Consider the following 144,179-nt stretch of genomic DNA (forward strand, 5'->3'; position numbering starts at 1 on the left):
CTGGGAGGCTTGTCAAACATGCAGATTCGTTTACCACTTGCAAACCCTCCCAAATCAGAATATCCAAGGTGGATATCCCAGAAACCATATTTTGTAAGATCTCTGCATGATATTCTCACTTACTCAAGTTTGGGAAGCACACATTCTAACTTCAGAAATAACGTGAACAGGTCACCTGAGTCTTGCCGGTCCTCAGTTTCCTTCGCTGTAAATTGAGGATAATTATAGTCACCTCATAAGATCACTGCGAAGAGTAAATTAGATAAAACCAAGGCGAGACATATGAAGCATGGAATGTTTAGTACTATTTTTAATCATTGTTAGTGACCCTGAGTTCCTGGTTTTCTGGGCTGATGCAACCAAAAACAACAACAACAACAACAACAACAACAACAAAGGATTTGAGGATATTTTCAAGAAAGCAGGTCAAGTGATAGATGGTGAAATTTAGACATATTACTAATTAAAATGAAGCCAGGAAGGATTTGGCAGAGTGAAAGAAAAATGAGTGTTGGTGGGTCTGAGAGTCTCAGTGAAATCTAAGAAAAATGTGTAGTGGGCCACCATGGAGAGAGCTGGCAGGATGGAGTGTGGAGAAGAAAGTGAGTTTTCTTTCCTCCAGTTTCTAGAATGGAAATTGTGTGTGTGTGTGTCTGCGTGTGTATGTATAAAACAGTTGGAAATGTGATAACACTATCAAAAGCACATGACATCAACTACAGAAGTACTAAAACATGAAACACGAGACAATTTGATATGGGACAATTTAAAACCCTGAGGCCCAAATCAAAACCTGCTCTCTACTCCATCGCAAGAAGCCATTCCCTTGCTCGTCCCTAAAAAGTTGTGCTTCTCTTGAAGAGCTGCTCTTCAGGGCTAGAGAACAAAATAAGAGAAGAGAGTTGCCATAGAAAAGGAACATTTAAGATTTTACTGGTCTTGTGGCCCCTGATTACGGCAAGACTGAGATATGACAACAAAATTAAGTGACATGGCGGACACGAAGACAAGTAGGGTGGAGGCCAGGGGCCTGTGAAATAGCTATTATGGCATGGGTTTCCAGCAGAGAGAGGGGGTTTGGCACGGTTTGGGGTGATGAGGAAGATTGGGCTCTGGAGACGATACAATGATCCCTGCAAGTTGGAGAGTGTATGGGTGCCTGATCGATGAAAAGGAAAAGTGTGGAAGGGCCTTGGTCATGTGCTTGCTGTGGTGCTTACTCACATTAGGCTGAGAGTCATGGTTTACAAGTGGGCAGCATTGCAGAGCAGGAGTTATGCCTCCCACCCTCACGCTGGTCTTCATGAACTTGAGAGAATAAGCAGTGTATGTTCAGGCAGCTTCAAGGGAAGCCGTGTTCCTTGGAGGAGCACCGGATTTAAGACAGAAGGTTCCATGTGAGAAAAGACAGAGATGCTGGGAAGGCATCCCCTCATGGGGCAGGTGAGCTTCCAGAGTGTGCTCCTAATGCCCTCAAATGGGGCCTTGCTCTCTAACACTCTGTGGACATTGCCTTGAAATTCTTATAATCTTACCTTTCAAGTTGTTTTGTAAATGAAATCTGATGGGACGATGGAGAATGTGTGAGAGCTTAGAACCTCGGCTCACCTATTGTCCTGCCTCCCTGCCTCCCTGGACAAGGCCTCAGCCACCTGCTCCCCGCACCCCACTACCCCTACCGATCAGTGACTGTTGCTGCCCCCACTGAGGGCCTACGTATGGACTTGGGGATGAATAGGGGGTGAGGAATGCAAGCCCCACACCGAAAGTGCTACGGCAGGGTCTGGGCTCCCATGAGGTTCTATACTTGTACCTCACCCAAGGGAACAGGACACTTAAGTATCTTTTTAGGGTACCCGGGTGGCCCAGTCGGTTAAGCATCCAGCTCTTGATTTCGGCTCAGGTCATGATCTCACAGTTTGTGAGTTTGAGCCCCACGTCGGGCTCTGTGCTGACAGCGTGGAGCCTGCTTGGGATTCTCTGTCTCCCTCTTTGTCTGCCCTCCTGCTTGTGCTCTCTCTCTTTTTCAAAAATAAGTAAATAAACATTAAGGAACGATTTTTTAAAAACCACTGTGACTGGTTCAGAAAGAGAGCACAGAAGAAAGGAAAGAGCTTCTTCCCCTGCCTTTTCATGCAAGGAGCCCTACGTTCACATTTGCACTTGAGCCCTACAATTTCTGTAACTGGCCCTGACTGGAGGTTTCCAGAGGTAGCAGAGGAAGATCACAGAAGGAGGGCAAAGGAGGGCAGGACGAGAGAGAGGGGACATCAGTGGGACTCTAGGTGAGGGCAGATAGATAAACAAACCGCAGGGGATGATGGGCTTTGCCTTTTGGGCAGTGGCCAAGGCGAAGATTGCGAGAGAGATGGAGCTTACCTTGTCAAGGATCCAAATGGAATGCCAGCAGAAGTTTTAGTGTGAGTGTCCTGAACCCCAGTGCTTACCTTTATTGCTCAGGGCACCAATCAGAAAGCTGGGAGGTTCTCATAAGTTGGTTCAATAAATCCTCTCCCGGAAGCTTCCAAGACAAACCACTTCAAATCGAAACTCCTCTTGCTGAATACAGCAGTGTGCTCATGGTGTGTGGGGTCAGGTCCAGGCCAAAGGAAGGCACTAGGGACAGAATTTGAGTCTTACTGTAAACGGCTGGACATAGCCAAAGCTTATGGGGCTTACAAAGGAAAAACAAAAGGCTTTGGGGCCTGGGTTTTCAGTGACCAATTTTAACCCCAAAGAAAGACCTTAACTCCTTTGAGGTTTATCTGTAAAATGGGGATGGTGATCACTTTTGCTTTCCGATGACCCAGGTTTGTTCAAAGTATCAAAGCATATCAAAAATGTGAAAATGCCTTGCAAATAGCTATATAAATATTAATTGGTACTTTAATTCTATATTCTTTTTTTTTTTTTTAAGGATTACTAGATCCTACAAATTAGTCTGTGACAGCATTTAGGAGAGAGACACCGGAGTCATGCTTCATCATTGTGAGCCTCACATCTCTGGAAGGTTAAAGCCTTAGGGTGGAGCTCTGAAAATTTTAAACACAAACAGAAGCAAAAGGTGAAGTTCCAAAACAGAAGAAAGCTAAATTTATATATACAAATGGCAAGTGTGGCTGGATGAAGGTCCCGAAAGACATCTATTACCCAAAGAAGGTGGGAAAGGAAAGAAAAAGTCCTATCTTTCTGAATTGTAGAGTACTTTCCACCTCATACATTTATCTACATCAAAGGAGTCTTTTCTGTGTTATTGTCTCTTTCTCTCTCTCTTTTTTTTAATTTAAAAAATTTTTAACGTTTATTTAGTTTTGAGAGAGACAGAGAGACAGAGAGTGAGCAGGGGAGGGGCAGAGAGAGAGGGAGACACAGAATCTGAAGCAGGCTCCAGGCTCTGAGCTGTCAGCACAGAGCCCAAAGCGGGGCTCAAACTCACAAACCACGAGATCATGACCAGAGCTGAAGTCAGATGCATAACCAACTGAGCCACCCTGGCGCCCTGTCTCATTCTCTTTTTGATAGATTATGGAAGGATCTAAAATGGAAGTGGGATTAGCACTATTTACCAACTTTTCCTCATTCATCAATGGAATACCCACAAAAGAGCAATTGTGGATAGTGTGGAAAAAAACAAGTACCAATCTAAAGAGATCAATGAAGCATCACATTAAATAATAATGTCAGGGTTTTAGAAAAGAGGTTATAGACAGTCCAGAAACTAAAATCTGAGTAACATGTTTCTGTCACCTGTTAACAAATCAAAATCTTAGCTTAATTCAAACAAATGTGTTTGGAACATCTTTTCTCAAACATGTATTTAGAATTTTAAAGTGGATAATACCCATCTCTTCAATTTGTTAGATTTTGGAGACAGAACTTAAAATCTTATGGTGTCCCAAATCGTAGTTTTTCGTCTTGTGGAGATTAAAATAGTAGCTAGAGTAAGGTGTAAATACTGGGTGCTGATATAGCTCAATTCTCTAATTAGGTGGGTGTGCTGGCGTGGCTTCTTTGAAAATATCGCCACCTAGAGGAAATTATGAATCAAAGCAACATCTGCAATGCGCCACGGAGACTGCATAAGAGAAGTATGACATCTGTAAGAAGAAAAACAGGTATTTCAGTGAATGAGGTGGGCCACCTAGGAAACGTATTAGGTCGCGGGTCTACTGGTGTATTTTTGCATAATTTAATTAATTTATATATCTATTTGTATTCCTAAGTAACATTAAAACTGCATATAGCTTTTATTTATGCATTAGGGATTGACTTCTAATTTTTTTGTCCATATCCGGAAATATTTTTAGAAAATAGATATCCTGATATTTGACTACAGGGGTAAAATTTACATTTTGGGAAAATTCTTCAATTTAAAAATAATCAGTAATTTAATTAATATCCTGAAAATGTTTAAGAGGCTAACATACTAAGGATTTTCTATCTCAAGTCTTAGAAATTAACAAACAAAATTCCTTAAAGTCATTTGTTTCTGAGCATTTATGACTAGGTTCCAAATCATAGCAAGTAGGGCAGGAGGTAATTTAGTTGGTTGATTCGAATAAAAATGGGATAATTTTCTTTGCTTCAATTTCTGATGTTTTTCAATCATGGCAATTTCTGAAAGCATATTTAACATGAAATATGATCTATGCAGTAATCTTAATATGCTATGTAACAAATACGGGACCTTGAAAGCAACAGATCTTTAAGGTAGGTTTAAATGGATGATTTAGCAGCTATGAGAGATTTGTATCCTGTTTAAAAAAAAAAAAAAAAGAAGCTGCCAACTTCAAAAGTTAACTCTCTTAAAAAGTCCCTAAAGATGATTTTACTTTAAATTGTCTTCTGAAGATAACAATTTTTGGCTAATTGGATTTCTCTGGATTATCAATTTTCAACGTGTCAAGAATTATGGAGTAGGTAAGAATATAAATAAGGAAAAAACAACTTCATAGACTATTTGAAGAAGTTTTATTGTCCTGTGTTTACCCTTGTTAGATCTGTTGCCTATTAACTCATCAGTCTTCCCCAATAAATGCTAAGCCCCCTGGAGGCAGAGACTATTTTTTATATGCAGTCATTCCTAGAGTGCCATTTGGTCAGTGTCTGTTCTGATTAATTGATATCCATAGTACAAGTGGTTAAATATTTTGAATATAACCCTTAACTGTATCTATAGCACTTAGAGTAGTCCCTGACATTTGGGAAGAACACAAAACACAATGGGTGAGTGAATGAATGAATGGCATCCCAAATTGGACCTACCGTCTGTTTTAAGTGTATGTTTATTGAATGTATCTCTCCTCCCCACCACACACAAAACCCTTAATTAAGTAATCTGTAGAAGGTCTGATTAACACGTAAGGCAAAGACAAACATAAGTCATTCCTATCCTTTTTTAGATTATCACTAGCCTAAGCATAATGGCATACCAAAGGGAACTATTTTGTCATATGAAATTATAAATGCGTATATGTGTATATATGTATACATATACATATACATAATATCTTATATACATATTACAGTATACATATTATAGTATGAATTTACATATAATATATATTTATATATTTGCATATATATATAATTTTAGGAACGGGTAGTATATTTGATAATGGAATAGAAAAGATTCTTAGGTACATCAAGATGAATCATAAATTAATCTACCTGGATAGGTAAACTTGACGCTTGATCATTGCCTAGGAAAACTATTTAAATTACTGGGCAGCTTACATGTAACATACCTAATATATATTAAATTCAGTGAGCACTGATTTTCTTCTATTTGCAAAGTAGCTGTTATGAGTCTAAACTTTAGTGTTCTATAGTTTTTGTAGAACCATGGTTAAGGAAGATGAACAACCTAAATGCTGAAAATTTCTGTGTTCTAAAACACACTTGACTTCAAGGATTTCAGTAAAATATGTGTGATTCTGTCTTGTGTATGTAGTCTAGACCAATCAGCTTTCTCCCTCCAGCCTCTATCAGCAATGCATCGCCACATTTTGGGAAAAATTTATTGTATTGTATTGTATTGTATTGTATTGTATTGTATTGTATTGTATTTTTCAGAGAGAGACAGAGGGCGAGTGGAAGAGGGGCAAAGAGAGAGGGAGACAGAATTTGAAGCAGGCTCCAGGCTCTGAGCTGTCAGTGCAGAGCCCAACGCAGGGCTTGAACTCACAGACTGTGAGATCATGCCTTGAGCCTAAATCAGATGCCCAACCGACTGAGCCACCCAGGTGCCCCAATGCATCACCACACTTAATCCCCTTCAAATCTTAATGCTGTTCTGCTTCTATGGACTCTCTTTTCCTCCAAGTCAACAGCTTTGCTACAAAGCAGGACAAACTAATCAATTGTTTGATCAATTGATTACTGGACAAACTAATCAATGCTAATACAGTCATTGGGCTTATTCATTGTCAACTCTCTCCTGATAAATGCAGAATCTAGTAGATGGTTTATAAATACATAAATAAATAAAAAATGTCTTAAAGGAGTGGTGAGGCTTAAGGTAGGAAGCTTAAGCTAGAAAAATCATAAACATACCATTGACCAGTGGAAACTATTTTGAAAAAAGAATTTTAACGTACACCAAAATTTAAACTCCCTGTCTCTTGTCATATTTATGACTGGGTCTTATGGTAATGAGTGACAGAGGAATTGTAACATCTTACACAGCATTATTCCTAGCTAAATCCTTCTTTTCTTTCTTTTTTTTTAAATGTTTGTTTATTTTTGAGAGACAGAGAGAAGAGTGCGAGCGAGATGGGGGCTGTGGTCAGAGAGAGGAAGACACAGAATCCAAGCAGCCTCCAGGCTCTGAGCTGTCAGCACAGAGCCCGACATGGGGCTCGAACTCACGGACCGTGAGATCACGACCTGAGCCTAAGTCGGACGCCCAAATGACTGAGCCACCCAGGCGTCCCAAGTCCGTATTTTCTATTAATTTCATCCACATTTCCTGTTTAAATTCTTGCCTCCTCTCATTCCTGATGCTTTCCTTATGGTGATACTTACTCAGCTCTTACATTTGGACACTTCTTTATACCCAAAGCTTTCAACTGACCTCCTGATATTGGCTACTGCCTGTATTTTTTACACCGTATTCTATATTTTTCCTTAACCGTGGCTGCCATGTGGCAGCTCTTGGGCTCCTCCCCTGCCAGCAGCCAGCAATTTTCCATTTCCACCCACTTCCATTAGTGACAGCTGATTTCTAATTTAGAGAATGAAGAATTCTGCAATCAGAACGTGCTTTATACTTTCACCTTAAGAAGAAAGGGGAAAGGGGCCAGGAAACGGCTCTAATGATGTGAGGATTCTAGCACAATTTTGCACACTGTTTCTTTTCTCTCTTTAAAAACTTCTCCTCCCATAAATAATTTATCACAGAACCTTTGGACATCAATTACTGAGACTCAGCATTTTTCCAGGACAGTATTCCAATATGCAGTATGACTGCAGAAGTTTGACTTTGAATATCCACTCTGAGTTATGTCCTTGACTAATCTGAGCTGAATTTAAAATTTCATCACACTCCCCTCCATTTCATGGAGTAGAGCAACGATACAAGGAAACAGACTGTGTGGCTTCCAACTTCAGTCACTTGTTAGCTTTGCGACCTTGAGTAAGTTCTTCAGTAGCTGTCAGCTTCAGCTTTCTCCCTGGGAAACTAAACCTATACTCAGGGCACAGGTCCTGGAACAGGGTAGGGACTCAGCCAATGTTAAGTTGAAACGTGGCAAAAAATAAGTATTTAAATTTCCAAACCTATTTAAATTGTAGAATGATAATTGAACTTAAAATGTATTTTCAGGTGCACTTGAAGAGGGAGATCGTTGCTGTGGGCATTATCTAGGTGGCTCATATTCATGATTCTGTGGCCTAGCAAGCCTGAGTTAAGAGCTTCCTTGTGATTAAAGGACTTTGTGTTCAGTCCCTATACAGGTCTGTTTTGTCCACAAGGATGTGCCTAGTGTATAACACAGAGCTCAGGGTGCGAGAGATGTTGTGCATCTGAAAGTGGTTTTAGTACACTCATCATGAATAAGTCACTGTGCTTCCCTATGAGAGCTACCTAATGATCACAGCTCGTTTCATACATTTCGTTTCATTTTTTCAGAATAAATATTTTCAGAATATTAAAAACATTTATTGAGGGCTTTTTATATGTAAGAGTCTGTATTGAAATAGAAAATCAGTTCCTTGCCCTGAGGGATTTTCTAGCCGGAGGAGAACCACAGAAAACTAGCTATAATTTTCAAAGGATAATGGAATTCTCGGTGAATTGAGTACCTGCTCTTTCCAGAGGTGCTCGGAGCAACTGATGCAAGTGTTACTAAGAAAGTTGTATACGTGGAAACTGCTTCTCAGGCTAAGGCAGAGCCAATCCTCAGCACTGACTTATGCTCCCAATAGAAGTGGTTAAGCAGCTGGAAAGAGCTGGAAATGGGACAGTAATAAAAATATTAATTATCCTCTGGATGCCAGATGAACAAATAAGCAGGGTTGTCTCTTTCCCTGACAAGTTGTGCTCTAAGGAGTGGCTGTGATCATTAATAAATGAAATGACGCTCAAGTCCCAGGAGGTAATTGACGATCACAAGTCCTGCATTTAAAACTAGGCCAAAATAATGTACCACTGCATGTCAGAGAAGTGGAATTAAAATAAAAACTTAAATTTTAGAAAAAAAAATATAAAAATAAAATAAATAAAACTAGGCCAATGGGCACATAGTTTTATTTTTCAGGATTAAAGTATTAAGCATTATTTACTTTAGCAACTGGGAGTTAAAATTTAAGCATCGAAAAATAAATTCAAAATTTGTTAATTGTCTTCTCTGCTGTTGGTTTTAAGTCAAAACAAATATACTGTCAAAAATACATTGCTTGTATTAATTAGGGGTGTAAATCTCAAAAGGAATTCAAAATAGATTTATTATAGTAATATCTTTAGAGAAACTTATTATCAGTATAAAATTAGAAGTATAAAAATAATAATCCATGGAAATCCGAGAATCTTTTGGGTCTGTTTTCCTTCTTTCTTTTACAGTTTGATAGTTTATGTTTATGGCTTAGTTTCATAGGTCAAAAAGATGCTATTGTTAAACACCAAGACAGTTGGCAACACGTTCAAATAAATGATACAGACATCTTAATCAAGTCCTTGGGCCAGCACCTTTAAAATGTTCATTTTCTATGTATTAATATAGTATGTGTACCAGAAAAATGCATCTGTGAATACAACAGGAACGCCATGATCATTAGTTTACATCTAAATGTCCAACCTTTGCCACTAGGTGGCACCCTATATATTAATAGTTGCAGAGCATATGTCGCGCGTCTGAAGGCAAAGTTGAGAGTATGTAAGAGAAAGGTAAGTTAATTTAGCTTCGTTTTGTATTTAAATATTTGCGCTGGTATATACCTTGAGGTGATGGGTTTATTGCAGGAAATAATGTGGAATTCACAAAATTTTTTTCAGAAAAGGAAAACATTATTTTTTTTAAAAGAATAAATAAAAGATGAACATTGACTTTGGAAAATCCACTGGGGGTGGGAAGATGTACATCCACTTAGTCCTGACCTCAGCTTGTCATTTTATATTATCTCTCAGCTCAGTGGAATGTTACAATTGAAAGAAAGTTACAACAACAACAAAATATCCAATTACAGATGCCAGCATTATAATTTTGCTTTTGGTAGTGCTATTAATAGTAAATGTCGTAGGAAGTCTAATTTAATAGTGAGTTTTGTCAGAACCGGTAAATTAAATTAACATCAGTAAAAGGTCTTGAATTACTAAAAGTGACGTGCTAAACTTTTAAATCTCTTCACAGGAGAGAATACTCAAATATTTCATGATAATAGAAGTATCAACCGTTATAAAAAAGTCCAAATGCCACATGAAAACTACAGAAGATGCTAATATTAATAGTTTCTCTTTAGGAGTAATATAAGACAGAACCTTCAATAATGTTATAGTGTTATGAATGATATCCAGTATCTTAATACACCTACAAAATTACCTACAATTTTTGTGAATATTTTTCTTCATGAAAACATTGATTTCAATTATAGATGAGAAGCAATACAGTCACTAAAACTAAATTTTCTCAGTGAGGTGTTTTTTTCCCACCAAATATGTGTATATTGACACACACATATATAAAATTATTAACCAAAGTGACCGTCATCATATGACTTACATAAGCTGTTAAACTAGTAGTAAGAATTATAACAGAGACAGGAATATTAGTATCTCTTCCTTAGGTGCCATTATTATCAACCCCACATCGAAGACAATATAATCTTTTGTACTCTCCTTGGAACTCAGGTCAAGGTTATTAAAGGAAATTTTGTTCCTACCCAAGGTGTCTTAAATAAGACAATAGAGAGATATGTTCCAATAATACAGTGGGCCTATAACTTTAAACTCCAAAAAGAGGACATGAGTCCTGAAACATTTTGCTTCTTTGCATTTCAGGCCCTTCATCTGTATAAGGAAAATAAAGCATTAGTTCACAGCGTGGCTATGTATTTCAATGTGATAATACATCTTAAGCATCTTGCATATGCTGGGGCACCTGGGTGGCTTAGTTGGTTAAGTGTCTGACTTCGGCTCAGGTCATGATCTCGTGGTTTGTGAGTTTGGGCCTTTCATCAAGCTCTGTGCTGACAGCTCAGAGCCTGGAGCCTGTTTCAGATTCTGTGTCTCCCTCTCTCTCTCTTGCCCTCCTCTGTCTCTGTCTCTCAAAAATAAATACACATTAAAAAATTTAAAAAAAATCTTGCATATGCTTACATGTTTTTTGAAGTATTAAGATCTCTGTTCTGAATAGTGTATGTTTTCCACATAGGTGGCTTGTAGCAGGTATTTAATATTTATTGGAGTTTTCACTGTCTTAGGTGTAGCATAAGACAGAACCTTCTTCTTTAAGCATTGCTATGCATGTGTTTTGATTTTGAAAAGATACATTGCCTCTATGAAAAAAGAATGATCCTGACTGGGGTGGGTAGTTCTTAGCACTAGCCATTAGGGTATTAATGTCAGCCATAAGAAGGAAAGAAACATCACTGACCTGGCATTAGGGGGAGATGATAAAGAACAGAAACTTCTAGCTATATAGATTTGATTTTCGTAGTCCTGCACAACAGTAAGTACAGCTCAAAGTATGTATCTGATTACAATTATCCATGGGGAAACAAGGTAGTTAGTGAATCATTTTGTTACTTACCTTGTGAGGTTTTACATTTACAGTTGCTCTGATTACTAACAAGTGACTTTTAGACACCCCAGGATATGTCGATGGTCTCATCTGTGCATTTATTAAATACTTAGTATTATAACTAGTAGATATTGGATATCACTGTTCTGAGTGTTTGGTATGTATTGACCCATTTAACCTTCATAATCTCATTTAATCCCGTGAGGCAGATACTACAGATGAGGAGAATGAGAAGCCAAAATTTCAGTAACATGCCTGAGGTCACACCAGTAGTAAATAATAGAAGTTTTGAAGCTACAAAGTGCAGCCTTGATCATTAAATTCCCTTGAGGACTCTCCAATGGCACAAACCCCTCAACCACAAAGCTTCTAGGCCTTCACTGTGCAGGCATATCATTTAAAGATTGTGCTACAAAGCAGATTCTAACTCAAAAGGTTTGGGTGGAGGCTGGGCATTGATAGTTCTAGCAAGACCACAGGTGGACACAATGCTGTGTGGTCCATGGACTACACTTTCAATAGCAAGGCACCAAAGCACTACATTTGCACACTATTTTACCAGGAGCCAAAACCGAATTTCAAGGGCAGATTCGTTCATTCTTAGTTTAGTGATAACAACTAAAATATCTAGATATCTCAGTCCAACAGAACTGCAGTGAGATGACACTTCATGAGCCTAGTTAATGAACGTAAACTGATCTCATGTTCAGAAATCGACATGATTTTTATGATTAGATGTAGGTTAGCGTCTAATTAACGGTGATGCAATCTACACTGTACTTCTTAAATATTGGGTTATTTGATCTCCACAGTAGACTTGAGCAGTAATGGAGTATGACAAGTACCTTTGAGGAAACAGACCCGAGGAAAGTGGCTACTTAGGCACTCTTAGGCAGCAGTGACCACAACAAAGGCCCAAACTCTTCTCTTCCCTCAACTGACCTTGATGTCTGGCCATGTTCCATTAACTGATTAAATGTAAATAGATGCAAATACAGAGTAAATGGATACAGAACAACGATAGTACCTGAAACAGGTAAGAGGCAGCCACATTCTGATTTTGCTTTAAATACACAGATAACCAAGGCCAAAGGAATTTGGAAGCATGAATATTGAGTAATTTTCTATTGTTATTCCATTAATATAAATGTAGCTAAATATGAACAACATAGCTGCATATATAATTTTCTTATGCTGTTAAAATCAAAATTAAAGCTGTTTTCTTAGTCCTATTCACTCCCTTGCCCTGAGACCACCTATGAGATGATATTTGTATTATTTCCTTCCCAGACTCTGTAGGTCTGGTGTAGCCATCAGGAAACTGGTTATTTCACCTTTTGTGTTAATTGTAATGGAACTAAATCTGTTGGAATTACTTTTTTCATAAGCAGATGTTAAAAATTTTATGAAACCATACTCAGAATTCAGAGTTGATCTCTAAATGTCAAACGTATTTACCATCCTTAGAAGACTAATATTTTCACAGAAAAAAAAAATCCCTTTGAGTTACTCTGGAGATGAAGTAATGAAGATAAATCAAGAAATGCTCTCAGTCACTAGGAAAGGAAAATACCGGAATCTCTATATTTAAAAACACTTACGAATAGACAGCAAAGATTCTTATCAAGCCTAGGCCTTCTAAACATATCTGCGATTTATAATGTTATCTTTCTTATCATTGGCAAGGGAAATAATACCTCCACTCTTGAGAGAATTGACTAAATGGCACCTCTTTATCGCCGTGTTCACGCATCGAGTTTGAAACAACTTTAAGAATGATAGACTTACTTTGGAAAATTGTATTTTCTTCGAGTGTACACTTAACTCTAAAACTAAAGACTAGATTTATTCTGAGTTCTTACTGATATTACTGAATCATCAAGTTGTACTGAACAAGCTGCGTAGAGGTTCTCCATGAGAATGGAGAACTACAGTGCTCCAAGCATGCTAAGCAACAACCCCTAGGATCCTGTCATTACATGGGAGTGAATGGGGAGAAGTCTGAGAAATGTAATGGTGGGGTATACTGAGGGCGGGGGGACTATCCCTCTTTCCTCCCAGCATGATTTAATTATTTCATATTAGCCTTTAGGATTAGAAAAGGGGCCATCACAACCTGGCTAATAAAACAAGAGTTCCCATAGAGAATCATCAGGTACTAATCATTTTCGTCATTAATTTTTGCTGGTGTCTATTTCAGAAGATATGGGTTGCACAGAAATTAATAGATAACATAGCTTCTGCCTACCTCTGTCACTGTTCATTGGCTGCTCCTTCGGGACATTCTCGTATTTCTGTCCTCAGTCCCTTAAAGGCACCAGGCTCCTCCCAGCTCTCTGCCTTTACACTCATGGTTCCCTCTGCCCACAGTAAACATCCCCTTGGAAACCCCTGTGATACATACTTTGCTAGTGATGCATTTCCTTGGCATTGCTTGAAGAGTGACTAATTTGTCTAACTCCTCATTTAATGTGTCTTTTCTCCTAAACCATAAGCAACACGAGAGTACTGATTTTGTTTATTCACCATTGTATCCTTATCAGGATTTACATTGCTTGGCCCCTAGGAGTGTTTTGAACAAAAGTTTGCGAAGTGGAGGAAATTCTTGAGGTTTACATCCTTTACAATGGCTAACGAAGAATGCCGCGTGCCTGCGGAGCCAATTATGTGTTAAATTTTTTAACGTAAAAGTAGAATCTTTTGTAATAATAAACTGATAATTGTCCAGATGTGATAATGAAGAAATGAAATCCTAAATCCTTAATGAGAACGTATTTATGACCCAGTGAATATTGTAATGTCTTGGACAAAGTATTCTATGAGCTTTGATTTGCAAGAATTTGTGGGTCAGTATCAGGAGCAGAACTCTTGATTTCCTCCTACAAATACATATTAGAATAGTAACAGTAATATGGCTGGCTGGCTATTTTTAAACTCCTTTATAGGTCACTCAGAAGCTGTATCTTGTGAAAAGTAATGATTTTTTAGAGTATTATTAAATGTTTGGTTATTCATTGCTACAGTTTGGAGGGTTGTCATTTTAAGATTCCTATAGTGTGTCGTTTCTTCTGTTCATCCTGTTGACAGCTGAAGTATTGCTGAATAGATTTCTGACATTAAATAGTAAGTGAAAAGCCGAGGACTATCATTTAACACTTCAATTACTTTATTTTTCAAGAGCTTAAGCTTATCCCCCCCAAAGCTATGTATGCTGGGATATGAGTAAAATTCAACATCCATGTAAGATACCACCATACAGTCTTCTCTTCATCAAATAAATACTAAATTGTGGTTCAAACTGGAGGTATAGTTTGTAAAAAAAAAATGTCATTTTCGAGAAAGCAGGTTCAAATTCTTCATCTAGGGATATTCTGGAATATGCCATCGGTGGAACCTTTTATTAAGTTATTGGAATTAAGTGCCCAGAAGGAAATGTGTTACTACTTCCTAAAAATGTTTGAATAAAAGCTATTACTCTGAATAATGTATTCTCTCCAGGTAATTGCTCAGACCTTAAAAAACTAGCTCACGTAGGCTTGCACTTACCCATCTTTGTTTTCCTGTCCTTTGTAAGGAAGACAAACTGGGAAAGAAATAAAACATTCCACCCCCAATAGGCCAATAATCCTTTAAAAAAATCCATTGTGCAAAAACTATTTTTTCTGGTTCCTGTGAACTTATGACAAGGAATATATCCAGGAACAAGGCTTCAAAACCTAAGCTATGTTCCATTGCTGGCCGTTACCTTGGATTTTAACTAGATGTACAAGTTGACTTCTGACCATGGGGAATCCTCTCCATGCATGGATTTATGGATTGTTGAGGCCATGGCAGATAACCAGTTCCACAGAAGCAACTCCATGTTCTTCTGAGGAAGATCCATAGCGCTGCGGAACAAGGAATATAAATGAGCGATGCCACAAGACACTGCAAATGCGGTCATCAAAATACAACCCTCAAAAATGAACTCTGAAGGTGGAGAATCTACAAGGAAAAATATTTTTTGAAATACAGACATTTTTAAATGGTTTCAGTATTAAGAGCACTGATAGACGTTCACTAGCCATGGCATGTGCTTCTTAAACATGTAACAGCCAAAATATCTGTTGATTCCAAGTTTATTAAGTAGACAGTTGAATAAATTTGTTAAAAAAAAAAAACCTTTCAGCATTGCCAGAATTAAGAAAAAAGAAAGAAAGAAAGAAAGAAAGAGAAAGAAAGAAAGAAAGAAACCTCCAGTGTCTAGAAAGGAAAACACCAAAAGAAACTATTCAAACTGCAGTAATAAAATATTTGGCCTTTAATCATTTCCAATTAAATTATATTTGAAAGCTCCCCTCCCCCACCCAGAGTCATACACAAACACACCAATTTTTAAATGTTTTATAATGGTCAAAGGAGGGCTTTACATAGATATGTTTATTAATGGAACCCACTTTTTAAATTAGGTTTTAATAAGTTACTAATGCAGTTTAGCCTCAAATCAGTTCCGTCTCATTCTCAATCCCTTTCCTGATGTCTAACAGTTAATGTCGTCTAACATGAAGAGAGCTTCCTGCGGCATTTTGGGAATTACCTGCGTGGGGCTTAAATAAGTACAGTTTATAAAGTTCTCTCTCTCTTCCTCAGCGCCCACTAGGAACGATAAAGGCATTTCCAGAGGTAAGTGATTCTCTTCCTCCCTCTGCTCCTCCCCTTCCACCCCTTCCTCCTCCTCTTCTATTTCCTCGTCTTCTTCCTCTTCCGCCTCTTCCTCCTCCTCTTCTTCCTCCTCCTCCTCTTCCTCTTCCTCCTCCCCCTCATCCACACAGTCCGCCTCTTGGACCTCCTCTTCGTCTTCGGCCTCTGCCTCCTCCTCCTCCTCCTCCTCCTCCTCCTCGCTCTCCTCTTCCTTCCCGTCACACTCCTCCTCATCATACTCCTCATTTTTCTCCTCGTCGTCCTCCTCCTCCTCCCCCAGCCGTGCTGTCGGAGACTGGTCCGGAGGGAAGACCAGAGGCGGGTTCTGCGCAAAGCTGTACAAAGTTTCCCGCAGCTCCGCGGCTTCTTCGCCGCCGCTGGGGGGCGCGTCGTTCCAGGAGGGGCCCTCGGGGGAGGCCGGGCCGCGCGCCTGGGCCTGCTGCCCCCGCAGCGCCTCCTGCTGGCGCTCCAGCTTCTCCTGCTGCCGCATGTCCTCGTAGATCTGATTCATGATGAACTGGGTGGTGTTCCGCGGCGCCCGCATGCCGGGTGCCCGCCACCCGTACAGGTTGACCGGCCGGAGCAGCGTGCTCAGATCCACGGGCGGGCTCCTGGGGAAGGAGCGGCGAGGGTGGCGGCGCAGGCCGCGGCCCCTGCGGCCCCAGCGCTTCTTCCTGCCCGGGGGCCTGGCCCAGCGCGGGCTCCAGGGCCTGCGCCAGCAGGAGCAGCAGCAGAGGCAGAGCGGCTGCAGCCCGTACACCCGGATCACTTGCACTCGGCCTGGAGGCCTCCAGCATCCCTCTGGAGGTGGGCGCCAGGGCCCTCCCCAGCGCCCCCAGTTAGAGTACACCTCCCAGTGGGGCCGTCGGGGTGGTTGGAACCAGGGGCCCGGACCGTGCTGTTGCTTCCTGGGGGGCTCATACTCAGACTTGGGACCAGAGCGGTAGCGCCGCTTGTTTATTGGAGCGCCCCTGCGCCTTCGGTGCCAGGAAGACCAGGTGCCTAACGGGGCCGAGGATGCCCAGCCGCCGCCCAGGTTCAGAGGGTCCTCCCTTTTGTGGAGAGTCTGGGTCATCGTTCAGGGAGCTCCGGGAGGTCTAAATGGAAGCGTCCGGGTAGCGGTCAAGTTTGGCCAGATCCGAAGAGCTGAAGAGCCTCGTTAGTCCGCTCAGCACCACGTGCCTGCTCCCGGGATCACGCCTTTCTCTCCAAGAGGACTCCTCTTCTCCCTCTTCTCCGCTTGCTTGATCGCTCTTCCTTCGTAATCTCTTCGCACCCGAGTTGTCTTGCCCAGGTGGGTTGGGCGGGACTGGGGCTGGGTAAGGATGGTGGGGGAGGAAGGTGTTGGTGGGCGACGCACAGCGAGACCCGCTCCCGGGTCCCACACACACCCGCCTCGGCAGAGGCGCGGGCTGGGAACCGGGGAGGCAAGGGTTGCGCGTTACCTTGCAGCTCACTCCCAACCCAGGTGCTTCACCGTCGCAGTCCTGGTGGGACTGAGGGGCCGAGGGCAGAGGCAGCCTTTAAATACCGGCCGGAGCCGCCGCGTGCCCACCGCGTCCTTGGTTGCCCAGGGTGATAGCCAATTGGGGCCGAGGTCGTTCCCCTTGTGGTGGAGGGGGATTCCGGGTGGAACGAGGTGCCCTGTGAAGGTTCGCAGAGGGCTTGTGACGCAGTTTTTGAAGGAGGGAAAGAGGGCCCTAGGCTGGGGTTGTGCTCAACTCTGATAATATTTGATACCTTTGTACCCCCTGGACGTGCGAGCATATGGAAGCTGGACCGTTGGCTGAACCTCTTGGAAGGGGGGTAGGCGGGTGGGGGCTTGTACATTGGAAAACTTATATCCTATACCTTTGGAGGATAAGGGGATAAAGGGAAAGTGCCTAGAGTCAGAAAACTGGGCCCCACTCCTTCCTTTATGGCCTGTGCACACTCTTCTAACTCTTGAGAGTTATAGTGCATCATGTGGGAAAACACTACCACGAACATTTATTGCGTGTGCCTGCAGCAAGCGTGGGCTCACCGCACGTAGCCCTCACACCTCCCCTGTGAGGTAGGCATTGTTATCACACCTCACAGAGTAGGAAATTGAGAGGTTATTTTACCAAGGGGATTAAGCGCTTCGGGGCTGGTATTGAAACCTAGGTTTGTCTGGCCACAGAACCCACATGCTTAACCACGTGACTCTCCTCTACTGCCCACCCTCCTTAAATAGGACTTGTGAAATCCTATAGGAAAGCACTGTGCTAATTGTATCATAGCACGTGAATGTCCACTGATTAAATAAATAGTACCAGGATGTATATTCGTGAGAACACAAATATGCCAGTTATGTCTTTTCATATGTCCCTCTATCTGTACCAGAAAACCCATTCGTTGGGAGCGTTTATAACATTACATTGAAAATATTTTGATTTAAATTATCATGAATATACTCTGAGTGATGCTATAAGGGTGGATGTATGTCATTATGCATTCATCCAAATCCATAGAATGGGCAATATCAAGACTGAACCCTAATGTGAACTATGGACTTTGGGTGATGATGATGTGTCACTGTAGGTTGAGCGGTTGAAAGGAAAGTACCATTCTGGTGAGGGATGTTGGTAACGGGGGAGGCTCTGCATGAGTGGGGAGGGGGGTATATGGGAAATCTCTGTATATGGGAGATCTTACACTCAATTCAAATGTGAACCTAAGCTGCTAAAAAACTTGAAATCTATTTAAAAAATGTGCTTGAATTTCAATTTACCGATTATTAGTCTCTGTAAACCTCAGATTCCTTACCCATACCCAGAAAACAGTTATAATACCTATTCCATAGGGTTGTGTTAATGATTACATAGGGCACTTCATTAAAACAGCTAGTGCAGGTACCCCATGAGCACTCAGTAGCTGTTAACTATCATTGTTGTCATACTAACTACTTGAGGATAAAGAAGTTGATTCAGTGTATGTAAAGATTAGTAACCCTGTGGGTAATGCCCAAATAGGTGTCCTTGCCCTGTGACTTTTTCTTGTTCCACTTTTCAGAAACATCAAGGAAATGCCCCGAGGCCTGATCCTAGAGAAAAACCATCTCAGAGTATATCCCTTTATTGCTTTCCTATGGTGAGTAGAATTGCGGAAAATGGAACGTTGCCCATTGGGAACCTGAGTCTATACAAGCCCCCAGTAAATGGCAAAAAAGTAAAAGGTGGAAGCGCCATGAAGCCTGCAGAGGTCATGTAGGCTTTCCTGGTTGAAAACGGAGAACAGTGTGGGGATTCTTGGATCAGGACTTCAGCCATTGCCGTGGGACCTGCAGGCTCCACAGGCTTCATTCAATTTTGTTTGCTCTGTGGTTTGCTGAGACTAGCCTGCTTGACTCAAAGTGCAGAATGCTGACACATTTAGCCTCCAGTGTCCCTTTCTGGATGTAGACCCAGACATTTGGCAGTTACTGTCCCTTTACTCTGCTTAATTCAAATTGGAATGGTGACACCCCAGATTTATTTTTCTGAGGACCTATGTGGTATATGATATTGGGTTTTAATTGGGAACTTTAGAAACTGACCATGGTGCCATAGTGGAATTCTCACCAATGTCTCGTTTCAAAACAGGTTAACTCAGATAATCAAGGACATTGTTTTTTGTACAATTGTTCCACGGTGACGTATACATTTCATATTAATTCCCCTTATTAAAGAACATTAATGTGGTATTGTTCTTGCCCCATCCTTCCTCTTCTTAAGAGAAGCAGAAAATTATGATTTATGAGTTTTAGTTTTATCAAAAGATTGGCATTGTAATTCTGGCTGTTCATGTAGTGGTAAATCACCCAAGAAAATTATTGCCTGAGTATGGTAAACACAGCTTTCAGAAATGCAACTAAGGAATTTTTTAAGACATCTTTTAATGGCCCATGTTCTTTAAATACTGTAATATGAGGTGTTCTAATTCATCATGAAAATATAACACACTTGCCATGGTTTAGTATGTTGTATTAGTTTCCTACTGCTGAGTAACAAATTCTCACAAACTCACTGAAACAATGTACACTTGTTACTTCAGACTTTTCGGGTGTTAGTTGGGTCCTCTGCTCAGGGTCTCACCAGGCTATGGTCAAGGCACTTGTCTGGCTTGGTTCTTATCTGGAGGCTCCATTTGGGAAAATGTTATTGGCAGAATCTGTTGTGGGTATACAAATTAGGACCCTGCCTTTAGGACCCTCCAGCTGTCTGTTGGCTGGAGGATGCCCTGAGGTTTGGAGGCCACCCACAAGTCCTAGGGGTCAACAGCCATTCCTAGAGACCATTCTCACTTCTTTGCCATGGGAAGGCCTAGGCTCAATATGGCTACTCACTCCAATCAAGTCAGCAAGGCAGATCTCCCTGGTGCTTCCTAGCACAATGAATACACACACACGTACATATGTATCATAGCATGGGCTTGACATTGACATTTGTGACATCCATCATCTTTGTTATACTCTATTGGTTAGAAGCAAGACCCCATGTCTTACCAGCATTCAAGAGGAAAAGGTTCCACAAAGGCACGGATACCAAGAGGTGGGAAGTTAATTGGGGGATTACCTTAGAGTTTGTTCATCACATATACCAAGTAAATTTAGTAAAATATGTACTTCTTGGTAGCTAGTTATGATTTTATTTGGGAGACTTAATGACATTTTACATTTTGAAATTCCACTGAGTGCCACATGACAGCATAGGTTACACTAGGCTTTATGTACGCGAGACAGCATATTTTTAAGTTGAAATCACACTGCTTAGTGTTGTTTTTTGTGCATTTGTGTGAATTGAAAATGATGAATTCAAACACTTGATGGCAGTAGTTACTCATTCAAAATTCGGTCAGCGAAAGCCCTGGTATACAAAACAAGCTATGAGAAGATAGGTACTTCATTTTTATATTTATCACGAACACTATATTTAAACTATTCCAGTTTGCCAATATGAGTTACTAGATTTTAGCATTTTTTCAATTGGCTTTCAGAAAGCAAACCTCAGTTAATTAAACGTATAAAAAATTCTGTAGCTAGAAGTTGGATATACCTGATACATTTGGTCAGATAAATAAAATTCAACAAATATTTTTTAGATCCGTCTTTGTAACCAATTAAGTTCTATGGTAAATGAAAAAGAAAAATAAATGGAACATATTTTATGCACTCTCAAGAACTTGCTTTTTGCCACTCTGAAGGTATCCATGCACAGGAAGTTGAAACCACAAGGGGAGGCGCCATCTATTGGTCTTACAGGCTAAATGCAAAGTATTAAGACCAGCTTTCAAAGTGGGTGATGGGCATTGAGGGCACCTGTTGGGATGAGCACTGGGTGTCGTATGGAAACCAATTTGACAATAAATTTCATATTAAAAAATAGTGAGATGCAAATTACTCATTGCTTTCCCTTGATAATTTGGGAAGTTTGGGGATAGTTGGCATATTGTGAGGCCTATTGTGCATCAACGAATAACATTGTGGTGCTTTTCTACTTATGACTCCTGGTGTCATTTAAGTAAATTATGAAGAGAAAGTTAACTTTGTAACGAGATAACTACAAAGACAGTTTCTGCAGAATTAAAGAGAAGTAAGGATGGGAATTTTGTACTGGTAATAGTACTATGTGTAGGTATTATTTGTTATCATGCTTTGAAAATATTACTAATCTTTTATTCACTCAAGATTTTCAGAGAATTAACCTGACATACTGTAGTCATGACATCTGAAAAACATGTGTAGTCAGTAATGATTAATTAGGAATTATTAGCATGAAAATGTTTGTTTATAAATAAGTTTAAAGTATGCTGTATTGTGGGGCAACAGAATGAAGTGCCCCCCCCCCGAAAAATGACCTGTAATAATCGAGAAAAATAAACCTGTGTAGCAATTGAATAAAGAAAAGAAAGTTTATTAAAAACCACAGCATTTAATCAGGGGCCAGTTTTAGAATTAAAGCTTTCAATGAAGAATGTGATGTGTTGGAACTGGCCACTGAAAAATAGGATGCATTTACAAGGAATGCTAAAATGTTATCATCATATTGCATATTCCATATGAAATAAGGAAACATATAATCCATGCTAGATTCATTACTGCATATTTATTATCATTATTATCATTATCTTGCTTTGTTTTATATTAAAAGAATGAAGACATTTTTATAGGTCTCTAAAACCATTATGGGACTTTGGCAACTGTGAAATCCTTAGCTGAGAGCCTAGTTGGTTCATGTAGGATTTCTGACCTGTATAAACTGTGAGATAGTAAGATGCTAATTTTGTGCCAATTTTTTAAAGCAATAATAGAAAACGAATATAGAGTTGGAAAGTTAGAATTCTACTTTTAGTCTGATTCAGAATCATGTATTGGAGTGTGTCTAAAAAGTCCAAACAAAAGCTCAATTAATTTCTAAATATCAGTGTTTTATAATGATGGCTTGATGGTTATTCTTTTCTAAGGTTTACAACTTGGGGTATACAAATTATGATTCACAGGGTGCATGATTAATTTTACCCCATATGTCTCAAGCAAATTAATATATTTTTTAAATTATTACAGACATATTGGTATTTATACTTTTAAACTGAAACAAAGAAATGCTTACGCATCTACAGTGGAGAAACATAACAATTCTTTTTAATTGCTGAACTACAGAAGTTCTGGATTTAGCTATACTGTCTATAAATAATGGCATATGATGGATGGTATGAAATAATGAGAAAAATTTCAGAAAATATAGACGAAGAAATATATTTGCCTGAAAGAGATAGTTGAAAATAAAAATATATACTTTAAGTTTTTATTTATTTTTTATTTTAAAAATTTTAATGTTTATTTTTGAGAGAGAGAGAGAGAGAAAGAGCGTGAGCGGGAGAGGGGCACAGAGAGAGGGAGACACAGAATCCGAAGCAGGCTCCAGGCTCCAGTTTCTGGGCTGTAAGCACAGAGCTCGACCCCATGAACCATGAACTCATGAACCAGGAGATCATGACCTGAGCCGAAGTCAGACACTTAACCTACTGAGCCACGCAGGCGCCCCAATATATTGTATGTTTTTAATTATTAAAGGTGTACTATTGCCAATTGTCTCTTTCTTTACTTTAATATATTAATTCAGAAATAGTTACGCAAGGGCGCCTGGGTGGCTCAGTCTGTTAAGTGGCCGACTTCAGCTCAGGTCATGATCTCACAGTTCGTGGGTTCGAGCTCTGTGTTGGGCTCTGTGCTAACAGCTCAGAGCCTGGAGCCTACTTTTCAGATTCTGTGTCTCCCTCTCTCTCTACCCCTGCCCCATTCACACTCTGTCTCTCTCTCTCTGTCTCAAAAATCAAATAAAAAAAAAACAACATAAGAAACAGATTATGCAATGATGAAGAAGTTTGATATTAAAACATTTTCATGAGGTATAGAGAATTGTGCACTCTCCCACACTGTTGGTGAAAGTATAAATGGGTACAACATCTTTGAAGGCCAATCTAGTAATATTTATTAACATTTAAAATAATATGCTCTTCAACCCAGAATTCCACTTCTATGGCTTTATCCACAGATGTACTCTCACATGTACACAAAATTATTTTTGTTTACATAAGGCTAGTCCTTCCAATTTTAGTGTAAATAAAAGAACATAAAATGTATGCTCATGTAATGGGCTGATACGTGCTTTTCAGAATCAGTAGAGCTGTATGTGCTGATATGGAAAAATCATCGAGAAATATTTTTAAGTGAAAGAAGCAAGGTTTAGAATAGTGATTATTGTAGTTAAAAATCCATGTTTACATGTATAGATGCATATATTATGGTGATATATATGTGTGTGTGGCACCTGAACATGTATATTTGTAATAAAGAGGAGTAACTGCTTATGTACAAGTTTTTGTTTCTTACGGAAACTTTCACAAAAGTGTCAAGAAACGATTGCCTAGTTTGTTCTTGGGAGTGGAACTTGAGGTTTGCAGCTGCAAGGAAAATCACCTTTCATTGTATATTCTTTTGTCATCTTTCACTTTTTAACCATGTGCCTGTATTATGATCATACATTTCAGAAAGATCAACTTACCTTAGAAAGCATTCCTTAGCTTCTTCCCTAATGTAGCTCTCATATCATCCATTGTCTGTTTTCTAGTTTATAAGCTTTCTTTTGTTCACAGGCATAAAGATATACCAACAGAATGATTCGATAGTTATCTAGTTGTGTTCAAGGGATGAGACAAGCCTAAAGTCTTCCTACTACACCACCATCTTATGAGATATGACAACAAATTTCCATTAAGCAAGGTTCTAAGATGAGTTGATAGATCTTTAAGGTGATAAAACATTATTATTCAACAACCAAAGCCATGTGTTTTTTTGTTGTTGTTGGATATGATTATTTGTATGTTGCATTATAATGAATATTTGCCCACAAGGCCATTGTAGATTTCAAATACTTTTATTCTCTCTTTGATTTTCTTTAATAAATTTGGAAACAGAAACATGCTTTAGTGGGAAAAAAAAGGAAAAGGAAAGTTTAATTAAAAAATCTAAATCTTGACAATACACCTAAAGTGCTCATTTAAAATTTTTTCTTTATTATGTACTTAACTTGAAACTATATGGGACAGAAATCCTTAAAGCCTGCAAGTTACATGTGATTTTCAAGAATATCTGCGAAATAGATACATATATTTTTTTTTATCATTTGGTTTCACTCTTTCTGTACATCATTTGTTTTTATCCTTGACTTATCTGGTGTTTGCTTAAATTGATAAACTGTCATCATATCTTAAAACTTTTAGTTGTATTTTGTGAAATTATATCATTTTTCAGAACACTATTTGAAAGTATCATGCTGAGCTTTTGTTTCCGAAGAGAGCAGTAAGAATTGTTTCGTTATAGCGGGCATCATAATGCTAACCATTATCCGCAATTAGACAAGACTCCCAATAGGCAAACGAGGTAGGCACATGTACGCTTGAGGAGTTTTGCTGAGATTGATAGGGTTTCCATCCAATCGAATATCCTCTAGCGCCTTACGGATATAAGTCAAATTTTTAACGTTGCAGAAAGTATCTTCATGCATCTCCAAAATGTTGTTATTCTAAAAGAGATGATAATAAATTATAGGACAAAATATAACATATGCCTAGTATTGATTAATAACATAGTGCATTTTGCCTCACCCCCATTTTTATTCTTTTGTTCTTTCTCTTATCCAAAAATGCATGTTAGGAATCATTATGCATTGAACACTTTCTAGGCAGTGGGGATTAAATCATTGAAGCACAAAGTAGACATGTGCTTGCCCTAATGGAGCTTACATTTCAGTAATAGAAATGTAAAATAAGAAAGTGAGAAAACAAATTTAAAGAAAATGTTATTTCTAAAAATGATGAGTAGGGAAAAGGAAGGGTGGTCACTGTGGAAAGTTATCTTAAGAGGTAGCAATGGAGCTGAGAATGGAAAGAGCCAAGGTAGGAATATTGCAGGGAGAGAGAACACCATGTTCAATCTGAGTAATTACCATGGAATGTTCAAGAATGGGAAAAAAGTCAAAATGGCTGAAGTCAATAAAGTGAGGGAGAGAGTGAGCAAATCTTAGGGACATAAGCAGGGCCCAGAAATATGTATTTAAAAATAGCTTTATTGGATATATTTTACATAACATAAAATTCATTCACTTTAAGTGTGTGGTTCAGTGTTGTTTTTTTGTTTTGTTTTGTTTTAATTTTTTTAACGTTTATTTATTTTTGAGACAGAGAGAGACAGAGCATGAATGGGGGAGGGTCAGAGAGAGGAAGACACAGAATCTGAAACAGGCTCCAGGCTCTGAGCTGTCAGCACAGAGCCCGACGCGGGGCTCGAACTCACGGACCGTGAGATCATGACCTGAGCCGAAGTCAGCTGTTTAACCGACTGAGCCACCCAGGCGCCCCAGTTCAGTGGTTTTTAAGATAGTCACGGAGTTATACAACCATCACCATAATTTAATTTAGAACACTTTAAACATCCCCCCAAATCCCACAGATGTTAGCAATTACTTCCCCCACCCCCCCCCCCCCCCACCATTTTTCTCTATCTCTAGCCCCTGATGACTTCTAATCTACTTTTTGTTTTTATGGATGTTCCTACTTTGATATTTTATGTAAATTAAATCACGTAGCATCTTCTGTGACTGGGTTCTCTCATTTCCAATTGTATTTTTAAGGTTTATGTATTTTGTACCGTGTATCGACACTTGTTTATTGCCTGATAATATTCCACTGTGTGGACATAACCACAGTTTTACCAATTCATCAGCTACAGAAATTTGGATTGTTTATACTTTTGGCTTTTATGAATAATGCTTCTATGAATATTTGCCTACAAGTTTTGTGCTCACAGATGTTTTCAGTTCTCCTGGATATATGCCTGGGAGTTGAACTGTGGGTCATACAGTAACTCTATGTTTAACATTTCAAGGAGGTATTGGACTGTTTTCCAAAGTAGCTGCACCATTTTAGATTCCCACCAACAATGTATGAGTGTTCCAATTTTCTCTGCATCCTAACCAACACTTGCAATTATCTGTCTTTTTTATTTTAGCTGACCAAGTGGATGTCAAGTGGTACCTCATTGTGGTTGAGTTCATTGCTAGTGTATTGAGCAATTGATATTTTATATTGATTTCATCACCTGCCACGTTGCTGAACTCATTTAAGTTCAAATGGTTTAGTGGATTACTTTGACTTTCTGTATAAAAGATCTACGGATCAATTTGGGGATTATTTCCATCTTAATATTAAGTCTTCCAAACAATGAATATGGGCTATCTTTCCTTCATTTAGATCTATTTTTCCTCAGATAAAATTACATACATTGAAGGTATACAGCATAATGTTTTGATACATGTATACATGGTGAAATGATTACCACAATCAAGCTAATTAACGTTTCCATCACCTCATATGGTTACCTTTATGTGTGTTTCTGGTAAGAACACTTAAGATCCACTACTGTCAACAAGTTTCAAGTACACAGTATAGTATTCTTAACTATAGTCACCATGCTGTATTACATTATATCTCCAGAACTTAATACATTCTGAATAACTAAAACTTTTTATTCTTTGACTAACATGTTCCCATATCCCCCAGCTCCCAAGCCCTGGCAACCACCATTCTACTCTCTTCTTTGAAGTTAGACTTTTTTAGATTCTACATGTGACGTCTTATAATATGTGTCTTTCTGTGTCTGACTTATTTCCCTCAGCATAATGTTCTCACCCATGTTGTTGTAAATGGCAGATTTTTTTTTCTTTTTTGAATTTTTTCTTTTTTTTTTTTTTAAGTGTATTTATTTATTTATTTTGAGAGAAAGAGAGAGTGAGCTGGAGGGACAGAGAGAGAGAGAGAGAAAGAGAGAGAATCCCAAGCAGGCTGAGCACTGTTAGCACAGAGTCCGATGCAGGGCTCAAACTCATGAACCGTGAGATCATGACCTGAGCCAAAATCAAGTTGGAGGCTTCACCGACTGAGCCACCCAGGTGCCTGGTGAATTTTTTTTCTTTTTTAAAGAATTAATAATTACCCATTGTATACATATACCAAAATTTCTTTATCCATTCGTCCATTGAGAGACACCTAGGTTGCTTCCATATCTTGACAATTGTTAATAATGCTGCAGTGACCTTGAAAGTGCAGATACCTCTTCGAGATACTGATTTAGTTTCCCTTGAATATATATCTGGAAATGGGATTGCTGGATCATATGGTAGTTCTGTTTAACTTTTTGAAGAACCTCCATACCATTTTCTAGAATGCCTGTACCCCTACATTTGCACCAATGGCAGACAAGGGTTCCCTTTTTTCCACATCCTTGTCAACACTTGTTATCTTTGGTCTTTTTGATAATAGCCATTCAACGAGGTGACATTTCACTGTGGCTTTGATTTGCATTTCCCTTATGATTAGTGATGTTGAGCATCTTTGCATATACCTGTTGGCTATTTGTATGTTTCCTTTTAAGAAATGCCTATTTAGGTACTTGGCCAATATAGTCGATATTTTATTGAGTTGTTTGAGTTGTGCATATATTTTGGATACTAACCCCTTATCAGATGTATAGTTTGTAGATATCTTCTTTCATTCTATAGATCATCTCCTCTCTCTGTTGATTATTTCCTTTGCTGTGCAGAAGTCTTTCAACAATATGTGTTCCATCTATATATCTTGTACTTTTTGTGTGAAAATTATTCTTAGGTGCTTTATTATTTTGTGACTAATATAAAATGGAATTGTTTTCTTAATTTCATTTTCAAATTGTTCATTTATAGTGTATACATATACAATTAATATTTGTATATTGATTTGGTTACCTGCTACCTTGCTTAAATCATTTATTGGATTTCTTTTTTAACTCATTGTTAATTAAGGAAAATGTTAAATGTCCACATATTTGTAAATTTTCCCGATTTCCTTTGTTATTGATTTCTATTTTAATTCCATTATACTCAGATGTACTTTGCATAATTTCAATTCTTTTCAATTTGTTGTGGCCAGTTTTGTGGCCTACCATATGATCTATCCTGGGAAATGTTCGTTGAACACTTGAGAACGATGTGTATTTTGCTGTTGTTGGGTAGAATGTTCTGTAGGTGACTGTTAAGTCTGGTTGATTTATAGATCAACCAGATGCTGCTAAGATCTTCTTGAACTGTTTCCTAGTTGATCTTATGACAGGCATTCTACCCATTATTAAAAGTGAAGTATTGAAGATCCAACTTCTTGTTGAATTGTCTATTTCTACCTTCACTTCTATTCATGCTTCACACAATTTGAGGCATACTGTTTATAATCGTTATTATAATAACGTAATAATGATTAATAATTATATATAGGAATATATAATTATACATTGTTAGGTGCATATATGTTGATAATCATTTTATCATTCTGTTGAATTGACCCTCTTCTCATTACAAAGTGTCCATCAGGAATAACAGATTTAGTGCTATGTGCTATACTATTTTCTTTGATAGGTAATAGGTACCTGCTGTTAATAATAATTGTGCCTCACATGTAAGAACTTACCGTGTTCCTATAACTGTGGTGCAGGGAGGTTCGGCTATTTTATCCAATCTTTAGATAGTGTTGGGAGTAGAATTTCATCCTGGGGAATCTGCTTTTGCCAGAGCCTTCATTCTTAATTACTATATCTATATCTATATCTATATCTATATCTATATCTATATATTTGGCAAACATTTGAAATGAGTCAAAATTGGAGATTTTTATATAAGCATTAAAAATAAATACAAATTGAAAACAATGTAAATTAAAATAGCTAGGCGTGCGTAGGTGGCTCTCTTCAAGCATCTGACTTCAGCTCAGGTCAAGATCTCGTGGTTCGTGGGTTTGAGCCTCGCATTGGGCTCTACCCTGGTAGTGTGAAACCTGCTTTGGATTCTCTCTCTCCCTGTCTCTCTGTCTCTTCCCCACTTGCATCCTCTGTCTCTCAAAAAAAAAAAAAAAAACTTAAAGAAAAACAGCTATATACTGCATGTTGATAAGGTGGTCATGAGAAGAGAAATGTTTTAAAGGGTGCACTTAATGATGCCCTTTTAAACCTTAGAGTAGGGTATGTGAAGCCAATTACTTTTTATTTTTTAATGTCATATTGTATATACAAATCCATTGTGTTTGCAACATCAGAGACCCATTTACTTTGTAGGGTCAGTATTATCACAGACAACAGTAATAATCTCTTAATGCAGAGAGATGGAAGTCTGTCATCCCTCAGCAGATAGGAATGTCCTAGGATTGAATTTAATTCAATACATAAAACCTAAAATCAAAAGCTAAAATTGACATTTTTTTCCTCCTGAAAGCCAGAAATTAAATTAAAAATTTCTTTCCGCCTTTTTCTCTTCCATTTCCAATTCTCACACATTTCTTCGGGAGATAAAGGTTTTGATTTTTTTTTTTCAAAAGTAATTTCATGTGCCAGAAAGGTGTATTAGGATTTAATAAAGACTGAAAATCTTTAGAGACTATGGTTATCAGAAATAAATCAGTATAGACAGAAGCATGAATATACAAAGACCTTGCACTCAGATAGAGAGTGAGAGAGTGAATAAAGGGAGAAGAAGAAGAAAAATGGTGACTGTGTGTCAACAGGACATTATAAACAGTTTTTGCATCCCAGCTTCCTCTTCTTTGCTTTTGTTTCCATGGAGCTATTGAGCGTACCTTACTAGTAGAAGCTTACCTGGAGGTGAAGGGCCCGTAGGTTTTCTGGGAGTGGCAGAGGGATGTGGTCCAAATTGTTATCGGTGAGGTAGAGATGATGGAGATCATACATATCCTGTAAACATTCCAAATGTAGGGACTTAGTGGAAATTAGCGGTGCCACAGTTGTATTTTCCATTCCCTGTTCTTTCAACTACTTGTAAAATGCCCGTCCAGGTCTTGTTTTGCAAGGGTGAAGCAGATTAGTTCTCTAGTTGCTAGACAATTCAAATGAGTTTTGTAAGAATTAACTGTAAGCATATCTTTCTTGATGAAAGCGTAAAGTGTTTCTGGATCTGTAGGAAGAACCTTGCTTTGTGCACTCTAACTTCTTCAGTTTAAGCAAGGCAGTGTCTTCCCATGGAAGATCTTCTGCAATAGGGTTTTGAAGGTTTGGGTAAGGCGTAGGAAGAAGGTCCTTTATTTTTTATGGATAGAGAAAAGAGTTTCTCTCCAACAATATCCTATTCTTTCTAGTTCAAATAACAGGCAAAGGGCAGCGTAACAAGATAAAAAACAAAAAACAAAAAACATTTAGACAATAAGAGGTCTACTCTAGCCAAATACTACAGAATAAACCGTGACTCACCATCACCCATGCCAACAAAAGCTGAATGGGGAGACTGAACTTTGACCCTTGGCAGACTACATACAATAAGGTGTCCTAACTCCAATGCCTACCAGGGTAATGTTATGGGAGAGCTAGTGGAGAAATGGAACTTTCGCCATTGCTTAGTGCTAATGGGTCCACACAGCTCTCTGTACTCTCCCTGGGAATAACATGGTGTCTCTTCAAATAGTATTTTAAATTTGTTTGTTTGGCATAGATTTAGAAGAGCAGCTTGAACAAAGAGAGGGTAAGAAAGCTGTATGGTGAGTGTTCTCATACTCTATGCTGTTATTCTAGCCTCAGACTTGCTTCTTTCATTTAGAAAATAAAATTTCTAAGATTAACTGAATCCATCCTTTTTACAAGGTGATTTAGAAGACTTCTCTATTAAACGCACCTCCCTCACCCTGCACAAGTAGTTATCCTTCAAGCCATGTAAAATATTCACCTTGAGCGGAGTTCCTGGGAAATACAAATTGTCTGGCTTACACCATTTCTAGGTGCGCCTTGTAGACTGGTGTTCCAGGGAGCCACCAACTCCTTATTCTCACTCTGCTTTCTGTTCTTGTTGTTTGACTAGCCTCAGAACTTACCAGAACACAATATTTCCCCAAAACTTGATAAGTAATACTTAGAGGTTTTGTTTGTTTTTTGTTTTGTTTTGTTTTTAGTAGTTAAAAGTCTCATAAAATTGAGACTTTCCTTATGGAAATAAAAAAGCTAGTCAATGACAGCAAATGAGGTGGAAAGATTAAAGTCTTCCATATCCAAACTTAAAACTCACTTTAAATGCTTCTTGCTTTATTCCTTTCCTCCCCAGCCTATTGTTGCTAATATCAATAAATGTCAAAGTGTTTGGCAATTCTGGGAGCTGCCTTATTTTGTTGTCACGCAGGACAAGCTCTCGGAGTTGAGGTAGCTTTCTGAATGCATCCTCATCAATCTCAGATATTAGATTTGACGTCAGATCAATTCTTTTTAAGTCATCTAGAAGGAAAAATGAAAGAAGTAGTTAAATAGTGTTGAATATGTTGTGCTCACATAAAAATATGAGTATAAATTAACAATGAATTTAATTATCAGTGGACAATTAATAAAATAATTATTTCTAACTACTTTACATACAAATTTAATTGCTTCCACCCAGTGCTATACATATTTTTTTATACACTTATAAGTAAGCATAACTTTAGGGGTGCCTGGGTGGCTCAGTTGGTTAAGCTGCAGCTTTGGCTCAGGTCATGATCTTGTGGTTTGTGAGTTCCAGTCCCGCGTCAGGCTCTGTACTGACAGCTCAGAGCCTGGATCCTGCTTTGGATTCTGTGTCTCACTCTCTCTTCCTGCCCCTCCCTGACTTGCACTCTGTCCTCTCTCTCTCTCTTTCAAAACTAAATAAACATTAAAAAATTAAAAAAAAAAAAAGAAAGCATAACTTTAACAAAAGTATTGACACATTATATTTAAGATAACTTGTGCTTTCCCTATATTCTTCATAAGCTTTGTCTAGATTTTACTATTTAAAAGGTTTTCCTCACTGATGCCAGATTGCTGTATTTTCTAATAGTCATAGATACATTAGCGTTAAAATACAAAGGCATTAAAAAGAAATTCTCAAATGATCAAACCACTTTATAAAGACACTTTATAAAACACTTTATAAAGTTTTGTAAAAACTTTTCTAAGTTGCCAAAATTATTAAGTCAGAATGTAGGCTTTTATGCATCAATCATAAAGCAACTGTGCTTTAATGGGAATCTATTCAAACAACCCAAATCCTAGTAAATGTATGACCATGACATTTTACTCAATGTCATAACATGATAATGAATTTTAGCCTATAAAATATACACACTTATGATTCTATTTCTTGAAAATAGCTCATTTGAAAATATCAACTATATAGTTTCATAATGACCTTTAATTCTTCATCATTTTTAATATAATTAAAAATACCTTCAAATATTTAAATAAGGAAAGAGTTGTTTATGGACCAATTTTCATATCCAAGGTTCATTTTTAGTACCAACATTTTATAGTGCAAAAATTTTGGAAAAGTCTGTAAAGAAGAAATGGTATTAATGCTGTCATCCATACTTAGGCTTGCAAAATCGTTTTTGTTGATCTTTTTAATTCTGTTGAAGCGGGAATAGAAATAAGCGGTGTTCTTGGGCAGCGGTGGAATAGCATCAAGTTCATGGTCATCACAGTATACGGTGGTACTTATACATGTACACAGAAGGCAGGTTGGAAAGTCTACAAGGTAGAGGCAAATAATTATGTGTCAGTAACAAAAGCAATTTCCAAGAAATAATGTGATTAGATGTTTGTTAAATAATAGTAGGGTCTCATATAGACTACCCTGGGATATTTCATATTTTATCACATAGTTTTCTATAAATAGAAATTAAAGTCAAACGTACCAAGGAAAGCTGCCATGACAATTAGTATATTCTTTGTAATGTTGTAAATTTTATTTCAAATTACTGAGTGGATAAAGTGTGGTTGTTGCTTTTATGCTTATTAGAAATTCTCTTTTCGAATGTAAATAGTAAGACTGGTTTTCATAAAGTTAAAACATCACACATAATATTTTTATTAAGTCTTTGGTTTAATAATTAAACACCTCACTGAAACAAAATCTGCTTCAAGAAAAATGACAGAGTAATGATCATTAATATTAATTCATTCAATATATTTATTGAATTCTTTCTATGTAAATGACACTATGCTAGCTGGTGAAATAGTGAGGAGCACGAGGAGACACAGTTCTATTTTATGATCTTCTATGTAAGATCATATATGTTTAATTTCCCTGCTGAAAACTTTCTGCTGGATACTTAACGTTTCCCTCTATTGTGTGCGTATCTGCATGTTTTTATTTGTAGAGTGCTCTACTACTCCTTAGAATGTTAGCTATGTGGTAAGAATATAATGTAGTCATTTGAAGTATTGGCTTAGGATGTTAATCACACAAATAAATAAAATGGTAACTGTGAAAAATGTCATGAAATATATGAGCATAAAATAGGGGAATCTGACTCAGTCTGACAGTCATGGTTCTCTGAGGAGGTGATAACTGAGTTGAGATCTGCAAGAACAGAAGGAGTTAACCATGCAAGTGGGAGGAAAGACTACCCAGGCAGAGGAAGCAGCATTTGCAAAGGACCTTCACTTTGGAGGGACTAAAAGATGGTCCATGTGTCTATAGCACAGACAGCATTGAAATGTATGGGGCAGACCATGCAGAAGCTTTATAGGCTGTGCTATTACAGGTTTTGTTCTTTATCCTAAGGATGGGCAAGTTATTACATGATCAGATTGGCACAGATTAAGAAAACACTCTGCTTGAAGTTGTCATAGAAGACTGAGGGAGGGCAAGTGGACAGAGTGGAGATGACTTGCTGTCTAGATAAAAGATGATAGTTGCTTGGTTGGGGTCATGGTGACATGTTGAAAAGGCAACATATCCAAAAGGTATTTGTGAAGCTGCGTTATGTCTCAACATATTGATCTATATTTCTCTATCACATGTGCACACACACACACACACACACACACACACATACCTACTTCACTCTCTGTTTAGTGGTCATGTAGAGGACAGTGAGCTTCAAAGGAAGATAGAAATGCAATGACCAGAAGGAAAGGAGCAAGATAAGATGGGGAGATATTATGGAGGCCAAATGGAGAGAGAGAGTTTAAAGGAAAAGGGAATAGAAAACATTCTAAAGCTGCTGAGATGTCAGGTAATTTAAGGACTGAAAATGTCTTTTGGGTTAGTTACTGCGGTGGTTATATACAACTTCAGTAAGAGCTACAGAGTGATGGGGCTAGAAGCCAGATTAACAGCCAATTGAGGAGGGAGTTGAGGGTGAAGAAGTAGTTACAGCAGATATAGACAATGCTAGTGAGATGTTTAACTGTGAAGGAGGAAAGAGAGATGGTGATAAGTATAAGCAAATATATATGCCGTGTGTAAATTGACTGAAGCAGGAGAAATTTGTAGAAAGAGATCCAAAGTAGAATTTGAAGATCAAAAGGATCCTGAGAGGGCGGTAAGACATGGACTCAAAGCCACAGTGGGCAAGATCGCATCCTGTATTTGAGAGGACAGACAGTCTATCTGTTGTGAAAGGAGGACAGGGAGATAAGGTGCGTGCATGTCCATGTAGGTAAAGATTACATCTCAAAACAGAAAGACCAAGAGCTGCTCACCAGAAGATTGCATTTTCTCTGTTGAGCAAGAGGCTTGGCTCTCTGATGAGCTTGAAGAAAAAAGGGAGGAGGAGGAGAAGGGTGGTTAAGATGTGAGATGAATGGAGAATGTGAAATAGCCATGAGCGAAACTAGACGAAAGTGATGGGAAGAGCTTCCTTGCAATCGCTCAGTGATCAGTTCATCCCAGTTTAGCTGGGACTTTCCTGGTGTTAGCCTTGAAACCCCCCCACTATGGGACGCCTCACTCCCAGGAAGACCCGGACATTTGGTTGCCTTCGCGGAGGGATCTACTTGTGGTTTGTGATCAAGAATTATTAGTGCACCTACTAAGGTCTTATTGTTATCATTAAGTAGGGAAATTATTTACAATAACAGCTCTGGGAATGAAAACTATTTTAGGAATGGAAATCTAGGAAAGAAAATTTAAGGGGAACTATAAAATATTGAACACTTGCTAATTTTCAATTCATTATAAATTAATATTTACCACATATATATCTTTTTAAAATAAGTATTTGATTCTTCTATATTTTCATTGCCTTGCTAATTTAGCAGTAATTGCTTAAGGTAATTTATATATATTCACACCAGTTACATTTTAATTCTAACTTTTCCACTCATAACCCAAGCCTATTTTATATGGCTTCAGAAAATTATTTTTAGAAATTTGTATTCATAGTAAAAAAAATGATATTTTGATTATTAATGCTCTAAATAGTTCCTGCCAAGCTATTTAGCTATGATGCATGTATAAGATTTAAATTTAATTTTAAAGTTTAGAATTTCTGGTGCTGATTTTTCTGTGGAAATTAAAATGTGAATTAAAATTTTAACTTCATCGCTTCTCAGCCTTTTGGCTAAGGTCAAGTGTAAAATTTTAACTTCATTACTCACCCTCAGACTACTTTGCAGATAACTTTTTTTTTTCTAAAGCCATAGATTTTTTTTTATGGGTTCAAACCTGACACTATTGAGCCATAATTTCAAAAACTAAACACAATTTTCAAAATCCAAAGCTTTAAAAGATTGGGCGTTATGTTTTTCTGTTGTTCCTGGCTTGGCTGAAAGACCTGAGTATAGGTAACAGTGCCAGATCGGTCAACTTCTGACGGATCTGAAATAACTTAAAAGTGAGTAATGTTCTATATATGTTTAATTTCCTGGCTGAAAACTTTCTGCTGGATACTTACGTTTCCCTCTGTCATGTGCGTATCTGCATGTTTTTATTTGTAGAGTGCTCTACTACTCCTTAGAATGTTAGCTATGTGGTAAGAATATAATGTATTCATTTGAAGTATTGGCTTAGGATATAGGGGTCGCTATTTGCATTTCAGCACAGCTAAGTACCACGGCCATGATCTTGCACAACTTTATCCTATGTTGGAGTTTTAGTTGTCCTATTTGTAAAGTGGAAATAATAATACTTAGTACAGAGTATCATTCTGACTCTTCAAAGGGTTAATATACATAAAATGTTTTAGCGGTTGGTGTATAGGCAGCATTTTACAAAAGACAATCTTTTACATCACTTACTGGTGAACAGTTAAAACCCGGCAGAGGCAGAGAGTAGGTTGGTGCCTACCAGGGGCTGGGGAGTTGTTGCTCAACACATGTAAATTTTCGCTTATGCAAAATAAGTCAGCTGTTGAGGTCTGCTGTACAACATAATGCCCATAGTTAGCAAACCTGTATTGTACACTGAAATATTTGTTGAGAATTTTAAAAAATAAGCTCTTTTATCAATAGTGGAGTAACGAGAATAACATTTATTATGTTACTGAGGGTCAGGCACTAAATTCATTCATTCAATTCTTACAACAACTCTATGAAGAAAGTTGTATTATTTGTTATCCCACATTTTGGATGAGGAAACTAAGGCAAAATATAGCGAATGTCTTGCTCAAGACTGTGTACCCAGCAAGTCCCAAAGCTGGGATTTGAATGTGCTCCCCTGCTTTCTCTCTCAGTATGTTCTGTACAGCCTTTTGTCATATTACCTATTACACATTATTGCCTCTCCATTTGTTTACACGTCTGTCTCTCTGTACTAGACAAAAATATCCACGAAATCAGCAGTCCATTTTAAGATAAGTTTCGTAGCTCCAGAAGTTTCAGTCCAGAGACACTCTCTGTACTAAATAAACCTTTGCAATGGGAACTCTGCTCATTTTTGTACACCCCCTCACTATGCCATTCTCTGTGTGTGAAACTATTCTGGTGTGAGTCCACTTGAGTGCCTCCAGGGGTGACACGGACGAATTCTAACAAGAAACATAGATCATAGAATCACATCTAGCCTCAGGAACTCCTAACGGCCGTGGCTTAGGTCACCCTCAGGCTGTACAAGATGGAGTTCAGGGCTATGGAATGCGTTCCTCTCTGCTGCTCCCTAGGACTGAGTGAGAGAAGAAGACTGTTCCAATAAGTACACAGACAAGAATCGGAACAGGCTTGCTTTAAACTCAGTGTGTGACACTAACAGCTGCGTGATCTCCGACAAGTTCCTACCATTTTTGAGCTATTAACAATGAAAAGATTAATCCTCACACCTTTACACTCAGGTGGTGGTAGTCAAGCGAGAGAATGTGAAATGCTGAGCCTTATGGCCCACAGGTAGTATGTGCCCAGTCAATGTAAAATATTAGTATTATTGCCGTCAACCCAATCAGCTGTCATTACCTTATCACCCTGAACTGCTGTGGCCTCATCTGTCAGACATCGATTCTCATCTTGCTAACAGTATACTCTTTGTTCTAGAAATGCATTCCACCACAAAGATTTTGAGTAACGATGCTAGGCCAATATTTTCGTCCCCAGATTTGGTTATTTGATCATTTCTATCATGCCAAAGCTTATTTAATTATCAAATTAATTATCAAAACTGCTTTTTATGAATTATTAAAACTCCTTTATATTTGAATGCAAAATACATATCTCCTGCCTCAAACCTAGCCTGTAGCAAAACTTTCTCTGTGAGTCATGTGGACTGCCTATGGCCTTAGAGCTTGACGGTGTTGCGGTATGACCAAGTGGACTTCATTCATATCAGCTTTGATGGACCTGACCTTCATTGGTGTGTGGGCCCAGAACCCCAGTGAACTCAGGCTCCTGTGGGGAAGAGCCATCGATAAGTCTAGGGGTGGACTCCTCCTCCTCTTCTTCAGCCTCCTCTGGCTGTGGGGGTGGGGTGAGAAGCTCTCTGTTCCCAGAAGGCATCACTGTGGCTATTTCAATCTGGAAAAGAAACAAAATTTCACCAGGAAGCCTCAATCCCCCGTGTGGTAGGGACACAAATTTTAAATGTATCCATTTTTTTTTTTTTTGCCACAAGAGGGCACTGGTGTTCTGAAGTTCAACACTACAGGACAGCTTGCCAGGGAGGGCACATGTGGTTCTAGTTATTGTTATTGTTGGGTTTAATTAATTTTGTTTCTCAAATCTTAGTAATAATTTCCAATGCCCATGTTTTTTTTTGGGGGGGGGGTGATTATCTTGCTCTTTAAAACATTCTTATATGATTATTTATTTTTTAAAAACCTCATTTATTGTTTTATAAATACATAGCATTGCAAGAATGCATTATTGTTGTGGAAGATTTAAATTAATCCAGGAGTGTGCAGAATAAAATCCCAAAGTCCCCTTCACCCTGAAACCCTGATTCCACTCTGCTTGAAGATAATCACTATTAAGAAATTAATGTGTATGCTCCGGTCCTTTTCATCCTTAGTTTCCTCGATTCAAACATTCTGTTTCTTTACAATTTACACTTCCAGTAGTTTTACTGAGAAGTATCCTTTCTACTAAAATGAAAAAAATATGTATGCATATATGAAAACGATATGATTTTATCATGTGCAATTTCTCATATACTTTCAATTTTAATTTGAGTAACAAGTATTACCAACAATATTTGGGTTTGTTAAAATTGGCCTTTGTGAGAGTTTTGACAATAGAAGGCATCTGTTAAAATTGAAAAAAAAATACTCAAATATTTTTTCAGAGATTATATTTTAGATTATACATGGTGTTCTTTTCTTGCATATTTTAGGTAATGAGTTACTACTGCTTTTAAGAACACTATTTGCATTTAGAATAACTGCTTACTCTCAAATCCCTCCCTGTGTCTCAACGTCTATTCCTTTGCATTACTTAATAAATATCTACCTTCCTGACAATCTTATAACCTTAGGCAGGAAATCTGCTCAAGATAGTTCATTGGCAACATGAAGGACACACTTTGGGAGTCTACTTTCCTGATGGCATCCAGAAATCTCAGATTCTCCTTTTACTACCCTTATCTGGCTGCTTGATTCTTCCCACCTTTCTTCTTTATTCACATTTATTAAATAAGCAAAAAAAAAAACCCACAAATTACCTTTTAATGTATTTAATGTCAAATGGTATGCACAATATTACTTTCATGTATGAAATAAGTATGTAATTAGACCAGATATTTTGGTATTTTAGATAGCTGTTTCAGGTAATCGTAATATACTTAAAATTAGATACATTTATTATTTAGTGTTATTTTTAATAAATTTGAATGCGTGGCTTCACAGATGAAAATTAAAATTACTCTTTTAAAGGAACACTAAACTTTTTTGTCAGTTCACACTTCTGAATTGTGTCTTTTTCTGTTTCTGGAGAGTCTGTCCCTTTCAGCCCTTCCTCCCTGTATTGTAGTGACTCTGCCAGTTTCCTGCCTATCCAAGCCCACTACATGGTATACTCTGAGTTACATATTTTACCTTTGTAATAGCGTAATAGATGATCAACAAGTACTTATTAAATATAAGCTTGCCTGTCCAAACTATATCTAATTCACAGCTTTATATTTAACTTTAGAGATTTTACTGATAAGAATCATGAATGTGTTAATGCCCACTTTAATGCATTTTAAAGCATGAAATCAAACCAAAAGCGTCTCATACTGTATTTGGTGCATTAGGAAGCCATACATGAAGATATTGTAACTCTTGGCCAGAAATCTCCACTTGAGAAGATTGGGCACACTTCCTTAAGCAGGGAGACATACGGTTTCCATCTGCAGGATCAGAATGAAGCAGATTTAGAAGGAATAGATCTGCAGAGACCAAAAGGAGGCTCCAGGAAGAGCGGAAATTGAGACAGATGTTTCATGGAATGGAGGCAGCCTAAAGGGAGAAACACATTCCAGACACGTCGCCTTGAATCTTTAGCTTTGTAGGAAAAATGTTTGCACATACTTTCTACAGATAATTGTTTTTCCACTGATTTGATGCGAAGCCGTAAGATCTCACTTGCCATCCAGTATAATGAGGCAAAAAACAGCTTTTGTGCTTATCAAAACCCGTTTTGTTCATGCTTACTTGCTAATAAAATGTGAACGTTGAACCATTTTGAAGACCAAGGGAAAGGAATGCCTTTTCAGTTCAGCAAAATTACAGAACTATAAACTCAAAGTGCTGTTCCTGGTAAGCTTTTTGCATTGCAGACCCATTTATTCTCACTATTGAATAGAAATGATTTAAGCTTCTGTCTTTTTCCCCCCTTTCTTTTAACAATTTTCATACTGCGATATGAAGTTGTGAGGCAATGCGTGCAAAGAAATGTGGCCAGGGAAGCACAGCCACCTGGCTCTCCATGTGGCTGACTTTTATGCTTATCCTGCAGAAACCTAAATTTGGGAATCAACACAAATAGCTAGAAAACATCCCTGCCCCTTTTTCTTAGGCTACAACTGGCAACACTCAAATGCAAATATAACTGAGCCTGTGATATAAATCTTCCTTCTTCCCGAATGTTCCTCCGTTGTTTTTCCTTTTACCTCCTTGTTTTACTCTGACCTGTTGTTTTTGTTTGTTTGTTTTTCTGTTTTGTTTTTTTTTTTTACTGAATTCTTTTGATCTGTTTATTATGTTTACCTGGATTTTACAAACACAATAAATACAAAGGGTCACTTCTGCACATGGCCTTGAACTTAGCGACCACTGTGCTTGCATATCTTTTTTTTTTTTTTAGGTTTATTTATTTATTTTGAGAGAGAGAGAGGGAGAAAGAGAGAATTCCCAACCAGGCTCCACACTGTCAGCACAGAGAGCCTGATGTGGGGCTTGAACCCACGACCTGTGAGAGCATGCTTTTCGCTGAAATCAAGAGGTGGACACTTAACCGACTGAGCCACTCAGGTGCCCCTATATCTTCTTGACATAACACCAGCAAGGCACGTCTCTGAGTTGACTGGGGTGCAGTAAGCTTTTTCTTTTTCTTTCTTTTTCTTTTTTTCTTTTTGAAAGAGAGAGAGCTCACACAAACTAGAGAGAAGGGCAGAGGGAGAGAGAGAGAGAGAGACAGAGAGAAGAGAGAGAGGGAATCTTAAGCAGGCTCCATGCTCCTCACAGAGCCAGACACAAGGCTTGATCCCACGACCCTGGAACTATGAACTGAGCTGAAATCAACAGTCAGATGCTCAACTAACTGAGCCACCCGGGCGCCCCTAAGCTATCCTCTTGTTTACCTGGCTTTAGAACTGTAGATAGTCGTGGTGGACATAAACTATCTACATAAAAGAGTACATCTGTACCAGAGATGAAAAATGCATAGCCCACAGGCAGTGACCTGGGTAGAGTGAAGTGTCAGCAGATGTCAGGTTAGAGCGATAACAGTGCCAAAAAGAGTCATCAGGCCTACCTTGGCCTCTGCACCTTTCACAGCCTTGACTCCATGTAAGCCCAATACAATCCCTGGGAAAAGGGGTCTGAAATAACTCGCAAGGGTCTTAGAGGAGGTCCCTGCCCCCTGGAGACATAAGGACTCACAGTGAAGAATGATTCAGTTACATTTCTTGTACCAGGTTATGTGTACTGAGACTTTTACCAGCAATATTTATCTCATTATCAATAATACTGCAAAAGATTTCAGACTTTCATTCTCCAATAATCAGAAGAGGTGCCCACAGAAAAATCTTCTAAAAGCACTCAGCACCATTTTAAGTGATAACATTTGGTTTTAAACAAATTTAATCAAATCCACTTGTCTCATCCAAAAGCACATCTAAATGACCTGGAGGAACATTGTTACCATTGAGTCTACTTAATGTATTTGTCTCAAGTTCATGGTAAAAATATGAAAAAAGAAGTGTGTTCGGAAACAATAGCCATACTTCTCTTCCTAATTGCCTCCTTTGCCAGGAACCCTGTCACTACAGACTCTTGCTGAACATGCTGCTTATACTTGTTTAGGATGATGGAGAGTCATTTGCTGCTGCTAAGCATGTGTTTCAACTAAAAAAACATAATGTGTGTGTGTGTGTGTGTGTGTGTGTGTGTTTTAATATTTTGATATCTTTTGATCTCAGCACTTAAACTGAACTTAAGTTTCCAAAGAAGAACTTAATGAAAATGTCACTGATGTGTGATGGAAAGAATGCTATGAAAGAATTCAGGATACTCAATTGATTCCTACCTTCATGAATGGATGAAAAGATCACTGAATGAAAGAGTGAATTATAAATGATGGAAGTTTTGCCAGTCTTTACGGTTACCTAATCAACCAGAATGAATGTCTATGCCAAATATTACATTTAAGTAATGATCATTATGTCCATTTTCCCTGTCAGTATTATTTTCTAAACATCTATCAATACCATTATTTTTTTTTTCTATGTCTACCATTATGGCCAGAATCTAAGTCGCTACCTGTCTTGCCAGGAATACAGCAATAGTCTACTTACAGGAAGTTGGCATCTCCTCCATTATATGTTCACTCTCTAATGAGAATAAGCTCTTTAAAAGACAGAACTGATCACTGCCAACCTCTGCTTAAAATCTTTAAATGGCATTTTATTGTTCTTAATAGCCACAAGAACAGTGGCCTTGCAGAAGCAAGGTAACATATTGGTTTGACTGGATGAACTTGACTCTGGCCTATCTGTGAGATCTTGGGTGAGGGACTTTGCCTCCTAAACCTCAGTTTCTCTACCTGTAAAATCCTGGTATTTATGGTATATAGTACAGCTGTGTTAGGATGAAAATGTTAATACACAGAGTAAGTGCCATGGAAATTTATTATTAATTGTATTTGCTATTTTTATTTTTGCTGTTTTTATTTTATGTTTGTTATTATTTTTTTAATTTTTAAAATGTTTTTATTTATTTTTGAGACAGAGAGAGACAGAGCATGAGCAGGGGTGGGACAGAGAGAGAGAGGGAGACACAGAATCCGAAGCCAGCTCCAGGCTCTGAGCTGTCAGCACAGAGCCCCACGCGGGGCTCAAACTCACGGACTGTGAGATCATGACCTGAGCTGAAGTCGGACGCTTAACCGACTGAGCCACCCAGGCGCCCCTTATGTTTGTTATTATTAATAAAATAAATTCAAAACTCTCTGCCTTACAAGGTCCTGCATGGCTTTGCCCTTCTAGCGTTGCCTTCTTCCATTTCATACAAACTCTGATCTTTTTTGGCATTGCCCATCTTTAATTTCTTATGCTCCTTTTTCTAGAAGACGTTTGCATGTGCTAGTTGTTCTGCTTGGTATTCCCTCCATCCCTTAGCTTCCCCCCCCCAATATTATTTTATTTTATTTTTTAACAGCTTTATTGACACTACAGTAAATCCTGAAAGACAAAGAAAGCAAAAGCATGTGCACACTGAGATCCCTGGTGACTCATCGATATTCACTTAAGAATGAAGATATAATTGTTCCTATTGCAATACAAAAAAATAATGCATATTTTAGTGTAAATACTGATAGGGTCAGGGAGAGGGTCGCAGTGAGGTCTCCATTCCAAGAAGTTATTTTAAATTGTTCTCATGATGTAAAACTGACCTTAAAAACGCACAAGAAGAAAAGACTGTTTCACTAAGGCTTTGAGAACAGCTTCCTGACTCTTGACTTTTTAGTGATAATAGTATAGCTAAAGAAAAAGTAAAATGAAGAGAGTGACAGCCTAAAAAAATCAAGTTCAGGAAAGAATGATTTGTTGTTGTGTCCAGCATTGTTTGGAGGAGAGAAATATTAAATTTGTTGGCCATAAGCAGCAGTCACTAAAGAGATCATCTCTGGTATGGAGAAGAGAAGTTTTACTGGATCTCATAATCTGCTAGATAAAAATAACTGGCATGGACTGAACATTCACTATATGTGAGAAACTGTTATGTTCTTCTAATTGATTCACATGTAATTATCAGAACAGCTCTTTGTAGAAGGTGCAGTAATTGTGCACATCTAATAGATTTGTAAACTGAGAATGGGAGATGGGAGGACTAAAATAAATTGTCTGAGGTCACACAAATAGTAAGACCAGGATTTCAATCTAATTAGTCCTGCCACAAGACTGCTTGATTTACTTAATTTTGAATCTGTATTCAGCCAAATAAGTTTCTGCTGAATAATTTTGTTTCTTAGGAAACTTCATTCTGAGAGAAAGGGGATCTGGATCAGGGAAGTGAGCCTTACCACTGGGAAATGGCTTCACCTTATACATTCATAAATGGACTATCTTGTAAAAATTTCAAGCCTCATATAGTTTTTGCTGGGCATCATTCATCAACCTACAATCTGATTTGATCATCATTGATTATGTTAGTCAGTTGCTGATCCTGAAGGCGAAAGACAATACCAAGGCCACGTTGCCCTGTGGGAGCTCTTGACAGTCATTCAATCCTCCCCTGAAATTGACAAGTGTGAGAAGCATCATATAATATCAATATAGGTGGATTGTAAAATTCAAGCAGCATTTATTGTAATTCTAACTTTTTTGAGAAATAGGTATTATGTCAGAATGAAGCTTTAGTCTGCTTAAACTTGATGGCTAAGACAATTCCATGCATTCACCACAGTTTCATTTTCCTCCTGGGCATTCAGCTAAAGTTCATTCTCTACTTTCCTTGAATCTAGATCGGGTCATGTGGTTCGTTCTAGCCAATTGAATGGGAAAAGAAGTAATGCACCACATCTGGTCCAAATTAGTGAAGCGCAAGTATACTTTCTCCATCTGTCAACAGAAGATACTAGTGTGACCTTGAAGTCCCAATGTGAAGATGGTGAAGTTCTAGCATGAAGGAAGTTTGAATCCCTAAGTAACTACTTGGAGGACAGTAAACCTATTGACCTGCATTGGACAGTCATGTCAGCAAGATATAAATTTTTATTGTGTAAAGCCACTGGGATTTTGGAGTTGTTTGTTACAGCTGCTAATGTAACTTGCCTTAGCATAGATCTTTTAAATTTTTGTTTTCTTACCCATATCTTAATCATACTGAGGGAACAATTTTTAATATTGTTATGGGTTGATTTACCTGGCACAGATCACTGAAATTCAAAAACATAAATGCATTTTGTGTGTGTGTGCCACTCAATCCTCTCTGATTTCTTTCTTACAAACAACTGTTCTTTGATTTTGCTTATTTGGTGGAATACTTACTGAAATGGTATACTACCACATTTGAGTGAATTCACAATTATTTCAATTCACTTATTTTTAAAGCTCAGTATTTTATTAACTAGATTAAATCAGAGTTTATAAATATATATTATGAATAAATCTCTACAAGTCCAATATCAAAATTAGTTAATGGCTTTCTATTTACTTCAAAAAAGCATAAAATCATATTTGATATTGACTTGCTAGGATGTATTTATGAAAACATGTAAATTATTTCATGCTTTTAAAAAATCTATCCTAATAGATGGTGATTCATCATAAATTCATAACTCTGAATGGTAATGTTTCTTTGTATCTAATGCGATGTTTAGGTGAAAATTGTAATGCAAGAGAGATGAGAGTTGATGATTTGAGGGTTTCATTTAATAATATCCTCTCTAGTCTGTATCTCTTCTGGGACCACAGCATTTTGTTGTTCCCATGTTTATTTACTCATTTCCTTTCCTTATTGTCAGAAAGTGGCAATATTCCATTTTTAGTTGCCAGAAAAAATTTTCTACTTTAGTTTTATCCCAGTTTATTAAGGACTCCATTCACCACCATTCCATTAGGCTCCAGAAAAACTTAATAGATTTTCAATATCTTAGTTCTCACAAAATGTATCATCTAGTTCTAATTGAATGTCTCCAAATAATATTGGAAAAGAACTTTGGCAAAGGCTTTAGAAACATTATCTAATAATAAAGTCAGTTCACATTCCCTTTCCCCTTACCTCCCTTATTCCCCAAGTAGGGATGCCAGAAGGACAATTTAGTGTAGGCTGAAATCAGTAATCTCATGAGGATAGGGGGAGACAGAGAGAGAGGTGAGAGAGAGAGAGAGAGAGACAGAGAGAGACAGAGAGTCAATCACAGTAATTGAAAACAAAGAAGTTGGACTGAAAACCAAGAGATTTGGAACCTTATAAACTCTAACTTTTTTTTTTTTTGACAGAGCAATTTAGTAATATTTTAAGTTTTGATCTTTCCTATCTTTACACAAAGCAAATTATTCCTTCTAGCACAGACTTTATTGATTCACAAAGTATAATAAGCCATGCCTTTTAATACATAGAACTTATCTGCATAAAATTGCTATTCACTCATGGTGATGATGATGATGATGATGATGATGATGATGTATATATTATCAGAGGGTAATAATAGACATTTTGAATAGGAAAACATGTGCAGCAGGGAGGACCAGATAGCTAATAGCCAATCGCCTTTGAAATAGATAATTATTATGTTACTTATTTCTACTGTTTAGTTCCAGTGGTAAAACCTTAAAAAATTTTTACAAATTTGGAAACCTGACTTTATCTTTTAGAGGCAGAATTTGTTTAAACAAATGCAAAAACTGAACTAGACCAGAATGCTAACCTGAAGGCACTTACTGCCACCAATATATCCCCTGTAGCCTCTGTAGTCTCACCTGGGAACCTAATCATGATCAAAAGATTGTTGTCGACCATAGCACCAGAACAAAAGACTATAGGTAAGTCAGCTTTGTAATAGCATAAGGTGAAGGAGGTGCTGTTTTTCTAGGGATCAGAATCTTTAAGTTTGTTGATGGCCATAAGTTTTTACTATTAGTTTCAGGATTGAATCATCCTGCCAACTGAAGGCTGTTAAGTAGTAGTTGATTGGCCTTGAAAATATTTGATTTGATGATCTTCCTTTCTTCTCTCAGTATCAGAATGTACTGATCCTTTTCAATCTCCTTTATCTCTCTCTATATTACAGATTCAGTATAGTTTTAGTAGGAGGATTTTTTTTTAATTTTAAATATCCTGGATTTGATTTCTTCCACATTTAATACTTTAATCAGAGTTTTGATATCATAACTCCAAAGATAACTTAATCTCATAACTTATGAGAAAATTCGATCCAGCCTCAATATCTTATATATTTATTTTCTTTGTTATTCTTCTCATATGTTAAGAAATGGAGTGTATAATATATATTTGCATCCATACCATTTACCTCTTTAAAGCCCACACTGAATGTGAGCAGAGAGACTGGCATGATTCACTGTGATTACCCTTTAGATCTCACTTATTTGCATCTCATATTGGCTGAGTTGATGTCAAAAGCTAGTAATTGTACAACCTAATGAGGGACAACATTACCAAGCGATAATTCTTGAACTATTTTCATGCCTGTGAGTGTGTACCTTAACAAACATAAGGTAAGCCTCTCTATTCCTAGCAAACTCAAGACCGGTTTAAGCAGGACTTGTCCTAAGAGTATTAGAACATATGAATATAGGAAATTGGGGAAGATCTAGTGAAAATTAGGCATAGTGAAAGAGATCTAATCAAGACAATAATAGGTCACGTTCAATCTCAGGTTAGAAATTAGTATGATGGGAGAACATGGTCAGGGTAGGATTACCCAACTCTAAAATATAAGATTTCCAAACTTTTTTTTGAAAGATGTTATTTCCGGCATATTTATAATTTACTATTTTTTTTTTTAAATATGTCATTATGTTAGATGCCACAAGGCAAAATCTACAGGAGTATGTTAGAAAAGCAAAATTTGGACTGGAAAAAAAATGAGAAGGCATACATTGTATGGGCACCAAAAATGTAAAATAATTTAGAAAAAAGAATTTAGAAAAAAAATAATTTAGAAAATAATTTAGAACTATTAAAATAATTTAGAAAAACAACAACAACAACAACAACAACAAACCAGCAACTGACTCACACTTCCCAGCTGAGGGAAGTCAAACACTGGATCTGGGCCTATCCCAAGAGATTCTGATTTCAATAGTCTGGGGTGTGGCCTAGGCGTTAGGATTTCTAAAAGCTCTAGCAGTGATTCAAATATGTGGCCAAAGTTAAGAACCCCCACACTAAAGGGGAAATGTACTTCACTGAATAGCATGTAGGAGACATAAATACTAATTAAGTCCTGGAACTTAGAAAGTTTAGTAAATTCTTGATGAGAATGTGGTAGAAGGATTGTTTTTCACTAGGGTCCCGGGGCCAGAAGCTTCACAAGCATCCATGACAGTTCCAGTTCAAGAATCTGCTGAGGTTGATTCTCCAGCTGGAAAAAAAAAAAAAAAAAAAAAAAAAAAAAAATTGGGGAAGAAGGGAAAGGTCTCTGGGAAGTAAATTTCTTGAATTCCATAGCAGGAAGCCATGGATAAGCCATTGGCATAGCTTTCAAGCTGGAGAACCCTACTGGCTGAAAATTCTTGTTCACAAGATAATCTGTCACCTGACAGAATACACAATGCAGAATCAGGTGCCAGAAACCCAGAATTTAGCAGGAAATTAGACACTCAAAGGCTTTGAGTATGCAAAAAGAGGAAGGAACTTTGATTGACCTGGTAACTGGGCCGGCCACCACTGTATGTTTTAAAAAGATGCTGGAAAACAAAAATATCTCAAATGCTACTCTGAGAAAAGAGCCATTATTTTAGGCAGTGTTTCCTAGTTCAGTGCTGCTCAAACCACAGGTGCATCAGAATGACAAAGGAGTTAAAATCGCTGATTCCTGGCTCTCTCTAGAGTTTCTGACTCAGTAGGTCTGGGTTGGGACCTGAGAATTTGCATTCCTGACTAGCTCCCAGGTGATGTTGATACTGCTAGTTCAGAAACTACATTTTGAGAAAAGCTACTCTGAGAATGGTAAAACTGTGCCATAATTGAACTCCTGATGGAAGATTTCTCCCAGTGTTTGAGCTCAAAATTTGCAAACTCGGGACAATAAACATCAGCTGACCAACATCTGGATGAGGCTAAACCAAGGTTTTTTGTTTTGTTTTGTTTTGTTTTTCCATCTTCTGATTTTTCTTATGTAGCTCCAGGTCTCTTCTTGAGTGTCTGCCAACACTATGTACTGGTCTGGGGGAATACCCTTTTGCTTGGAATAATTAATTTTGGAGACTCGGGATTAATTTGTTCTTTAAATCTGATGGGGGTTAGGGCCATTTTTGTGATAATACTGCATGCACACTTAATGCTTCATTCTCTTAAAATATCAAAGTCATGGGAGACTGTAGTGAACTACTAGCAAAGTATGTGTTTCTGAAGGAACTACACCTATATCTGGAAGAATTCAGTCATGGTGTTACCGAAAGAGTCCAGCTTGGCCCAGGCAAGATGAAGAGAAGCAAAAAGAATTAGGAAAAGGAAGTTCTTTGGCCTTTTCAATCAAAGTCAAACAATGCTGATTTTGTACTGTAATCTCTTTGGATTTAAACAAATTCAGACTTTAATTTGCAGTAGATGGATGTTAATCTTTGGTCCTTTATTTTTCCACACAAGCTTCATAGAAGTAGGGGAAATATACACAGATTTGTGTTATCTTTATGTTTCTGGAATTTTTTTTAATGTTTACTTATTTTGAGAGAGAGAGAGAGAGAGAGTCAGGGGGGAGGCGTAGAGAGAGGGAGACACATAATCCAAAGCAGGCTTTACGCTCTGAGCTGTCAGCACAGAGCCCAACATGGGGCTTGAACTCAGGAACTGTGAGATCATGACCTGAGCCAAAGTCTGAGGCTTAACTGACTGAGCCACCCAGGCGCCCTTGGAATTGTTTTATTGGAGTATATTTACTCAGAATTTCATTTCATTTCAGAGTCTTTCCTAAGCTCTATTATTAATGTGGCTTGATATAATTTTAGGTAGAACATACAAGTGAGAGTGAGATATCAATCTCAGGTGCAGGAAGGCCTTTGAGATAAATTCACTGATGCTCTTGGATCCATTTCAGAGCTTTTGGGATCAAAATCTACATTCTGCCATTCTGCCATACATGCCTAAGCGTGCTGACTGTCATGGTGGTAGGTCTCATAAAGATGGGAGCGTGATTGTCCTAAAAATGGGAAGAGCTACCTTGAACTTAATAGTTAAGCCTAATGGCTTGAAGGCCACCATCCTGGGAGGTGAGTGCATCTTCTGTTGGCTCTTTCATTCGCTCTTCCGGAAGAAGAATGACTAGGCTAATTGGTGGATGGCAGAAGATACTAGGACTGAGTGGTTCACCCTCCCTTTTGGGGAGAATTGTCTGCCTGTCAAGAACATACATTGCTTTGTCCCTCCATGCACTACGATTTACTGAATCAGGCACTAATCTGACGACTGTGGTTAACCACAGTTTTGGGTTAATACCCAAAGTTAGTGGTTTGTTACATTATTCTTTGTAGTGTGTGGTTTAATAACTTAAGTGCCCAACCAAAGTCAGATTGGGAAACAAATGTCCTCACCTATGTATTCATTTTGATTAAGATCCCCACTCTGCCAGTCAATTCCTAACCAGTAAGTCCAGGCCTTCAGCAGATAATATTTAAATTACAGATCTGCTTCTCATTAAAAAAAAAATAGAAATCCAGAATGTTATTTGGATTTTCATATTTGCACAGAATAAGGTTTTTGTTAAACAGAATGGAATTTTAAATTTCTCTTTTCTCAAAATTGTCCCACAGAGTTGATAAGAAATCTTGAAGCTATTCCTTGTTGTTACCATTATGTCAACAATTGGCTTCCAAAGGTGTTAAAAGGTTCTCGTATATTCAGCCTGGGTTACTATCGAAGCATTCGTAAGGATTTCATGGACTGGCATGTAGATATCTTAAGTGTGGTGGAATTCTTCTCTAAATATCAGCCTGGTGTACAAATTGATTTAACTGATCCATATTAATTATCTAAAAGAATGTGACCATGGACACTGACAATGAAAGCTGTATCTTATTTTCTATTTTATCTTGAAAATGGATGAGGAAGAAATGTGTTTGGCGAAGATTGCTCAGTCCTCACATTTCTCACAAAGCAGCTTTCAGTTCAGAGGGATTGTCTTACCTCTTGCTCCCTTAAATACTTTGACAGCTAAGACAGATGCTTAGATATTGTGTTAATTATAATCACTTGAAAATTCTTGCTTTTCTGATTCCTAATAATCAAATTACTTAATCTCAGAGGAAAGAAACCTCAATATTGGACACAGCTAAAAGAAGTAAAGATTAAAGAGAAGAAGGAAAATAATGGAAGCTTTTAATGCCAAAGTCTCTCTGGTTTGGCATTAAAACAGTCTGGTTTAAATTTTACTCTGAAATGTACTAGCTGAATAACCTTGGGCAAAATTCTGATCTTCAATTGTTAATAATAATAATAATAGAATAATTTATCATTTCAAAGGATACTTATGAGAATTAACTTAGGCTTGTGGTCTCATAAATAATGTATAATACAAACACAAATAAGTCACTGGCAAAGACTATCAGTGTTCTTTTGTTTCCTGATGAGCCTATATGATTGTATGTTTGTTGCATTTTCTTAAAGTTTTCAAATAGTTTTAAAATGAGATTCAAATAGTTTAACACTGTTTTTAAAAGAAGCATATGGAAAGTCAATCAGACAACCATGTTAAAAGCTCATCAGCAAAATTCTACCCCCCCCCCACTTTCTCCAGAGTATCTTTGGTGAGGAGGGAGGGTGAGGAGAAATATTAGCTTTTATTTTTTGCCAAATTCTGAAAAGAACATTTAATTCAGGCTGAGTGTAAGTTATTTCTTCCAATAAAAAGTATTTTATATGCAAACCACCTTTGAAACTTTTAAATATATTTCATAAACTGGCCAAAGTGAGACATCATTCCAAATATAAAGGTAAAAAAAAAGATAAAAGTATTCCATATCTTTATTACCAGAGGAAATAAATAGTAGAAATATTACTAATTAATTGCTTTCTGTTCAGAAAATACAAAGATGTTATCTGTTAGCATTACCAAAGCTCTATACCAATTTATCATATTTAGATAACCTAATTAAAATACTTTTTATATATCATTATCTGAAGTGGACATTGATTCTATGAGTAGCTCAAAGTTAATGTCATTTTCTTAAACAATTTCTAGTGTTACAGGGCACCAACATTTGTCCTAAAATTATTCTGCATGGCATCGTATTACCATTATGGCAACTGAAAAGAAACCATTGTTCAACTGTTCCTGGATACAACTGCCTTCACTGAATACTTGCCCATTTCTACAACTCCACTAAATTTAACTTTCATTCCTTTGATGAATCTTATTGCTTCTTCATCCCTGAAAGCTATTTTTTAAGCTTAATTCATTTCTTTCAATGATGATTTTCTTTGGGATGATTTTAAATAAGTTCACTACTTATTCTCCTTATGAAAAAGAAAACAATGGCCTAATTTTAAGATCAATGGAGAGTAATAGCAAGGAAGGCACCTCTCATTCAAAAACATCCCTATGGGTCAATTATTACTGATATCCCTTTATTAGTTATTACCATTTGGCTATGAATGCTTACTCCATCCTATTCCAGAAAGTATATGAGGCAGTTTTAAAAGCACGTATGGTAATTCTTCAAACAATCTACACAAGGAGATTAGGATGATGGGAAAGTAAAGGTGGGGGAAGTAATATAAAATGAGGAAAGAATGCAGCAAAAATTCAGGGCCCAAATTTCTGAGCAAAATGACAAACACAATTATTTACAAGATGTAGAGCCCAGAAAATAAGCACATTCCTGAAAATTTGCAACCCATTTGGGTACTGAGGCCTGAGAGAAATGTCTACCCCATATCCTCCTGAAGAGCATTGTATGGCATCACTGTAAGTGCCCCTCATGCTGTCCCACATTAAGTACAACCAAGTGCTCCACAGGGCTCTGTGATACAACATTTATGGTGTTTATTAAAGATGCAGAGACACTGCAGATGCTATTAAGTACAAGTAATTATATAAGACTAGAGTGAGGCAGAATAGGGGAGGGTAAATCTGATTCGATGGAGCCAAGGAAAGGTTACTGCAGGAATGGAAGTTCATATGCTCCATAAATACTAATACTGCCACTGAGTACTTTTCTGGGCAAAGGAAATAACTCATGGGCAGGCCAATGTTTTTCTGAGACCTAAGAGAAATGAGTAATCAATAACCCCAAAACTATACCATGGAAACAGAAGCATCAAATACCTAACTTAATCAAAAATACCGTCTCAGTTTAAATCACTCAAAGAATATCAAATTTTTAACTGTGTTCTGATGAAAACTTTAAGGCAAATAACAAAATGTTTCCGTGGAGTCTAAACCACCAAATATTTATGATTTTATATATCTATCTATATTTATATCTGTATCTATATCTATACCTACATTGGATGGATGGATAGATAGATGTTAGATAGATAGATGGATAGATAGATAGATGGATAGAAATAGAGACATAGAGAGATAGCTATAGGCTATTCCCCATAGCATAGATATACTATGTTGGAGGATGACTATCTACAATTAATCTTTGAAGTAGTCTTTTTTATTTTAATTTAATTTTTTTTACATTTATTCATTTTTGAGAGACAGAGAGAGACAGAGCACAAGTGGAGGAGGGACAGAGAGAGAGAGGGAGACACAGAATCCGAAGCAGGCTCCAGACTCTGAGCTAGCATCCGACGTGGGGCTCGAACTCACAAACCACGAGATCATGACTTGAGCCGAAGTCGGACGCTCAACCTACTGAGCCACACAGGAGCTCCTGAAGTAGTTAGTCTTAAGCCATTCTTTCTTACAAGTTGGGTAAGTCAACTGTCTCTAAAATTTACTTCTAGATTACATTATTCACCCATAGAACAAATGCTTTTAGCAGTGTTGGAGCACCAGCGTTCAGTTCTACTAAAACAAGTATCAAGTTAAAAGGACAATTTGGAAAATGGTAGAAAATGGAGGGAGGATAATATATTTTTTTATTAACCTGCTGGAAATTATTTTCTGATACGAGAAGATAATATCACTATAATTATATGTCATTAACAACTATGATCTTAATCAAGTTACTTAACCACTCTTTATGTCAATAGTCTCATGTATTCAATGAAAAGAACAATATCACTTCCTAGTTTTGTTGTGAGTAATGAGATCATGCATGTGACAGGCCTAGAATAGTACTCAGCACATAAGAAGTGCTCAATCAAGGTTAGCTAATATTCATCAGAAAACAAAAAGTTCATATTTTTGTCTTATGGCTTGTAACCAATTCTCACTTGTACCATTAAATTAAAATAAAGGCTAAGTAAAAGACTGCAAATAATTTATGTTATACCAGCAAGTTTATCCATTATTCACTGGGTAACATAGAGCATTATGATGGAATTGCTGAGCCTAAGATCTGCTTCTAACATAGAATCCAGCAGATTCTGAATATTCTAAATCATCAGAAATCACTTAAGTCAGCAGTCTGGAATACTATTCCTGCATGTCATTTTCAAAACTAGAAATTCTTTCATGACCCTTTGACTCACTAGGGAGGTAATGAATATACTACCACCAGTAGAAATCGACAAAGCTCTATTGAGATTCTAACTCTGGGATTGGAGGGATGATTTGGCTCATTGCTAGATAAATCACTGGATTCACAAATGCAAGCCTTGCAGCAGTACAATTCAAATTTGGTTTTCAGAAAAAAACTTACATTATTACATATTGTATTAGTTTTCTATGGCTGCAAAACAAATTGCTATACATTTAGCAGCTTAAATCTTTACCCATTTTTAACTAACAGTTTCTGTGGGTCGGAAGTCCAGGAATGGCCGGGAATGGTCAGAAGTCCAGGAATGGCCAAACATCTGCCCAGGGTCTCACAAGGCTAAAATCAAGCTAATGGCCAGGGCTGTGATCTCAGGTATACCTCTGGGTTCCTTATATCTATAGGACTGTGGTTTCCATATGCTCTCTGGCTGTCAGCCACTCTCAAAATTTAGAGACTTCCTGCATTCCTTGCTATGTGGACCCATCCATCTTTAAAGCCAGCAACAAATAGTTTTCCATTTCCTTGAATTCATTTCATGCTTTAAAATTTGTCCCTGACCTCAAGACACTGTTTTAAAGGAGTCATTAGTATAGATCAAGCCAACCAGTAGAATCTCCCTTTTTAAATTTCAGTTGTGCCATATAAAATAACCTAATTATAAGCCTGATATCCCAATATAGTCCCAATATAGTTATGATGTTGAGAATTATAGAGGGAATGGACACACGAGGGAAGGAGTCACTTAGGGGACATCTTAGATTTCTGCCTACCTCATATGTCTAAGGCCTTAAGGATAAATCATTCAAAGTCTAGAGGGTCTATTATATTGGCCCAAGATGCAAGTCTTAAAATTTATAAGAAAGAAACTGGCATATATTTTAGAAACATTGCTCGGTTATTCTATAAATTTATAATTTTAAAATATAAACTTGCCTTTTCTGGAAATTAAATAAATTCTAGACTAACATAGTCAGAACCACACTCTTGGGATTGAAGACATGAAAGAAAAGAACCTTATCTTACCATTCTCCATGCGCTTCATTTACCATGAATTTTTTTTATCAACTGTACCTTATATGGGTAAGTTACCAGTGTGTTCACTCAAAAAGTGTCATACAGGAATAAGAAAATGTAGAACAACTGTTCTTAGTTGATAAATATGAAATAAATAAGCTTATCAGGAGTTGTCAGAATCTGAATTTCCATGACTAAAGTCAAGAAATTCATATAATGAGTAACTATATTCTAGAATCCATGCAGCATGGCTGGATCTATTGGCTTCATTTTATATCTTCTCATAAAGAATTGAATATTAGTTCTTTGTTTGTAAAGCAATTTACATTAACAACTTGTTAAGATCTGAGCTTAAGTTGTGAATTTTATTCCTCAGGTCATTTTATTTATTATATTACATTGTTTTTGTATTTTGTTTTTTCATAGGTGGTGGGTGGGTGGATTGGTGAATTGATTTTTGCTACTGGACCAACTTGGTAAAATAAAAAAATTATGCATAGTTTGTTTTCAAATGTGTTACATTTTCATTATAGCACAGGTATATGTGTATATGTATATCATCTATCTATAAACTGGTTTTCTTCATCACAAAAGATTATTAAATCAGAATGACTTATGTATTTCAGTCATCAACAAGAGATTATTTTGTGGCTCTCTGGAGAGAGTTGTTAAGGATGCTGAGTTTGGCTATGTCAGTGTGAAAATTAAGCATATTTGAATGAGGTAACAGGATACAATGCCACATATTTGGTACCTTGCAAGAAGGTTGCTCTTCCAGAATAAGCAAATACTGAGGAAGGGTTGGATACGAAACCGTCTTTATAGAGATACATTTATCACCTTAAGCTTCTTGATGGCACAAAGAACTTCAGAATCTCTTGAGAATGTCTGTGCAGCAAAAGGGGATTCTGACATCAAGGAATGGCTTTAAAGAAGTCTACAGATAAAGCTCATCTCCTTCAAAATTTTATCTAGGGCAGCCTTGAGCAGTCTCTAGAACCCACTCCACAGGCCTAATCAAAACAGAGGATTCACTGATGATACTCATCAAACCTCTTTGATCCTATGAAATATCTTTTGGAGGAATGACAGTACATTTAAAACTAAAATATTTAGCTTGGTAGATAACTGCAGATACATACTGAGTCTTTTTTTTTTTTAATATTTATGCAAAATGGGAAAAGGAGCAGAGCAGAGGAGTTAAGCACTGACAAAGTTTCTCCTTATATTCTAAACTGATGCATTAGATTGGAGATCTAGAGAACATGTATAGCAAGACTAGTGTTAATGACTATAAACTCCACAGAAAATTCCCTTAACATAGTAGAAGTCATACAGCAAAATGAATCAAACAATGTATAAAGACTTGGAAAACAATCACAACCAAATGTGCAGAAGAAAAGTGGTCTTCTGTCAAGCCTAAAACTTTACTAAAAATAAGGAAAGAGGGAGACAGAGAAGGAATGGGGTGGGAAGAGCTTAAAAACAGAAGAGAGGAAGATGCAAAGGAAAATGGGGTGGGGAAGAAGATGTGAGAGTCATCGCATTGCAAAAATTTGATTCTTAAATTTCATAAGGCAACATAAACAATAACGAGAATGCATATCCTCTTAATAAAGATATAGCTACGTTCCATACAATTTAAATAAATGCTCTTGTCAAAATATTTTATTTCCCTAGTTGCCAAAAGTAATTATTCTAACAAGACTTACACTTGAGTGACTGCCCAAAATATGTTATGATCCTGTAAAGGTGATGTAACTTCCCTTTTGGATGATTTATGCTTAATTAGTTTTTGTCAATGTTGTACATTAATTACCCTCCAACATTTCAAGGTCTATTTGTGTTTTGATTTAAAAAATTAGTCTGTATCCTTTAGTTATGTAAAAAGTCTAACATTTAATTGGAAACATGTCATATCAGATTTATGTAATGGGCTGTAACCTTGCCAATGCCTACATTAGGTGAGAGATAATCCGTCATTTAGAAAAGCACAAGCACACTCACTCTTGGAACACAGTGGAGTTCCAAATCACTGCCCTTTCTTTGCATTCTTATTTTATTCAAATTTATTTTCCTCTTTGTCCTTTGCCCCAAACTTCCCCAACTTCCTTATTATCACACGTGTACTATTTCCACTCTTCTCCTCTAATGCTCTCTGTTCTAACTTGAAAGAAACTCTTTTTTGTTATTGTTGTTTTAATTTGTGAGAAGATATAAAGAAAATGAAGTGAACAGGCAAAAGCAAAAGAGTGTCCCAATGTTAACTTTCAACAGATTGAACAGATTGTGGAGAAAGGGTTCATACAAAACCATTAAGATAGAACATCTCTATTTATAAATAAACAAAAATCTATTTGAAGAGAGCAAATCTCAATAACTCCCCATACTCATGCTTTTAAAAGTCTCAAGAGAGGCAGGAATCAATTACCTCAGCTTGACCAATAGGTATGTTTTCATAGTTGTATAAATTATCCAGGTCGTCCAAAGTGGCATCGTAAGTTTCTGAGTCATAGTTGATGGGGTCCAGAGTGGGAGCAGTCACAGCAGCATCAAAGATGACAAGTCCCAGAATGAGTCTTGCTAACATTTTCATTTTTCAAGCTTTCCTAACAAAAAATACTTAAATGTATAAATATCTAATTGATAATAACTTAGGAATAGTTTCCACTAACTAGGAATGATAAATTCACAGTTCGACACTGTGAAACTCAAGCTGGTAGCTTTCTTTATATGGATCATTTATAAACATAACACATGAAATTATACAGATTTTGAAGGCTATTCATAGCAGATATTCAAATTAATTCACAAACCTGTCCACATTTTTACAGTAGCTATAGGCATTACAGTGAAATTAAGTTTCTTTCATAGAGAAACACAGGGAAAAAGGGGACACAGAAATATTGTGATACACTTGTTCATGAAAGCCTTTGCCTTAGAGTTTTACCTTTTACTAAACATTAAGTTTCTTTCATCAACTCTGGGATGTAGGAAGGAGAAGGAGGTGGCGGAGGACTATAACCGTAACTCCATTTTACAGATGAGGAAACCGAGGCAGAGTTGACTAGCGATCTAACTAGGGCTCATAAGTGTTTCTTGCACATTTAAGCCTATGGCTTTTTCCAGACAAAATAATGAAGGTTTTCTTTTTTTTTTTCTTTTTTACTTCCTTGTTGCCTCTGGGTATCATTGATGTATGCATAATTTAATATGTGTATAATTTACTATTTCATGCAATATTTTTCAAAACTTATTCTTAACCGAGTGAGGCAGAAAATGATTTTTTCTTTAGTCCTTCGTGTTTTATTTCAGTTCTTCATAGCTATCTAAGCTTTAAACTCAGAATCAGTCAGAATATATGCCTAAAAGACACTATAAGGCAAGATTTTCTTGGAGGAGGATTTCCACACACATAAGATTAAAAAGTTTTTGTTTCGTAATTCTTTGTTAAGCACAATTCTTATTTTCCATGGTAACATCGTGGCGGGGGGATTCGATCAAGATCTTACCATTTTAATTATTTTAGTTCTGTATGTACTCCTTTGAATACGTTCTAGTTTTAGGGGAAAAAAACCCTCTCACGTTTAATTTTAAACATCTAAATTGGGCCTATCAAAAATGTTACCTGGTAATCATTTTTCGAGGAGGCAAAGAATCTGGAAAACTTTTCTTATCAAGCATGTCTAATTTTAAAGGTGTTGTATTTTGGATACACTTCTCAGGTTTACTTGAAGAACAGTACCTATGGTGTTTTGCACCTATACACACGTATAAAAGGGAATTCATGATAAATATTACTTTTAAACTTGAATGCACTGGCAGACAAACTGACCTTCAGTTACTTGAAAGAAAGTCTTTATGAAGCAGGTTTAGGCAGAGGCATATGAAATTCCTCTGAGAATAAGAAGCAGTACAAGGAGCTCCTTTTTATTCCCTCCTATGATTTCTTCAAGTAATTTTTTTATCCATCCTGGATAAGCCAAGCCTCTATGTCACTTGCCTTTGCATGGGTCTTTGCAGGATTGCAGACTTCGAACTGTTGTACACAATCACCAACAAAGTCCTACTTAATCAAACAGTGTGATTTACAAATCTTCCACAAACCATTCTTTCATAGTCGAGTGGAAAACATTAACTGTGGACCCCACTAACCTAGAGAAAATCTTTTCTTTTTACATTTCCTTCTACATTTCTGGCCACTTTCATTGTTCAAAGTAATTATGTACTTGCTGATGATTTTTTTCTCACTTCAAACTATAAATGTGAGTATGTGTCTACACTCTTAGAGTTTATTTGCTTTGGGCATATCCCTCAAAGTTATCAGCAATGAGACAGTCTGTGCAAACCCCAGAAATATGAACAACACCTATCTATGCTTAGTTTAAAAAGTACATTTCTTCCTCCAAGTAACTATACCAGTATTTAATGTTGTATCTTTGAACTTGTTGCCCACTTTATACCATTTCATGATATTTTGAAAATTATGCTTATAATAAAACTTTAAAATATATAGCTTATAAAGACATTTAAATGCATAATTGCCATATAATCATCAATATATTATTAAACACCTGAAATCTCCCTTTTTCTTCTTTTGCATAATATTTCAATCAATGCTTATCAATAGTGCATGCCTATAATGGCAAGAAACAAGGTCAATGTCAGGGCACTTGATTTAAGGAATATATTGGAAACTACTACAATTTTACTGGCATCTATCCTGGCTATTAAGATCAACCATTTTACTGTGTGTTATTAATTCCTGAGCTAATTAAAAATTTGAGTTTTCCAAGAGTAATATAAACGTAAAATAACGAACTTAAACCTAAACCATTGAATCAAAGTTCACCGTGAAATATGAAAGCAAGTTGAATTATTTTTCAAAAAGTTGTTAGAAGAGAAAAAAAAAGTATCTCACCCAAGAAGAAAGCAATTGTAAAAACTTACCTTTGGCTCCTACTTGGTGAAATGGCACGAAGTGACTGAGGACGCCGAGCCAGTAGTATGTGCCCCTGACCAATGGTTGTGAATTCTGGTCTGTGGGAGGTGGAATTTATAACACTCAATTTTCTGTTTGGAAAAGCTAACCTTGAGAAATGCTTCTCAGTCTTTAAAAACCCCAAATTACTTTATAGTCACTCAAAATAAGCAGTCGAGTCCAAATGCCATAGTGTATAGAGTTCTTGAAATATGTTAAAAGAGTTCTAATTGCCAACATGTCGCCTTAAACATTTTAAATGCAAAAAGTTGGTTTTAATATATTTAATCTATAACAAGCTCACCAATTAAGAAAAAAGTTAATGTATACAGTGATACTAGAAATGGATATTTTAGAAATGTTCTAATAAGAAATAATTTTCCTTGCGTGTCTAGCGTTGCTTTCTTCACTTTTCATTAATGTTAAATGAAATTCAGTAAATGTGGCAAAAGCCTTACCTGTTTAATGCTGGGAAAGTAAAAAAAAAATCCATTTTTTTATTGCTTGGAACATTCTGAGAGCAAAGAAACAATAAACCCTTTGCATTCCCATTTACAAAGAAAAATATGCCCTGAAACAATGCATAAATATGATCTGAGTGTTTTGGAAAAAAAAGTCTCCTTTTCCTCTCTTATCTATCAGAACCAAACAAATCAAATTACATAAAAACGTTTTTCCCACAGAATACAAGGTTTGTTGTAGGCTCCTGGTACCTGACATGGTTTGTGAAACTGAGCCTTACTACAGGTATGGAGACAAAGTACATTTGTGTCAAATCTCCTTTCTCCACTTGCACTCACACTGCAAAAGTTCTAGAGGAAGATGAAACTTATGTCCTGTACTCTGGCATGCTTTCATAAATCCAGGTGTCTGGTTCTAACCTGTGCATCAGGAATTCTTTTTCATTGACCAGAAGTGAATAGCTGTATTGAATTTTGAAAGCAGGTGAGGGCAAACTGATGGAGGAAAGTCTGTCTTCAAGACTCTCCTCTTTCTGCCTTCCCTCCTGTTCTCCCTCCTACCCCCAATTTTTGGGGATTCAGGGCACAGTCATCCTCATCACGCACACCTGCTTCCACATGATCTGTTCTCAGTGTGAGTTATTTTTCTTGGGACCAGTTTTATTTGTAATGGAAGCAGTGATACTGGATAAAGTGCGGAATCTATCAAGACCTCTCCAATAGCAGAGAGGCCATCCTGGGGGGTAGGGACTCCTTCCCTGCATCCTGCAGTTTCACATCATGTGGAGGCTACTTTCAGAAGCATTTCTACAAAAAGGCATGAAGCTGGGTTCCTACACTGGCTGTGTTACAGCGCTGTCCCACAGTGCGTGCTAGATGAGTTTACCTATTGTTAACTCTCCCAACACATTCTCGATCAGAGTAGTTCTCCATTCCCAGGTGGGTGGCACTCAATCATTAAATTCTCTAAGGTCGCATGTGACACAAAGAGAAAACCAAATTGGGTCAAGTTCCCTGATGTTACTGAGCTCATCTGAGGGATATGAGTGAAGGTAAAAAGACAGTGGCATCTCTCATTTTCTTAGATTCTAGGCTGTTTACCTGTCACCAGTTTTTAGCCTCTTCTAGGTGCTTTGGGATAAAAACAGATGAATAGACTATCCATGAAAATACCTAATTTTTTTTCTTCTTCCTGCATTATTTAGTCTAATACTCTGCACGCATTGTCAGGTAACAAAGGTGGCATCTATGGAGTCCCTTGTTTTCTGGAAGACTCTGACCGAACCTATAAGACTCTATTTTCAGAACTAATATTTTCACACTGTCCTTTGGTCACCTGTTGGTTTAAGTGATGCTGTCCTTGGGCTTCATAACACTGTCTACTAATGCAGTTGTTTTGTGAGAAGGCAATAACTAAATTACTTGTCCTAATATAGGATTGAAAACACAAATGATCATTCCTGAGTCTTCTCTTTTTCCAAATAAGTAAGTGTTTCATTTTTCCTTATAAAAATGGGCAGTTTTTAAGTTATTCATCTTGGTCTTATTTGGGCTGTCTCCAATATTTCAAAATCCATTTTGAACTATGGGAGCTCAAATTTGTAACAATCCCATGAGGATCTAATCTCTGTTTAATAGTGAGAAGGATTAATTACCAGTTCCAGTCTTTCTTATCCTTGGTAAATATCTTTTAGTTTCATGATGATTTTCTTAATAGAGCCTGAGCTTGGTTATCAGAAACCCTCAGGGGATCAGTTATTAAGACTAGTTGCATTATCTAGTAACTAAGGCTTTCTGGCTTTATCTCTTTAAGCCCCCAAACATTTTGCAAATCCTTTTGGTTACAACTCTTTACAAAATTAATTAAACATCGTCCTGCTTGCTTAAATGGAATTAATTTTAAACAGAATGGTCTTCTCTTAATAATTCTCTTTGTTCTGCAGCAGTAACGAACAGAAAAGAGCACTCTGAGGACAACATAGTGCTGCCTGTCCTTGTCCTCAGTGCTAGAGGACCACATCAGTAAGAGCTATGTGAGGGTGTAGATATCCCGCTCCACCGATTATCAAGAATAAAAACAATACCTGAAGTGATTAGCTACCTTCCTAAGAATCTGCATGTTGCCATAAAGACTTTGAACTCAGTAATAGAGGTCCTGGAGTTTTAGACCATGAACCCACATACACTGTACTGATGTATCCCCTAATCTGATCTGATCACCTCCTCCAGAATCTGTCAAGGTTGACCTGAAATCTGAAAACTCTCCTTTGCCTTCTGTTTCTTTTGGAAAGTTTCCCTTTGCTTATTTTATCTTAAAGAAATCTAAACATCATAAAAGCCATATATGAAAAGCCTACAGCCAATATGGGGAAAAACTGAGAGCATTCCCCTTCACCTTAAAGTCTGGAACACGACAGAGATGTCCACTCTAACCACTATTGTTTAATATAGTGGTGGAAGTCCTGGCCTCAGCAATCAGACAACACAAAGAAATAAAAGGCAAACCAATTGGCAAAGAGGAAGTCAAACTTTCACTCTTCACAGATGATATACAAGACACTGTATGAGGAAAAAAAAAAAAGATTCCACCAACATGTTGGATCCACCCCCTGAAAGACTCCACCAAAAAACTGCAAGAACTGATACATGGATTCAGCAGTTGCAGGTTATAAAATCAATGTACAAAAGCCATTGGTATTTCTATACACCAATAATGAAGCAGCAGAAAGAGAAATCAAGGAATGGATCCCATTCACAACTGTACCAAAAATATAAGATACCTAGGAATAAACCTAATCAAAGAGGTAGAAGATCTGTATGCTGAAAACCATGGAAAGTTTATGAAAGAAATGGAGGAAGACACAAAGAAATGGAAAAACATTCCATGCTCACGGGTTGGAAGAACAAACATTGTTAAAATATCTATACTACTCAAAGCAATCTACACGTTCAATGCAATCCCTATCAAAATAACACCAACATTCTTCACAGAGCTGAAACAAATAATCCTAAAATTTGTATGGAATCACAAAAGACCTCAAATAGCCAAAGTAATGTCGAAAAAGAAAACCAAAGCTGGAGGCATCACAATGCTGGACTTCAAGCGGTGTTACAAAGCTGTACTCATCAAGACGGTGTGGTACTGGCACAAAAACAGACACAGATGTCAATGGAAAAGAACAGAGAGCCCAGACAGAGATCCACAAAGGTATCGCTAACTAATCTTTGACAAAGCAGGAAAAAAGTATCCAATGGAAAAAAAACACAGTATCTTCAGCAAATAGTGCTGGGAAAATTGGACAGTGATATGCACAGGAATGAACCTGGACCACTTTCTTACACAATACACAAATATAAATTCAAAATAGATGAAAGACCTAAATGTAAGGTAGGAAACTAACAAAATCCTACAGGAGAAAATAAGAAGCAACCTTTTTGACCTCAGCCACAACAACTTCTTACTAGAAATGTCTCCAGAGGCAAGGGAAACAAAAGCAAAAATGAACTTTTGGACCTCATCAAGATAAAAATCTTCTGCACAGCGAAGGAAACAATCAACAAAATTAAAAGGCAATCAACAGAAAGGAAGATATTTGCAAATGACATATTGGATAAAGCGTTATTATCCAAAATCTATGAAGAACTTAATAAACTCAACCTCAAAAAACAAATAATCCAGTACAGAAATGGGCAGAAGACATGAATAGACACTTCCAAAGAAGACATCCAGGTGGCTAATAGACACATGAAAAGATGTTCAACATTACTCATCATCAGAGAAATAAAAACCAAAATCACAATGAGATACCTCCTCACACCTGTCAGAATAGCTAAAATGAACAACTCAGGAAGCAGCAGATGTTTGTGAGGATGCGGAGAAAGAGGATCTCTTTTGCACTGTTGGTGGGAATGCAATCTGGGGCAACCACTCTGGAAAATAGTATGGAAGTTCCTCAAAAAATTAAAAATAGAACTACCCTCTACCTTATGATCCAGAAATTACACTGCTGGGTATTTATCCAAAGGATACAAAAATGCTGATTCTAAGGGGCACCTGCATCCCAAAGTTTATAGCAGCACTATCAACCATAGGCAAATAACAGAAAGAAGTCAAATGTCCATCAACTGACGAATAGATAAAGAAGAAATGGTCTACATATACAATGGAACAATACTCAAAGATCAAAAAGAATGAAATCTTGCCATTTGCTACAACATGGATTAAACTAGAGTGTATTAAACTAAGCAAAATAAGTCAGAGAAAGACAAATATCATGTGATTCCACTCATATGTGGAATTTAAGAAATAAAACAGATAAACATAGGGGAAGGGAAGGGAAGGAAAAATCAGACAAAAACAGAGAGGAAGGCAAACTGTAAAAGATTCTTAACTATAGGAACAAACTGAGGGTTGCTGGAGGGGAGGAACATGGGAGGATGGGATAAATAGTGATGGGCATTAAGGAGGGCACTTGTTGGGATGAGCACTGGGTGTTATACTTAAGTGATGAATCACTGAGTTCTACTCCTGAAACCAATACTATACTGTATGTTAACTAACTTGAATTTAAATAAGTAAATTAAATAATAATAATAATAATAATAATAATAATAGAATCTGGCTGCCTCCTGGCAAAGTTTTCTGCTGCTGTCCTTTAAACTGATGTTTTCATTTTTTTTTAATTCTTCACTCACATAACTCAAAGATGGGGGGATTTTACTTGTTTTAGATTTTCTTTCAAATGACTTGTCCTCTTTACTCTTGGAAAAATTTTGCCCATTCTGGAATTCATGGCATTTGGTTTAACTATCTGTAACGTCTCCCTTGTCATCAACTGCTTGATCTCCTAGCCAAACCCCTTGCTGTTGATGACTTCAGCTCCTGGCTTGCTCATACCCTCTATCCATACCCGGTCATCATCTCCAGTGATGCCAACCTCCATGTACACGATCCATCTATCATGGTGGTGTGACGGCTGCTTTATCTCCTCAGATACAGGAAAGTTACCACATTCCTACCCAGCCACTTGCCACCACTGTCACGCCTTTTAGCTCATCATCACCAGGTTTTACTTAACCCTACTAATGGGGCCCTATTATTATTTTTCTTTTTGCCTAATGAGGCCTTCTTCCATAGCTTCCATCACTTTCCCACAATTCATTAAATCTCCTGTTTTACTTCTCTCCTTACCTTTAGGTTGGATGCACCCTTATCATATGCATACCTTTTCAAGTACTTTCTGCTATCTTTTTTTTTTTCTTCTTCTTTCCATCATACTCACCTGGGAAAACCTCAACTTTAGTTGAACACAACTCCCAGCTTTCTTCTCTCCTGTATTGGAGCGGCTGTCTATTACCAGTGAATATCACACACAATGATGGGCATCACTTTAAATTCTTTAAACTAATCTTCAAACATACTATGTTTCTGATGATGATGATGATGCCCTTTCTGACATTCTAAGATGACTACTTTATAACATTTCCTCTGTTGTCAAACATCCCATATTCCTTTTAAAACAGAGTGATGGTAAAAGTCATCAGAATAATGCTCAATTAACTTCGGCCATCAAATCCTCTTGTGCGTATAGGCACCCTCTGTTTTCCCTTCTGTAACAGACCAAGGCATTAAAAGTAAACCCCCCAAATGATGCCCAGGATCTTATACCCTTTCCTCCTTTCAAGGTCTGTGTTTCTTGAATTCTCTCCTCCCTCCCAGTATCTCCCTTACCACTAGGTCAGTTCTACATACAGACACACATGCTCTGAACAAAGTTCAGGCAGGGGTTCCCTATAGCACAAACGAACTGAATTAATGTCAAAAAATGATGGCTGTATAGTAGCATCTTTGAGAACACATGTGTAAACCTAAAGAAATTTAAAATCAACTTATTTTAAAGCACTGCAGAGTCCAAAATTGTATCTGCAGACTTGATTCACCCTACAAATCTTTCGATTTTGACTTCTGAAATTATGCCTTAACTTAATAAAAAACACTTTCATCTTACTATGGTTTTATTTTCCTGCCTGGCCTCCTCCCCATCCAAGTAGACCCTCTTCCTTTGCATCATACTCTAATGCCTCACTACAATTTTTTTTCATAGCACTTGCCACAATCTGTTATTATATTTTTCTGTTTTTACATATATCTCCCCTGGGTGAATATAAACACCACGATGCCTAAAATTTATTGGTCACATTCACAATTGTATCCTTAGTGTCTAAAATACTGCTTGGCCCAAATCCATGCTCAGTGTTATTTGAATGAATCAGCCAATTAATGATTGACTGCCTGAATCAAATGCACAGTAATTCAAAGTAAGACATAATTACTTAATAAACTATGATTTGCTTGGGCTATTCTAAAATATATATCATAGGATTACTTGCATTTATGATAAGTGGGTTTTGGCCTTTCTTCTCTCTCTCTCTCTCTCTCTCTTTCTAACTGCTGTCTCTTAGCTAACTGTTAGCTATCTCTTAACACTTTTCAAGCCACTGCCCATGGGCCTCATGCAGCAAGGTTTCATGTTTATTTGCTGCTAATGCTTCCTTGTGTCACATACAAAGACATATGGTACGGACTTGTGATGAGAATTTGAGAGAGTTTCCATACCGGTTAGGAATCCTTCTGAATAGAGGTATAGAAATCCAAAACTCGAACTGACTTAGGAAACAGGGAATTCATTGACCCAAGTAACTGAAAAGTACATTTCTCTCTTTTCAGAGAATTTGCTTTTGGTTGACGTCATTCTCAGTGGGCCACCTAGCAAAGGAGGTGACTACGTCTGCTCCATATCTTACATCTTTTCGGGTGAAAATCCAGGGGGAAAGGGGGATTCTTTACTCTAGTAACCTAAGAAAATATTACTTTTTGCGCTATTAATTCTGATAAAATCAATGCACATTACTTAAAAAAATGGAGTTGAGAGAATTTAGTGTCTATTCAGCTGAGTCCTTGCCTCATTTGAGGCTCAGCTCAAATGTTACCTTTATGGTCACTCCTTTTCTGACCACTCTGTCTAAAAGAGAGCCAACCTTCTTCAGAACGCTTCTAACTATTTGACATCACTGCATAAATGATTACTTTCTTTATTTTCTTCGCCAGAATGTTATCTTCACAAAACCACGATATATTCGTTTTATCGCTGCATTTCTAGCCCATAATCACACAATAGGCGTTCAACAAATATTTGTTGAATAAATCAATGAACCAACCTAGACCTCTGGCCAAATGCTTTACCCTTGAGCCTGCAATGAACTGAGAAAGGAGGGGTTCCCAGCAGGGACTAGTAAAAGACGAGAGAATAAATCATGAGTGGAGCCAGTCTTTGAACATTAATGAATGCATGGACTTTCTGAAAACTATTTTGTATGATCTGAGAGTTTTCTGCTAAATTTATTATTTTTATATGTCTTCCCAGTAAATTGATGTAAGGTATCAACAAATCATTGACAAACAACATGTGATAGTAGTACCATTAAATCTCTGCTTCATGGAGAGTTTATGGTAGATCATGTTTTCTGTATCATTTTCACATTGCTCAGGCCTAATCGGTAATACTTATAATAACAATTATAGACACAGTTGAGGCTTTTTTATCATAATTTGGACTCTAAAGTATTACATTTTATTTGCTTTTTTAATGCAAATAAAAAGCTTATTATTTTGGTATAAATTATATATTTTTGTCATTATAAAAATTCAAGGACATTTTGAGAAAAAGGGAAGATAACCATCCAAATGCTCAGGGCCCAAAATATTATCTCTGTGTATCTACAGATAACAATGCTTTTAGCTACATTTGTTTCCAGATTTTTTTTTTTCCCAAAAAAACATCTCATATGTGCCAAATTCCCTGAGGCTTTGCATGTTTGAAAATGTCTGTGAACTTTTTACTCTGAGAACAAATTGTTTGGTAGGATATTCTTAGGTCACATTTTTCTTGGGACATTGAGACATTGCTTCATTGTCTTCTGGCTCTAAAGGTTGCAGTGGAAAAGTCTGAAGCCAGCCTAATCATTTTCCACTGTTTAGGTCATTTTCTTTTCTCCTCTGGAGGCTCATAAGATGTTTTCTACACCTTGAGCCTTGGTAACATCACCAAATGATGGCTTGACATTTATGTTCTGTAGTAATCTTTCCAAGAGAAGAAAGTGCATTTTTTACTTGCAGATTAGTTACTATTCTTAATTTTAGCACAAATCTCTTCTAGCTTACCTTTGAATTTTGATTTCTGTTTAATTCATTGGAATCATTTTTCTCAAATAACAAATACATCATATTGAGACATTTTGTTTTTTTCTGTCATCATCTCTTTTCACTCTAGTCAAAGTTATTATTTTTCCTGTATATGTCCTTAAACTGGCCACTCTTTTACTGTTTTTAGTAAATATTTTGAATTATGCCCAAAGGAAAATTAACAAAGGCCTGTTGTCCATGGGAAGCTACTTTACCAGAGGCCTCTCTGACTTGATGGAAGGGCAACCAGCCAACTCCAGCTCCTGTTAGCCTCTTTGTCCCACATAAAGAGAGAGAGAGAGAGAGAGAGAGAGAGAGAAAGCACTAAGGCATACTTCCCAGGGACTAAGTTCTACTCAAAACCTGAGCTGTAACTATAAAAATATATAATGCTTACCCTCCCCAACATCTTACCAGCACATCAACAGGGCTTCAACTTAAAAACAACAGATTGGAACTGAGAAATATTCAAGATGTGGAATCTATTTAAGAAGGGGTTCTTAGGGGAAACCCATAGGCAATGGGGGGAGGGAGTAAATGTCCAACAAGGAAACTAGAGAAAACTAAAGCATCTAGCATCTACAGCCATGGTGAACATTAAACACAACCCAACTCTTGGCCGGATTAACATAAAACCTCACACTAAAAGCCTAATTACCCCGGTGCCTAATACCCAATGCATCATGCCCAGCTTTCAACCAAAAATTACAAGGTATGCTAAAAGACAAGAAAAACACAGTCTGGCAAGAAAAAGCAGGTATCAGAACACAACTCATATATGACACAGATTTTGGTTTTTTTTTTTTATGAAGTTTATTGTCAAATTGGTTTCCATACAACACCCAGTGCTCATCCCAAAAGGTGCCCTCCTCAATACCCATCACCCACCCTCCCTTCCCTCCCACCCCCCATCAACCCTCAGTTTGTTCTCAGTTTTTAGGAGTCTCTTATGCTTTGGCTCTCTTCCACTCTAACCTTTTTTTTTTCCTTCCCCTCCCCCGTGGGTTTCTGTTAAGTTTCTCAGGATCCACATAACAGTGAAACCATATGTTATCTGTCTTTCTCTGTATGGCTTATTTCACTTAGCATCACACTCTCCAGTTCCATCCATGTTGCTACAAAGGGCCATATTTCATTCTTTCTCATTGCCAAGTAGTATTCCATTGTGTATATAAACCACAATTTTTTTATCCATTCATCAGTTGATGGCCATTTAGGCTTTTTCCATAATTTGGCCATTGTTGAGAGTGCTGCTATAAACATTGGGGTACAAGTGCCCCTATGCATCAGTACTCCTGTATCCCTTGGGTAAATTCCTAGCAGTGCTATTGCTGGGTCATAGGGTAGATCTATTTTTAACTTTTTGAGGAACCTCCACACTGTTTTCCAGAGATGACACAGATTTTGAAATGACCAGACCGAGAATCTAAAATAAATATGATTACTATGTGAAGGACTCTACTGGAAAAAGTGGACAACGTGCAAAGACAAACAGATAATGTAGTAAATGGACAAGTAAAATGAATGGCAGCAGCGCTATAAAGAATGGGAGGAAGGAACTGAGAGCATTCTGTTTATAGCAGTTTTATTCATACTCACCAAAACCTGGAAGCACTCAAGATATACTTCAAAGGTGAATGAAATTGCAGTATACCCATACAATGGAAAATAATTCAAATTATTTTGTTAACTTTTTTTAACGTTTTATTTATTTTTGAGACAGGGAGAGACAGAGCATGAACAGGGGAGGGTCAGAGAGAGGAAGACACAGAATCTGAAACAGGCTCCAGGCTCTGAGCTGTCAGCACAGAGCCCGACGCGGGGCTCGAACTGACGGACTGCGAGATGATGACCAGAGCCGAAGTCGGCCGCTTAACCGACTGAGCCACCCAGGCACCCCTCAAATTATTTTTGAAAAATGAATTATCAAGCCATAAAAAGACTTGGATTAAAATTGAATATATATTGTTAAATGAAAGAAGCCAATCTTCAATGTCAACATATTGTATGATTCCAACCATATGGCATTCTGAAAAAGGCATAACTATAGAAACAGTAAAAAGATCAGTGTTTGCCAAGTGTTTAGAGGGCGTGGATAGGGGTTAGCAGGTGAAGCACAGGGGATTTGGGGGGCAGGAAAACTGTTCTGTATGATACTGTAATGATTGATACATGACATTATGCATCTGTCAAAGCCCATAGAACAGTACAGCACAAGTAGCAACCCTTCATGTCAACTATGGACTTTAGTTAATAACAGTGTACTAATATTGGTTCATTAATTATAAGAAATGTCCCATACTAATGCAAGATATTAATTATAAAAGAATAGTATATGGGGCACGGGAGGTGGGAACCTGGGAAGTTCTGTACCAGCTGCTCAATTTGCCTGCAAATCTAAAACTATTAATCAAAAATTCAATCTTTAAAAAAAATTCAGTCTTTTCATTTCACCACACACACACACACACACATGATTAATATATTAATTGGCTCACTAATTTGCCTTATTTTTGGTGTACCTACTACAGACGTACCTCAGAGATACTGCAGGTATCTGCAGGTATTTTCAGGTATACTGCAAATAAGGCAAGTTAAATGATTTTTTTTTTACTTCCCAGTGCATGCAAAATTATGTTTACACTACCCAGTAAAGAAAGAAAGGAAGAAAGAAAGAAAGAAAGAAAGAAAGAAAGAAAGGGAAAATGCAATAGCTGCGAAGTTCAATGAAGTGAAGGGCAAGAACATGAGGTGTGCCTGTGTACCCAGGTACTGTACTTGGGCATACAACTTTATGGAATTCTCCTGATGTAGTGAGCACCTAAAGTAAACAGTATTATACTGGATGAAGGATAGACCATATTTTAAAATGTGGTAACTATTACTGTGGCTACTACAACTCCCACCGTTACTACCTCTGGTTATGGATGGGTTCCTGCATTAATCTGCAGGGATAACCCACACAGTGTGTACATTATATATATATATATATATATATCATATATCATATATATGAGAAATTTTTTCTCCTTTAGCAAATATTTTCCTCTAAAGGAAAACTGTTGAAATAAAAAGAGGCTTTTCTCAGAGCAGAGAACTGTTGCACACAGTGCATTGATGGTGTTCTTACTACAGAATATAGCCTCGCTTCTAAGTTTATGTCTACACACGGATATAAATGCCAGCAGTCTTAACACTTTGCTCTCTAGTTTTCTGACTCTTCTGTTTGTTGGCTCTGTTACAGTTAACATCCAGTCTTCGCTTGGCTGAAATGACTTTATGTTGTCTAACTTGGTTAAATCAGTCGTTCCGAGATGAATAAGTTAATTCATGTACTTGTTTACACGACGATACGTTTTTCGTCTTGGCCTTCACAGCTCGTGTAGATGGCTTTTTGCTCCAAACTTGATTCTCATCCCAGAACATCAAGCAACTTTTGCTCTTTCTGTGCTTTAAACAATTTTACTCTGATGTTTGCAGCTTGAGATAGCATTTGATACAGCTTTTATAAGTTGCTGCTATTTTTCTCTCCTTATAGTTTCCTTCGGTTATAATCATATTTTAGACTTCAGTTTTTTAATATATAATTGCCAAAGCCATTAACAAAATGATAAATGATAAAAGGAGAAATATGTATACCTAAGAAAGAGAGTTAAAATGGAATTTTTAGGGGCATCTGGGTGGCTTAGTCTGTTGAGTGTTTGACTTCGGCTCAGGTCATGATCTTGTGGTTCGTCAGTGTGAGCCCCACACCAGGCTCTGTGCTGACAGCTCAGAACCTGGAACCTGCTTCGGATTCTGTGTCTCCCTCTCTGTCTCTGCCTGTCTCCCACTGGTGCTCTCTCTATCTCTCAAAGATAAGTAAATAAACATCTAAAAAAGAAGATAAAATGGAATTTTCATAAGTTTATTAATAATTGGTGAACAATTTGTAAAAGCAACTATACAGTATATTTGGTAATATGAATCCCAAACCTAAAGATTTAATTCTATTTAGTCTTTTTTATTATTTTTTAAAGATTTTATTTTAGTTCCAGTTAGTTAACATACAGTGTGATATTAGTTTCAGGCGCACAATATAGAGAGTCAGCACTTGCATGCATCGCCCAGGGCTCATCACAAGTGTACTTCTTAATCCCCATCTCCTATTTAACATATCCTCCTACCCACTTCCCCTCTAACAATCATCAGTCTGTTCTCTATACTTAAGAGTCTGTTTCTTAGTTTCTCTCTCTCTTTTTCCCTTTGCTTGTTTGTTTTGTATCTTTTTTCAAAATTTTTATTTTACAGAGAGAGTGTGAGCAAGGAAGAGGGGCAGAGGGAGAGAGAGAGAGAGAGAGAGAGAGAGAGAGAGAGAGAGAATCTTAAGCAGGCTCCACGCTCAGCGTGAATCCCAACGCAGGGGTTCCCAACCCCAGGGTCACAACCTGAGCTGAAATCACAAGTCAGATGTTCAACCCACTAAGCCACCCAGGTGCCCCTGCTTTGTTTCTGAAGTTCCACATATGAGTGAGATCATACGGTATTTGCCTTTCTCAGACTGATCTACCTAGCTTAGCATTATACTCTCTAGCTCTATGCATGTCTTTGCAAATGGCAAGACTTCATTCTTTCTATGGCTGAATAATAGTCCATTGTATATATGTACCACATCTTCTTTATCTATTCATCAGCTGGTGGGCACTTGGGATGCTTCCATATCTTGGCTATTGTAAATAATGCTGCCATAAAAATGGGGGTGTGTGTATCCCTTTGCATTAGTGTTTTTGTATATTTTGGGTAAATACTCAGTAGTGTGATTGCTGGATCATAGGATAGTTCTGTTTTTAACTTTTTGAGGAATGTCCATATTGTTTCCACAGTTTGCATTCCCACCAACAGTGCACAAGTGTTCCTTTTTCTCCACATCCTCGCCAACTTCTGTTGTTTCTTGAGTTTTTTTTTTTTTTAGTTTAGCCGTTTTGACAGTTGTGAGGTGATATCACATTGCAGTTTTGGTTTGTATTCCTAGTCTTTTTATTATTACTTAAAATACTAAGTAAATGCCTCTAGGAATCAGAAATGCTTCTCTTTTATAAGAGAAAACACAGACAATCAGTTTCTTTAAAACTGTCTATAATGCATCTTTTCATACTGTTGTTCTTTTTAAAAATCCGCTGACAACATTGTTTATATCTACAACAAAGCAATGACACTTTCTTGTGCTTGGAAATAAATAAAACATCATTGATGTAGCTGAAATATGCTTTCTGTAGAGGTTTGGTACCTTTCCAACCTCATCCTGTCATGTTCCTTGCTCACCAAAGATTCGGTCACATTAATCTTTCACTGCCTCCAAAATACCAAGTTCTTTCTATTTCGACTTCTTCACCGCTATCATTTCCTTTTGTCTCATAAGTACTTTCCTCCCTCTCTCAAAACACCCCTGTCAATCATTTGTGTCTCAGAGAGGCCTTCATGATGTCTCCAAACCAAAATTCTTATTGTTATTATTATAGAATCTTCCTTTCATTTTCCATATTTTTTCTTATTGAATATTTTGTGTTTATTTATTGTCCTCTTTAATTCCCACAAAGCAAGCTTCCATAGGGGCAAAAATCACGTTTTGTTTTCCTGTCTTTGGATATCCACTGTCTAGCTCTGTCTCTGGAACAAAGGAGGACTCCAATAAATGTAGGGCTAAAGAAAATACAGCTTCAAAATTTGTATCGTGTGGCCATTTGGTTTCATTGAGTCAAATTAGTATAGAACTAGGTCAGACCCAAGTAAAATACAAGAAGACCATCTGGAAGACTATTTCCTCATGAGGTCAAAATGTCTATTGGTGGAAACAGTAGTTGGTACTGGCCATCATTCAGTATGTCTTGTGTCAGCTTTTGAGCTGGTGCCTCTTAGTGACCACTTGGTTGTATGATATACTGTTCTAGCCACTCAGTAGGTGATTGCTGTTGATTTTTCCTGACTTCCCTCTTACTCCACATTTCATAAAAGCCTGCTCTCCATTCAAGAAGTCTTTATGCGGTCCTGATACGCCAGTCACCCGTAAGTATTAGGGAATACAAATTAATAAACCTGACAAACTTCAGAGCTGAAGAGGTCGACAGAATGGACCTCTTGAGAATACTCTACCAATTCCTCACTCTGCTTGTGCATATTTATACACCATGTACATGTGCATGCACATGCACATCCAAGACTGGAGGGAAATACATCAAGATATTATTCATGTTTATCTCTGTGTGTTAAAATTACAGATAATACAATATTTTCTTTCTTTTTTTCAGGTATGCAAGTTTGTTTTATTTTTGTTTATATTTTTTATTGTAGTTGACATACAATATTATATTTGTGTCGGGTATACAATGTAGTGATTCTCCAATTCTATACATTACAAAATGATCACCCTGATAAATCTATCATCTGTCACCATACAAAGGTGTTTGGTGCATTATTATTAACTGTATTCCCTATACTGTACATTTCATCCTTGTGACTTATTTATTTTGTAACTGGAAGTTTGTATCTTTTTTCTTTATTTTGTATACAATTTTTTTTTTATTTTTCAGAATTATTATCTCTTAAGTTAAAAGTGTTATCGCTCATCAATCCTCACCATCCCTGGGTAAAATGTCTTTTGAACTATGCTGTCTGGAAACACCAAAGCCCTTTAAGTCAGCTTTTATGATTATAATTTATTCGAACGTTCTTATCAACATTAAAGTAAAAATGCTGGCAATTATGAAGTATTTTATCAATATTATTTATCATTATATTAGCAAATGTGATGTTTTACCCTTTTGTTTGATTTACTCTGTAATTGTATCTCTCGATTACTAGCAAGTGTTGTCAGATTTAGGAACTAAAAATATAGCAACACAGTGAAATTTGAATTTCAAATGAATGGCAATTTTTAAAATATAAGTATGCCTCATGTAATACTTGGGACGTTTTTATACTAAAAACTTGCTCATTGTTTGTTTAAGGTTTGAATTAACTGAGTGTCCCATATCTCATAGTCAACTCTAATTAGTTTAGAATTTGAGCAGTGAAAAGGAAGAATGGATCTCTTCAAATTCCTACAAGTCATTGCAAAGATTCCTCATCGAACTTCAGAATCTGTAGAATGGCAGGTAACTCAAAGGTCATGAAGGAAAGTAAAATGTGCAATACTTAAATACCTCTCATGGGGTATTCAGATGAGGTTTCATTGAAGGCATCTGAATCTACCTCACTCAAGAAGAACTTGGGAGTGCGTGTGTGGGGCCTTGGGCCAATGTGAATGCACCAGGGTAGGTTTATTTATCCTTTGAAATCTAAGGTGATAATCTTGAAGCTCCCTGAAATCTTAAAGGCATATGTAGTTTCAAAGTGGAGCTAGGATTTTTGAAAGTATGCGTGAAGAATTTTCTTTGGTTTACAATGGTCATCACATAAGATGTCATGTATAGGTGTTGCTATGGCAGTCTATTTTAAGCAAGTTCTTGACCCACACCTCACCTGAAGTGTTAGCTGTGCACACACTGTAAGTTAGGGCTGGTGTCAGTAACCCGAGTATTAGGATTCTCCAGAGAGACAGAACCAGTAGACTATGTGCACATATTCCATAGAAATTTAGCTCACACATTGTGTGTGTGTGTGTGTGGGGGGTGGTGGCAAGGACAACATTCCTAGGGCTAGCCATCAAGCTGGAAATTCAGGTGGTGGTTAATGTTGTAGCCTTGAGTCTGAAATGTGTAGGGCAGGATGGTAAACAAAGCCCATGCTAGATTTCTCTATTTCAGTCTTGAGACTGAATTTCTTCCTCCCTTGGAAATCTCAGTTTTTCCTCTAAAGACCTTCAACTCATTGGATGAGCCCCACTCACATTATCAATGGTAAATCTCTTTTACTTAAGGTCAGCCAATTGTAGATATTAATCACATCTACAAAATATCTTTACAGCAAAACCTAGACTAGTCTTTGACCAAACTGGGTGCCAGAGCCTAATCAAGTTGACACATAAAATGAACTATCACATCCCCTTTTAACTGATATGCATTTGAAGGTTTCAAAACATTTCATTCCTCACACAGTGTGAAGAATCTTGGCTTTGGGGTTAGATGGCTCCTAAAGTCAGTGTTTACTGGCTATGTACCCTTGAAAAGCTCATTTAATCCTTCTTTACTGCAGATTATTGTTCTGTAGAACAAGAAAAGCAAAACCCTTATAGGATTAACTTGAGGATCGTATATTTAAATGATCTATTGAATGTAAATGCATATAGCAAATTTCCAATGTACAGGAAGCATTCGGCATATATAGTAATTTTTGTTTACTTTGATAGCTATTGTAATTATTTCATAATTCACCATGGGTTTTATTAGAAATAATGCTGTTCTCTGGATTCCTTAGCTAGATATCCAAGGAATGCTGACATTCTGCCTTGACCACTATTCCTCTTCCTAGTAGATTTTCTTTTTTTTTTTTATTTTTTAATGTTTATTTATTTTTGAGAGAGAGAGAGACAGACAGAGAGTGAGTGAGCTGTCAGCACAGAGCCAGATGCAGGGCTTGAACTCACAGACTGTGAGATCATGACCTGGCTGAAGTCAAACTCTTAACTGACTGAGCCACCCAGGTGCCCCTTCCTAGTATTTTTTAAGGGACCTCCACATACAAAGTATTTCAAGACATAAAAAAAATTAAGTACAATTTCACTTTTAAAAAATAATGTTTATTTTGTTTTTGAGAGAGAGAGCGAGAGCACTTGCGCACAAGCAGGGAGGCGCAGAGAGAGAGAAAAAGAGAGAAAATCCCAAGCAGGCTCCATGCTGTCAGCAGAGAGCCCAATGTGGGGCTTGAACTCACAAACAGTGAGATCATGAACCGAGCCAAAGTCTGACGCTTAACCCACTAAGCCACCCAGGCACCTCCAATTCTATTTTCAGCCAGTCTTCTTCCTGACATATTAAGGCAGAGTTCTTTGGTAAGCCTTTTAGGTAATCTCAGTCATCATCCTGAAATGTGACTATTTAGATAACTGATCGCCTGTGGGGAAAGGGAGGTGTGGAATAAAGTGTGTGAAAAATGTCAGATGCACATCCTTAGCAGAGACATCTGAATGCGGGTCTCATCAGGAGAAAGAATCTGTGCCTGAAGGAAAAGTGTGGAAAAAAATTAGAAACGTGCAAAATCCAACTCAACTCTGCTGACCTTTCTCAAATCTGCCACTCCTTTAAGAAGAAACTAAACTCAGTACAAGCAAACACAATAGGGACCAGCTTCCTCCGGCATATCCCTTTTAGGTCACCAGTGTGGAGATGCCTCAGGAGCCCAGGTGAGTTCCCGTCCTCCATGCTGGGGGCAGTGGGTAAGCAACAAGCAGGACAGGCACTCATCAGGGATCTTTGGAGAGAGAAGCCCTGGGAGGAGGCTGTCTGGACAGGTAGGAGATTGAAGTCATTGCAGTTTGAATGGTTAAGAAAAAGTCACCTGATTTCTAGCCCCAGGCTGGCACAGCCTAGTAATTACTGTCTTGTTCAAACATATGAAGCAATACAGTATTTTCCAAACTTCCATTATTACCAGGCTGCTTTGATGAGGTTTGTCATATCCTTATAAACTCATTCCATTACTTAATATTTTTATTAAATCAAATGCAACTTGATTCGTTTAAACATATTATCTCATGATTTCTGTGAAACTTCAGAATGTCACAGAAATTTTACAGAAATCATGAGTGTTTTTCTTTTATCATGTGTATCACATTAAAAATAAAATTTAAAATTACCTAAGTAAAACTGCTGAAATCTGTGTCTCGTACAACCACTTACTTGGAAGTGTATCATGCTTTCAAAAATAATTAGTTTTATTCAGGTGAAAATATAGGTTTTCAACAAATATTTCCTGAACTCCTATTGTTTCAACAAATATGTGTCAATTATAATGTCAGGAGCTATTCTATGCACTGTAGATGCAGAAATAATTGAGGCTGTCAAAACTGCTGCTTTCAATGAATTTACTTCCAAGTGGGGGTGTCAGACAAATAAAAAGGAAAAAGATACATTTGAAATAATGACACGTATTTGGACTCCTGTGTGGCTGTTGGTCGAGCCTCTGGCTCTTGATTTTGGCTCAGGTCATGATCCCAGGGCTGTGGGATCAAGCCCCATGTCGGGCTCCATGCTGAGCATAAAACCTGCCTAAGATTCTCTCTCTCTCTCTCTCTCTCTCTCTCTCCCTCTCATGCACTCTCTCTTTCTCTCTCTCTAAAAGAATAAATAAACAAACAAACAAATAAATACACATGTTACAAAGACAACAAAATAGGTTAAGAGGAAAGAAAATTATTCAGAGGGTGAATTCTTATTTTTATTTATTTTTGTTTTATTTATTTTTTTGATGTTTATTTACTTTTGAGACAGAGAGAGACAGAGGGTGAGCAGAGAATGGGCAGAGAGAAAGGAGACACGGAATCTGAAGCAGGCTCCAGGCTCTGAGTTGTCAGCACAGAGCCTGACACAAGGCTTGAACTCCTAAACTGTGAGATCGTGACCTGAGCCAAAGTTGGACGCTTAATTGACTGAACTACCCAGGCACCCCCAGAGGGTGAATTGTGTGTGTGTGTGTGTGTGTGTGTGTGTGTGGCTGAATATAATCAGTGTGCCCTTCTTTTTCTTGGCAATCATCCAGCGGCAACAAAGAGGATAGAAAACAGATACATAAAGTTCATTGTATAATAAATAAAAATAAATGAATAAAATCCTGGAGGTTATAGTAAGTAACGCTGAATTATTAAATAAGAGAGAGGACTGTTCAAATAGTGAAGACCAACGGGATATAGAGAGAGGATCTTTGTGGCTGCAGAACTCAATTCAAAGGCCATAAGCACTTCTTTGCAATCTAGAGATTCAAAGGCAAGTTTCTTGTTTGCAAAAATGGCAACAGGGTGCCTGGGCTGATGGGGGAGCTTCCTTGGGCCTGGCTCTGTTTTGAAGGAAAAATTACACAGACAACCTACCTGTAGTTCAGTCCAAGGAGAGGAGAGAAGTCCTTCATGCCATTGGGAGCTGCCTGCCAGTTGCTAACCTCAATATTTTGGGGATAAGTAAGAGCTAATAAACTTCTCACACACATCAACACAGGGATGGGAATAAAAATATTTCTCACCATCCTGAAGTATACCACTGGCCCATCCGTCAGGAAAACCTCATCCAAATAATTAGGCCAGAAAAAATCATCTTATTCAAACACGAATTGTCAAAATGGAACGAGCTACAGTGTAAAATCTAAACAGACAAAGAGAACTCCAGCAGGAGTTATTCTAATCTAATCCCTAGACTGATCCCTAAAAATATAACGAAAAGAGACATATAAGAGACAACTAACAAGTAAATATACGTTAAAATAGAATTGTAAAAGACAAATGATAAAAACAAAAAACAGAAAAGAGGATTACTATATTTACCATGGCGAGCATTTCATAAGGCATATTAATTTTGACTCATTGTGTTGTATGCCTGAAACTAATATAATATTGTACATAGAGTATACTTAAATTAAAACAACAACAGCGGGACACCTGGGTGGCTTAGTTGGTTAAGCGTCCGACTTTAGCTCAGGTCATGAACTCATAATTCCTGAGTTCGAGCCCCATGTCGGCTCTGTGCTGACAGCTCGGAGCCTAGAGCCTGCTTCGGATTCTGTGTCTCTCTCTCTCTCTGCACCTTCCCACTCATGCTCTGTCCCTCTCTCTCAAAAATAAATAAATATTAAAAATATTTAAAAAATGAAACAACAGCAACTAAAAAATGTTAATAATATGATATGATAGAAGTGTTAGCTAATGCTATGGTGGTAATCATTTTGTAATATATAAACATATCAAATAAACATGTTGTACACCTTAAACTTACAGAAGGTTACATGTGAATTATATTTCAATAACAATACTTTCTTAAAAAAGGGGAAAAAGGGAATAGAAGATCAAAACACAGTATAAACAGAAAACAAATAGAAAAATGATAGGCCTTAAACAATGAATATTAATAATTCCATTATATGTTAATAAACTAAACAAAAAAAGGCAAAAGTTACCAAAATAGATAAAAAAGGAAAAGAGTACTACATAGTAATTAAAAGAAATGGGCAATTGATAGACGTATGATATAGATGGATTTAAAAACTTTTCTGAGTGAAAGAAGCTTTATACAAAGGATACATACTCTATGATTCCTTTTATATCAAATTCTAGAATGGGCAGATGAGTATAATGGAAAAAATTAGAACAGTGGATGTTTGCAGGAGGATGAGGTTAAGAGTTGACTTTCCAGACTGATATTGATGTTCTATACCTTGTAAGAATTTGATATAACTGTCTTTGTTTGTTGAAACTCAGCAAATGAATACTAAACATTTACATATTTCTTTTCATTTTTTTTTCATCATGTCAAGTATACTCTTTAAACCCTATCCCCTATTTTCCCCATGCCCTCCCCATCTGCTCTAGTAACCATCAGTTTGTTCTCTTTGGCTAAGAGTCTATTTCTTGATTTTTTTTTCTCTCCTTTTTTTCTTCCTTTGCTCATTTGTTTTGTTTCTTAAATTCCACATATGAGTAAGATTATATCATATTTGTCTTCCTCTGATTTACTTATTTTGCTTAGCATTATATTCTCTAGCTCCATTCATGTTATTGTAAATGGCAAGATTTCACTCATTTTTGTGGCTGAATAATATTCCAATATATAATATATATATATCCGGATACATCTTCTCTATCCTTTCATCAGTTGATGGACACTTGGGCTGCTTCCATAATTTGGCTATTGCAAATAATGCTGCAATAAACACAGGGGTGCATGCGTCCCTTTTAATTAATGTTTTTGTATTTTTAAGTAAATACTCGGTAGGGCAATCCCTGGATCATAGGATAGTTCTATTTTTAACTTTTTGAAGAAACTCTACTGTTTTCCACAGTGGCTTCACCAGTTTGCATTGTCACTAACAGAGCACTAGTGTTCTTTTTTCTCCACGTCCTCACCAACACTTGTTGTTTCTTATGTTTTTGATTTTAGCCATTCTGATAGGTGTGAGGTAGCATCTCTGTGTGGCTTTGATTTGCATTTCCCTGATGATGAATGATGTTGAGCATCTTTTCATGTGTCTGTTGGCCATCTGGATGTCTTTTTTGGAGAAATGTCTGTTCATGCCTTCTTCCCATCTTTTAATGGGATTATTTGTTTTTTGGGTATTGAGTTATATCAGTTCTTCATGTATTTGGGATCTTAACCCTTTATTGGATATTTCATTTGCAAATATATTTTCTCCCATTCTATGGGCTGCCTTTTGGTTTTGTTAATTGTTTCCTTCGCTGTGCAGAAATTATTTTGATACAGTCCCAATAGTTTATTTTTGCTTTATTTCCTTTGCCTCAGGAGACATTTCTGGGAAAACATTGCTATGGCTGATGTCAGAAAGATTACTACCTGTGCCCTCTTCAAGGATTTTTACATATTCCATTTTATCTAAATTTTTAATAAAAAGAAAATAACAAAGCAAATATTGAATTCTACATAATGAAGTATCTAGGAAGAAATATACTGATATCCACTATTTATTTTGAGAAGTGTCAAATAATAAATGGATGATGGGTGGCTAGAAGTGTTTATATATGATAAGTATTCCATAAATACAGTAGATTAGAGGGTTAATTGTGGAATCATGGTGGTGAATGTATGAGTATCCAAGGTAAAATGCTTTCAACTTTCCAATATGCCTAAAAATTTAGTAATAAAATGTTAAAACACAGTTGAACCAACCTGGAATCTATAGAAAGAGAACATTTGGACATGTTGATAAATGCAATGACCAAATGCATTTCTGTGAATTAGATCAATAGAGGGAAAAAGACAAATATTAGTAAGGATATCAAAGATGTGACCAACATACGTAATTGCAAGAGCTAAGGTATTTGTACAATTACCAAGTACCTGAATCCCTGGTCCAGAACCCTGTCCCTGCAGAGCAGGAGGCTGCTAGAAGTCGACCTTATGAGCCGCATGGCAATGATGCTTATTTATCCATGGCCTGTTGTTGACAGTGCACAGAGAGAAGCACCTCCTTTACTACAATGTAAAGCACCTCCTTTACGTTGTGAAGAGGTGAGATGCAGAGCAATGTGTACAATACTAGATATCAAAGAAAACACGAATGTACTGTCTGCCTTCCACTTATTAAGGGGCTGGATAGAGAAGAACGAAGCAATGGGCACGCGAGTCCTAAAATCTGCTCTGCCGTTGGAGAACATGTTAAACGCCGTTCCGTAGGGCCCGGAGATCTTGGCTTCTGAGATCTGAAGCTGGTCTCAGGTTTCCTGGGAGTTCCTGGATAAAAGATGCAAAACATAGACTATCTAGATTACCGCAGCAGAAAGAGGCCTATTGAAAAGGCTGCTGAGGCATCAGGTGAAGTGACTTCACTCCTGAAGGCAGCACAGCGTGTCTTCCCACTGGATGTAGTAGGTTCCAGAATCAGACACTTCAAAGTCTTAATTTCCATTTTCCTGAAGATTGCTTCCCTTTTTACCTAGTATCATAATCCTCTTTCTTGTACACGCAAATAAACATGCTCTGCACTATGAAAATAAGTAGACAAATGATTTAAAAGAGATCAGTCTTTGCCAACAGATGTAGCTCTTTAGATGCTTTTCTGGCCTTTGCAGTTACTGTTCCGGTACAGTTCATATCGTGGGGGACTTTAAAGGCACAGATACCACTTCGGAACTAAAAAATAAGATACGGGACGTATTAGGAAATCATCCATAATTTTATGTATTTAATCATCATGGGCAAGTACTGTTCTGGCTTTTAGTTGCAACAGATACTTCAAACCAAGACTCATTGTCCTCTAACACATCACTGAAGTCACAAAACTTAAACCACTGGGTAGTTAAGATTTTTACAAATAATAATCACAGAACAGGACACAGAGCTGGAATAGTGCAGTTTGGGATATAGAACATTCCCCCACCTACCCACCGTCAGTATTTATATTGATCTTTCAGTCTTTATTAAAATATAATCTATGTCCCTTGTTTGGTAGTTTGGTAATGAAACTAACCATTCACTCAGATTAAGTTATTTGCGAAATGAGTCTTTGCTGTTTCATAGAGGGTTTTTTATTATTATTAATAAAAACAAATGCACCTCTTTAATAAAATTCACCGTTTTGCAATACATTTCTTTGAAAAATGTTTGTGGTTTTCAATTAAAAAACAAAAGCAAACCTCTCACCAATTTGGCAACTTAAAATACCGGTTATTTATTCTCCTGGATCTGAGCTTGCCAAGGCAGTTCTGCCTCAGTTTGGCGTTAGTGGCAAAGTGTGAGGAGAGGAAAAGAAGGGCAGAGAATTGGGCCTACTTGTAGAATATGCTACAAACACAGCAAATGTGCCACTCGGCCCCCTCGAACTGCAGAATGCACTCTATGTTTAGTTTCCTTCATTGTGTTTATAAAACTGGATCGGATGCCAAGCTATCAGGCATGACTCAACACGTTTCCAAGGACTAAAGTCAGTGGGATATAATCTCTGACCAAAGGAAGAAGCTACAAATTGGTAACAAAACAATTACTAAGGCAGTCACGCATGAAAGAATACACTTCTATGATGAATCAGTGAATTCTACACCTGAAACTGATATTGTGCTATATGTTAACAAACTGGGCTTTAAATTAAAACTTGAAGGGGGAAAAAAAAGAAATATGCTTCTAAATAATCCATAGATCAAAAAAGAAATCACAGTGAAAATTAGGAAATATTTTCAACTCAATGACAAAATACTGCTTCTCACAACATGTGGGATGCATCTATAGTAATTCATAGGAGAAAATTTGTAGCCTAAAATGGACATATTAAGCCTGAAGAAAAGATAGAATTTGAATGATTTAAATATTCATTTAAAGAATTTAGATAACAAGACAGAAACGTAAAAGAAAGAAAATAATGGAATACTGAATTTAAAATAATAAAATAGAAAATAAAATTAATAGACAGGATTGAGAAAGCCAAAATTTAGTATTTGAAAAAGCTCATAAAATTGGTAAATCTCTTCTGGATCTAATCTAGGAAAAAAAGAGAGGTATAATATAAGGAATAAAAAAGAAAAAAAAATTACAATCCCATAGACATTGAAAAAACTATAAATAAGGATATTTTGAGAAAACTTCTGTCAATAAATTTTATTCATATCTGTTGTCATTGAGCTTAATAATTTTCTGAATTGGACTATACTTTTAGAAAAATGTTTTAAAAAACAACAAAGTCATCAGCTTAATAAAGTACTAATAGCCAACATTTACTGGATGCTGATTTTGTGCCAACAATAGTTCTAAGTGTTTGGCATACATTATTATCTCATTTAATTCTCATGGCAAATATGCCAAGTGGGTACTTTTCTTATTATTTTAACATGAGAAAAACCGAGATATTAAGTAGCTTGAATGCCTCAGAGCTCAGAAAAAATGTAAAAATAAAATAAACTTAGTACATAAATGAAGACACAGTGAAAGCAACACAAGGCAGAGCAAAATAGAAACTCTAATGAAAATGGACAGAGAGGAATAAGAAAAATGTGAATATGAAAGTGCCACAAAACCAAGGAAAATTATTGATTCCATACAAAGGACTTTATGAATGATAAAGGCAGCAACGAGGTTGTATCAGTTAAGGATTACATTACACTCCAGATAAGTCATTTCCTTTCCTCCAAGCAATAGTCATAAAATAGCTCTCCACCTCGAACTTTCTGTCCATTAAATACAAGCATAAAGAAGGTAGAGGCAACCAAACATTGGATATGGTGCTTGTATCAGGAAATCCACACATGCTCCAAAATCTCCTGTAGGCTTCATTGTAGGCAGTTCATTGGGCAGACTTGTCAAATGGGTAAATACTGTGGTGTGGAAACCTAGAAAATGTAGGTTTTGTGTGTGTGTGTTTCTGTGTATGTGTGTGTGTGTGTGCATGTGTGTGTGTGACACACACACACAGAGAGAGAGAGAGAGAGAATGAGAGAGAAAGGAAGGAAGAGAGAGAAAGGGAGACAGGACATTGCTACAGCAAAGAAAATTGTTATTCGATGAGCACAGAAGGAAAGAATGGATATTAAGCAGGGAACAGACATTGCCACGGGGGTTATATTAATAACTGAATTTAGTAACAAGGATGTCCCTGGTGACAATGGCAAAAAAAACCCCAAAAAACAAAAACAAAAACAGAAACCATTTCAGTGATACAGGAGATCAGAAGGCAAATGTCAGTAACTGGAAGTAAATTAAAGGTGAATGAAAAAGTGGAAAAAGGGTGTGAGGACAAACTTCATGAAATTTGATTCTAAAAGAAAGAGTAGCTAAAGAGTCTAAATACAGGATACACTACACAATTATATAGACTTGCAATAGTTTATTTTTATTAATTTTAATTAGGTTTACAACATTTTGAATTAATATTCATTTATTTAAGATTCTCAAATATGTACATTTACATACGCATATTCCCAAATACGGACATGAATATGAATATTTGTATGTATCGGCATTCATGACTCAGATGTTCTCATATGGCAATGACTTTCAAGTTCTCATATTCCTTAACCTGTGAAATGAGAGGAAAGTCTCATAAGATGGTGTAAAGCAGAAGATCATGGTTTAGCTGAAAACCAATTTACCACAAATGTTACATTGGAAGACGCCAAACCCCGCAGTGGCCACTGGCCTACCTGTGGACTCCAAAGAAGGTGGTCTATTCTGGAATCACTTTCAGTGCCTCATTTGTGGAGGCTTAGATGAGTCCTTTGCAAATACTAAATTCAAGAGCCCAAATGATGAATTTGGCACTACTGCTGTTGTAAAAGACTTGCACTGAATGAAGCAAAGTTGAAACTACCATGGCAAAAGTTTCTAGTGACAGTTTGATCTTTCCATAGCTCTTTCTCAATGAAAGGAAGGGTTGTGGAGTTTTCCAGACATGTGAAGCTGGGTTGGAAAGTAGGATGAACTTTTTGTGAACTTTACGGAAAAATTGTGTTTACACAAGTGTTTGTGATAAGTAGAGGAGTCCAGCCATATCTCTTATTATGAGGAATGCAGAGGAATTTTTACTTGAAGAAAGAGAATTTCCTTTTAATTTGACTGGGAAAACTTCAGTATTATTGAACATTGAATTTAGAATTTACATTTCAAAGTTAAGCCTTTTCCTAGCGTGAGAGATAGAAAGGAAGGGAACATTCATTCTGTTTTATGTTTAGTTTTTTGAATGAATATAACTTTTCATACTTTTTTGGTATTCAAATCATGCACGTCCCATTTTTTTACTGAAAACACTTAAAGACATGAAGCACGATTGTGCCCAGTTGGTATCTTATTTTATGGTAAAACCAGACAATTGTCTATGGCATTTTTCTCCTTACTTAATTTTTATATGCAATATTTCTGGACTTACTTTGAACATTAAAATACTAAGTTATAAGGACATTCAGAATTAAAGCATTCACTGAGGCTTAGTCCAAATAATAATATAGAGACTATTCTGGATGAAATTTGTTTCATCCCTTTCTGTGTCTAAATGGTCATTTTTGCATAAATGTTATCCCTGATTTCAATAAAGATTCATAGCCTCTGGAATGGTTTAATTTTATGGAATGAATCATAGTCAATCGAGGGGGTCCCACTAGTTCCTTTATAAGAGCTAATTTGTGGTTAAAATTCTCCTAGTGTCTTTAGCCCACCTAAATAATAAACTTAATGAAATACAGTATATGCCAGCATATTTACAAATATGCCAAATTTTATAATATTTGTCACTGTGATAAGAGCTAAGGGATAGATTTATAGACATATGAGGTGAAAAATAAGAGAATAAGGATTATTTTGGTGTCTATAAAAGTAAGGTAAGCAACTGACTTTCTTCATCTGAAATAATAGTTATTTAACTATTATTAAATATGACAATTATGATATCTTCCAAACCCACAAACCCACAATTCTAAGAAAAACAATTTCACTCAGAGCTTTTATTACAGGATTACTCTATACACCTGACGTCAGCGTGATACCACTCTACAAGGGCCTATGACTGCACTTTGACCCCAATGTCGCATCCAAGAAAAGTGCATCCTTGCCAGACTGAGAGACTGCTCAGTGGAAACTGCCCTGAATGACAGCACAGCTGTTGTCAGAAATCTGAATTAAGAACCGTAGAGTGTGCTGGCTTTCTTTGTGTTTATACCCAGTAGTTCTTTCCACAATTCTTCCAGGAATAGAATTATCTTATTTATTGGAAACCTATGGGATACGATTCAGGAGGGGCTGACACCGTTCCTGTCTCCACAGCCACTGACACAAAGATTGGTTCAGAGATGGGCACATAATGTAAGTTATGTTAATTAGAGACAATCAGAGTACTCCTTGTGGATGTTATGTTAGAGCCGTTGGATATAAACTCATTTCCAACTGGGTCACCAAGATGATAGGACATAACTCTAGGACTAGTGGTGTCAACATGGCTAGCACATGGAACAATCTGGTCTGAGACAGAGCCACAGAGATGAAGAGAGGTAGCAAAAGGGGCAGAGTAATATTGTTTGAGCCCCTGAATTAACCATTCCTCAATTCAATGGGAAACCTTTATTTATCGGTTCTATACAACAATAAATTATATTTTATGTTAATGGCAATTTCCTTTGGATTTCTATTAATTATAATTAAAAAATAGCTCAATTGATGAGAAATTTATGCACAGGGGAAAAAGTCTCCAGCTTAAAAGAGAGAAGCATGAGAAATCATAAGGAAATCAAAATTATGAAGGAGCAAAAGCTATGAGGAAATAGATTGGTTTGGGGAAAAGAATGAAAAGCAGATGTTTGGAAGTTTGTAAAAATGCATTAAAGCCTAGTCACTACTGAATCACCTTGAGCTACTGAGAATCCAGCTCCAGCCTTTGCAATACTAGGTACTGATATGGTTTCCATTATTCCCCAGGCCTGGTTGCATACCTAAGTGTCATACTTTCTTATGTCCACTTGTATCCGTATCCTTACAATAAGTACCTCATTATTTGGTGATAACTTGAAAATACTATTTTACTTGGATCCACAAGGGACTGATTAAAACAAATCATTTTAAGCTTTTCAAAAATGTTTATTTATTTTGAGAGAGAGAGATTGAGCACAGGGTAGGGGCAAGTAGAGAAGGACAGACGGAATCCTAAGCAGGCTCTGTGCTGTCCGCACAGAGCCCAATGTGGGGCTTGAACCCACAAACCGTGAGATCATGACCTGAGCTGAAATCAAGAGTCAGGTGCTTAACAGACTGAGCCACCCAGGTGCCCCAACAAATTATTTTAAGCTCTTTAATGAAATAGTCACATTTTCTATATTTCTCTTTCACCATCACAGATTGGTGACAGTTATGGAAATAGTTGAAATTGGGAAATTGCTATTTTCATTTGAAAGATTTTATTTAATGGCAGTGTATAAACAAAGTGAATTTTTAATGTAAAAATTCTGGATCTTAGCAATTTAATTCTTATCAACATTTGTTTATATACACTCTTTAGTTTGGATGTTTGCAGATAAAAAATTAAAAGTATCTGAATTAAATCCATAATATGATAAGGTAATATTAAATAATCCACAACTCAGCATCCAAACCAGGGCACGCACCAGACTCTTTGTGGTATATGACTCAACAATATAATAAAAATTTCAGGATGTGTGCCAATAAATTTCACGAAGTATATGAAATAAGCAAGCACTTGCAAAATACAATGTATAAAAGATGAATAAAAAATAAAAAGAAACCTAATATGACAAATATCTAGTTTAAAAAATGTAACCGTTATTAAAATTTCCTCACAAACTCTTATTCTTGTAATGGTAGAGTAGCTTATATATGACAAACCTTTGTGCAGATAAAAATTGCAAATGATACACAAAATATTTGAAGAAATAGAGAGTGGCCAAAGCAGACAGAAACTGGATGGAGTTGACACATGAAAGCAGGGAACTACACTAGCTCAGGTGAGGGCATGCTCAAGGTTGTACACAAAGTGGAATTTTCCTGGGTGGAGGAGAGAAAGGAGAGAGGTCCCGTAAAGGAGGAATGACACAGGGGAGAACCCCAAATTTGTATAAAAATTTTACCTAAGTCCTGTTCTTTTTTTTTTTTTTTTTTTTTTTTTTTGAGGAAGTGGGGTAGGGCAGAGGGAGGTAGAGAGAGAGAGAGAGGATCTTAAGCAGGCTGCACACGCAGTGCGGAGCCCAACTTGGGGCTCGACACAGAGCTTGATCCCATGACCCTGGGATCATGACTTGAGCTGAAATCAGGAGTCTGGACACGCAGCCAACTGAGCCACCCAGGCGCCCCAACCTAAATCCTTTTCTAACCACTGAACTGCATGCGCTCAGTGGAGACTTCAGAGTTCTCCATGAAGAGCGACAGACAGAAGAATGAGATAAATGAGTAGTTTCAGCCAATGCCTACTTCCAGGAACCCATAATTTTGAGTCTGAGTCAAGTCAGTTTAAGCGCCTACCAGAACAAAAATCACTGATCTTCAGAAAAAGCAGAATTCAGTCTCTACAATGTATCATCCATGCTACCCACTATACAATAAAAAGAAACTGTTAGACAATGAGAGGAAACAAGACATTGTGGCCCACAGTCAAGAGAAAACCAATCAACAGAAAACAATCATAAAATACTCTGATTATTAAAAGGGGAATACAAAGATTTTAAGTAAAAAAATTATGGATAAAGTTGGGAACTCCCAGTAAAAGACAGTCAAAATGGATAGTCAGATAGGGGATCTCAGCAGAGAAATGGAAACTCTAGAAAATAGCCCAATGTAAATTCTGTGAGCTAGACTATATGCCATATTTTTTTAAACGTCCTCATATATGGTCAACTAAGTGGTTATTAAGTTTGAGGCTAGATCAATAGGAAACATACAGTTTTAATAGAGAACAGAGAGAAGAGAGTTTGAAAATAAGTCAGTATATTCTCAGTGATCTGTGAGATTATATTAAGAGGTCTAAGATGCATGTAATTAGATTCCATGAAGGAGATGAGAAAAATAATGGGGAATAAAAAAATATTTGGAGGGGTGCCTGGGTGGCTCAGTTGGTTGAGTGTCCAACTTTGGCTCAGGTCATGATCTCATGGTCCATGAGTTCGAGCCCCATGTCGGGCTGTGTGGAGCCTGCTTCAGATTCTGTGTCTCCTCTTTCTCTGCCCTTTCCCACTCATGATCTGTCTCTGTCTCTCTCTCTCTCTCAAAAATAAATAAACATTAAAAAAAATTTAAAAAAATATTTGGAAGATATATTGGTTTTCTCAGGCCACTATAACACAACAGCACAGATGGAGTGGCTTAAACAATAAAAATTTATTTTCTTATGGTTCCGGAGGCAAGCCCGCCTGCTCTCAAGGTACCATCTGGGTTGGTTTCTTTTAAGCCCTCTCTTCCTGGCTTGTAGATGGCTGATATCTCTTTGTGTCCCCACATGACCTCTTGTTTGTGGGCATGTGGAGAGAGAGGGAGAGGGGCAAGGAGAGAGAGAGAGGATGAGGGAGAAGAAGAGGGAGGGAGAAATCTGGTGTCTCTTCCTCTTCTCATAAGGACTAGTAAGGCCTCATCTCATATGATCTTATTTAACCTTATATAACCTTATTTAACCTATTCCCTCCTTATAGGCCCTCTCTCCGAATACAGTTCCATTGGGGGTAAGAACTCGGACATACAAACTTTGAGGGGCTAGAATTCAGTTTATAATAGAAGAATGATGACCCCGAATTTCCCAAATGTGGTAACAAACATCGACTGACACATTCAAGATTCTCAGAGAACTCCAAGCAAGATAAATATAAAGGAAAAAACTCGTTTCATCATGAATAAACTCAAAAAAATCAGAAGTAAAGAGAACATCTTAAAAGGAAACAGGGAGAGGGGCGCCTGGGTGGATCAGTCGGTTAGGCATCCGGCTTCGGCTCAGGTCATGATCTTGTCGCCGAGTTCGAGCTCCGCGTCAGGCTCTGTGCTGGCGGCTCAGAGCCTGGAGCCTGTTTCAGATTCTGACCTGACCCTACCCCCCGTTCAGCCTGACCCTACCCCCTAGCCTGATTCAGACCCTCTCTCTGACCCTACCCCCGTTCATGCTCTCTTTCTCTCTGTCTGAAAAAATAAATAAACATTAAAAAAAAACTTTATAAAAAAAAAAAAAGGAAGCAGGGAGAAATGATGCATGACCTGGAGAACAACTCAAAAACGTACCTGGCATCAAAAACAATGGAGGTCATATGACGTTGGAGTCACATTTTTAAAGCGCTAAACGTATGTCTACCGTGAAGTTTATATTCAGAAAAACAAAATTCTGAGGAAATAAAAGTTAGGTGAAGATACTGTCAATAACGAAAAATAAGAGTATTTGCATCCAGTGGAACGGATAAACTTTTATGGGAACCGTAACATAGATAGATGCAATATATATGATACTAACAGCACAATGGTGAGGGTCAAATGGAACTATACTCTTTGGAATATGAATCTAGAGTTTAGACAGGCTACCCTTTCATTTTCTCCATTGCTTTGACTCTGCTTATGCTATTCCACTGCCTTTGTTTCTATCCTGGAAAATTTCACCCACCAGTCGAGATTCAACTTCAAGGGGTTCTATCCGAGGCATCTCGAAAATTTGCAGAGTAAAAAAGTGCTCTGGGCTTCATGGATAGCAATTATAGCATTTCTCCATTTTATGACTACTGTCTTCTGTGATCATCCCCTACTAAGCCCCTCAATAGCAGCCGCTGTATTTTAGTGTTTTTTGTACCTGCCTTAGCTCCTACCAATATATCTCCTCCTGGTAGACATTTGAATGAAGAAATTATAAATGAATGAAGCTATGACTGAATGAAAGAATACATTGTTGAATAAAGGGGAGACGGCAGAAGAAAAGAATTTCTAGGGAGAAAAGGTTTGAGCATACTAAGTTTGTGGTGCTCAAGAAGCAATCAAGTAAAGATATTACAGAAGCTGTGAAAAGTGGATTTGGACTATGTAAGGTAAAGGCAGGGTTTGAGATAGGGTTACAAATCATAGATGAAACTCTTATCTCATTGTGGAAAAATAAAATCAAAAGAAGAAAATCTCCCAGAAATCTCTCAAGATGTAACTTTTTGTGCACTTATCACATGACTACTAACCTTTAACAATCTAAGACTTATCAAAAAATTATGTTTTTTATCCCATAAAAAAGATTTGACTATATAAACCATAGTTAATGGAAAATGTTATAATACATTACAGAAGGCTTATTGGCTAAACAGACATACACTGACTCCTTATTTTCATCAGTTCACATCCTACTGTTTAAAATGGAACTTTCTCTCTGCATAAGTTCTTTATCTTCTGTTTTTATGATTAACATCTGGCATCAATAACATGGTAGTTTAGGAAACAATTTTAATCATGAGAGGGTTTTTTTGTTGAGGATTTGGTTTGTCTGGGATCCTAAGTTTATTGCTTGCACATGTGTCATTCTCTTTAAAATTCAAAATTAAACATTGACTAATTTCTTTCCAAATCTTGAAGTAATAGTCCTCGTACTAAATGGACCATCATGAAAGTTTGTGCAAGCTATGTCCAATTGCTTTAACAGATAATTCGATTTCTCCTGTGGAAGGATTTTGTTGTAGCCATGTTAATTTATTCACTTTACAGATGGCTTTCTGACATTGGAAAGGCATTCTGTATTCTAGTTAATGAAAAACAATAAATGTGGTATTTAAAGTTTTAAAGTCCTGACCAAAAATGAGTAAAGTTATTATAAATATCATAAAATGTATTTAATCACAGACTCTTGGGAACTGGAACTGAAAATCTGTTGGTTTCATCAATATTTCAAGCTCATCATTTCTCAAATCACAAAACTCTAAGGCCCAGTCAGAAAGATTATTCTGTTTTGTTATCAGTGAATGAAAAGGCAGGATGGGATAGAACTCAGGTTATTAATTTTTTTTCACCAAATTGTACAGTTTCTACCACCAAGACAAATTAGTAATACAGCACAAACATATTTTTAACATGACATTTTTCAAACTATACATGCATCTCCACAGTTCTTAATGATGCAGTCATGTTCAGGTACCTATGTTACGGAGATCAAACAATGAATTGATAAGAACAGGAGTAGTTATATAAAAGCCCAAACCCTTTCACCCCTCACTTGGATCATTCCAAGAGGTCTTCTGCAAGTCTCCCAGAGCCCCCGTAGTGTTTGATCCCCAGTTGCCCACCATGGTCATTGTTCATGAACACATCCTTTATGGGCTCTCTTACTTCACTCCCCTTTCAATTTTTTCCTGGGTTGACTTCCACCTGCTATTTATACCCAAATCCTTGTCTCAGAAACTGCTTTAGGAAAAACGGAAATGAGGACAGCGGGGAACCTAGGAAGTGTTTAGCCCTTCCTGTCTCTACGGAAAATTGGGAAATAGAAAATAGGATTCGGCAGTGGCAGAACCGACTGCTATAGCAACTCTTACCACTCATTTAATGGACGAGAAAATGAAAGTCTAGGTATTTTGCAGTTGCTTGAACTCCTGCAAGAACTCAGTGGTGTGACTGACAAATACAGTCTGTTATTTACGTGACACCAGCCATACAGAATGTGAAAGCATGTTCTCTGTGGCTGAATGAAGCACATACATCAGAAGGGGAAGCAGAATGAACTTCTTTTGCCTTCGTTGATTCTGCAAACTCTTTTCTCTGCTTCCCAGACTGAGAAATAACATCTTTGATTTTTCATAAACCATTAAGTTTACTCATCTGTTTATATAATTGAAACTCCTAATATTTACCGTTCAATATATATTAAATACTGTATGTTTATAATGTTATCAATATATATCTAGCAACTTACTTTTGATGATCCAAAGTCATTTTTTTTTTCTTTAAGGGTATTTTTCTTCTTCATCTCAGCCATAACTTCAGCAACTAGATTATTCTTTCTTAGATAGTGGGCTGATTGTTTACAAGCTGATCCTACTAGGACCTAAGGCTTGGGCAGGATTTGAACCTCTAGTTCCTGATTAAAAAAAAAATCTCCCATAGAAATAGCATAACAATTTTGACACATTGTCTTCTACTCAAATTAGACTGATTTGGCACTTTGTTATCCTTGGCATGCTGACTTTTAAAAAAACCTTTTAGTTATGATGCTGTGTTGCATTTCACACTTTCCTGGAAGAAGTGCATAGTCTGATAAACGTTAAAAGAATGGTGAGTGAGGGCTAACATTCTACTTAGAAAATAATATTAGTGATATCCGAATCTTTGTTACTTTACAAAGATACTGCTAGATATCACATTACCAGAAATTAATACCATTGCCCCTTGCAAAAAGAAAAAAAAAAAAAAAGACAAGGAGCGGAGAAAGAAAAAGCAACAAACAAAAAAGAAGGGAACTACAGAGCAGTGCTTTTGTGCAAGAGTTTTATGTGCCTGGAATCACACAACTTTTGATGGATGACATTGTGTAATATGTACCATCTGGAATTAAAATACTTATCATTTAGGAAAGAAGATAAAGAAAGAACATTTGGATGTCTTTACAATATGTTCATAGAACAAGTTATCTTTTGACTGCAACAAGAGATACATATAAACCTTTTTTTTTTTCGGCCATCATTTATTTTTCCTTATGTGCATGAAATATGAGATATTAAATGTAAAACTGGTTTCCTTGTGAACTTTTCCTTTAGGTTTGCCAGTAAAGAGATGATATAATTATTTCCAGATTTGCATGAGTTTGATTCTGTGTGTGTGTGTGTGTGTGTGTGTGTGTGTGTGAGATGCATGGGTGTGTGTGGACATGCTAAATTAGCTATCATTTTGGAATATTTATTCTCATTTACCACTGTGCACAATTTAAATTTAGTAGAATTACAACATACCTTTGGCATGAAATCCCTGAACTAATTATGTGGATTTAATTGCAAAGCAGATTGGTATACATTTATTTCACATCTGTAAAGATCATTCAAATGGATGTCAGCTTATTTTGTTTTCTTGTGAACATGTTCAAATTCATAACTCCATTTTAGAAGGATAACTTTGAATATTAATTCATTGCCCTCAGGCTCCTTAGTCACAGCTGTTTCTTTTATAAACACAGAAGATTTGATGTGGCAATTCTCATTTTATTCTGTTGACATCTTTCCCCAAACATTTGGAATTATGACTTAGGACCAAAAGATTCTGTCAGCTAACTTAGAGATTGTTGAACTATCTTGGCCATTTAGAACTGCTGAGAATTTATACTGAGCATTCATTCTTTGTAAAGTTTATTTGCTTAGATTTTAAGAGTAGAAACTTTCATGTCGAACAAATGAAATGAACTGGCTTTAGACAACACCTCACTAATTAGTCTTATTTCTATCACAAATTATTTAGGTTTACATTTAAAGTTTTATGTATTTTGTAGGGCTGATAACTAGGATTGAATCTAATACTGATTTGTGTGTTTTCCTTTTTCTGGGCTACCTTGCATTTAAACATTTTAAAACAACCAATTAGATCAGTCTTCTAGCTACAGTGACTAATGCAATCAGACTTTCCTCTAAGCACTAAAACACCCAGGCAAATGTAGTTGTGCGTAAAGGTGGATAGTAATGGCTAGTCTGACAAAATGCGGGAAAAACGCTCACACAATCATTATTGTGTACCTTTCCCAGTTACTAAATAAAATACTTAAAACAGTTAAGGAAAAGGAAAAGATTACATTTTCAGATGATTATTGTTACAGACAGAATTGTGTCCCCCAAACTTTATATGTTGAAGCTCAGAGTGGACTGCATTTGGAGATAAGGTCTTTAAAGAGGCAATTAAGTCAGGATAAGTTTCTTAGAGTGAGTCCTTACCCAATCTGGCTTATAAGAAGAGGAATTTTGAATACACTAACACTAGGGTTTTGTGTGCACAGAGAAGAACCATGTGAAGAGAGAGAGAAAGCCGCCCTCTGCAAGCCAAAGACAGAGACCTCAGGAGAAACCAAACCTGCCAATACCTTGATCTTGGATGTCTAGCCTCTAGAACCGTGAGAAAACAAAGCTTGTTGGTCTTCTATAGACCAAAAGGAGCGATGTGATTTCACTAAAAGCATAAACAATATTCACTTCCGGGCTCTGACCTCCTATAGTAAAATGCGTACCTACCTCTCCATCTGCAGGCCAAAATGGAGCCAACGGTCATTTCGATTTAGCCGCCTGAGTCAAGAACCCCGGAGTCCGTAATTCCCTTTCCTTCCTACTTGTAGCTTCTTTACGACACCCTACTCCATGCATCTTTACCATTAGTTCTGCACTTCTTCTCCTTCTTTCAATTTCAGTAGAGTTAACGTACAGTGTTATGTTAGTTTCAGGTATACGATACAGTGATTCAACAATGCTGTAGATAACTTAGTGCTCGTTAAAATAAGTGTACTCTTCATCCCCTTTGCCTGTTTCCCCCATCCCCCCACCCACCTCCCCTCTGGTGAACTTGAGTTTGTTCTCTACAGTTAAGAGTCGGTGTTTTGGTTTGTCTCAATTTTTCTTTGTTTTGTTTCTTAAATTCTGCATACGAGTGCAATCATCCGGTATTTGTCTTTCTCTGACTGACTTCTTGCACTTTGCACGATACTCTCTAGATCCATCCATGTTGTTGCAAATGGCAAGGTTTCATTCTTTTTATGGCTGAATAATATTCCATTGCATTTGGACTCCACATCTTCATTATCCATTCCTCTATTGAAGGATCCTTAGGCCACTTCCATAATTTGGCTACTGTAAATGGTGCTGTAATAAACATAGGGGTGCATATATATTTTCAAGTTAGTGTTTTTATATGCTTTAGGGGAATATCCAACAGTGGAATTACTGGGTCATATGGTAATTCTATTTTTAATTTTTGAGAAACCTCCATACTGTTTTCCACAGTGGCTACACTGGTTTGCATTCCCACCAATAATGCATGAGGGTTCCTTTTTCTCCACATTCTTGACAACACTTATTGTGTCTTGCGTTTTTGATTTTAGCCATTCTGATAGGTGTGAAGTGATATCTCACTGTGGTTTTGGTTTGTAGCTCCCACTTCTTGATACTTTCCCACACAGTTCTCCATCCTGCATCCACCATTTACCTCATCCCTGGACTCACACACATATTTCAAGGGGAAAGTTTCAAACAACCACATGACACTGAATCTTTAATGGAGTAGCAGTGAACAGAGAAGACGCCACTGAAGCATATCTGTCTCACATTCTTCTCAAAATCTCATTGAAATCATTATGCCGGGGCACCTAGTGGCTCCGTTGGTTTAGTGACCAACTTCGGCTCAGGTCATGATCTCATGGTCTGTGAGTTTGAGCCCCGTGCCTGGCTCTGTGCTGACAACTCAGAGCCTGGAGCCTGCTCCGGATTCTGTTTCTCTCTCTTTCTCTCTGTCTTTCCCCTGTCACACTCTGTCTCCACCCCCCCTCTCAAAAAGACATAAACATTAAAAAAAAAAAAAAGAAAATTGTTATGCAGAGTTCTAAAAAGGGCTAAATCCATTACAGCAAAGAAATTGAAGAGGAAGTCAACTTCTCATGGCACATTTCACCATCTCTTTGGATGATAGCAGAAACAAGATGAACGTGTATAGACTAGTGATTCAGAAATAGACTAGTGATGCAGTAAGTTCAATATTTGCTAAGAGATAGATACAGAAAAGGAGAAGCCTGTCTCTTACTGCAACTCAGAAAAAGACAAATTGTATATATACTCATTATACTCTAAATTGTCTTTTTAAAAAACTTTTCTAGAGTCGGTTTATAAGCATGCACAGAAAACATAGTTATTATTTACAAGTGTACAACTTTGACATGAAAATAAAGGTGTAGCTGACAGGAGATGATGGTAAAGTAAAAGGAAGGGTTAGGATGTTAATGGTTTCATCTCACATGGAGAAAAGTTGAGATAGTCTCCTAGAGTTGTTGGAACTGGAAAATAGAAGTGTAAGTTTTTTATTCAAGTTTATTACCTAAGTTAAGAAATCTAACTAATAAGATAGCTACCAAAATATAGGAAGAAGAGGGTAAGTAGATACGAGTATGCCGAATGATCATCTATAACAGGGTTAGTATAGGTTGCTTAAATTTACTAAAGCAAGAAGGATCAAATCATGTCATTAACAATACTATGATAACTTTAAGAAAAATAAAACCAGTAAATATAAAAAGTGTTGTGTCTAAAGAATTGGACCAGGGTGGGAAGGGTGAGGCAGGAAATCATTGTTTTCATTGGAAGTTTTTCTTAGCTGTTTGACTTTTAACAAGCTTATGTATCATTTAGATAGAAATTACAAATTAAATCGCAAATATTATACAGATTGTGTAACACTGTTTTCTTGGACTTCATCAGTGTATATCACTGAAAAGACATGCAAATGTGAATGAATTAAGGTTAGACTGTTATGTTGTCATAGCAAAGAGCACAGATTTCATTGGCTTAATACCAACAGAGAAGTTACTTTCTCTCCCTGTACCAGTCCTTGTACCAGTTAAGAGGCCATCTCTGCCCCATCTTACCCGCCCCAGACAGCTACACATACTGCTGACAGAGTGCAAACCCACTACCATCCAGAACCTGGAACACAGGGGCTTTTTTCCTTCTCACATTAGTGGGATAGAAAAAGAAAGTTGCACCTCACCAGTGAAATCCTTTGGCCTGGAAGTGATACATATCGTTTCCACTCATTGCACTGGGGCCAGAAATTATCTCATGAATTCTCTGCTTTCTTTCAGGGGGATGGGGAAGTTTTATCCTTCGGGGTGCCCAAAAAGAGAGTAAAATGTTATTGGTGAATCCTGGACCTCTCCATCAAAATAGGGAAATTTGCATTCAGAGATTTTAAATAGGTTTATTATTATCACTAGTATTTCAGAGCCACTATAAGTCATTAGGATATTATGAGTAAAAAAGAATGAATTATTGGGGTGTCCAGGTGGCTCAGTTGGTTAAGCATCCTACTCTTGATTTTGGCTCAGGTCATGGTCTCATGGTCTGTGGAATCCAGCCCCGCATCAGGCCCCATGCTGACAGTACTGAGCGGCTTGGAATTTTCTCTCTCTCTCTCTCTCTCTCTCTCTCTCTCTCTCTCCTCTCTCTGCTTCTCCCACATACATATGTTCTCTCTTTCTCTCAAAATAAGTAAAATAAATCATTTTTAAATTCTTTTTTAACGTTTATTTATTTTTGAGACAGAGAGAGACACAGCATGAACGGGGGAGGGGCAGAGAGAGAGGGAGACACAGAATCGGAAACAAGCTCCAGGCTCTGAGCCATCAGCCCAGAGCCCGACGCGGGGCTCGAACTCGCCGACCGCGAGATCGTGACCTGAGCTGAAGTCAGACGCTTAACCGACTGAGCCACCCAGGCGCCCGAAATCACTTTTAAAAAAGAATTAGTTATCAACTCCCTTTTCTGCCTCTAGACTTTTAAAAATTAAATAAAATCAAATGGAAAGAATACCTATATGCCAAGCCCCAAAACTCCATCATTGACATTTTACTATTTTTACTTTATCACATATTCCTTCTAGATAAATTGCTGCCTAAAACTTCTTTAACACATCTTTGTTCAAGAACCTCAAATAGTAATAATACCAACAATAATCATAAGATTTTACTTACTGAGCACCAAGTGTATTCCAGGCATCCTACATACACTATTTCCTATCCTCAGAGGACTAACATGTAAAGTACATACTATTCTCTGCCTAATATAATAAAAAAATCAAGGATCAAAGAATTTGAGTAGTTTTCTCAGTTTCCCTTAGCAGATCTAGGATTCACATTTATGTGTATCTTTATTTTACATCCTCAGTGCTCTTACAACTATATATTACCATCCTCGATTTTAATTTTTTTTAACTTTTAAAATGTTTTTTTAAATTCATTTTTGAGAGAGAGAGAGTGAGAGAGGGGCAGAGAGAGAAGGAGAGAGAATCTGAAGCAGGCTGTAGGCTCTGAGCTGTCAGCACAGAGCCCGACACGGGACCGAACTAACAAACTGTGAGATCATGACCTGAGCCAAAGTCGGACGCTTAACCGACTGAGCCACCCAGGCGACCCCCCCATCCTCGATTTTAATACATCATTAACTATTAAGTCATACAAAACACTTTCTGCCCCTGTGTATATATCTAAATTTGCTAATCATAGGTGGGAAATATTCCATCTCTCTGAAGGCGATCTTTCTACTTCTCAACCTGGATAGTGTTCCCAGTCTATACTCCCACTAACCAACAGCTTTTTCTCTATTCCCACTAACCGACAGCTTTGTTTTGTCACTTTTAACACAAGCAGGAAGCCAGCAAATGGAATATGTGGCAGGGCTCTTGCCCTGTTGGAATTCAACCCTGGCACCATAACGTACACTATGGATAGTTTTTCAGATGGGTTTTGTAAAAGCCATTCCTGCTAGTCATTTGACTGTTCTGATCTTTTTCCAGGACAATTTTAACTTGTTTTCAGAAACCTTTAAGAACTCAGACAATGAGTCTCTTTCTACACTTGAATTTTGTTTATTCAGCTGAATGTCACAAAGAAAGCGACATTTTTCCAAAGGTAGAACAACAAATTCAAACTTCAAGATAATAATCGTGTGATTTTGCAAATGATGTGCTATATTTTCCCAACAGTTTTAAATTCTATACTATGCTTATATATATCATTTTCCTTCTTTTCCTTGTACAGAAATATTCTGAGCAAGGAGTTTCAGAGATACGTCTCAGATTCATAAAGGACAGAAATTTTCTACAGTTTTTGGTAAATAAAACATTTCTCTGTTTTTCTAAATCTTAAATTATCTTTAGTATATGCAATATTTCAGATATTGTGAAAAATATCATTCCATAAGGCACAGTAGTTTTTAAAGTAGTATTTTAACAATTGCTATGGGTATATATGTATTATTCTAGAATAATTTTGTTAATTGTTTTTAACTATAAAGGCACATTTCATCATGAGAGGTGGTATGACATATTTTCAAGCAGGAGCTCTGAAAATAGACTACCTGGGTTTGAATCCTGGGTCTGCCATTCAACAGTGACGTGATACTAACAAGACACTTAAAGGATATGTATCGTTTAATTATTTTGTAATTTGATGTGAATTCTCTCCAGGGTGCTAAAATAAACTATAAGCCCTTGCATCTGAAATTCTTACAATGCCATAGATCCTTTTCCTCTTTGACCCTGTTGACATTCACTTCTATGTTCTGGCAATACCTTCCCAGAGAATCTTCTCATTTCTCAGCATTGGGCTCTTTTGGAATTTTGGGCATTTTTAACCTGTAGCCCCCTAGGCTCAGATCATTCTTTTCCTTCCAGATTGTGTACACTGTGACTCCTCTCAAGCTTATACTTCCTTCCATGGAGGCTTCAGTCTTTTTTCCTCAATTGATCCACCCCCTCCTGATTTCATTTCTTTTGCCGTCCAATGTTAGTCTGGTTCATAGACCCTGTCCATCACTACCACTTGACTACTTAGACTTCCATGGCTCTAAAACTTACACTAACTTGGATCAATTTTGCCATCCATTTTTCGCAGTTCCTTATTTGCAAAACCGTCTGGAGAAAACATGTGCAATTGTGTGCACCAGACTCCCCGCTAATCATAACATTCCAACCTACCGGTTATTGGCTACTTTCCACATGTCAGATGATAAGAACTACACATCTGTTCTTTCTCTTACTCTCACAGCAACTGGGTAAGATAGTTGATATTGTTCCCTATTTTGAAAGTGAGGATCCAATCCTTAGAAATGTTCAAACACTTGCCAAAGATCAAGGAATTGGCAAAGTCAATGCCACAAGCTGGATTTTATACTTGATCTGTTCTCTCTAAAGCACGAGTCCTTAACCACTGTACCATGTAATTACCAATGTGGATTCAAATGCACTATTTTATTATATACTTTCCACTTGTCTTTTTTTTTTATGTTTTGCCTTCTTTTGGACTCAATGAATACTCTTTGTCACTCTCTGACAGGTAAATATTCCCTACCAGTCTATTGTGGTTAACTTTGAAAAAATTCATTCTTCATGTATGACCTATAATGCTAACTTTAACCAATAAAATTTACACTCCTCCTGGCCAATGCATGGTTTCTGGAACACTTTAAATTTTAAATATCTCTATCTCTCTATCCAGCTGTCTATTTATCAGCACACACATACATCTACATTCAATCATTTTGGGAAGTGGGGATTCATCGTATTCTTTGACCCCAGCTTTATCAAAGAGGTCACCTGGGAATTGTCTTCCACCATGCAGTTCTCTTTTGTTTTGTTTTTGGTTTTGCTTTTGGTTTTTAAAGAGAATTTAAAGAAAGCAAAAAAACCTGATCTATTACAGGGTTCTTACCACCAACAACCCATTTTTTTTAACATTTAATTTGCAAATATACTGCTCCCAATCCTTGGATACTTTTTTTTTTCTCTTTTTTACCTGCTTATGAAAGAAGTTCATCATATTTGCATGATGAGGTCATAGATAAAATTGTTTTGTTCCATTCGCTTTTGTTTAATTTAGGGCAATAAAATGAGAAATGGAGCATTTATTAAGATCCCATGACTTCAAAAATGGCTTGAGCTCATCTCCTAGTCTCTTCTTGGTTTTTAAAAAATTTTGGTAGTGGTCACAGTGTATACATGAAGAGAGCAGCAGACCATTTGTAAATTTCTGAGACTTCATAGTAACTTTATACATATATATTTTTTAAGTATTTCTGGTAGAAAGCTCATCTTATTCTTCATAGCTTCAGTGGTAAATATTTGGAATTATGCCTTCATTCTCTCAGTCTTCGTTCATGAGCATATGAATATTTAATGCAGAATTCTAAAATTTTTGGAACGGTAAACAAAATCTAGAAAATTTCACCTAGATATTTATGCATCTGTCCAGACCCCTTGTTTTAACCTTAGTTCTCATTCGACAGCTTACATGACATCTCTTGGATGAATCAAAATAATTTCAAACAAATTGCATTTATTTATTTAATTTAACAGTTTATTTACTTTTGAGAGGGAGAGACAGAGTGCGGGGGGAGAGGGTGGGCAGAGAGAGAGGAAAACACAGAATCTGAAGCAGGCTCCAGGCTCTGAGCTGTCAGCACAGAGCCCGACATGTGGCTCAAACTCACTAACTGTGAAATCATGACCTGAGCCGAAGTCAGACGCTTAACTGACTGAACTACCCAGGTGCCCCCAAACTAACTGCATTTAAAATCAAACTCATGATCTTCTAAGCATGTTGCTCTTAGAAAATGCACTGCCATGTATTCAGTTTTGCAAGCAGAAACCTTAGCACTTCCTCGCTCTCTCTCTTATTTATCCAATCAACCGCCAAATCCTGACAGTTTTACCTCCTAATTCTCTCACATTTGTGCATGTCTGTCCTTTTCTACCAACACCATCAGTGTCTTTATACTCTAAGCTACCTCCACTTTTCAAATTTGTGCTGTAAGACTGAAATCCTAACTGATCTACTCCTATCTGGTCTTAATCCCCTCCAAATGGTTTTATGCACTACAGAAAAAAGCTTGCGTATATATGTATGTATATGTCTATATAGATATATATTGCATACAATAATAATAAACATTCATTTAGCACTTACCATGTGTTCAGAAGAGACACTTTACATGTTCTAACTCATTTAATTCTAATTGAATAAAGGAGGTACTATTATTTGTCCCCATTTCATAAAGGAGAAGAGCTTGAGGTACAGAGAATTTAGAGTCTGACTAAGACCACTTAACTGGAAAGCTGGGGTTTGAATTCAGTAATTTTAGCTTCGATGTTAATATTCTTTACCACTACATGATACTAATCTTCAATGAACATAATTCCCTCTGACTTAAAACACTTCAGGTAACTTCTAAATTATTCCTGGAAACTACAGTGTCTATGTTCTGCCTGAAATATTCTTTTTTCCCATCAGCATTGAATACTTCTCATTCTTTCTTTATATGTTTCCTTAATCATTACTTGTTTAAAGAATCTTTACATCAAATCAGTATTAATAATTCCTTTATACCATGTGGCTTTCTGTTAATAGCATTTATCACAGATAACATTTTATATATTTTTGTGACTTATTCACCTAATTGATGAACTATCCACTATAGTATAAACTATTACATTCCCAGTGTGTAAGATAGTCGGGTGTGTGTGTGTGTGTGTGTGTGTGTGTGTGTATAGTACTCAATACATATTTTCTGAGATAAATAAAGAATAAAAAAGATGGGGAAGAAGGAAGGAAGAAGAAAGGAGGGAGGGAGAGAGGGAGAGAGGGAGGGAGGGAGGGAAGAAGGGGGGAAAGGGAGGCAAGAAGGAAGGGAGGAAAAAGGGAATTCTTAGAGTTGAAAAGGTCATAAAGGAACATATTACAACCTTGCTTCCAGATCAGGAATTCCTTTTATAGCCTTTGTCTTGAACCATTACTCATTCTCAGTTTGAACAGTTCCAGTGGTGGGTAACTCCATCTCAAGAAAAGTTGCTTTTATTGTTGGATGACTCTGAACAACTGTTTGAAAATTCTTCTTTAGCTAGAGCTAAAATATAGCTCCATATACATTTCACCCATATGTTCTACTCTTCATTTTGGAGCTCCTGGAATTTTAGCCCCTTTTTCTATGGCAAGTTTTCAAATATTTAAAGTTCTTATATTTCTTTCAATATATTCTTTTTCACCAGACTAATGATATCTCATTACTTGTATTTTCATGACATAAATTTAATAATTTTCTTTATGTGCTTTGAAGTTTTAAAAAATTATTCATAATGTCAATTAATTTCATTTCTCTCCTTTAGCCAGCATTTTAAAAACTCTGTTCAAAGTAAGTTAATTGGTTCTTCCCTCCCAACCCCATATAAGTTTTGTGTGTGTTATGCTCTTTTCTTGAGAATTCACCTTATAGAATGACATTTTAAGTTTCTGAGAAACCTTGAAATAGCATGTTAGATTTTCCTTACTCTGATGTTTCACAAATGTATATGATCACTTTTCTAGGGAAATACATAAAATTATATAGAATATTTCAGAATATTGTTTGGAAAATATCTAAAGTCATGTATGAATCTCTATGGAATATTTATTATTTAAAGATATGCTTTATGAAACTAGTAGTCTAATGTAAACGATACTTTATTACTTAATGATATCCTGGGTTATTCTTTTTTAACTCATGAGAAGTAGGTGTATTATGTTAAGTGATTTGAGTATAATTTTTTTTCTTATGTTTTCAAGAAGAAAAGGAAAAACAAAAGTAGGGGGAAATATATTTGCATATATTCATGGTAGAAACATGGAAATTATTGTTACTTAAACACTTTTTATTAAAATATGTTCTTAATAAAACTTGTAACTAATGCCCTTGAAATAAATATTTTGGTACCATTTTGTTAGAAAGCATTCACTCTTTTTATTTAAAAAATCCAAAACCACTAGCGAATATAAGAGCTAAACAATTTGCAATTCAAGTGGATTTCAAATGTTAAGACACTAAGATTCTTTCAGAAATGTGTTATAAGAAATGTAAAACTTAGTACTTGGTTTAATAGAGAGAGTACACTGTACTATATCTAAGAACAGCAGCTATAAAAAATAGTAGTGAACTGAAAATTGATGTTGCTCTGTTATTTGGTATTAAATGACTACAATAAGTATTTAATACATTTTATATCCATTCTTGAGCTAAATACCAAACTTATACCTACAAATACTATGTAGCAATCTGCAATTAATTATGATGAAAAAATATCTCATTGTTTCAGTTTCTTACAGATCTCCTTACCTCCTGTTAGATTACTGTGCTTCTACGATCAATATAGTATCTGCATATGCAATTTTGAACATGCACACAAATATGGCTTTTATATTGCATAACAGTACAATTGCATTATTTGATATGAGTAAGCTGTGAAAGAGACAAAAAAGAACTATCTTTGAGTTGATAAGTTCACAAACTATCTTAACTCTGTGTCTGTTATATTAATTAAAGAAAAGCTAACCATGCTACATATCGTTGGTGAAAGCGTCTTTGAATAGAAAACATAAGCTTCACAAACAAAAATGGTGGCAAGAGAGCACCACTGGAATGTGACTTTTGTCTTAAAGTTATGAATAGTGACCAAATTTCATTTCAGAAATATTAGTCCATGAAACCAATTTTAGATTGTTAAAGATGTGTTTAAATAATGACAGCCTGAAGGAGCCTGAAGCAGGTCATTAAATCCATTGGGATTGGTGGTTTGATTTCATTTCCATCAAGACGGAGGTAGCGAAGGTGAGGTCCATAACCGAAGGAATCTTGTTCTCCAGGCAGTATGGTAGGACATATTACAGAGACGTTCACATCTGTGGAGACAAAGATGGCATGTGTGAATGAACTTGAACAGAAGTGACCGGGGTGGGAAGACCAAGAGGCCATATGCAACAATCCTGTAGAGGGCCTAGCGGCCTGATCTGTCAAAGTGCCAGATACAAACGATTTCTGTGTAGGTTGGAGATTGTGCACATCTGTTTTATAAAAGTGACCCATAAAAATGTGCAGTACATATATATATATATATATATACACATATATACATATAGTGCACATATATATATATATACACACACACACACAAAATAATTCCATATTCAGTTATACTTTGTGCAGAGCACTAGAAAGGACATACTGTTAAAATGTGATGGAAATAAAAGCATATAAGATATACCATTTGTTTTTGAAGCTTCCAGGTGAGATAAGGCATGCTTAGACTACTATAAAATAAGACAGGTAGTATTTAGAGCATTAGAAGTGGAGACAAAGGTTCATAGAAAGAACACATAGGTGCACAGGTAGATGGATGGACAGATACATGTGTAGGTGGAAAAATCAGTCTATTATTAGGGAAAGTGCTCAAAAGCTATCTTAAAATGCAAAATTTCTAATTAATAGTGTATGATGAGTTTTAAAAAGTACATTTAACCTAAGTTTACATATGTAATACTTATAGAAAAGAATTTTGGATCTTTATATTCGTGTATTTAATTAGAAAGGATACATTGCCAAGAATTGAATTGCAAAGAATTCAAGCCAGCAAACATCCCATGAGCCTTTTCAGATGGTTAGGATGTGAGAAATCATGCACCTGCCTTGGACCAGAGCCTTTGGCATCAATGACCATACTGAAATTTAAGAGTATTCAGGAAAGAAGTCCTGTTAAATTAGCAAAATTCAGACAAGTGTGCGCATTAGCTGATTTCAACCATGAATCTGCATACTGCTTTTAAGTCTCATATGAAACTATTTTGAGGAAAAGGTTTTCCCTTAGAAGATGAGACCCACCTAACTTTGGCAATGGCCTTCCTTTGAGCTTATGCCGCACGTGAGATTGCTTTACTCCGATCTTAGGTCATTTTGTGAATTCAACTTGCTAAAAAATAATGACTCATACTTGTATAGCCATTTGTGTATATAAAGTTAGTTTTTCACATGCATTATCACCTTAACATCACAGAGGCTTTATCAGGCAATATGATTATTCTCCCTATCTGGGCATAGCAGGAATAAGTGGTTCAGACAGTTAAGGTATTGCCCACAAGGTATTTTAGCAAGCAAATGCCAGAGCTGACTCCTCACCTTGTCCTTTTCCTACTACATAGGGTCCCTTGCCTGTTTCTCTTTTAATGTCTTATCATTCTTATTACCCTTATGCTCCATAATCAACGCAGGCCTGAATAAATACAATGTGAGAAACAAGAGTTCTAAAGGTAGTTATATTTTCATAAATTAATTATGGTGTTTCTCAGAGAACACGAAGAAGTAACTTATTTGAATAGTTGTTGCCAAATTTAAAGTCCTTTAAATTGTTCAGAAGAAATAAATATTTCCATCTTTCTCATAAGAAAAGGTCACTGTACCATAAATTCTAAGAACTCTTCATATAAAAGGTATGTTTCTTGGAAACCACTTTATTAACAACTAGAGTAGATTATGCAGCCAAAAGAAATAAGTACTTTAGCAGTTATTACAGCACAGTGTGATATAATGGATATAATCATGAGCCAATAATTCTAGCCAAGGAAATTCTTATTTTGCACTTATTTTCTGGGAATATAGAAATACCATACCTGATATCTACATTAAGAAACAAATAAATCAATTTCTCTTTGTTGACGTTGTTGCTGTTAAAATTACTCTTATTTGCGTTGGTAGAAATTTTTCTAGAGTCCTCTAATCTGGAAATTGAAGACAAATGAGCTGGGACTATACTGTGTAGTATATAGTATACTGACGAGTCCTGAGCTCAGGTTCTGGCTATTATATTTATTCTTTGTCCTTGAGCAAATATTCTCACTTAGTTGATCCTCAGTTTCTTCTTTAGAAAGTCTTAATGCTACCACACAAGATTTTTGTGAAGATTAATTTATTATTCTCAAAGTGTGGCCCTCGGGCCAGCAGCATCAGTATTTCTTGAGAACTAAATTATTAGGCCCCATCTTAGAGCTAATAAGTCAGAAAATGTGAAGGTGGGGCCATCAAGCTGTATTTTACAAGCCTCCCAGATGATCCTGATACATGCTAAAGTATGAGAACAGTTGAAGAATAAAAATATATGAGAAAACATTGTAAAACTTAAAAAAATGTCAGGGGATGGAGAACAAAATCCTACCCTTCTTGGTATAACTTTGTGTAAATATGAAAGTTCCTGGAGTGTGTGCACAACTGTGTGTTGTATTTTGCTATTTTACTCCTAAAGACCCTGTCTTCAAATTCTCAGGGGAATCCCAAATTCACAAAAAGGGATCTATGTGGAATCCCTTTATTTTAAAAAAAAAATTTTTTTTAACGTTTTATTTATTTTTGAGACAGAGAGAGACAGAGCATGAACGGGGGAGGGGCAGAGAGAGAGGGAGACACAGAATCTGAAGCAGGCTCCAGGCTCTGAGCCATCAGCCCAGAGCCCGACGCGGGCCTCGAACTCACGGACCGCGAGATCGTGACCTGAGCCGAAGTCGGACGCTTAACCGACTGAGCCACCCAGGCGCCCCTGGAATCCCTTTAAATTCACTTCCCACATCCAGTGTCCACAGGGCTTTTGTTGCCAGTTAAGGGATGCACCTGTAGAAGCACAGAACTTTCATTAGAAAAAAAAAATGTATATATTAGGTCAATATGGCTGTTGTGCGATCCGGTTCAGTGAAAAAGATTCAGCAATGAACCTTTTTTTATGTTGCATCTTTTGCTTTTGACTACAGGATTAAACAATGTGTCGCATTGCCATGGAAAAATGTGGCAGCAGCCTTTGTTAAATACTAGATTATATGCTCAAGTATGCTGTTAGAAAAACCCCAAAAAGAAAAAAAAAAGAAAGAAAAGAAGAGAAAAACTTGAATAACCGAGCAGTTCCCAGTGGAAAAAATAGTCTATTCTTATAAATAGGATGTTTGTGTGATTATTTGCTATTTTCCTACAAACGGACTGATTCACACTTTAGGAACGTATTTTCTAAGGTTGTTCAGGAGAAGTCTCCTCACATTCTCTTCCTAATGGGCTTGTGCCAGGATTGAGGATGCATGGGCAGGTGCCAGGCTGGTTCCAATGCCCATGACGTTGTACACTTCTGCACCGGGGTCAAACTGGTCTCAGTGTGATTGTGCAGGTGCCAGGTTTGCATTTAGTGTCTCCAGCTTCTTTCTATAACCATGTGTTTCCTGGGTGACACCTCTGCCTCCAAGACACTCTCACTCATCCCTCTCTCCCTTATCAGAAACTATTTTCAGGAAAGGAGCAATTATTCTACCTTGCCGATTGCCATGAGTCCTGAGAAGTCACCAACTTCCAGGAGCATTTGCTTCTGTTTCTACTGAACAAGGTGTTAAACGGCAGCACTAATTCCTAATGCTTGGTCCGCAGGGCAGCAGGCTCAGCCCCATTTGGGAACTTGTTAGAAATGAAATCTCACTCAAGTCTCATCCCGAATTACTCAATCAGGAACCATGGCATGGAGCCACAAACCTGTACACTCTAAAGTTCGAGAAACCCTGTCATCTAAAGCAGAGTCTTTAATTAAGGTGGTTTCAGGCACCTGTAGTTTTTAGGACCGAGGTGCCTTTCTGATACCTCCTAAATAATATTCCTCCTATTACTATTCATGAGGTCATTTGTACTTGGTACATTTTCCTAAATAAATCTACCCAGTGAAGCAGGAATATTGGACTATCCCAGGAGTAAAAGAAGATACATTCAATTTCTCCAATGGGTAATCACCCTTTGTAGAATACTAAGGTCCACTTTTCAATTTACAAATTGAAGATTAGAACTTCCTTGTCCATTAAGATTGTGTGTGAACAGACAAAACGAAAATACTGAAAATTGAAAAAAAATCTGAGGGCATATTGGTTGGTGGCAGATGGTGGGGGGGAAGCCCAACACAGTTACTATTCTGAAAGAAAACATAGAATAAGTTTAATGACCATGAGCATTTTAATCAAAGACATACCCTGACGATTACTTACTTTTAATTTTGTTATGGTCAAGGTGAAGGTGCTGCAGGTGAGCACTGATTCGAGGGACCTTGGTGAGTTGATTGTGAGATAGCTGAAGGTCTAGTATTGAGGATACATCAAAACCACTAGAAGGGAGACCTGCATCTGACAATTTGTTGTGGTTTAGTCGTAGGAAGGCCACTTTAGGAATCACATTAAAATAATTTTCTGGTATTCCTTCGATAGAATTGTTGTCCAAAAACAGTTGCATTGTATTGGCTGGTAATCTCGGTGGCATATTCCTTAGAGCATTCTTGGCCATGTTTAGCTGCATTAGGTTCTTGAGTCCCTTGAAGGTGTCTCTTTGAAAGGCATTGTCTAGTAGTTTATTGTGCTGCAAGTCAAGAAGGGTCAGGTTCTCCAGATTGCTGAAGGTCCCTTGAGGGATTCTGGACACCTTGTTTCTAGCCAACTGTAATTGTTCTAAACTTCTTGGCAATGGGGAAGGTACCTCCTCTAGCTCATTATCTTCCAGAAATAAGAAAAGCAGCTTCTTTAGTTGGCTCAGGGCTCCTTTTTCAATCCCATAGTTGGTTATTTTGTTCTTGTTTAGATTTATCCATCTCAGCTGGGTGGCATTCTCGAATGGCTTCTCAGGAATGGTTTCTATCAGGTTGTTCTCAAGATAAAGATACCAGATCCTTGAAGGAATAGGAGGGATTTCTTTGAGACCTCTATTTTCACAGTATAAAGCAGTAGGGAAACTAGGGGGACAGAAACATTCCCTGGGACAGTCAAAGTCATGCATAGCCCAGTCCTCTGGATCACCTACGTCATAGACCTGTCTCACACTTCGAGTCCACACAGTATCTGTCATGAATAATACCCAGATGACGAAACAGATTGTGGTTGCCATTATAGTACCTAGGATGGGGGACACAACTGTTAGATACTTGAATATTTTCAACCTGTAGAAAACTGTGTGCTCCAAAAAACCCCAGCAAATATTGCTTCTTTAGGGGAAGGGTAAACACATTTGAACAATTTATACACTAGATATCAATTAATACACATATATTGAGTAGGCACTATATGCAAAGCATTTTGCAAACACTGAAACTCAGTAACTTTTAGCTTCCCAGTTTTAACCCAATCACAATGAAAACCGAGAAATGGAAAGCAAATTTCAGGAGCTCTAAGTGCTTTTCCATTCCAAGCTATTTAATACAAGAAAGTTAACTGAAACCCGCAGTTGAATACAAGAGTACAAAAAATGATCTTTTAATAACTCAGATTGAGAGTCCGCGTTGTTTCTAAGAAGTAAGCATATGCTTTTACTTTTACTCCTAAATGAGCAGAACATCTGGATGAGATTTCCCAGGCTCTTTGGCCCTTGAACCAAAGAAATAGAGAGATCAAAGAATATTTTAGCAGTTTGTTGTCAAGGAAGGTCCTAAGATATGAAGAAAAATGTGTGATTAATCTCTTGCTCTGTTGCTCAACTTCTCCAGTAAGTTGTATATTGGGGTCTGGGGTAAGACTTCTAATATTAGAAGTACGAACTCAAGTTGTTCAGCCAGGGAGTTTGGATTATAAACTCTGTATCACAATGAGGCATATATTCAACTATGGCATTACTGTGGTTGATAAGAAAAAACAAACAATATGTCTAGGTTCAGGTAGAGCCCATATTTTCCGGATGGTTGCTATCAAAGAAAAGGTTAACACTAATTGGTATATGACCATCCAAAAGATATAAACCCTCCCCATTGGATATCAATAAGGTTATGGGTACAACAAACTGTTCTAATAGGAAAAGTAATATATATTTATATATATCTATCAGTAGCATTCCAACCAATGTACATTTAATTCAATCGCTTGGTAATAAGAATAGCATACATTTTGCTAATTCCTTAGGAAAAAATGAAATAAGCATCACTTATGAAATGCTGATCTTTCAATTGTGCCACTAAATTGAGGAAAGTAGCAAGTGCAGAGCTGATTCCACAAGCTGTCACATTTTTTTACGATTGCAGAATTCTGCTCTAGTCATCTTCCAATAGAGACACATTAAAACATTCTTTTCTTCAGAATAGGGATTTTCTTTAGTTATTAAGCCATAACCCTGCCTCTGATGAACCAGAACTTTGAATTCGTAGCTTTAAGTTTTTAAAAAGTGCAAAAATAGTTTACCTTGCCTTCCAGGAATATACCGTGGAGTCCTGTGGCTGGGTCTGCAGTTTGCTAAAACTTAATTAAGGGGGGGAAAAAATCTATGACTAAAACAATTTATTTTTAGTGTATGCTATCAAGCCTCCTATGAGAAAAAATAAAAGCTACTCTGACCGGTCACTGTGAACACCTTTTGATCTATTGTTTCTACTTTGACAGGGCTTCAGATTGCTTACCTCAGCCTTCTTGGATCTTCTTCTTCCCTTTCTATTGGCCACCGCTCATTCACAGTAATGGATTTACCCAGGCTCCACTCTCGTGTTTTTATGAATCCTCCCTCAAATATATGCACCAGTGGCTCCAAAGTTAACCCCTCCAACAACAACAGCACCTCAGTACCTAGGCAGCTCAGCGCAGGAAATTCAGGCTTTAATCTCAGGAGCCTATAACAAAAATTCAGGGCAACAGTCACTCTGAACTCACCGTACCAGAGATGTTACAATGTGCTGGTCTCTAGACCTGTTTAGCTAGCAGGCGACTGAAGGCAGTTTTGATTCCAAACATAACCAAAAGAGATTTTAAAGCAGCTCGTCTCTAGAAAATCTTTCAAAAAAAAAAAAAAAAAAAGAATATGAAGAAATAAATGCTGATGTCCTCTGTTTCTATGGAAATATTTTATGCATTTCTCATATGAAACAGATGTTGGAATTCTAGTTAGATATATTGCGTTTGAGGGTAAGATAGGAAAATATATTTGAAAAATGTAAAAATGAAATCTGAGAGGCTCTACCTATGTTGGTACTACACGTGGTGTTATGCTCTGTTTTATAGAAATAATTTTTGTGTCTCTGTTTCCCATTGGGAGCTTTATTCCAAGTAATTATTAAAATTAGATTTTTTTTCTCATTACAACAGATGTTTTGTATTTAGTCCATTACAAGACATTCTGTTGCGCTGCTTTTTTCCCCCTTTAACGCATAGATCTAAGATAATGTCTTCTAGCTCTTATATTTGAGAGAAAGGATTGTTGTGCCATTGGAAGAAAGGCACAAATAAAAATAATTTTCAGACACTATTCTGGTGAGGGATTGTAAACACGCTGTTTTTTCAAAATTTATCTTATTCTGGGGTCAGGAAGTTTAATTCATGTGATTCGGTCAGCACTGATAGAGCACAGTGAAGAGGAAAGGGTCCTGGACCCAAAAGACCTTTCCTGAACCTCCCGCCTTCTCCCTCCTCACCATCGGCAGGTCAGTTAGAGGTCTGCCGTCTCTCCCAGTACTGGACCACCTCTCAGTGTTGGCCCTACTTTTCATAAATGCTTATGGAAATGTGAACCTTTCTTTAGTATTAGCCCTATACTCTCAACTGGGAAATTCATTTAAGTTTATGGGCTTTTACAGACTAAGATCTGATTCAGACGTGATCTCTTGTAGCTTTCCAGGTACACTCATCCTTCACATGAGACAAAAAAATCAAGCGTTATTTGCTTTCTCGAAACAATGATCTCTTCTGCCTATTGCGGTTTGACTTTCCTCTCTCTTCTTTTCCTAAACCCTCAGGATATACACAACAGATGATCTTCAAATCTGCACAGTCCCCTCCAACTCTTTTTTCTTTCTTAATTTTCTCTTTTAGCCAAAATTACTTGAGTCATTTCTTAATTTTATTACACGAATATGGCTGCAAGTTCATTGTAGGAAAGTTACAGGAGCATCCTGGCTGCCTTCACTCTTCATTTCCTGTTTACCAGTGGACCCATGATCCACCCTCCAAAATATGGCTTCTAATCCTTCCTCTTCCCTAAACTTGCTCTGACAAAAATCAGCAGTGATCTTCACTGTACTGATATATTGAAGTTTTTTAGTGTCTGGCTTACTGGGTTTGTGACTTTTAACAAAGTTGACCCACCCCTTTCATTAAATGTTTCTCTTAGTTTCTGTGATATTCTCTCCCCGTTTTCCTTTCCCTTTCTTTGTGATTTTTTTTCCATTTATATCCTGAAGCTCTCTGTTTCCTGTAACATTTTTTTAAAAGTGTTTCTAGCATTTAGAGCTGCTTGAGATTCTGTCCTCTGCTCTGTGCCCTTCTTGCTCTCTACCCATTTCCTGTAGGATTGGGAAGTTTTAACCATGCCCTCTATTATGATGACTCCTGAGTCTTTATCTCCAACCCAGCCTCTGGAAGAGACGTGCACTTTTATGTGTGTGTTTACCTGCTTTCTAGAACTCTCCTATTGCATACCTCAAAGGCCTATATCTAAGGTGAAATTCGCTGTCTCCCTTTACTTCTAACTGCTCTTATCATTTTGTACTTTTGAGTGCTTCTATCATCTTGTTCAGTGTCCCAAACCAGAAATCTGGAAATGATTTTTAACTCTTCCTTCTCATTTTGTGAGCATATGAAAACAATCACATTTTAAGGACCCTGGGAGACATGATATAAATAAAAATGACCATCTACAATGCTCACCAAATTTTGGTATCATTGCTTCCAGACTAAAAGCACAGGATGTGCTATCTTGATTTTTCCTATAGCAATCCAATCTACCCTCATTTGATTACTGATTCCTGGAGGATGGGGACTTAAAGTCTTCATTGGAACTGCTTAAGTGGAAGTTCAATAAATTAAATTAAGGCAATGGTGACAATGTCTGAGTCATGCTAGCTGGTATAAGAATTAATGAAAGACTTTGCTCAGTCTTATCTGATTCTGCCAAGAGGGAGAAAGGAAGCCTAGGTGTCATGATGTAGCTTTGGTGTCTCCTCTCTAATGACAGATTGATATTTTCAAAGTCCATGGGGCTTTGGATATAGTACGTGTTTAATATATATATTTGCTGAATGAGTAAATGAACAGGTAAACACAAAAGGCACATGCGTCACTTTGATAGCTATGAGTTTTTTTATTAGAGTAGCTATGTAAATAGAAACATGGTGGACAATCTTAGGTAAAAAAAAAAAAAATGTGAGGTGGACCCTTTCTTTTGCAACTTACTAGCTGTTTGAGCTTGCACAGGCTGTTTAACCATCATGAGCCTGTCTACCCATAATGCACCAGCCCTGTTACGAAGGGTTGTTTGAAAATCAAATAAGATAATGGAGGTGATGATGTCAGATAAATGTGGGAAAATTTCAGAGTGAAAAAAGTTACAGCTCAAGGAGAACTTACAAATCATCTCACCAGACTTGCTCCTTTTACATATGAGGAAAATGAGGCCCAGAAATTTCAGCAGACAGTATGATACTGGCATCTTGGCCTAGCCTACCTGAGGAATGTCCTTCTAGAAACTTGAGGTGGGGTTAAAGTGTTGTTATTGCCCTTGTTCTTTTAACCTCTTTTCATCCTTTTAGCACATTTCAATGTCTCCTATTTGCTTGCTTCTACTGCTTCCTATGAAAAGGAAGGGTGTTTTGCGGAATTGTCTTAGACAATTGAGCCCAAATCAAGAGCTGGGCGCTTAAATGACTGAGCCATCCAGGTGTACCCCATGGGCATTTTATTTTTTTATTTGAATTTTTTCCCCATGGACATTTTAAAAGAGAAAGCAATACGTAAGGCTATAAAAGACATGAAACTCTAGTGGGATTTCAAATTTATTGGTATGTGTGTCTGACACATCAATTTCAGCAATGATTGGACTATCAGGTGCTCCCAGATGCTATGCTTATGTACAATGGATTGGACTTCTGCTAAGAGAAATAATTTTCTCTGAATAGATCAGTTTTAGCCTTATTTCACTAAACTCTGTGAAATAATTTAAAAATATGAAAGGTATCCAACTAAAATATATAGCTAACACACACATATACATCTATAATATAAAAATGTTTTCAAAATAATATGCTTAACATATAGTAACGACACTCTTAAATGGTCAAGACCACTACAAAACTGATAAGATAGAAATCCCCATCCTAACTACTCCAGTGTAAGCCCCATCCCAAGAGGCCATATGTTCAACTCTATTATGGATTTCTTTTAGCTGTAACCCTACTTTTCTTGATTGGATGATTTTTGTTTGACCTGTCAATTTCGAACAGCAATTATTAGATAAAGATTTAGCACATTTGCTTTGCCCCCCTCTTAACCCCACCTGTAGCCATGATTCCCTTCAATAAACCCTAATGCATGCATCTCACCAACTTTGATTAAATAAATATTTACTGCGTACATTATTGGACAACATAAATATTCTTTTATGTAAAAACATGCAAAATTATTTTAATTCCTTCATCGTACTACATTTATTTGCTATATATAAAAATTATATATAGCATATTCTACATACATATACAACTATTTCACTAATGTTTTTCTAAAGTCTCAGACAGAATTATAAAACCATTTTGAAGAGTTTTTTCCACTCATTGAGTAGGGGCAACACAGAGTGCCAGTTAAAAGCCAGACCTGCTTGGGTTTAAATAAATCTCTGCCATTTACAAGCTGTGAGACTTTGAACAATTATTTATTTTTACCTTTGTCTTCTCATCAGTTAAATAAGGACGATGGTGATGATGTATTAGTAATAATAGTGATAATACCCTCTCAGAGGATTGTTGTGAAAATTAAGTGAGTTAATATTTTTAAAGCACGTGAAGCATTGTAAAAGAATTGATAAAGAAAATCAGAGATTCCAGGTTTACTTTCTCCTGGGAGATACCTCCCTTGGAACTCCATATGCTCTCCCTTCAACCTTCTTTGCTCATGGTTACAAAACAACCCGAGCAAATTTGGCAGATGATAATTTTTAGGTTTTTTTTAAATAGCATATTTCAGTTGTCACACAGTTAATGGGACTATAGTAATCCTCCTTTACAACCTACACAGAGGTGTTATGTTCAATGAAAATAAGATCAGCTCAATTGTATCTTATATAACGGGTATTTATGTGCAACAAGCATTAAAACATTTCTAAGTGAGTCTTCAGTATAAGGTTTCTTCAAAAGTTAACTAAGTTTGCCTTAAGGTGTAGATTAAAACTAACACAAACATCACCCTGTCGCTACTAAGGTACTGCCTTTAAAGCACATTTAGGAAATAACACAATCCTTGCTTTATGGGCCTGTGGGGTCTAACATGAGTGAAGAAAGCCCAGGACCACAGCACTCTCTTGAGAGGAAGAGAGACAGAATGTGAGAGGAGGAGGGGCACACAGAGAGGGAGACACAGAATCTGAAGCAGGTTCCAGGCTCTGAGCTGTCAGCACTGAACCCCATGCAGGGCTTGAACCTGTGAACAGCAAAATCATGACCTGAGCCAAAGTCAGACGCTTAACCAACTGAGACACCCAGGCACCCCTGTAATTTTCAGTTTTCAGAATGCAACATTTCTTTGCTCTCTGAAAACTTTTGAGCATTTCCTTCATCTTCAGTCTGAACTTCTGCAACAATATGCCTTGAGGGGATGTATTCAACACCCAGTGGGTACTCAAGGAGCCCTTTCAATCTGGAAGTTCATGTGCATATAGTCCATCCATTTTTTTCTAATTTTTTTGGTAAGTCTTAGTGCGTGTTGAATTGTCTAAGTCACTTACCGCTTCTATTTTCTTTTCAAAAATTTGTTATGCTTTCTGACAGATTTCCTTTTATCATGTGACTTTTAAAATTTCTCTATCATGTATCATGTGTATACTTTGCAAACTTGTTCTTTGGTTGTTCCTTTCCTAAAATATTGTTTTGTTTTACGGCATTACTATCTTCTTTCATCTCATTCAACACAGGATTAAAAACAATAAGGTGTTCCTAATAGGGTGAGTTTTTTCTGCATGCAGCAATAATTTTATTCCCTTTGATTTCTCTTTTTTTATGTTTATTTTTGACAGAAAGAGAGAGAGAGCACAAGCAGGGGAGGAGCAGAGAGAAAGGGAGACACAGATCAGAAGCAGGCTCCAGGCTCTGAGCTGTCAGCACAGAGCCCGATCCAGGGCTCGAACCCACAGACAGTGAGATCATGACCTGAGCCAAAGTCAGACGCTTAACCAACTGAGCCACCCAGGCGCCCCTCTCTTTTTGTTTTCTTGGTTTGATTTGGCCTATAGAGGTATTTCATATTGGAGCCTTTCTTCACGTATATGATGGTACTATGCTGGACCTCGATGCTGAAGAGAAAAGCATAAGTAATCTTACTGGAAGATCCATGAGAATTGATGGCATGTGTTGGCTAATGACCAGGTAGGTATTGTCCCCAGTGCCCCTGCCCCATGTGCATATTTATATGAAACTCACACGTGTGTGTACATACACCCGCACACAGGATGTGAATCGAAAAGTCAATGCTTAGTCTTCTCAGTGTACTTTTTGTAAGTATGACTTTTATTAATACTAGTAACACTGATTGTTTCTGTTGTTAATAAAAAGCAAGTAACCTTCTATTCATAGGTTAGCCTTTGTGTCTGGAGCACCTGAGGCTGTGCTACCAAAATTGCTCTGAAATTATTAATAAAGCCTGCCACTTATAAGCTATTTATGTTTTGAATCAAGTTTGATATTTATGACTCTCTAGGGTGCCAGTTGCTCTAAGACTTTACAAAAAGACTTTCGTTATCTAATCAGAAAATAAAAATAAAGCCACCTCTGTGATTCTCAAATGAGCTATTACTAGCTATCCAGAAGCACGTGGTTTTAGGGTTACTTTCTCCTAGCTTCTCAAGCTCTCTCCATTTCTGGCAAGTTAGCCTTCATATCACGGGTCTTCAGATGAGACTAAGGTAACAGGAGGTAAGCAGCTTGAAAGCCCATCAGTTTAAATCATCTCCAAAACGTTTTAGAAAAAGTGTCTTATGCAACATTTATTCAGAATGCTGAGAAAACACTGCTAGACTCATGATGTCTCCAGGAACCTTGAGCAGATTCACGAGCACATATGTGTATTCCTAACTTCTTACCAAGCTGCCTTCCAGGTCATGCCCATCAGAGCTGTGCTGTTGCAGTATCCATTCTCAATTGGCTCCTGCTGGTCACATGATGTAAATGACAGTCTGATTGTATTTATACTTTTCCCTGTCAGTTGGTCATAGAGAAAGTCTCGGTGAGGTCATAGGTATGACCGAAGGGAGAGACAGCAGGGCCAAAGGAGGACAACTTATTTGGTTCTATTCCCATTTATATCATATACTTGCTAAATCAGCACTGCTGGGCAATTCAGGTTAGACTAGATAGATAATACTAAGTTTCCGGACAGCTAACATCAATTTGTTCGGTCTCCCCTTGGGTCTAGTTTCTCAAAAAAATAACAATCATTTATTAAACACAGTATGCCCTTGTTTGGAAAGCTAGGAGTTTAATTCTTTTATTAAGACTTACCACATACTGCACATAGCAAACCGATCTGCCTTACGTTCTTTAAACATTATTCTATCTGATGAAGGACAAGTAGCAGGATCACTGTGACCTTATCTGTCGGGAGAGCCTTCTCTTGACATTGGACAAACTCACATCTTACAGCTTCTCAGCACTGAGATATTTGCAGTAATATGTGGCCTTCAAAATTCAAAATTCCTTGTAATAATGGATACATAGTTCAGAAAATTGTCTTCACTTTACAGAAATATCCCCAAACTATACCCTTAAGCCTTTATAATAATAATCAGTGCAGCCCTATGGTCTTCCATTATACAGTTGACCTTTGAACAATGCAGAGATTAGGGGTACTGACCCCCTGTGCAGTCAAAAATCTGTGTATCAGAAGTTCTGAGTCCCCAAGAACTTAACAGCTTGTAGCCTACTATTGACTGGAAGCTTTACCTACAATATAAACAGTTGATAAACATATATTTTGTATGTTGTATGTATTATATACTGTATTCTTATAATAAAGCAAGCTAGAGAAAAGAACATGTTAAGAAAAAATCATAAGGAAGAGAAAATATATTTATGTACTGCACTGTATTTATTGAAGAAAATCCACAAATAAGTGGGCCCGTGTAGTTCATACTCATGTTGTTCAAAGTTTAACTATACTTGTCTCCTGGGTGCTGGCATTCAGGTTTCTAACCACTGTATCTAGCTAATAAAGTCTACCCTCTAGATTGTATCACATAATGTTTTTTGAGATGGTATTTCTGCAGACTCAAATGCGGTACAAAGCCAAGGAGTTAACACAATCCAGAAACAGTATGGCAAAATTATATTGCTATTCCTGTCTGGTGAAAGAAAACAGACCGCTTCTAGTAATTTTGTTTATTGAAATAGGGGAAAACGACATTATTTGGATCAGTTGCTTCATAGAAGGTACTAAGAGCTATAATGATTTGGACCACAGATGGAACAGCAGTTGCGACAGGAGTTGCCATCTAATTAAACTTTGGAAAATCCATTTTTATCCTCTAAAACTATCCTTCCGCCACCAAACACAAACGCAAATCTGCCTGGAGTCATTAACTCTGCACATTTAAATCTCTGAAGGTGGCACTAATATTTCTGATTCTTTTACTGAAGTGGCACTACTATTAATTTTAAATTTTTTATAGTGGTGGAAAGCTCTGTAATTTTCACTTGGTCTTTCCAATCAGAATGGTCCATTTTACGCAGGTTACAGAGCTGGTATGAGAAATCAGTCACTTTCTGAGGTCATCTATTCCAACTATAAGTAAGAGAATCTAGGAAATAAATACAGGAAGGGTTTGGGTTGGACAAAGGTAAAATCTTCACTCTGTCATCTTATGCCCAAACCCTCACTCGTGGACTGCAGAAGTGCCCTGTGTCCCTAGGAATTAGTTTTGCATCAAAATCACATTTTTCCCAACACGTTTATTCTGGCAATGACCTCTGGTTATTTTAGGAGAAGACGAGGTTAAATACATACATACATACATACATAAGCACACATTTGTGATATCATTAGAAAGTACTTATTTAGGGGCGCCTGGGTGGCGCAGTCGGTTAAGCGTCCGACTTCAGCCAGGTCACGATCTCGCGGTCCGTGAGTTCGAGCCCCGTGTCAGGCTCTGGGCTGATGGCTCGGAGCCTGGAGCCTGTTTCCGATTCTGTGTCTCCCTCTCTCTCTGCCCCTCCCCCGTTCATGCCTTGTCTCTTTCCTGCCCAAAAAATAAATAAAAAAAAAAAAAAAAGAAAGTACTTATTTAAGTCAAGATACCCTCCCTTTGCTTCTGAAAGCTCTAGATCCATGATTTAACTGAGGTGTAAGAATTCAGTGAAAGGCAGAAATTCTCCATCATATGTCATAATGGCTCATCCAAGTCTCTGATGAGCAGTTCTGGAGGGTTTTTTTTTAATCTTAAAAATCAAATAGCTCCATAGAGGACTTCACATCTCTTTCTTTCCCAGATCTCTAAATCTGAATTCGTCATTATTAAGGTTTTGTTTCTTTGGTTTTGGGGTTTTTGGGGGATCAAACCTTTCTGACTTTGTACTGATCCTGGTATCTATGAATGGATATCTATTTTACTCATTGGTATTTAAATGACACTATTTGATCTTTCTACTCCAGATTGTTCTTCTTTATTGAAACCAGGGAATCAGTTTTCATTACTATGCCTCCCATCAACAATCCATAGGCATCACTAAAGTCTTCTTAAAGATACTGGTACACTCATCCCCAGTGTAAGCTTCAATTTTTGGTGAAAACAAATGGGTGTGTTATACATGACAAATGCATTTTATCATAGAATATAAGACTTCCATTTTGTGAAAGAATACAGAATCCCATTCTGTAAAAGTTTTGATTTTGTGCCTTTATAATATACTAAGGGATCAACTTCATTTAATGCATCCTTTCATTGACTTCCATTTTGTGATATGGATTTCAACAAACTAAGAGATAGACTCCCAGCTGCTTACACTAATTTAGTAAATCTAGACTCTCTGGAAATACATTCATATAAGTAAATTCAGCCTGATGTAATATTACCATTTTTCTTCCTTGGTTGAGTAACTTCAGGATCTGTCTATCTTTCCTAATATTTAGCCAGTATAAGTAAGGAATTTCTTTGGTTCATTAAGCAGTATTTTCATCCTTAGACTTCACTTTCTTTTTTTTTAAGTTTTTAATTTATTTGTATTGACGGGGGGCGGGGGAAGGGGACAAAAAGAGAGAGAGGCAGAGACAGAATCCCAAGTAGCTCTGTGCTGTCAGCCTGAAGCCTGATTTGGGGCTTGATTTCACAAACTGTGAGGTCATTACCTGAGCCAAAACCAAGAGTCAGATGCGTAACCAACTGAGCCACCCAGGCACCCCTAGAATTCACTTTCTAATTGATACCCTATTGCTATTTTTTATTATAAGTTGGGAATCACTGAAAATTCAGGGGAATGAGGTATGAAAAGATTGAAGGCCCTTTTAAAGTTAATGCCCTGATTTGAGGGAGTAGCAACACCTTCAAATAAGTAAGCATTGCTCTATAAGTCAAGGAAAATGGGGCTTTTTCAGCAAGCTAGGGAGGTTTAGTGGGTTCAGGGATTGTAGGCGCTCATATTCATCTGCGTCTTACTGTATAACCCCTATTCCAACTCTCAGGAGCCCTCTGTGTCCAGATCAGTACTCTCAGTTTTTATAAAGAGACAGGATGAATAGTGCATTGATTCTAACTCTGAATGTGTGTGTGTGTGTGTGTGTGTGTGTGTGTGTGTTTGGCTTTTGTTTTGTTTTGTTTTTTAATTTTAGCTCTCATCTTGCAATGGAAAGAAATAAGACGTTTACTTATTTTAAAAATAATTTTAAGAAGCCCTTATACTTTAAGCCCTAAACTTGAGCCGAGAATATTTGGAGTTGAGTTTGCCATTTTCTCTTTTCCAGCTGTTCCATGGGCTTTTTTATTTTTAATTATTATTTATCTTTTAATGTTTTTATTTATTTTAGAGAGAGAGAGCGCGTGCCCACGCAGGAGAGGGGAAGAAAGAGACAGAGACACAGAATTGGAATCAGGCTCCAGGCTCTGAGCTGCCAGCACAGAGCCGGATGTGGGGCTCCAACCTATGAACCATGAGATCATGACCTGAGTCCAAGTCAGTTGCTTAACCAACAGACATCCAGGCACCTCTCCATGGGCTTTTAGAAGCAGCTGCTCTGCCCTTCATACTTTTCCTGTGACAAGAGTTATTGGAGTCTTGCTCTCAGGAGATGTGTCATTTCAGATAACTACAGGTGATATGTCCTATTTTCGTGGGTCACTGTCTTCCTGACTCTCATCCCTTAATAATTTCAAAGTTTTGACTGCCTTTTACATAAGCTATGCAGATAACCAGTTGTGAGTTCCCCACATTTCCCAACAATCTGATATCGATGATGGATATCTGGTATTGATATCTTTGTCTACCAGACTCTAGGCTATAAGTACCAGATAGCCATTCTAGGTGATGCAACAAAAACAAAACAAAACAAAACAAAAAACAAACAAAAAGGTTTCTTTGAAAGTGATAAGTGGAATCACGTAAACAAGAGGAGGCTAGAAGACTGAACTTGGAAAACAGGCAGAAGATAAGGACGTTCTCAGGAAATAGGTAGAAGTCCAGACAAGAAGTCATTGCCATTATTGTTGACCATCACTAGAACCAGAGGGTGCCACAGACAACCTTAGACTTCACTGGAGGCCATGGCAGGTTAATTCTAAGCTAAGAACTTGTCTAGTCTACTTGGCTAGGCCTGACACAAATTTTACCCTGATTGTATGAAAGTAGGAAGATAATAGATACGTAGGAGCTACTGAACCCCACCCAGATTACAATCAAGAGCAGTTCCTTACATGTGGAGAAGGAGTTTGGGGCTGAAACAGATGGAGAAGTGACTGATTGTCTTTTACCCAGGGATATAAAATTGCCCAAATTAAAGCATATATTACACCTTTTTTAGCATAGGAGATATTTCCATGATTTGTCCCTTGCTTTCCTCAGGATTCCCTATCTTGATGGGACCCCCACCCTACATCAACAGGCCCTATGCTGTAGCATTACCCAGACGCAGTTTTCTGAATACACTGTTATATCTTCACTCGAAGCCTTGCTGGTGATGCTTCTTCTTCCAGAAATCCTCCTACCACCCATCTGTCCATGGAACACACACTCAAGTGCAGTATTACTTCCTCCAAAGGGCTTTCAATATTTTAATACTTTGATCCTTCACCTATAGAAATAAGTACATGCTCCTTTTAGAAACTACTGTACTCAATGTAGACTCAATTCCAACGGAAACTTTTTGTGATTATTTCTACACCTGTCTTCTAGGATATAAACTCTTTAATGCCAGGCAATTTTTTTTTTCATTTTTTTTCACTGAGTAGCATTGTTCTAGCACCTCATAGGTGCTCAGTAGATGTTTATGTGATGCAAAGTAGGGATTAAATTTGATTGAATTTTCATACCCTTTTTAGTCAACCTTTAACTCCTTACACAATAATTGTAATTTACCTTCTTCCTTGAATTTTAAGTATCTAATACTTTTTTTAAATTGATTTATTTATTTTGAGAGAGAGAGGGAAAGAGAGAGAGAGAAAAAAAAGGAAGGACAGAGAGAGAGGGGGAGAGAAAATCCCAAGCAGGCTCTACGCTAACAGTGCCACTTGAGGGGCATGAACCCATGAACTACGAGGTTACTGAACTGAACTGAAATTAAGAATCAGTCATTTAACAACTGAGCCACCCAGGAGCCCCTTTGACATTCCAATTCTTCACTCTTTTCTCCATTGTGAGAATTGGTTATGAAAAAAATTAATATTAATAATAATTAACATGCTTATCCTTTATTTCAATAGAAATTTCAGTTCTGGTGACTAGAACTTCTCTCTGGGGTTGGATATTCCAATTAATTACTCTCTTATGGATATGTTTTTCTTTTTGTTCTTTTCTTCCTTTTTTTTTTTTTTTTTTTGCTAACTACTTCTGCTTCTTAAAACTTATAAAAATAAAAATCACCCCTGAATAGGGACTTTTTACATTTCCCTTAAAATTTAAAATATATTAGAGAAAATTAGTTTTTAGCACAAACATTGCTGTAGTAATATCTTCCCCGGGGGGGGGGGGTAAATTAATCATTTTTTTACAGGACAGCTAAACAGCTAAAGGTAATCTGTAATGAGATGCCTGACACTGACCCTATACAAAGGATTTCAGTGGAAGCTGGGATATAAGGGTTAGGCAGACTTCAGGGTCAGGTGCCTAACCAGATATGACTTTGGGTGATTTGTCTAATCTTCTTCTTCAGCAACATGGGGGCAATGACACTCACCCCATTGGTTGTTTGGAAGATGGGGTATGATTTGTATGTAAAATATTTAGAACATAGGCAATCATCAAAGATAAGCTTTTAACATCACTGCTATCTGAAAGAATAAGAGCGTCATGATGTCAGAAGGAAACAGTTTAATTGGAGTTGCAAAAGCTGGTTCATGAAGTGTCCCTCACATTTTCTTAAAGTTTATTTATTTTTGAGAGAGAGAGAGAATGGGATGGGGCAGAGAGAGAGAGAGGGAGAGGGAGAATCCCAAGCAGGCTCTGCACTGTCAGTGTGAAACTAATGCATGGCTCAATCTCATAAACCGTGAGATGGTGACCAGAACCAAAAATCAAGAGTTGGAAGCTTAACCAACTGAGCCATTCACGCGTCCTCTCCCTCACACACATCTTAATGAAATCAGAAAACTGGTCTTCTATTTGTTTCTTTAGCCAGACTTCAAGGTGAATAGTTGTGTTAATTGTCCATAAAGGCCTCTCTCATATTTTATTGATATTTTGCATTTCCCCCATTCCCCTTTGTCTCTCCTCATGCACAGTACCTTGTTTCGTTTGTATTTGTTTCTGTAAATAATGCATTGCTTTGCATGAAAGCATTTTTAATTTATGTGTTATTGCCTTTGTAACACTGTTTCTTTTTTCTCAACCAGCAATTTAGTTTTTTAATTTAATTTTGTAATATGTACATCTTGTCACTAATTCTAACTGAGACCCTGACTTTTTCTTTAGGAGCTATTCTTTGAGAAACAACTAAGATGTTGTATAACAATGTTCTTTTCGTTTTCTTGTTGGAACAGTCATTCCTATTCCTGGCTAAAGGTGATATCCATAGTTTCCGTATTCATAATTTTGGATAACATGCTATTTATTTTTCTGTTAAAAGGCTGTCATTCCCAATTAAACCTCAGGAAATAAGTTACCTAAGAAACCATAAAGAAAAAATATTTGGTGCTACGTATGGCCACAATAGCTAAAATCCTGAGGTAGTGTAACACAAACCTATTTTTCTTGTAGATAGCTCCTGAATAAAACCAAAAAAACCACGTGTTTGTTATTCTATGCTTGGTGCCAGTGTGTAGTAATGGAGATTCCAGAAACTACTGTGAATTTCATTTATTGAATTTGAACAAATAAATTGCAAAAGTGGAAGATAGCCCAACTTTCTCCACTCTCTATCTGCTAAATCAGGGAAGCAGAAAAAAAAGCAATTGTGCTGTGAAGGCCTCAATCTGATACCTATTGTTCTTTAGCCAGTTTGTTTAAAAAGACATTTGCTAGCAGTATGAAGGAGAACTTATCAATTATGTTTTTTTGCATGGAAGAAGACCTCATCACTAATTTTTCCTTCTCAGGATCACCCTGGTTTTTACGATTTTGTGTATAGCATAAATGAGTTTTTCTTTCTGGTGAATACATGAATAAAACTGTATTTAAATAAACAAAAGGGGGAAGAAAAGTAAAAACAGAAACTGATTTAGAATTTAAGGAAGACTAGAAAAGAAATTAATTTATTTATATTTTAATCCCAATTACCTATCGATATTCAGTGCTTAAGAAAGTTCAAGGAGAACGAAGATCTTGAAATGGTCACTGTCTTTGGTCACTTACTTTGCTTGTAGTTAATGTCAGAATTTGGCAATAATTGGTGGTCTTAATATAAGCTATTACCTGGTGCAGAAAAATAATGTGAAAGATTCGAATGAAAGTAATATTGTGGAAAGTCTTTGATTACGCGGCCACGGGAGCCTATTTTCAAGCAGAGAAATGTCACAATAGTTCAGATCTAGATCAATGTAAACTCAAATTCACAGTCATTTAGAAATCGCCGTGATTTAGCTTGCTAGGCTCTGTACAAGACACAAATGATATAGAAGAGATAGTCTGCCTTGGAGTTCATTAGACCTCGGGTGTCAAGCTCTTGCCCCGTCCATTTACCAGTTATTCGGTCTCCCAGACTAATTCGTTGTAATGAGCCCGCTCAAAGTCTCTGTGCCATCATGTGTTTTTAAGGCTATTATGAAGTAATTATATGCATAAAGTACAAAATATGTGCTAAGTTATTAGAGGAACTTGGAATAAATCCTTTGGAGAGAATTCTTACATTTTGTGACTGAAATGGCACACAATCAAAACTTTTCCCCAAATCTAATTCAAAAAGTTATGTTTTCTTATATTTGTTTTTAGTTTGGTTGGTTGATTGTGGGTTTTTTTTTTTGTATTTTGTGTCATTTTTATAATACATTTAACTCTTATAAAGATCCCATGGAATGATAGCTACCACATTATTTTAACTGTGTCTATTGATTCTGAAGATCTTATTTCTAGAATCCTTAACATGTCTGTGTGTGTGTGTGTGTGTATTTGTGTGTGTGTAATTACTGTAACTAAAGATGGATCTACCTTACAGAGCCAGAAGGGAAAGACTAATATCAAATTAAAATTCTATAAAAGCTTACATTTTCCACCTCTGCCTGGGGAAACATGATCAGCTGGGCCACGTGAGATAACAAGGTATCCAGTGAAGGTCATTCTGAGCCCTTTGCAATAGTCCCTGCGCATTGAAATCAAACTTAACACCTTAACAAAAGGGCTCATAGACATTCTGTTTCCAAAATATCTTTTTCCTTGAATCTCCAAACTACAAAATAGTTTCTTCACATTTAGCTAAGTGTTGTAGCGAGATCAAGCATTTTGTTTATGAAGAGATCTGTATCCAAAATGATGCGATTGTTAATATATTCACCTTTGTATATTTTCCATTATAGTCGAAGTTATTCTTACATCTGCTTGGAATTGGCTAAAGAGACTTATTAAGAGAAAAAAAATCCAAGGGAAAACCAAACAAGCACTCACACTGTATAGAAAAAAAAATCTTGAAAAGAAAGGTATTGGAATCTAAACTGACTTGGCCAGAGTATTTGCCACTAAGCATTTTTCCCCCCTCAAATAAAGAATTGCAGATTTTATTTGAAATATTAGAAATCTGAAAAGAACTGGCCACATAATCCACTATACATTTCACAAATTTCTCCCAAGCCAAACAAATTAATTCCAAATGATATTTTCATCCAAAGGACAATAAATATTTTCACTGCTAAATTCATTTTCAACTGTTCAACCTATTGGCTTCATAAGTTTGCAACTCACTCCCTGCACTCATTTCTAGGATTTTAGCTCCAAGCCATAAATTTTATGCAAAACTATGTGAAGTTCTTGGCTTTTTAAGTTTTTTAATGGCCCGTTAATTGCACCGTTTTTAATATATTAACTGTATGCGTATTAGGGAAAGTGTCCGCAAATAATTTTAAAGGTACACCTTACCCTTTACTAAGTTCTTATTAGGACAATGATGTAAATTCAGACTTCAAAAATAATGTCTTCTATAAATAATCCAAAAAGATAAAAAGAAGCACATTTTGACATGAAGTTTTCTTCAGAATCCTTCAGCAGCTTTTCAATACCCTTACCTAAGGGATTCTTAACATTTAGAATCATCCAGGACGCTTGTCACAATTCCATGTTCCTAAGCCCTAATTTTAGAGATTCTGACTTGGTAATTTTGAAACGGAGTCCAAAGATCTCACTTTCATCATGGCTCCAGAGTCATGCTCACTCCAAAATACACTGAGCAACTATGCACTATATGTTTAATTAAATTGTGATTCCTGATCTCAACCATTTTCTTTCCCCTTGTGCTTCCTGGGAGAACAGGGTCTCCAGAGGACGTATTCCAAAAAAAAATTTTTTTTAAAGCTATATCCTAATCTGTTGTTAAGGAGTTATTTAAGCTTGAAATGGAGAGAACAGCATAGAATTTCGGTATGTCACCTCTGAAATATAGCCTTGTTGTCCTTTAAAATGTAGAACTTTCCATAGCCTATGAGAGGGGAGAGAAAAATAGAGAAACTTTGAATTTACACCCTGCCAATTGGCTGCTATGCTAATGTGGGGACTGTAATGAAAAACCTGCATCATTTTCTTTCCATTTTCACCAGATGGAATCGATCATAACAATCCAGTTTAAAAGCCCCTCGGGCTGGGTGGAGTGTGCTGTGAAGCAGCTCAGCTCCTAGTGTTGACAGGATTCCTATTTGTAGTATCGCATCTGTCTCTCGGGAAACTTATACACATCACTGCAGAAGGCAATAATTAGTCTTTACTGTTAATTCATTTTGCTCATTTCTTTGTTATCATGAGCTTATTCCCTGGGCATAGAGAAAGGAAACTTTACTCTTTTTCCAACTGGTCTAGTACAGAGCAGATGCTTTGGCACACTTCGCAGACTTCAACTGCAGGTGGGAAGCTACTTTGTGCCCCCCAAACCTAGCATCCTTTTTGGCAAAAGCGTTATTCTCAGTCATCGCGTGAATAGATAGAAATCAACATCTCTTCCAAAGATTCATTCTAAATGGCTGGTTAAGAGGTTGTGCAAGTAAGTTTAACACAAGATACAATGGGGTACTGACATGAGGCAGTGGTAAATGTCACAGAGCTCAGATGAGGGAAAGAAAGGAAGGAAAAAAGAAATAGAGAAGGAGAGAGGGAGGAAAGGAAGGAAGTTCAGAGAAAGACAGTGTGGTTTGATTTCGTCGGAGGACAATAATGATTTTACAGAAAAAGGAGCATTTACAATCCCCCTAAAGCCTTCTGACATGAGTGTGTGAAAGCAGGATATATTGAGTAGTGAGTGCTCAGACTAGATCTTTAAAGGGGTGCTGTTAGAATTATTGCTGATGAACACCTTACCAGATACTGTAATTGGTTAATCAGTATTTAGCCTTTGATCAGTATTTCTTCTTTAACATTTGGAGTAGATGATGATAAAAACTCAAATTTCCTAGCTGTATTAAGTTTTTTGGGTTTGTGTGTGTGTGTGTGTGTGTGTGTGTGTGTGTCTTCTAGAACATGCTGCCCAAAGTTTGTCCTCATCAGTTATGTCAATCTTGACTTAAAATGTGCAAACTTTACAATGTGTGACGATTAGAGCTACATCATGTTTTACAACTTAAGTGGGTGATTTCATATACTTTTAATATTTCTATCAAATTTCTTTAAGTGATATTGTCTCTCTTCTAGGAAGATTCTACAAGGATGCGTTCCATGGGGAGAAGGGGGACATCTGGGGTTGAGGATAGTAAGAAATCATAGATTTCAGTTCAGAAGAAGTAAACGAATAGGGAATGCCCCTCAGATCAGAGAGAACATGTAAGAAACGATGGGCCCCTGGTAACATCTAAACGTATTTCTCATATTTTGCCTACCTAATCATTTCTGGCACTAAGTCACAAAGTTTTCTTTACTCTCTAGTCAAAATCATAAAAAGCAAGCCCAGGCTGGCCAAGGGAAGGCTTTTAGAAGAGCATTTAAAGAAGTTGCATGTTTCTCCTCTACAGTTACTTAGCGTTTGGGAAAGGGATACATATGTTGGTAAAATGGCATAAATGTCACAATGAACTGATCATATTGTCATTTCTGTAAGAAAGGAAAAAGACATTACAGAGGATCGCTCAAAACAAAAGAAACAAGCTTCCATGCCATCCTTTAGAATTCACGCATATTTAATTTATACTAATAACGAGCTCATTTTATTTCTCGGGCTTTAATTGCAGAGCACGCTTTTTAAGTTTTATTTATTTGTTTATTTTAATAATGTGGGAAAACCTGACAGATTGCACGTGAAGTAAGGAATCTGGCCTCCATCAGGTTATTTCTGTTTATTATAATTTTTAGACATCTGTTTTTTCTCTTAGCTTTTCAATTTCCCTTACCCAAGGAGAAAAAGATCTTGAGTTATGGCCAAGAGCTCACCATGTCTCTATACTGTCCTGCATTCCACTCCTCTTCTCCACCCCCAGCATCTGGAGAATAAATGCACAGAAGTAAAGGCCATACAAACATTAATTTTTTTGAGACATTTTTCTCCCTATATCAATACCAGTCCACAAGGAAGACACCCTTCTCCTACATCAGAGTCAGATATCAAAGGCCAACAACACTGAAGGCAGCCTGAGATTTCCCGAAGCCCACATCCAAATCTTATTTTTTTACTATTTTATGTTATTAAAAGAGTGAAAACAGTGAACCCTAAGCATGTGTTTGGCAGAGAATCTGTGTCATCCTACAAATCCATTCACTAGCAAAAAGGCAAACTAACAAGCAAAAATGGCCTTGTGGAGGAAAGAGAGAGATAGAGACAGAGAGAAGCAGAAAAAGAGAAAGAAGGAAAAATAGCAGAGTTTATTAGGATACTCAAAGTCCTGAGTGACAGAGAAAAACCGTGTCCAAAAATTCAGTCCCATAAATGCCCACATATCCAGGAAATATTTATTAAGCAATTTGTATGTGCCAGGAGCTACTCTAGGCCCTGGAGATAGAGCATTGGGCATAAGAGACTCAAGTATGTGCCTCCTTGGAACTTCTATTCGATTAGGGGCAAAACAATAAGAGAATGGAAATAAATAAAATATATGTTCCATAGAGACAAGTGGTGGGGGGGAGCGGGGGGTGGGCAGGGGAAAAGATCTGTGAAAAGGTTTCAGAATTTAGTTAAAGGAATCTGACCAAGGTGACATTTTATAAGTATCTGAAGGAGGAAAACCACTCTAAATCAATTCATGGTTCTTTGAGTTACATAGAATTTAAACATAGAAGAGGGTGCCTGAGTAGCTAAGTCTGTTGAGCATCCACAGGTCATGATCAGGTCATGATCTCACAGTTCCTGAGTTTGAGCCCCATGTGGGGCTTTGCAATGATAGCACAGAGTCTGCTTCAGATTCTGTCTCCCTCTCTGTCTGCCCCCTCCCTGCTGGCTCTCTCCCTCTCTCCCTCTCTCTCTCTCTCTCTCTCAGTAATAAACATTGAAAAATTAAAAAAGAAAACATAGAAATAGATTCATTAGAAAGACACCAGGGTTATTTGAATAAGTAAGGAAGAGAAAACCAACAAGCAAAATATGTAACAAACAAACATTTTACGGCTTGAGAAGGAAATTGCTAAAGAGACACCCACGGGCTTCCACCCCAGGAGTTGATGGACTCTGTCTTGAGTTCACTGCCTTGAGATGACCACATTCATCTCTGTGTATCTTTTGAAGGTTTAAGTTCCTGGGGGAGAGAATATTATTGACTCATCTCCGGTCACAATAGAATCAACTGTGACCAGATGAGGCAGAGGGAGTATATCCTGAGGGTGAGAAGGTTCCGTAGGGGTGAGGTCACTGAAAATGAGTAAGTGTTATGCACTAGGCCTTTGAATGAAGCAAAGAGAGGAGCCAATTTGTATCTACAAAACACAGTAATGTATTTTTTTCTTAAGAGTACAAGAATGGAATAGAATTTAAGGGATTACTTTCTGCCTGGGGTATCCCTCTGAGTGTGAGTGGCCTTCAGGTATAATAAAGCTATTGGAGATTAAGTGGGTGGTCTAGAAACCCATTGACTAGAGAGAGATGCTGAAAGGGACAAAACCCAGGAGGAGACAAAGGCCAATTTTGCTTCCTTTGCAGGTGGCATGTGTGCAATTTCCTGGGGCACCCGTGTCCCTATCTTCTGCTCATCAAAGAGGCCTAATAGGGAGAAGACTGAGATAGACAATTAACATACCTGGTGATCCCAAAGTCTAGCTCTGGGTCCTTGAATCAATCAAAAAACACAGAATCTCGGCTCCCAAAAGACTAGGGACTTACAGGGGCTCCTGGGTGGATTAGTCAGTTAAGTGTTCTACTTTGGCCCAGGTTATGATCTCATGGCTCCTGGGTTCCAACCTTACATCAGGCTCTGTGCTGATAACTCAGAGCCTGGAGCCTGCTTCGTATTCTGTGTCTCCATCTCTCTCTGTCCCTCCCTTGCTCACGCTCTGTCTTTGTGTCTCTCTCTCTCTTTCTCTCTCTCTCTCAAAAATAAATGAGCATTAAAAAAATTTTAGAGACTGGGGATTTACTTATTCCAGTTTTCTTGAGTCATCTGTAGTGTTATCAATGACCAAAGAAGTAATCACTCACAGATACTTAGTGGCATAAGTAACATGACTCTAACCCAGACTTCTTTATTCCCCGCTGGGCACTATTTCTGCTCTATAAAACCACCTGGTCAGAAAACCCTGCTTCATTTTCTTTTCAAAAATGGGTAATGATGTCTACAGCATAGTTCATGGTCCTTTTGGATAAGATAGATCTGAGTTTAAGTCTCAACTGCACAACTTACGGTCTGTGAGAAACATGGTCGGTTAATATAAATTTCCAGAGCCTCACATTCCTGGTTTGTAAAATATAAATAGGATTTATTTTATGGAATTCTTGTGATTATTAAAGGAGATAATTACATGAGGATTTTGAGTAAAATTGTCTACTTTAAAAAAAAAAACCCATGTTGGTGGTTTGTATAAATTCAAGTATTTATTTTATCAATGTTGTTTTTGTCTGTTGCCACAGCTTAGGTTATGTATGGTCCTTGGTGAGGAAGAAAGGGAAGGAAAAGGAGAAGAAACAGAAGGAGGTGGAGGGAAGGGAAGCCATCACTGAAGCTTACACTCCAGATGAATAGTCAAACCTTCCAGCTTTAGCCTCACTCTAAACTGAGATGGAAAAGGTACAAGTGAGAGAGGATTCTTCTATCTTAAGGTAAACATTCTCATCCTCTCTGGGCGGGAGATCTTGGACCCATGCTATTGGAATTTGTGTATGGAATGCTTCAGCTCAGCAGGTGCTGGATGGGTTTACCTGAGAAACAAAGAAAGCATTTTACTTCTACAGTAAAAGAATTATTTGGAACCTGGCAGACTGCTGCCTGATACTTCATCTCCAAAGAAAGAATTAGATACAGTTTAGAAAAAAAGTGCAAAAATGAAAGTCTACTCTGGTACTGAGAGTGGAGACGTCTATCACGGTTACAAATAGCACTGAAGTGTATCTCCAATTGCTTTTTCAAAGTCTAAGTGAAATCTAAGACCACTTGTTTCTTATGCCTGGGGAAGGATAAAGAAAGGCTAGAGATTAAGGCAAACTCATAATGGGTGTCCTGTTTGAAATGGAGAATATTTAAAAATACAGCTATTGCAAAAAGATAAGCTAAAACTGCGCTAGAATTACTTTCTGGCATTTGTTAGCTTACCCTTAGGTGTTATTTTTTTTACGCTATTACCTTAACTTAATAACTCAAAGAGTGGATTGAGACAAATAGAGTACAGTAAAAAAAATTGGGGAGGGGGTGAGGGAGAGGAAGTACAACCCTAGAGATACCTGAGACAGCACTAGTAATAAGGAAAGTCCAACCAGACCAAGAACTGGAACAGCAATGAAAGCGGTCATTAACTTAAAGTTTAAAATAATCATCAAGCAACTTTTCCCTGAAGGCCATTTAAAATCCATATCTGGAAAATAATTTAAGTGGGTATGTCAGCTTCTGAGAGTGTGGTCATTGATTTGTATTGATGGTAGCCTTTCTGAGAAAGAGGTAGATGTCTATTTACCAGGCACTGCCTCTCATCGAAATGATCTAAATTTTAATATCTAAGCCATGACCAAAAAGTTTAGCAAACGGCATTTGATTTCCTATTCTTTTAATTAAAAAAAAAATCCTGCTTAGAGCAAGTCTTTGTTCAGAATTTGAACAACTTCTTGACATTTTCAAGGCTAAGGCATTTGAACACCTCCTTATACATCCTAATAGACATGAAGTCATACTTGTAATTTTCATCTTAGACAAATAAAGGTCATTGTTTTCTTAGCCCAATAAAAGTTTAATAATAAATGTAGGATCAAGAGGGTTGTACTCTGGGCTAAAGGCCATTTAAAAATTTTGAAATGAAACCTTTATCCCAGAATTTTTCTGGGGAAATGCCAAGGACTAGAAATGGGAAGCCAGATGGATTTTTCTTTTTTCCAGCAAGTTGACAAATTCTAAAAAGTGACTGCAATATCTTGGAAACTGTAGTCTAACTAACCAAAGGGAAGAAAAGCCATGTTCCTATCAACAAAATGCTCAAGTCCCATAAGAATGGCCCAGATTTTAAGCCCATATGTTTGTCTGGGGACTAGAACTACTTAAAAGATTTGACAATGGCCAAGTGCAATTAGCAGAGCAGTGATCTCTCCCATCCTCCCCCTCATCTTTCTTCAGCAATATTTACAAATGAATTGATGTGGAGTGGGAATCCACCTGACCCCCAAAGGAGAATGGAATACTAGACAGTCTCTGAATTTGGTTATTTCAAACCAAGGGCTCTACTAGTCTGAGGAACTGTCACCTGAAAGCTTCTTGGGATGTTACCCAACCCAAATCTTTTGATGATGTATTGGCCCACAAAGCAAAATAACTCACCCAGGAACTAGCTCTGGAAGCCTGACAGGTAGCAGCGTTGCAAGTGGTTGAGAAGCTGGCTTTGGACCTTATCTTTATAGACACCTCCAAATACAGTGATTCTGAGGTAGTAAGGGTTGGTACTTCAACACATGAGTTTTGGGAGGGCATGATTCAAGCCATAAGACAGAGTAAGAGAGGGAGCAGAAAGACTAGTTAGAAATGTTGAGGATGCTCTAACCAAATTAACTGAAGCTTGCACTGGGCCTAGAGGTAGAGGTAGAAATGGAGAGAAATGGACCCATGTGGGATAAATTTTGGTGGCATATTCATTAGAAATTGCTGAAGACCTGGATGTGAGATATGTGAGTAAAAGAAAAAGCAAGGATGCCCTCTAGGCTGTTGTCTTGAGAAATCTCTGGATGCCATTTATTAGTTGTACAAATCTAGGCAAGTTACCTTACCTCTCTGTTTCTCAGCTTTTTTATTTGTAATTTTATAACATATCTAATGGATAGGGGAGTTGAGAGGATAAAATCTGTAAAAATACAGAGTACTGAACTATATGCTGTTAGGTATTAATATATATGTTTATGTATATATAATATACAGTGTTAGATCAGTTATATATTGATTTTGATTAATTTTTGAAATTAATTTTTTGTAACATAATGATACCCATAGGTATAATATCCAATCTAAGAAGTAGAATGTTTCCAGTGACTTCCATCTACCCATTTTCTGGTCCCTATGCTATCCTTCTGTGGACCACTCCCACTATGAAAACCATTGTCCTGAATTTTGTGTTGACTGTATTTTGATTTTATTTTCATAATTCATAACTGCATATCATATATGTATGCTTAAGCAATATATTTTCTTATATTACTTGATATTGAACTCCATAAAAAGTATATCATACTTGCTTTTTCATTCAATATTCTATTACCATGATTCATCCATGTTGTTGTGTTGAGCCATAGTTCATTCATTTTTACTACAGTATAACATCCCATTGGGCACTATCTTTTATAAATTCTTCTACTGATGCACATTTGGGTTATTGCCAGTCTTTTCCTAGTTTTTAAAGGTCTTTTCTGGATATGTTATGCACATCTCTCTGTGCATATGGAAGGTTCGTGTTGAGTTACCTATCTACTTGAAGCGTAAGCTGACTGGCAGCATGAAATTTACCTGAAAGCTTGCTAGAAACATGGGATCTTGGCTCATGCCTGAAAATCTGCAATTTACCAAGGTCTCTGCTGTATTGATATGCATATTAAGGCTCAAGAAACACTGTAGGAAGAGAATTGCTGGGTTATAAGATACAAGAACATTCAACTTTGCAAGATAATGCCAAATTGTTTACCTAAGTAGTTATACCAATTTACATTCACACAATTAATAAATAAGAAGAGTTACATCTCCTCCAACCCTTTAAATTGTCAGATTTGATTTTTAACAATGGAATAGTAAAAAATGACTATTCAGTCTATTCAATCATTTTAATTTTTGTTTCCCTAATTTATAATGAGTTGAACATCTCTTTTTAAATTTTTGGGGGGATGGGCAGTGGGAGTCACGGGAGTTTAGGTCAAACCCCTCTTCAGGATTTTGTCAATTTTAAAATTGGAACATCTGCCTTTTCTGACTGATGTGGTGAAATGTTTTATTTTATTCTTGTTATTAACCCCTTGTAGGTTATACATGTTGCAATTATCTTCTCTTAGTTTCTGCCTATTAATTCATTTCCTCTTACAATATATTTTGATGGACAGAGGGTCTGAATAATGACACAGTCAAGTTCATCAATCTTTTCCTTATGACTTGTCTTGAATAATTGTTCCTGACTCCACCTCAGAAATATATTCATCTATTGTCCTAAACACTTACAATTTTTTGTGCTTGACATTTAAGTTTCTAATCTATTTGGAATTGATTTTTGTATGTGAAATAAAGAATCCAGGTTTATTTTTTTCCTTGTGTCTTATTAATTTTTCCAGTTGTTTTGATTGACGGTTTCCTACTCTCCCTAGCGATATGCAATGTGTCTCTCATATATCAAATTTTCATATAAATGCGAATATGGTTATATATTTTCTATTCTATCCTATTGGTCAGTATTTCTATTCTTTTTCAGTACCACATTGTCTTACTTATTAGAAATTTATATTGCCTTTCAGTGAGGCAAGTCCTCCATCATTTTCCATCAGTTGTGTGTTGGTAATTTGTGGTACGTTGCTTTTCCGCAAATATTTTAGAATCTGTTATCAAGTTCAAAAAAAAAAAAAAAACCCCACCTACATTAGCAGCTTCTTTTCTTCTTCTACCTTCCACTTTTCCTCTAACATCTTCCTGCCTATCCAACGCAGGCAAGGGCAACTGGGAACTGTAGTTTGGTGAGAGCCGTGCCTAGCATCACAGAATATAAGGAAATGATATTGGCTCCGAGATTCAATAAGAAAATAAGTAGCACTTTCTCTTTTTTCTAATAATGTGTCTGTAAGACTTTTTTATGTTTTCTATATAGACAATTGTATGACCTGCAAAAATCTAGAGTTTTTTCCCTCTTGTGTTAATTTTTAATGTATTCCATCTATCTTTGTTTTTCTATTGTGCTGCCACGCTTTCACAAACTGTTGAATAGAAGTAATATCTTTTCTTTATTCCTATTTCCATATTTTAAAGGAAATCATCTTTATTTGAACTTAGCATTAATTTCTAATTCAGTAAAAGGGTTATGCTTGAATCACTAATATCACAGACTCAAATTCACTTTGACATACATTATTTTCATTAATATTTATATTATATTTTTAGGTCTTTATTCTGATTTCTTTTTTGGCCCATAAGTAGGTTTTAGATTTTTTTTTCTTAATTTACAACTATATGTAAATTAAACATGTATTTCTTTTGGGGTGCTTGGGTGGCTCAGTCGGTTAAGCATCTGACTTCAGCTCAGGTCATGATCTCACGGTTTGCGAGTTCAAGCCCCGCATCGGGCTCTGTGCTGACAGCTGGAGCCTGGAGCCTGCTTCAAATTCTGTGTTTTCCTCTCTCCCTGCCCCTGCCCAGCTCATTCTCTCTCTCTCTCTCTCTCTCTCAAAAAATAAATAAACATTAAAAAAAATTTTTAATGCATATATTTCTTTTTCATCAACATCGGATATATTTTGTGAATTGAGAATGGGACCTACATGTTACCTATTCTTTGAAATTTGTTGAGATAATTTTGGCTTTGTGGCCAAGTATGAAATCAATTTTCATAAATGCTCTATTTGAACTTGAGAAGAATGTTAATTTTCTAACTTTTGAATGTAGAATATAACTATCCATGAATCAACATTGGAGATTTTGTATTTCCAATCTTCTATGTCTTTGCTGATTTTTTAATCTGCTTGAATATTAAAAATTTTTTAAAGTGTTTTGAAATCTACCACAATGTTTTTAGATTTTTTCAGTATCCTCTTATAGTTATATTAATTTTATATGGATATTTTAATATCATCAATAGTTGGAAAATATATTTAAACTATTATATTTTTTCTGTTATGTTAAATTTTTTATTATGATAGTGTGAAATTTTTCATTGCTAATGATGAATTTTATCTCTTTTTTACCTTTTATGTTGTACTTTTTCCTATTATTATGAAAAACTGTATTTTTTTAGCTGATAAATTTGCTGTAATTGTGAGTGCTGATATACTGCCATTCAATTCATCCATCCTACCTTTTGATTTCAGCCTGTCCATTTAAAAAAAAGTTTCTCTTTTTCCTTGTCACCTTTCATTTTGATAAATTGAATCTTTTTTTTTTTTTTTTTTCTTAGCCAACTTTGAAAATCTATACTGGCTTTTAATTAATACACTATAATCATTTTTCTTACTCTTAAAATCTTACTATACAGAATTACCTCAGGTAAAATGAAATGAAATAATATGTTAACCCTCCCCCCCACCAATGATAAAAGAGCTTAAAACACCTTCACTTATTTTACTTGTCCTAATTTATAGATTTTTATTTTTCAATTATATGTAAGATTTCTATTATCCTTTTAAAAAATACACAAGTTAGATATAATAATTATAACTGGATCCTTACAATGTTTCATCTATCAAATATTTTTCATTTCCTTTGTTTAATTTTCTCCATGAAGATCACTCTTTATAATTTCCTAGTTGGTAAACCATAATGTGTCTTTATTCTGAAATTGTTTGAAAATAATTTTTGCAAATATACAGTTGATCCTTGAACAATATTGGGGTTGGGGCCCCAACACTCTGCACAGTGGAAAATCCACGTATAATTTTGACTGCCCCAAAACTTAAATACTAATAGCTGAAGCATCAGTAGCCACAATAGTCAGTTAACATATACTTTGTAGGTTATATGTACTATCACTGTGTTCTTACAATAAAGGAAGCCAGAGAAACAAAATATTATAAAGAAAATCATAAGGAAGAGAAAATACATTTGCGATACCCTACTGTCTTATCAAAACAAACAAAAACAACCCATGTATAAGTGGACCCACCCAGTTCAAATCCATTTTGTTCAAGAGTCAACTGTATATTATCAGTTGTTTACTCAAAGTTCTTAAAGACGTTATACCATTATCTCCTGACTTCTTTTAGCATGTGTGTGTGTGTGTGTGTGTGTGTGTGTGTGTTTGGAAATCATTCTTAATGATGTTCCTTTGTAAGTCATTTTTTTTTTTCCTGGATTAATGAATTCAGATTTTTTTATCAGTTAAGGAAAATTTCCAGCTATTATTTTTTTCATTATTTCCTCTCCTGCATTCTCAATTCTTTCTTATCGGTCCCCAATTAGACCTAATTAAAAACGCTTATTCTAGCTTCCTTAACTCTGAATCTCATTTTTTGTTTTCTATCTCCTCTTTTTTTACAGCATTCTCCAAAATGTCTCCACTTATATATCTTTTTTTTTTAAGTTTATTTATTTTGAGAAAGAGTGAGTGTGCAAGCAGGGGAGGGGCAGAGAAAGAGGAAAAGAGAATCCCAAGCAGGCCCCCGACCATCAGCACAGAGCCTGTCTCTGGGCTCAAACTCACAAACCTTGAGATCATGACCTGAGCTGAAATCAAAAGTCAGAGTCTTAACCGACTGAGCCACCCAAACACTCCTTCCACTTATCTTACAGATCATTAACTCTCTTTTGAACTGCACTTAGTCTGTTCTTCATTTACTCATTAAGTTGTTTTTTATCAAGGGTATTTTTTTATTGTTAAAACTCCATTTTTTATTTCAAAAGTTACATATTACAGTTCTAAAATTACCATGTTTCTTTTTTTCCAAATCTTTCATGTTTATTCATTTTTACAACCGCAGTTGTACCTTTTAGAACCACAAAAATTGCCCCTTCAAGGTGTATAATTCAGTAGGTTTTTAAAATTACGTTCAGAGTTGTGTAGCAATCACCCATATCTAATTTTAGAATTTTTTTTTGTTATGACAAAAACACATAACATTACGTTTACCATCTTAACCATTTTTAAGTGTACAATTCAGGAGTGTTAAATATAATCACATTGTTGTGAGACAGATCCCTAGAATATTTTTATCTTGCAACACTGAAACTCTATACCCATTAGACACTGATCACCCTTCACTTCTCTCCATACTTGCTAATCAGGTTTCTGCTTCCCATTTCTATCATTTTGACTACTTGGGATATTTCTTTTTTGATGTTTATTTATTTATTTTGAGGGGGACAGGGTGGGGCGGGGGACAGAGAAAGAAGGAGAGAAAGGATCCCAAGCAGGCTCCACACTGTCAGTCAGCACAAAGCCTGATGTGGGATCCATCCTACCAATAGCGAGACTGTGACCTGAGCTGAGATCAAAAGTCAAGCGCTTAACTGGCTGAGGCAGCCAGGTGCCCCTGATATTTCTTATCAATGTATTCATATTTCATATGCCCTTTTGTGACTGGCTTAGTCATTTCACATAATTTCCTCTAGGTTCCTCCATGTTGTGGCATGTGATAGGATGTCCTTCCTTTGTAAGGCTGTGTAATATCTTTTGTGTGTATTCATTGGGTTGTTTCCACTTCTTTGTTATTGTGAATAATGCTAGAGTGAAGATAAGTGTATAAGTATCACCTCAAGATCCTGCTTTGAATTCTTCTGGATATACACCCAGAAGTAGGATTACTGGATATATAGTCATTTTATTTTTAATTGCACAAGGAACCTCCATACTATTTTCAATAATGGCTGCACCGTTTTATGTTTCTATCAGTAGTGCACAAGGATTCCAACTTCTCTGCATCTTTGACAACACTTACTATTTTCTGTTATTTTAATAGTGACCATCCTGATGGAAGTGAGGTGGTATCTCATTGTGGTTTTGATTTGTATTTCCCTAATGATTAGTGATGTGGAGCATCTCTTCATGTGCTTATTGGTTATTTGTACGTCTTCTTTGGAGAAATATGTATTCCTTTGCCCATTTTTTAATTCGGTTATTTGGGGTTTTATTATTTTTGTTTTTGTTGAGTTGCAGAAGTTCTTTATGTATGCTG

General features: G+C 37.0%; 3 protein-coding genes and 1 long non-coding RNA gene across 5 annotated transcripts; 1 reads left to right on the forward strand and 3 right to left on the reverse strand.

Annotated features, from left to right (window-relative positions):
- Window positions 1-15,606: 15,606 nt before the first annotated feature.
- On the reverse strand, window positions 15,607-17,765 carry CCER1 (coiled-coil glutamate rich protein 1). The gene has a single exon (XM_049626073.1). The coding sequence runs from the start codon at window positions 16,990-16,992 to the stop codon at window positions 15,757-15,759; it is 1,236 nt and encodes a 411-aa protein (XP_049482030.1). The 5' UTR covers window positions 16,993-17,765; the 3' UTR covers window positions 15,607-15,756.
- Window positions 17,766-18,898: 1,133 nt separating this feature from the next.
- On the forward strand, window positions 18,899-45,140 carry LOC125919403 (uncharacterized). Its single transcript, XR_007456764.1, has 2 exons — window positions 18,899-19,028; window positions 44,875-45,140. It is a non-coding gene; the product is annotated as an uncharacterized LOC125919403 (long non-coding RNA).
- EPYC (epiphycan) lies at window positions 23,223-60,741 on the reverse strand. Its single transcript, XM_049626075.1, has 7 exons — window positions 60,653-60,741; window positions 58,134-58,311; window positions 38,061-38,229; window positions 32,872-33,030; window positions 31,562-31,764; window positions 30,148-30,243; window positions 23,223-25,000 (listed from the first exon to the last, which is right to left on the reverse strand). The coding sequence occupies exons 2-7, from the start codon at window positions 58,296-58,298 to the stop codon at window positions 24,830-24,832; spliced, it is 963 nt and encodes a 320-aa protein (XP_049482032.1). The 5' UTR covers window positions 58,299-58,311; window positions 60,653-60,741; the 3' UTR covers window positions 23,223-24,829.
- A 46,003-nt stretch (window positions 60,742-106,744) lies between these two features.
- On the reverse strand, window positions 106,745-114,692 carry KERA (keratocan). Of its 2 annotated transcripts, none has more exons than XM_049626077.1 (3): window positions 114,395-114,692; window positions 112,014-112,907; window positions 106,745-107,864 (listed from the first exon to the last, which is right to left on the reverse strand). In XM_049626077.1, the coding sequence occupies exons 2-3, from the start codon at window positions 112,897-112,899 to the stop codon at window positions 107,698-107,700; spliced, it is 1,053 nt and encodes a 350-aa protein (XP_049482034.1). In that variant the 5' UTR covers window positions 112,900-112,907; window positions 114,395-114,692; the 3' UTR covers window positions 106,745-107,697. The 2 variants fall into 2 exon arrangements, with proteins under 2 accessions (XP_049482034.1, XP_049482033.1); XM_049626076.1 differs by lacking the exon at window positions 114,395-114,692 and adding an exon at window positions 114,180-114,386.
- Between the last annotated feature and the right edge of the window lie 29,487 nt (window positions 114,693-144,179).

The sequence above is a fragment of the Panthera uncia genome, chromosome B4, assembly GCF_023721935.1.
Source record: "Panthera uncia isolate 11264 chromosome B4, Puncia_PCG_1.0, whole genome shotgun sequence".
NCBI lineage: Eukaryota > Metazoa > Chordata > Mammalia > Carnivora > Felidae > Panthera > Panthera uncia.

Bases quoted from the DNA above. Each gene is read 5' to 3' on its own strand.
- CCER1 (XM_049626073.1), bottom strand. From the start codon at position 16,992: ATGACCCAGACTCTCCACAAAAGGGAGGACCCTCTGAACCTGGGCGGC.
- EPYC (XM_049626075.1), bottom strand. From the start codon at position 58,298: ATGAAAATGTTAGCAAGACTCATTCTGGGACTTGTCATCTTTGATGCT. The intron at 31,765-32,871 runs GTATGGATGACA...TTTTCCTTCTAG, and splicing joins AAACGATTTTGCAAGCCTAA to ATGACTTAAAAAGAATTGAT. The intron at 30,244-31,561 runs GTGAGTTTTAAG...GAATGTTTACAG, and splicing joins TAAAGCAAGAAGCATTTAAA to GATATGTATGATCTCCATCA.
- KERA (XM_049626077.1), bottom strand. From the start codon at position 112,899: ATGGCAACCACAATCTGTTTCGTCATCTGGGTATTATTCATGACAGAT. The intron at 107,865-112,013 runs GTAAGTAATCGT...TTGTCTCCACAG, and splicing joins TGACCATAACAAAATTAAAA to ATGTGAACGTCTCTGTAATA.